Source organism: Anomaloglossus baeobatrachus, chromosome 5 (assembly GCF_048569485.1).
Source record: "Anomaloglossus baeobatrachus isolate aAnoBae1 chromosome 5, aAnoBae1.hap1, whole genome shotgun sequence".
Lineage (NCBI taxonomy): Eukaryota > Metazoa > Chordata > Amphibia > Anura > Aromobatidae > Anomaloglossus > Anomaloglossus baeobatrachus.
In genome coordinates this window covers 347890453-348012348 of record NC_134357.1, presented here as the reverse complement: position 1 = coordinate 348012348, position 121896 = coordinate 347890453, and the positions used below count along the sequence as shown (strand labels likewise).

General features: G+C 48.3%; 3 protein-coding genes across 3 annotated transcripts in view; all 3 read left to right on the top strand.

The window, feature by feature from the left end:
- The first annotated feature begins 5738 nt into the window (after positions 1-5738).
- SMIM19 (small integral membrane protein 19) lies at positions 5739-22606 on the top strand. Its single transcript, XM_075349886.1, has 4 exons — positions 5739-5808; positions 7425-7586; positions 9283-9407; positions 20719-22606. Exons 2-4 carry the CDS (start codon positions 7453-7455, stop codon positions 20772-20774), a joined length of 315 nt encoding a protein of 104 aa, XP_075206001.1. The 5' UTR covers positions 5739-5808; positions 7425-7452; the 3' UTR covers positions 20775-22606.
- A 4949-nt stretch (positions 22607-27555) lies between these two features.
- EDEM2 (ER degradation enhancing alpha-mannosidase like protein 2) lies at positions 27556-54605 on the top strand. Its single transcript, XM_075347569.1, has 11 exons — positions 27556-27732; positions 33098-33208; positions 35421-35460; positions 37950-38055; positions 38430-38555; positions 38834-39045; positions 48707-48848; positions 49315-49439; positions 50160-50304; positions 50406-50527; positions 54062-54605. The coding sequence occupies exons 1-11, from the start codon at positions 27581-27583 to the stop codon at positions 54518-54520; spliced, it is 1740 nt and encodes a 579-aa protein (XP_075203684.1). The 5' UTR covers positions 27556-27580; the 3' UTR covers positions 54521-54605.
- Positions 54606-90204: 35599 nt separating this feature from the next.
- The window catches only part of TRPC4AP (transient receptor potential cation channel subfamily C member 4 associated protein), a 112467-nt gene continuing 80775 nt past the window's right edge, over positions 90205-121896 (top strand). The window contains exons 1-3 of the mRNA XM_075347568.1: positions 90205-90380; positions 115379-115507; positions 116545-116661. Coding sequence (XP_075203683.1) covers positions 90261-90380; positions 115379-115507; positions 116545-116661 — 366 coding nt within the window. The 5' untranslated portion in view covers positions 90205-90260. The remainder of the gene's footprint in view (positions 90381-115378; positions 115508-116544; positions 116662-121896) is intronic.

Below are 121896 nucleotides of genomic sequence, written 5' to 3'. Positions count from 1 at the left end.
GTCTCTGAGAAAATAGCCACAGACAGCGACTCCCCACGCACTTCGGCGGCCGTTACTCCGCCTCTTTTGAGTAATGGTCCGCTGATACGCTGACAGTCACTCTTTTTGACGGAACTGCTCTGAACCTCTGTATCTTACTAGTTACAGTGAACACGGCCATCTCCATCCCATCGTTGTCTTTTATTGTTTTCTTAACTTTTAATACCAGAATAGTGGTAAGATGTTTACTAACGACATAGTCTTCATTAGCCACATAAACCGCTTTTGTTTCATTAGAGTCAATCTCTTGCTTTTTCACATCCTGTTCTATAACTGGCATCAGATGGAAAGACACATGACTTTTTATAGTGAAGGGGAGTGGTCACAAAAGAGCTGCACCTGAGATTAAGGCTACCAAGGACAGGAAGATAGGAAAGAGTCCTTAACTGCTGCAACACTAAAAGAAAGTAGATTCACTCAAGTGCAAGTTGTAGACCTGTGAACAATAAGGTGTTGTGACCTTCTGGTCCCAGACACACTAGAGGTCTCCCTGGAGCGGGACACATACATGACAGCCTAACTGAGTGCATAGGCTTTCCCAGTTTCAGAGTCATAATCTTTTAAAAATTGTACCAGAATTTAATCAGAGTCCCTCCTCAATGTCTTTTGCTGGCTGTACTGCAATGCCTCCTTGTAATTCTAGTCTTCCTCTCACTAAGTGTATAAGCTTTTCCAGTTTCAGAGTCAGAATCTTTTTCAGAATTGTACCAGAATTGAATCAAGGTCTCTCCTCAACGTCTCTTCCTGCGTTTATTGCAGGTTTATTGCAATGCCTCCTTTTAATTTTAGTAAGGCCTCTTACAAAGTGCTTAAGCTTTCCCAGTTTTGGAGTTAGAATCTTTTCAAAAGTGTACCAGAATTGAATCAGAGTCCCTCCTCTACATCTCTTGCTAGCTTTATTGCAATGTCTCCTTGTAATTTTTGGCAGTCCTTGCACTTAGTGCATAGGCGTTACCAGTCTAGGAGTCACACTCCTTAAAAATGGTTAAAAAAAAATGTTGTCCAAAGCCTTCCTCTACGTGTCTTCCAGGGGGTGTTGCAGTCCCTCCTAATTTTTGGCAGCTCTTGCAGGTAGGTAATGGCACTCCTACACCCTTAAAGCTTAACAATTTTAACAGAATGTGTGTGAGGCTGTCCTTTATGTCTAATACAAGGTGTATCGGAGTCCCTCTTCTAATTTTTGCCAGTTCTTGCATTGCCCGCATAGGCTTGTAAGTTTTAGAGCCCCTCCTTCAAAAATTAAAAAGGGTGTGTCTGGCAACATCACACACACAGCAGATGCCCAGATAAGTTAGTGCAATGTTATAATTACATTTACTGGTGCTTTTTTTTCCACCATTTTAAGTGTAATGCTGGCCCCAGCGCTTTTCCGCTTCAGGATGCTGTTGTTGCACTCATCATCCTGACCGCTCTGTGGTGTCTCTGGTCCCCACCAGATTCTTGTTTCTGGGGGATTTGCACGCCACACAGGTTTCCTGGGAGCGAGCTTAGGGCACTTGCTGTCTCAATTCTTCTTAAAAGGACTACCTTCCAGCACAAGCCTTACATCACCATCAGAGGATCTAATGAAGACAAGATAGTCGCTTAGTCACGCCCCTCCAAGATAAGTCCAGACCTGTGGAGAACTGGGTCCGCACCTACCAGCAATGACAACTTACAAAAACGCTACATGTCCCCCCCCAAATTGGATCACCAGCCAAGGTAAAGCGGACAGCTGTGGTCTGGTATTCTCAGACTAGGGAGGTCCACTGTTATTGGACACTCCCCAGCCTAAAAAAAGCAGGCTACAGCCGCCCCAGAAGTGGTGCATCCATTAGATGTGCCAATCCTGGTACTTTGCCCCAACTCATCCCGTTGCCCTGGTGCGGTGGCAAACGGGGTAATATATGAGGTTGATGCCAGATGTGTAATGTCACCTGGCATCAAGCCCTGGGGTTCGTGATGTAATGGCGTCTATCAGATACCCGACATCACCAACCCAGTCAGTAATAAAAAAAATAGACAACAAAAAAGTTTTATTTGAAAAAACACTCCCCAAAACATTCCCTCTTTCACCAATTTATTGAAAAGAACAATCAAATCTGGGTCCGGCGTAATCCAATAAGGGGGTCCCACGACGATCCATACCATAGTCACTGTCCCAGTCAATGAAGAACAGAATGTTACCCATTGGCTGGGAGAGCAGTGCAGTGACCTGCGCTAACATCAATAGGTCAGCCCAGGTCACTGCAAGGGATGACTAGCGCTGCTGTCAGGAGGTTAGATGAGATCTTTATCTGCTGTGACGATCTCCTGCACTCCTGACGTCAGCGCTGTCACTGCCTTTATGCCCATTGACTTCCATTATTCTCATTACTTGATACGAGCACCCGAGCAGTCCGATTTTCTTGATTTGAGTACTGAGCACAAGAGCATTTTAGTGCTCACTCATCACTAATAAATAGCAGAACTGTAGGAGGACTATACAGTTTACCAGACGTTCTGCTGTAACACCTTCTGCTATGAGTGCTTTGTTGTGGATTGTACACTGTATGTAGAGATAGCAGCAGGGGCGTAACGATCGCGGTCGCAGAGGTCGCCACTGCGACCGGGCCCGCAGGGTTATAGGGGCCCGGCAGCCGCTCTGCAGAGCCGGCTGCCGGGCCCCTATGTGTAGTGCCGCTGTGTAGTGGTCGACTGCGCGACCGTTAGGGGGCCGGCCTGTGAGTCAGGGGGGCCCAGTGTCTGCAGGGGGGCAGAGGGGCCCCTGACCTGGAGAGGCCACCAGGCGTTCCTGACCTGCTGCAGAGATGTGCTCCTGCACGGCAGACGGAATCCATCCCTACCAGGACCTGCGATGACGTCACGCCCATGTGACTGTGTGGGAGGAGACACAGGATGCCGGGCAGAAAGCAGGAGAAGCAGGAGAAGATACTTCGAACACATGAGTGGTAATGAGAAAAGAGGGGACATGAGGGGAGGGGCTGCAGGGTGAGGGGCATATGAGGGCTGCAGACTGTGACAGAAGCATGTGAAGGGTGCAGAGTGTTTGAGAGGGGTAAGTTGGGGTACGGGCAGGGTGAGATATGTGGGTCAGGGTGTGTGTGTGATATGGGGGTGCAGGCTGTATGTGTGACATATGGTGTGTGACATATGGGGGCAGGGGCATAACTACCGCAGTCGCAGGGGTCAGAAGGAGCTGAGAGGTACTTGTTTTTTTATTTTGCTGGCTGCATGACACATATAGGCCCGGGAAAGCTGCCTGCATGATACATGGAGCCCCTGGTGGGGCTGGCTGGCAGGCTGCAGTACACATAGAAGCCCTGGGGGCTGGCTGCATGACACATGGAGGCCCTGGGGGGGCTGGCTGCATGACACATGGAGACCCTGGGGGGGGCTGGCTACATGACACATGGAGGCCCTGGGGGGGCTGGCTGCATGACACATGGAGGCCCTGGGGGGGCTGGCTGCATGACACATGGAGGCCCTGGGGGGGCTGGCTGCATGACACCTGGGGGGGCTGGCTGCATGACACATGGAGGCCCTGGGGGGGCTGGCTGCATGACACATGGAGGCCCTGGGGGGGCTGGCTGCATGACACATGGAGGCCCTGGGGGCTGGCTGCATGACACAGTGAGGCCCTGGGGGGGCTGGTTGCATGACACATGGAGGCCCTGGGGGGGCCGGCTGCATGACACATGGAGGTCCTGGGGAAGCTGGCTGCATGACACATGGAGGCCCTGGGGGGGCTGGCTGCATGACACATGGAGACCCTGGGGGGGCTGGCTGCATGACACATAGAGGCCCTGGGGGGGGCTGGCTGCATGACGCATAGAGGCCCTGGGGGGGCTGGCTGCATGACGCATAGAGGCCCTGGGGGGGCTGGCTGCATGACACATATAGGCCCGGAGGAAGCTGGCTGCATTACACATGGAGGCCCTGGTGGGGCTGGCTGCATGACACCTGGTGGGGCTGGCTGCATGACACATGGAGGCCCTGGTGGGACTGGCTGCATAATACATGGAGGCCTGGTGGTGCTGGCTGCATGATACATGGAGGTCTATGGGACTGCATAATAAACATGAAGGACACCTTATACATAGACTATAGCAGCGCATTATACATGGAGGTCTATGGGGCTGCATTATAATACATATAGGACTATGGGGGCTACATTATAATATATTGAGGACTATAGAGGCTACCTTACACATGGTCTGTGGGGGTGCATTATAAAGCATGGGGGACTGTGGTGCAGTATAAAATATGGAGAACTATGGGAAATGCATTATAATACATGGAGGACTATGGGGGTGCATTCTAATATATAAAGGGTTATGTGGGACCCTTTATACTATATGGAAGGCTATGTGGGGGCCATTATAGTATTTGGAGAACTATATATGAGGAAGGAAAAAGATACAAGTATGGGATGGGAATGTTTTGTGCTGAGGGAAAAGGGCTCTTTCCCATGCTCTGCTATACATCTCTCAGCACCCAGCTTTCCCATGCTCTGCTATACATCTCTCAGCACCCAGCTTTCCCATGCTCTGCTATACATCTCTCAGCACCCAGCTTTCCCATGCTCTGCTATACATCTCTCAGCACCCAGCTTTCCCATGCTCTGCTATACATCTCTCAGCACCCAGCTTTCCCATGCTCTGCTATACATCTCTCAGCACCCAGCTTTCCCATGATCTGCTATACATCTCTCAGCACCCAGCTTTCCCATGCTGTGATATGGGAAAGCTGGGTGCTGAGGGAAAGATGTATGACAGAGCATGGGAAAGCAGGGTGTTGATAGAGGGATTTTAGATCATGGGAAACCTGGGTGCTGTGGGTAAAAGCCAAGTGTCAGCATCATTATCTCGTACCCTAAGTGTTGTGTACATGGAGGGGGGCCCCGGTCCAAAGTTTGCACCAGGGCCCATCAAACTCTAGTTACGCCACTGGATAGCAGGGTACCTCAAGAGGCACAGGAAGCAAGAGCTGTGATTAGGAGACCAGCTAATTCTGGAAATGGTGACTTTGCAGAACATATAACAGCAGCTTGTCAGGATCTGAGAGGTAAGTGAAGTGACGGGAGCTGCTAACTGCTGTATAGAAATCAATGTGTTGGAGAGCGATGGGTGGAATCTTAGGAGTTAACCCCTTCTCTTGGCACTTTCTCAGGGCAGACACTAATGGCCGAGCTCCATGGAAACCAACTTTTCACTATGAAAGAAAAGGTCACGTTGCGTGAGCAGAGAAAATCAAATAATTGCAATCTTATTTTTATGCTAAACCAAGTTAATAACATGGGAATACCTCATTAAATTATGTTCTGTATCCAGTAAATGGGTGAGAAATACGGCCATGTCCTAAGCACATGGGACGTATTTGCTGAGACGTGTTACGCACAGCTGCAGAGACCACAGTGTGACCAGTGACCACGTCCAGTTATGTTGCTCATTTCCCCCCCGTAGAATGCCGCCTGTGCCCTTACACTATTCAGCTCTATACACCCCCTGCCTGCGGTATTTCCCTGACTTTCTCCCTGACAAAACCTGCGCCTGCTATGTCCCAGCTGCTACTCGCAATGTCGTTACGTCATCCAGTCATAATAAGTGGCTAATCCACATCGATTGGAACTTTTACCATCGGCGGTCAACATCTTTTGTCTGATGAGGCGACCAATCGCAGTCTCTGTAGCTGTGACCAATAGCAGAGTGACTTCCAGGAAGAGGGCGGGCTGCAGACGTCATGTGATCGGGGTCTGTAGCTGCCTGTGCCCTGTAATGAGCGGAGCAGGTAAGACGCTGGCGGCTGCGGCAGGTCCGGGGCCGGTACCGAGGCTGCGCTGCTCATCGTGGGCGATATTAATAGGAATTAATAATTAATAGAAATAATTAATAGGTTTCTGTTAGGCAGTATGACGTCATTGACGTGAGCCCGGTGAGTGCTGTATCCCAATGGGGGAGAAAAGGACCGTGCAGGGAGCTGTCACGTGTATGAGCCATCTGTGCATAGGGAAAGCGCAGAATATAATCTGTTATCAGACCCTATTAATAATAATAGTTGTATGTTGTTAATCCAATGGGAGGTCATAGGTCAAAAATCACATCTGTAACCATGACAACTGTTGTCATGATGCGATCACTTTGTGGGATGCCAGGCATGAATGTAGCGGGCATATCGGCAGTGATGAGCCAGATTTTACCTATTGAATGAGATTATTATGGGATATTAGCACCCGGCAATAAAATCATCCTGCTGTCTTTGCTATTTTGGCAAAGTCCTTTATTTTCAGGCAGAACTTTAGGGCGTTATTACTCTTGGCAGAAAACCCTCCCCCGGGCTTCTCTTTATTGGCTGACTTTGTACAATCCAATGCTCGGACCCCTGGGTGCATTCATGCCCTATAGTAATGGTGACCATAGGGCTAAAATCTTCCAAAACACCAATCTACTTGGAAGCGGATGACATTTTCAGGTGTTTCTGGCTCCAACCCAACAGGTGATGCCAGAAGGATGGTTAGTCAGGAGAACAGAGCCCCCCCCCCCCCAGGATGCAGGAGTGCCAGGAGGATGGTCAGTCAGGAGAACAGAGACACCCCCCCCAGGATGCAGCAGTGCCAGGAGGATGGTCAGTCAGGAGAGCAGAGACCCCCAGGATGCAGGAGTGCCAGGAGGATGGTCAGTCAGGAGAGCAGAGACTCCCCCCCCCCAGGATGCAGGAGTGCCAGGAGGATGGTCAGTCAGGAGAACAGAGACTCCCCCCCCAGGATGCAGCAGTGCCAGGAGGATGGTCAGTCAGGAGAGCAGAGACCCCCAGGATGCAGGAGTGCCAGGAGGATGGTCAGTCAGGAGAGCAGAGACTCCCCCCCCCCCCCCCCCCAGGATGCAGGAGTGCCAGGAGGATGGTCAGTCAGGAGAGCAGAGACCCCCAGGATGCAGGAGTGCCAGGAGGATGGTCAGTCAGGAGAGCAGAGACCCCCCCCCCCCCCAGGATGTAGGAGTGCCAGGAGGATGGTCAGTCAGGAGAGCAGAGACCCCCAGGATGCAGGAGTGCCAGGAGGATGGTCAGTCAGGAGAGCAGAGACCCCCAGGATGCAGGAGTGCCAGGAGGACGGTCAGTCAGGAGAGCAGAGACCCCCAGGATGCAGAAATGCCAGGAGGATGGTCAGTTAGGAGAGCAGAGACCCCCAGGAGTTCCACTGGGATAGTCAGGAGAGCATAGACCCACACATGCAGTAGGCACGAAAGCTGCGTGCTCCTGTAGAATGGCCGTGGCACTGGGCATTCTAGCCTGTACCGCACGTATACTGTGGAAGCTTTTCATTTATCTTGTGTAATTTGCCATTGATTTGTGTCCAGATGATTGTTCTTTTGTGTATATTTTAGTTTTCAGTAATTAATTAATTGCAGGTCCGACATAACGCCACTCGTACAGGATATGGCACAAGGAGTTGGGGTAATGGCAGACGATGGGGCCATTGACTACTCTGTACATGAAGCCTGGAATGAAGCAACCAATGTGTACCTGATAGTGATTCTTGTGAGCTTTGGCCTGTTCATGTATGCCAGAAAGTGAGTTTCTCTTACAAGTTTGTTTTAAGCTGCATTTTTTTCTTTCTTCCTGCCACCAGGTCTCACAATGCAAACTGCATACACCATGAAATAGATGTTATGGACCTGATGAGACTCAATTGACATTCAAAAATGACTGTAGAATCCTGATCTTAAAATGAGCATTTTCTGAGTTCAGCAATTAAGCTGGAGAGCTCATGAGTAGAGGTGAGCGAGCCTGAACTTTAAAGTTCATACCGAACACAGACTTCCCAAAAAAAAACCCACAAAAAAAAGAGTCCTCAAGATCAGAGTTTAGGTGCTTTACGTATACTGACCCCTGGAGCCAGGAGAGAGATGAGAGAGAATGAATATCGGTGACTTCCAATGAAGTTCAGATCATGTCCGGGTCCAGACCAGACTTTATCTCCAGTCCCGCTGAACCCACCATATCGAACTTCGACAGGTTCGCTCATATCTTCTCATGAGTCCAGGTGTGTTCAGTCTCTGCCCAATCAGCCTGACTGACAGCTGCAGCTTGTACTGAACAGTGTGAGATCTCAGTAGGGAGGAGGGACAGTGAGGAGCTGTCAATCAGACGAGGAGGGTGGAGATTGAGAGTAAATGAGGATTACATAGCCATTCTGACATGGAATTTTGGAATAAGTACAACAGCCGCATCAGGTCTAAAAGTTCTGGTTGACATTGTATGCAGTTTATATTGTAAAATCTGGTAACACATCCTCTCTAAAATCACATTTTATTCATTTACTTACCTTTATGGAAATTAGGGTTGAGTGTGTGTGTTTAATGGAGAAGACTCTGCCAGACACTGGGTGGCATTTTCTTATTGCTTTGAAAAACAGATAAGGTATACTACAGTCACCCATAAAGCAATCTCCCTATCAAATGTACAGTATATGCAGACCAGGTCTCTGGCAAACAGGTGGTTAATTGTTTGAACTGCAGAATTCTTATTTTCCATAAGAACGCTCAACTGCAGTGATCCGAGAACAATCAGTCACTAGGTTTAAGCTGCTCTCAGACCTTGGTGGCAGAGACTGATTATAGCACTGTTACTTGTGTTCCTTGCTGTAGTCCTTGAGTCATGAACCCAGGCACCTCCCAGTACCTGCCACTGACTGACAGCTTATTCCTGATCATGGGAAGATAGCTGTCAGTCAGTGACGGGAGCTTCAGCTTATGAATGGCAAGGCCTCAGCAGAATGCACATACAATGGAAGGGACTGCTACAGATATCCAGGGATTTCAGTGAAAAAATAAGTAATACAGTGTTGGGATTTGGGTCTTTGTCACTTTTCTGAAGCCCTGAGTGAGGGCAGTATAAACCTGCTGCACGTGTCTGGGCAAGTGTATGGGATCGTAACATTACAGGCACCACTCGCGTCCAATGCAGAAGCTAATGGCGCCAAATTATATTCTGTCAGTGATTTCCAGCCCAATAACAATAGGGGAACCATTCCACCTGAAATTAGGCTCTCCATTGTGGGTCAAGCAATATAAAATCCCAAATTTTGGTCAAAACTTGTCAACCTTTATACTTATCTTTGCCAAGCATTTGTGAGAAAGCGTCAAGTATGCTGTAAAGACGGCTGCTCTTCAGAGAACCCCTGGCCATACACTGCGGGTGCGCAGGCTGGGGTGGAGTCGCTGCTTTGGGGCCTGAATGACGTCCTCAGATGTGTTTTTTTTACAGAAATAAAAGAAAGATCATGAGAATTTTCACTGTGCCCCCATCAGTGGAGCCTGCAAGCCAGCCCAATTTCTTTGATGACATGAAGAAGATTCGCCTCCGTCAGCAGCTGGAAATGTATTACATTGGTAAGCTTCTCCCCATTTGTCATCTCTAGCCAAAATCATTTATTTTATTGCAAAGTATATGAATTTATCAGGTAAAAATAGAAATCGCAAGGATGTAAATGTGTAGGAGCACTAGACACAGAGGGATGCAGCCTTCCGGAGATTGCCTCTGATCTTCTCTGCATAGTATGTGGACATGGCTGGTCCTGTGCAGGAAAAATGGATTAAGGGACCTTGATATTTGAAAGATTTTTCAGGGCTTTAGAATTGATGGCCTTTTCTTAGGATAGGCTAATGACATTAGATCGGAGGAGTCCAGCTCGCCTGTCGCCCATCATTTAGTTGATCACCAATGAGAACCAGATTCCTGGTAAATGATTAGGCAAAATGACTCTCACCACTCACAGCTAATTGGCAAGGGAAACCGCAGACATGAGCCGGAGTATACGTTTGTATACATGCAATGTATAGGAGCATGCTCACACTGTGGCCAGAGACAAAACCCAAAATAGAATCAAAATGAGACTATACACTGCAGTAAGCAAGTAAATCAGTAATAGGACATGTAAATAACATAGGGTACTAATAAACCTTGTTTTTCAGCAAAAAAAGTGTAAAAGCTATCCCACCATGACAAGGTGTACCATAAATAAGACCGACAAAAATTGTAATATTAACCCCTTCACGACCGCGGGCAGTAAACTTATGTCCTATTTTAACGTGACTTAACGACCAGGGACGTAATTTTACGGCCTAAACTTCATTTGATTGCCGTGGCCATAGCAACGGCTTTCAAATGATGTCCCCTGCTGTTTCTTACAGCAGGGGACCTTTGCTTGACCCCAGGGGGGGGTGGCATCGCCACCCCCCATAGACGATCGATGTGATTGGCTGTTCAAATCTGAACCGCGAACCACATCATTCGCACTGATTTCGGCAAAAGTAATGCCCGAATTAGTGCGATACTATGAGATCCTGCTATGAGATGCCGTAGCAGGTACAGCAAGATCATAGGTGGATCTCAAACATGCCGCCTCCAGCCCCTGCAGCACTGATTGGAGCGATCGTGCTATGACGCGCAATCGCTCCAATCAGTGTGCAGTGGGGCGGTCTGATCTGTAGGTGGCCGCCCTCCCCAGGCCTGTGCTGGTCTGGGGAGCCTCCCCCCAACATGTCTGCAGCGTGGAGTGGCTGGTACTTATAGTACCACGCCACCGCTGCCGCCGCTGATGTCACCGCTTCTGCGCCTGCTCCACGTGAGTATTCCACTCCCGTTATGGCCCCTGCACGCTCCCGTGATGGCCCCTGCCTGTGCCCCCCGCGGTCTGCTCCCCCTGCGATCTGCCTACCTCCTCTGTCATCTCTATTCTGCTTTCTTCCTTCCTTCCTTCCTTCTTTGCTTCTCCGGTGCCCCCCTCTGCTCTCCCCTCTCCCCTTGACGTCCTCTTACCTGCCTTCACCGGGTCGTCCGATTTCTTCACTGGCCCGATCACATCTGCCTCCATCTCTGGGTCCTTTTTCCTGGGTCTTCTGCTGATCTGTCCAACGTCCTGCCTGCTGCTTCTGTACAGATGTCTATCTCACTTGCCTTCTGTTCCTCCTGCTAATCCTCTGGGTACTGTGAGTATAACTTTTTTTTTTTTCCCTGTATCCTGTCCATTTTTACACCTCATCTGTCCGTGCGTCCCGCCGAGCGCTGATCACGGATGCAGATAACGGATCTGCATCGGTGGTCAATTTTTGGCGGGATTTTTTTCCGTATCCGCGACGCTTTTTGTATCGCATCCATCCGTGTGTCTCGCCGAGCGCTGATCAGGGATGCAGATAACGGATCTGCATCCCTGTTAAATTTTTGGCGGGACTTTTTCTTTTTTTCCGTATCACCGACGCTTTTTGTATCTCATCCGAATGTGCGTCCTGCAGCGGTCGATCAGTGCACCGCGTCTGTGCGTTTGAAAAGTCAAATGGCGCTCCTTCTCTTCTGAGCCCCACCATGCGCCCAAACAATTTATTTCCACCACATATGAGGTATCTGCGTACTCAGGAAAAATTGCACAATACGTTTTATGGTGCAGTTTTTCCTGATACCGTTGTAAAAAAAAAAAAAAAAAAAATGTTCAATGTTATCAACTTCTGTGGAGCCCCTGGGGGTGCAAGGGGCTCACCAAACATCTAGATAATTTCCTTGAGGGGATGGGGTCACTTGTGAGGGAGCTCCACTGTTTAGGCACCATAGGGGGTCTCCAAACATGACATGGTGTCCGCTAATGATTCCAACCAATTTTGCTGTCAAATGGTGCGCTTTCTCTTCTGAGCCCTGCCATGCGCCCAAACAATTACTTTCCACCACATATGAGGTATCTGCGTACTCAGGAGAAATTGCACAATAGGTTTTATGGTACATTTTTTCCTGATACCCTTGTGAAAAAAAAAGCTACGTGGTTCAAGTAACAGTTTTGTGGTGAAAAAAAAAAAATTGTATTCATGGCTCAACATTATCAACTTGTGTGGAGCCCCTTGGGGATCGCTAAACATCTAGATAAATTCCTTGAGGGGTCTAGTTTCCAAAATGGGGTCACTTGTGGGGGAGCTCCATTGTTTAGGCACCTCAGGGGGTCTCCAAATACAACATTACGTCAGCTAATGATTCCAACCAATTTTGCTGTCAAATGGCGCTCCTTCTCTTCTGAGCCCCGCCATGCGCCCAAACAATTACTTTCCACCACATATGAGGTATCGTCGTACTCAGGAAAAAATGCACCATGACATTTATAGTGCATTTTTTCCTGATACCCTTGTGAAAAAAAAAGCTACCTAGTTAAAGCAACAGTTTAGTGATAAAAATTTTATTTTTTTCTTTTCACGGCTCAACATTATAAACTTCTGTGAAGCCCCCAGGTGTTCAAAGTGCTCACCAAACATCTAGAAAAATTATTTGAGGGCTCTAGTTTCCAAAATGAGGTCACTTTTGGGGGAGCTCCATTGTTTAGGCACCTCATGGGGTCTTCAAACCCGACATGGCGTCCGCTAATGAGTGCACCTAATTTTGCAGTCAAAAATTCAAATGGCGCTCCTTGCCTTCCGAGCCCTGCCGTGTGCCCAAACATTTGATTTCCACCACATATGAGGTATCTTTTACTGATGCCCTTTTGAAAAAAAAAGCTACCTAGTTGAAGCAACAGTTTTGTGGTAAAAAAAATAATTTTTCTTTTCACGGAGCAACGTTATAAACATCTGTGAAGCCCCCAGATGTTCAAAGTGCTCACCAAACATCTAGAAAAATTATTTGAGGGCTCTAGTTTCCAAAATGGGGTCACTTGTGGGGTAGTTTAGGCACCTCAGGGGGTCTTCAAACCCGACATGGCGTCTGCTAATGAGTGCAGCTAATTTTGTGTTCAAAAATTCAAATGGCGCTCCTTCCCTTTCGAACTCTGCTGTGCGCCCAAACAATTGATTTTTACCACATATGAGGTATCTGCGTACTCAGGTGAAAATGCACAATAAATTGTAGGGTGCACTTTCTCTTTTCTCCCTTGTGAAAATTAAAATTTTATGGCTAAAGTAACAATTTTGTGTTAAAAAGTAAAATTTTCATTTTTTCCTTCCACATTGCTTTGGTTGCTGTGAAGCACCTAAAGGGTTAATAAACTTCTTGGATGTGGTTTTGAGCAGAGTGAGGGGTGCAGTTTTTAGAATGGGATCACTTTTGGGTTTTTTCTGTCACCTCGGCCTCTCAAAGTCACCTCAAATGTGATGTGGTCCCTAAAAAAAATTCTTTTGTAAATTTTGTTGGAAAAATGAGAAATTGCTGATTAACTTTGACCCCTTCTAGCTTCCTAACAAAAAAAAATTTTGTTTCGAAAATTGCGCTGGTGTAAAGTAGACAAGTGGGAAATGTTATTTAGTAACTATTTTGTGTGACATATTTCTCAGATTTATAGGCATAAATTTTCAAAGTTTGAAAATTGCGAAATTTTCAAAATTTTTGCAAAATTTCCTACATTTTCACAAATAAACGCAAAAAATATCAGCCTAAATTTACCACTGACATGAAGTACAATATGTCACGAAAAAACAATCTCAGAATCGCCAGGATCCGTTGAAGCGTTCCAGAGTTATAACCTGTCAAAAAGCTACTGGTCAGAATTGCAAAAAGAAGGGAATTTTGTTTACTTACCGTAAATTCCTTTTCTTCTAGCTCCTATTGGGAGACCCAGACAATTGGGGTGTATAGCTTCTGCCTCTGGAGGCCACACAAAGTAATTACACTTTAAAAAGTGTAACCCCTCCCCTCTGCTATACACCCTCCCGTGCATCACGGGCCCCTCAGTTTTGGTGCCAAAGCAGGAAGGAGGAAACCTATAAATTGGTCTAAGGTAAATTCAATCCGAAGGATGTTCGGAGAACTGAACCATTAACCAAAAGAACAATTGAACATGAACAACATGTGTACACAAAAGAACAACAGCCCGAAGGGAACAGGGGCGGGTGCTGGGTCTCCCAATAGGAGCTAGAAGAAAAGGAATTTACGGTAAGTAAACAAAATTCCCTTCTTCTTTGTCGCTCCATTGGGAGACCCAGACAATTGGGATGTCCAAAAGCAATCCCTGGGTGGGTAACAGAATACCTCGATAAAAAGAGCCGGAACCGGCCCCCTTTTACAGGTGGGCAATTGCCGCCTGAAGGACTCGCCTACCTAGGCTAGCCTCTGCCGAAGCATAGGCGTGCACCTGATAGTGTTTTGTGAAGGTGTGCAGACTCGACCAGGTAGCCGCCTGACACACCTGCTGAGCCGTAGCCTGGTGCCGCAAAGCCCAGGACGCGCCTACGGCCCTGGTAGAATGGGCTTTTAGCCCTGAAGGAATCTGAAGCCCCGATGAACGGTAGGCTTCAAGAATCGGTTCCTTGATCCACCTAGCCAAGGTTGACTTGGAAGCCTGAGACCCCTTACGCTGGCCAGCGACAAGGACAAAGAGCGCATCCGAACGGCGCAGGGGCGCCGTGCGAGAAATGTAGATTCTGAGTGCTCTCACGAGGTCTAACAAGTGCAAATCCTTTTCACATTGGTGAACTGGATGAGGGCAAAAAGAAGGCAAGGAGATATCCTGATTGAGATGAAAAGGGGATACCACCTTGGGGAGAAATTCCGGGACCGGACGCAGGACCACCTTATCCTGGTGAAAGACCAGGAAGGGGACTTTGCATGACAGCGCTGCTAGCTCAGACACTCTCCTAAGTGAAGTGACTGCCACTAGGAAGGCCACTTTCTGTGAAAGGCGAGATAGAGAGATCTCCCGCATCGGCTCGAAAGGTGGCTTCTGGAGAGCCGTCAGCACCTTGTTAAGATCCCAGGGTTCTAGCGGACGCTTGTAAGGTGGGACTATGTGGCAAACTCCCTGCAGGAACGTGCGGACCTGCGAGAGTCTGGCTAGACGCTTTTGAAAAAACACTGAAAGCGCCGACACTTGTCCCTTGAGAGAGCCGAGAGACAAGCCCTTGTCCAATCCTGATTGAAGAAAGGAAAGAAAAGTGGGCAATGCAAACGGCCAGGGAGCAAAACCCCGATCCGAGCACCAGGCTAAGAAGATCCTCCAAGTCCTGTGGTAGATCTTGGCGGACGTTGATTTCCTGGCCTGTCTCATGGTGGCAATGACATCATGAGATAACCCTGAGGACGCTAGGAGCCAAGACTCAATGGCCACACAGTCAGGTTGAGGGCCGCAGAATTCAGATGGAAAAATGGCCCTTGAGACAGCAAGTCTGGTCGGTCTGGGAGTGCCCACGGTTGCCCCACCGTGAGGTGCCACAGATCTGGGTACCACGACCTCCTCGGCCAGTCTGGAGCGACGAGGATGGCGCGGCTGCAGTCGGACCTGATCTTGCGTAACACTCTGGGCAGTAGTGCCAGAGGGGGAAATACATAGGGTAGGCGAAACTGCGACCAGTCCTGAACTAACGCATCTGCCGCCAGCGCCCTGTGATCCTGAGACCGTGCCATGAATGCCGGGACTTTGTTGTTGTGCCGAGACGCCATTAGATCGACGTCCGGCGTTCCCCAGCGGCAACAGATCTCTTGAAACACGTCCGGGTGAAGAGACCATTCCCCTGCGTCCATGCCCTGGCGACTGAGAAAGTCTGCTTCCCAGTTTTCTACGCCCGGGATGTGAACTGCGGAGATGGTGGAGGCTGTGGCTTCCGCCCACAGCATTATCCGCCGAACTTCTTGGAATGCTTGACGACTGCGTGTGCCGCCCTGGTGGTTGATGTATGCGACCGCCGTGGCGTTGTCTGATTGTATTCGGATCTGTCTCCCTCCAGCCACCGCTGGAACGCCTGTAGGGCTAGATACACTGCCCTTATCTCCAGAACATTGATCTGCAGGGAGGACTCCGTCGGAGTCCAGGTTCCCTGAGCCCTGTGGTGGAGGAAGACCGCTCCCCACCCTGACAGGCTCGCGTCTGTCGTGACCACAGCCCAGGATGGGGGCAGGAAGGATTTTCCCTTCGACAAAGAAGTGGGAAGAAGCCACCACTGAAGGGAGGTTTTGGCTGCTCTTGACAGGGAAACGTTCCTGTCGAGGGACGTCGACCTCTTGTCCCATTTGCGGAGAATGTCCCACTGAAGTGGACGCAGATGAAACTGCGCAAAGGGAACTGCTTCCATTGCTGCCACCATCTTCCCTAGGAAGTGCATAAGGCGTCTCAACGAGTGAGACTGACCCCGAAGAAGAGATTGGACCCCTGTCTGTAGTGAACGCTGTTTGTCCAGCGGAAGCTTCACTATCGCTGACAGAGTATGAAACTCCATCCCGAGGTAAGTCAGGGATTGGGTCGGTGTCAATTTTGACTTTGGGAAATTGATGATCCACCCGAACCTCTGGAGAGTCTCCAGGGCAATGGTCAGGCTGTGCTGGCAAGCCACCCAGGAGGGTGCCTTGACTAGGAGATCGTCTAAGTAAGGGATCACCGAGTGGCCCTGAGAGTGTAGGACCGCCACCACTGTTGCCATAATCTTGGTGAAGACCCATGGGGCTGTCGCCAAGCCGAAAGGCAGTGCCACGAACTGAAGGTGTTCGTCCCCAATGGCGAAACGCAAGAAGCGTTGATGTTCGGGTGCGATCGGCACATGGAGATAAGCATCCTTGATGTCTATTGATGCTAGGAAGTCTCCCTGTGACATTGAGGCGATGACCGAGCGGAGAGATTCCATCCGAAACCTTCTGGTGCTGACATGCTTGTTGAGCAGTTTGAGGTCTAGAACGGGACGGAAAGATCCGTCCTTTTTTGGCACCACGAACAAGTTGGAGTAGAAGCCGTGACCATGTTCCTGAGGGGGAACGGGAATCACCACTCCTTCTGCCTTCAGAGCATTCACCGCCTGAAAAAGTGCAGCGGCTCGCTCTGGGGGCGGAGATGTTGTGAAGAAACGAGTTGGAGGACGAGAGCTGAACTCTATCCTGTAACCATGAGACAGAATGTCTCTCACCCATCGGTCTTGGACATGTGGCCACCAGGCGTCGCAAAAGCGGGAGAGCCTGCCACCGACCGAGGATGCGGTTTGGGGAGGCCGAGAGTCATGAAGAGGCCGCCTTGGTGGCGGTGCCTCCGGCGGTCTTTTTAGGCCGTGACTTAGATCGCCATGCAGAAGGGTTCCTCTGGCCCTTCTCCGACCTGTTTGACGTGGAGGAATGTGGCTTGGCCGAGGGCCGAAAGGACTGAAACCTCGATTGAAACTTTCGCTGTTGAGGTTTGTTTTGTTTAGACTGTGGTAAGGACGAGTCCTTTCCCTTGGATTGTTTAATAATTTCGTCCAATTGCTCGCCAAACAAACGGTCGCCAGAAAATGGCAAACCGGTTAAGAATTTCTTGGAGGCAGAGTCTGCCTTCCATTCACATAGCCACATGGCTCTGCGGACTGCCACCGAATTGGCGGATGCTACCGCTGAACGGCTCACCGAGTCCAGGACGGCGTTCATGGCGTAGGACGAAAAAGCCGACGCCTGAGAAGTCAGAGACACAACCTGCGGAGTAGCGGTGCGTGTGACCGCAGTAATCTCAGACAGACAAGCTGAGATAGCTTGGAGCGCCCACACTGCCGCGAATGCCGGAGCAAAAGATGCTCCTATGGCTTCATAGATGGATTTCATCATGAGCTCTATCTGCCTGTCAGTGGCATCCTTGAGCGATGAGCCATCTGCCACTGAAACCACAGATCTGGCCGCCAGCCTAGAGACTGGAGGATCCACTTTTGGACACTGAGCCCAACCCTTCACTACTTCCGGGGGGAAGGGATAACGTGTGTCATTAAGGCGCTTAGTAAAACGCTTGTCCGGGTATGCTCTGTGCTTCTGGACAGCATCCCTGAAATTAGAGTGATCGACAAAGGCACTCCGTGGACGTTTGGGAAACCTAAACTGGTGTTTCTCCTGCTGTGAAACCGCCTCCTCCACAGTTTGAGTTGGAGGAGAAATTTCTAGCACCTGGTTGATGGACGCTATAAGGTCATTTACTATGGCGTCCCCTTCCGGTGTATCTAGATTGAGAGCACCGTCAGGGTCTGAGCCCTGAGCTGCGCCTTCCTCTTCATCCTCTAGAGAGTCCTCATGCTGAGACCCTGAGCAGCGTGATGAAGTGGAGGAAGGTCCCCAGCGAGCCCGCTTCACCGGTCTGGGACTGCGGTCCGAGTCGGAGTCCTCACCGTGGGACCTATGTGTCACCTCAGGAGCAGATTGCTGCGCCAACTGAGGGGGACCTGGGGACGAAGAACGCACAGTGCCCTGCATCTGTGTTGTTGGTCTGGACTGCAAGGCTTCTAGGATCTTAGCAGACCATTTGTCCATAGACTGAGCCATGGACTGTGAAAGCGACTCAGACAGTTTGTCAGCCAAAACTGCAAACTCTGTCCCTGTCACCTGGACAGTGGGAACCGGTGCCTCTACCTGAGCCGGGGGTCCCACCAGTGCCTGAGGCTCCGGCTGAGTGAGTGTCACAGGGGCCGAGCATTGCACACAATGAGGGTAGGTGGAACCTGCAGGTAGTATAGCCGCACATGAGGTACAGGTTGCAAAATAAGCCTGTGCCTTGGTACCCTTGCTCTTTGCGGACGACATGTTGTTGTCCTCCAAGAGATAAGTAAGGGATCACCATGAACACTGAGGGATATATATAGCCCCAAGTTACAGTACAGCCGAACCAGCAAATGTATACACAAAAGATATATATATACAGTTCGGCACTCTGGGGGGTCCAGCACCGGCAGACCGATGTGGCTTAGCAACCGCTCTGTGTGGCCACCAGATTCCCTGCCCCGGGTCTCCCTCAGCTGCAGCCAGAAGTTCTCCACCGCAGAATGTGCTGAAAAAATGGCTGACGGCGTTCTCAGAGGAGGAGGGAGGTGTGGGCGTAGTCACAAAAGTGCGGGAATCTGGTGCCCCAGCGTGAGTAGTGAGGGGGGCGGAGGACAGCTCAGTGTACTCCAGCCCTCACTGTCGGCGTCATACCGACCGTCCCGCCCTTTTCCCTGACTGGCAGGCCTGGGGGCGGGAGAATACTATACTAGGCCGCAAAAGCCGGGGACTAAAGTTAAAACCGCGGCCGGCCGGCAGTGCACGGTCGGCGCGGTAGTCCCGGACCCATACTCACGCCGCAGTCGCTGCAGCGTCTGGGCCTAAGGTGCTTTATGCACCGTCCCAACGGGGACACAGAGTACCTGTGGATGCAGGGCCATGTCCCTGACGATACTCCGTCTCCTGTCCAGCAGATTCCCCCAGGGGCTGCGGAGGGAGACCGGTCCCAGTGTCTGGATGACCGGATAGGATCCCACTTCCCCAGAGCCCCTAAGGGATGGGGAAGGAAAGCGGCATGTGGCTCCAGCCTGTGTACCCGCAATGGGTACCTCAACCTTAACAACACCGCCGACCTGAGTGGGGTGAGAAGGGAGCATGCCGGGGGCCCCATAGGGGCCCTCTTTTCTTCCATCCGATAAAGTCAGCAGCTGCTGCTGACTAAAACGTGGAGCTTGCGTGAATGTGTGCCTCCTTCAACACAAAGCAAAAAACTGAGGGGCCCGTGATGCACGGGAGGGTGTATAGCAGAGGGGAGGGGTTACACTTTTTAAAGTGTAATTACTTTGTGTGGCCTCCAGAGGCAGAAGCTATACACCCCAATTGTCTGGGTCTCCCAATGGAGCGACAAAGAAATGGTCCGGTCATTAGGGTGTTTTAGTGGCCGGGGGTGAAGGGGTTAAAACCTCACCTTGTGTCAACCAATCTCTGTGGATGGGGCCTAACTCTTCAGACACCTGCCTACGGGAAGGATGGGGTTACTCACGTTGCTTGCTTCTTAGAGATAACAGTACCACTTTCTCTTAAGTCCTGCAGGTTTATTTGACAACACATAAACCTTTTTCCAGGAACACAACACACAGCCTCTTCCGGCTTAAAGAAACAAACATACGATTTTCAAATCCGTTTTGCTTGCTGTACGCCCATTGAGAGTCGGATACACTTCATAAGTATCCCAGTGGAGCTCCACTCACTGATCCCGGCCAGTATACACACCCCTCTTCAGAGGTATCTTCCGGAGGTATAGCAAACCTCCATATACTGACCCCAGACAGACGAAACAAAGCCTCTTCTCTTAGAGGATCCCTTCAAGAGGCTTCATAACCTGTATACACAGTCCCAATCAGGACATGCAAATCCTCCCTTCTCTCAGAGGATTCTCGCCTGGAGACATCAGTCTCCCCATACTGACCTTGTGGCAAATAATCAGGCTTCATTTTAACAGATGAAACCCACCCATGAGCGTAGGTATATGGATAGCCAGACTCGCTAGGCTCTTCAGCTATCTGTAAAACCTGGCCCTGATATGCCCTAACAAGACTTGTGGCACTCCAAGTCCCAGATGGACAGCCAGGGTAACATCATTTGTGTTATACATACCTGCCATGTTACCGATGCTATATAAATGAAATGCCCCTCTCATTTCCTTGCTTTTGCTGTAGCTGCTTGTCCTTTGTACAAACAAGAGTGTGGCCCCCCTTCTTGTTCTAGGCTTTTCATTTATGTGTCTGGACTAGTCAGGCCCTGGTCCTTTTCTGCCCCCATAAACATTGAAATCGATTGATACAAGGTAAAGTTCTGATAATGGAGTTTCAAATTGTCCCGATTTGGGTGCAGCTTGTCCCGGTGAGATGGCTTTTACGCTTTTTCGTTCAAAAACAGTGTTACCAAGTACCCCATGTTATTTCTATGTACTTACTAAAGCTGAGAACTGGGTGCCCGGACATTGGTGAATAATAAGGATACTGTTATATTTTTGTTTTTTTTCAGCACGAAAACATGACCAGCATAGCCAAAGTGACAGCGTCCAGCTTACTGTGGAGTGACACGTGGAAGAAGACCCTGTCGCTTGTAGTTTTTTCTTTGCAGCGGTGATTTACAGACAACAGAGACCAATACCAAATTCCACCATGAATTCAGATGACCATTGAATGCCAAAAAGAATTTTTTTTTTTTTTGTGGCTGGTCCTGAACTTATACAGCAAGTTTGTACTGCATTGCATATATGCCCCTTTCTGGCATACGGAACAGTTTTACCTTACTCATCACTCAAGGAGGGTTTTTTGTTTTGTTTTTTTTTTATATTGCTTATCTGACAGTAATAAGATCCAATATCAATAAACTTTAAAAAACGGACTCAAGACAAACTGGATACAATCAATTCATTTTAGAGATTACTTATCACTAGTGTTGAGCAAGTAGTTAACTATTCTTACTCGCTATGCTGTTAGCGAGTATTGTCTGCTACTCGCATATTCGTTACCAATAGCGGGCGCAATGTAAGTCAGTGGGAAATACTCGCTAATTAGTGAGTAACCCAAAAGCTGTACTTTTCGTGCGAGTAGTGGACAGTGCTCACTAACAGCATAGCGAGTACGAATAGTTAACTACTCGCTCAACACTACTTACCACATATACATGGATTTTTGATTGATGCTGTAAGTAGATGTAGGTCCGATCAGGCAGGCAAATGCCAATTGTCATGAATTATTCCCTATAAAGGTCATCATTAATTTGTACTGAAGGGGATATTACTTGTACTTCTCTCTTCATAATGGAACCAAGACACATGTGAACAGAGCCTTATTCGTAGCCTTTATATGTAAGTAGCGGTTCATCTGGCTCCATTCAGAGCAGTGCGCTGGCATTTTTCTTCAGAGTGCAGGTCCGTGTGCTCTTCCACATTTCGGACATGGTACCATGTGGCACAGGCTCGTCCATGAAACAGACAAAACTAGTGCATGCAGCAATTATTTTCCTGTGCGGAGAATCCCTCATGTGCACTAATAGTTGACTTTACATTGATCAGTGTACTTAAGGGTGCTTTACACGTTACGACATCGCTAGCGATGTCGCGTGCGATAGCACCCGCCCCCGTCGTTCTTGCGATATCTGGTGATCGCTGCCATAGCGAACAATATCGCTACGGCAGCGTCACACACAAATACCTTGTCAGCAACGTCACTGTGACTGCCGAACAATCCCTCCCTCATGGGGGAGGTGCGTTCGGCGTCATAGCGACGTCACTGCAGCGTCACTAAGCGGCCGGCCAATAGAAGCGGAGGGGCGGAGATGAGCGGGATGTAACATCTCAACCACCTCCTTCCTTCCTCATTGCCGGTGGAGGCAGGTAAGGAGATGTTCGTTGCTCCCGCGGTGTCACACATAGTGATGCCGCAGGAACGACGAACAACATCGTACCGGTGGCAGCAGCGATATTAAGGAAATGACCGATGTGTCAACGATCACCGTTTTAGAATGATTTTGCGATCGTTGATCATTAGTGTTAGACGCTGCAATGTCGCTATCGGCGCCGGATGTGTGTCACTAACGACGTGACCTCGACGATATATTGGTAGCAATGTCGCAGCATGTAAAGTCCCCTTTACTCTTAACCGAGCCTTATGTCTTAAGACTACTCATTCCAGAATCCGAATCTTCCTATTTCCCAGACTGGTTTGCAAGTACAAAAAAAAAAGAAAAATCTTAATACTGACTAATATTGTATCTCATGTGGAGTTTACAAAACATTTATTAATTGGGGTTATACCTGAAACCATTGTATGTAAAAGGAAAGGGGCATAGGTGATTTTTATCTGTAGCGTTGTATATTTGTGTTTACTTTCTACTAATAAAGCTGCTATTAATAGCAAGATATTGAAGTATACCTGCCATTTCAGGAATAGAGTATTGTGTAGGAAGAAGAATAACACTTTCTGTTGATTATTTGATTTGTAAGCTGCATTTTTTTTTTTCACCAGTTTTCCCTTCTGCAGACTCTAGATTTTCAGTTCTGTCAGTGGAGACGTGGCATCCGGCTAACTGCTGCAAACCACATGACTGCTATGGGGCCTATTACTCAGGCACACAGCTCTACATTTTAAATCCTATATGCAGGTAGTTAAAAATGATGGAACATGGAGTCGTAAATGAAGACGTCTGCTATGGGGTCCAAAGATTTCTATGTACGCCCCTAGAAGAAACTTGCTGCTATGATGTCTCCCATACACTCCTCTCACAGAATGGATTCCTGCTCTTTGTTCACTGTAGCTCACACACAGCTGTAGGAGCATGGAGGATATTATACAGTAGTACTGAGCATGGTGGCTGTGCATCCAGCACTGGAGTAAAATTCACTTACTTGACACTGCAGGACAATCTGCCTATATCTGTGTGCTCCTCACTTCTCCATAGAGTGTAATAGGAGGTGTAACTTAATGCCTCATTGTGCTGCCAGACATAAGGGGACATCTCAACAGAATTCTCTGATAAGATACATTAGTAAATGTGTTATATTCACTTGTACTATTGATTTGTACAAAGTTTGTTGAAACGATAGTCACCATTTAAACATATTCCCTATTCTGAGTAGTGCTTCTTATAGATTTAGGTACATTTTTGTATTTATGTACTTAAAATCCAATTGTTTGCCAGTAAACTTTTAGATCATGAGACTGTTTGGTGGTGGCCCAAGCATATAAATGGGTTACTCAAGAAGACAACAGTTTATATGCTCTCTATGGATGTAATAGAATGAAGATTCCTCTACTAAATATAGTATTTCATTAGCTAGAATGGCAAGTAGGTGAGGCAGGGATCAAATGTGGCTTATCCCTGAATATCTGGTACAATATAAATATAGAGGGGTCTCCAAATATCATGGAAAAAATAGGCTCAGATTTTAGGGCCTGCAACAAATTTTAAGTTTCCACCTTCTATAATATGGATTTAAAGCACAATCCATAGGTAACACATGTTTCATGTTTAATCTTTGTATTGACATTTTTTTTAAAAGCAATAATACAGGTAACCATATACGTATAGGATACGTAACAAAACAGAAATAGCAGTACAGTACGGCAAGTAGTAACATCCGATTGAGTGGGGACCAGCAACTTCGGACTACATCAGAAACTTCTAAGAAGGTCCGTGAGTTGAATCAACTGAAGGTGAAACAATACTTACTGAAGTAAGCAAGGAAGAAATGAGGAATGAAGAAATACGAAGGAGCAAAGAAGGAAAGAGGCTAAGAGAGGGAGAAAGAGAGGAAAAGACAAACTAAGAATGGGAGGGGAAGAAAGAGGGGGAGCACTAGCCCCAATGTAGGGATGAAGGATCTCTTCTCTCCAAACCACAGATCTCCCCCTAAACAGACACTCGTGGGGTGGGTGAACTAGTGTGAGGTTCCCTCAGGATTTAGGAAATGGGGATCTAAATGTAGAGTCCAAAAACAGAACGCAAGGACTCCAAACTTGCAGGAATTTGTCCATTGAACCATTTATCTTGGCCGTTAAGTCTTCCATCTTATGAACGTTGGTCATCTCCCTGAACCATTCCTCAAGGGTCGGACACTGAGGACCTCCAGTGCCTGGGGATGATAGTGTGGGCCTCCAACAGACAAAATCTCAGTAACCCCTTCTTTTGAGATTTAACTGACCCAAGGACAATAGAGGGTAGGGCCGTGACACAGGTTTCAGTGTGGATTTTGACCTGTAATCACGGGTTTACAATGAATCACCTGTAATATACACACGTCACCTGCTAAATGGCGTTTTCACCTGGATCATCACTCAGTGTTACATAGTGGGGGAGACGTCCGCTTACATGACGCAGTCTGCTGATATCGCTCACCTGTGCCATGCCGCAGGAGATTCTGGGATTGCTGCTGCCAATTACTCTGGTGAAGGGAATGGTGGGAAATGAAAGGGGGGGATGCTTTTTTTTTTCCATTTTTACAGCATTCAATGTGTGGTAAAAAATATAAAATGACTTGGCCACATAATTCTCCAGATCAGTACGATTACAGCGATACAGGTTTTATAAGTTTTTTTTTTCTTATGAAGTTATTTAAACTTCATCTGTCAGATGGATTTCACCCCACAAACTACTTATACGTGCATGTAGCTTTCTCAGACACAAGTCTAGAAACACCCTTTCATGGTCAGTCCATTTCTAGGTTACTAAAAAATTAGTATATGAATGTATATGCAAATGAGGCTGATAAACTACTGTCGATCCAAGACTTCTTCCAAGCTGCACCAATCTTCTGGAATGCTCTACCCCAAGAAGTTAGGACGAATCACAACTTACTCAGCTTCAGACGCACCCTAAAAACGCATCTTTTTAGGGCGGCCTATCACACTCCCTAGCTGAACTAAATTCACATAGTCCCTCCACAACTTCTCAGAACATAACACGTCAAATTCCATGGCACCCAAATGCATCTCAAGGTTCTGGTCCAGGAAGCCATTATCTATACTCCATTTCCTTGAGGTGGCTGAATTGTCATTGTAAATAAGCACTTGTACCTTGCCCCCCCATCTCATTGTAGATTGTAAGCTCTCACAAGCAGGGTTGTCTTTTTTTTCCCTCTAAATATTGTATTTTCTATAACTGTTATTTGTATGTTGAACCTCTGAATTGTAAAGTGCTGCGGAATATGTTGGCGCTATAGAAATAAAGATTATTATTAGTATTATTTAGATCTGAAGCCTCTGTCACTCCAGCTCCATTCCCCGGCCTGTGCCGCCTCCTTCTGTATGACTGACAGCTCTTTTGCCTGACGTAGCACAGCACAGAGGCTGTCGGTGAAGCAGGAGATGGCCCTGGCCAGGGAATAGAGCTGGAGTGACGGAGACTTCGGATCTACAGCCTCCTTTGAATAACAATAAAAACACAGATTTCTCAGTAACGGAGGAATGGACTGGCCATGTAAGGGTGTTGCTGGACTTGTCTTTGAAAGAGCTACATGTGCATATAAATAGTGTTATTTATCTGTGGAAGAGAAAGCGCACATAGGGTCTTACCCGGTATGGGATTTCACAGATAGGGTGCCAAAAGCACACTCACCTGATAACGTTGTGTCAGGCACAACTCCTTATAAGCACATATATTTCAAATTGTGGTCAGCAGCAGCCCCAAAGAAAGCAATGAAACAATATGGTAAAAAAGAGAGATCCGGGTTTAATGCTGCTCTAGAAACCACAAGGTTATACGATGAAATCCTTTTTCTTTATTTCTGCAGGTCAACGCGTTTCAAAGACATATTCGTCTTCTTCATCAGCACAAAAAGCAAAATGATTGTCCTGATGAAGAAGACGGATATGTCTTTGAGGCCTCCAACACACATCCGTTAAAAACATGCACGTGCCGCGAGACACGTATTTTCCCTGCGTGTTGCGTGTGGTAAGTATGTGTCTCGGGTACGTGCTGTCCGCGATAGCACACGGAGAACCGGTAATTTACATACTCACGTGGTCCTTGCTGCTGTCCAGGGTTCTGATCTTTGGCTCCAGCCCCGCCCACTCCCCGCTGACGCTGCTTCCGGCCGAGTGGAGGGGCGGAGATCAGCGCACGTGACAGTACGCCCACCTCCTTTACACGCTCATAACGAGCGGCGGCTGGCAGGAACATTTTGCAGCGGAAGAATCTGTGGGGCTGGTGGAGGTGAGTATGTGGTTTTTTTTATTTTTAAATAAATTACACGTGTTCTCCGGCGCATGTCACACGCAACTGCATCCACACTACATCCGTGTGGTACGGGTGCGGGCCATGTGACACCCGTGATGCCGGAGAATATGTGGACATGTCAGCGTGAGAAAATCACAGACGCACGTAAGTACGGAACGGACACACGTTCCGTTCCAAAATACTTACGTGTGTCCAAACAATAATGAAAACATAGGTCCGCGTGTCTGTGCCGCCGGTACAGGAAAAAACTGCCAAACACGAACCAGCGGCACGGATGTGTGTCTTAGGCCTGAAACGTGTTGACCTGCAGAAATAAAGGAAAAGGATTTCATCATATATCCTTGGATTCCTGTGGCTTTCTAGCGCAGCATTAAACCTGGATCTCTCTTTTTTACCATATTGTTTCATATAAACAGTGTGGCAGGTGAATTCAGCTCACAGATCCTGTTTAAAACAAAAAGCTTTGTGTTGCCATTTCCCGAGCCCCGTAGGTTTTTCCCATTGATGACATTGTGTGAGGATTTGGGGTGTTTTTTTGCCTGATGAGCTGTAGTTTTTAAGGGACCATTTAGGGATACATAAGGGGTTGTGATGACATTTTCCTGGATGCGAGATAACTAAAAATACATCAATTTATGGGTTTTTTGCGGGGTTTACCATAATGGTTGTGATTTTCATGGATCAGACTTAGATCACTTATGAGACTGACTGTTCATTGTAGGAGATGAGCACCCCAGATTACACAGGGAGAGTATGCACCGGCACTGTCAGCTGATGGGCCTGTGAGGGTATGTCTTAGGTGATGGAGTTATCTTAGGGCTACACCTCCTTTAAGATCACATTCCTACAATGCATAAGGACATACAGAAACAATACAATAGGTAAGAGAAGGGCTGCAGCACACAACTGATACAGCAGTGAGTCCATGTAATAAGTCCCTACAGCGAGTACTACAAATCACGTGGTCACATCCAGCCTATAGGCTGCCTAGCCGATCACTGTCACATCTACGGCCCTTCAGCCTAGATTCACCACGGTCGGCGCATGCGCACTCACCACAAAGACAAGACTAACAGTGATTGTCATCCTCGTGTAGGTAAATTTACACGGACCAATCACGGCGCAGCTTCTGTCTGCGCGAACCAGGAAGTAGGCGGACACGATGTCAGAATGGATCGAGCAGACCAAAGCAGTGGCTCAGTATGTGATGATCGGGGCCGTGTATCTTGTGTATGTGGGGGCGCTGGTTGCCGTTCTGCCCGGTCATTATGCCAGACACAGCCCGATCACACAGGAAGACATGGCGAAGTATAGGTAAGATGCTGTCCTCAGTCTCCTGCAGTGGCCGGTGTGAGCTGACAGGTGCTCAGGTTACAGACCCCTGGCCATTACTGATGTGTGCATACAGGCATTGCATCATGTACTATCTAATGACTGTAAATAGGGGATTACTATATAGGGTTAATAGAACTGCATTTAATTCTGAATATAATTACTATTTCCTTATATACTTGCTCCTCCTAAGAAGTGACTATTTGCACTGATTTCTGATTACCCGTGAATACATGCAATAACGAATTGATTATAAGAAAATTGTCATTTAAAAGGAACCTGTCATGTAAATAAGAAATGCTACTAACCTGCAGATATGGGGTTAACCTGCAGATTAATGTTGTTCTGGAGCTGCATGGCCGCACTGAGAGCCCCACTGCCAGGGGGAAATGAATTTATTTTGGGCTTTCAGTCATCGGGGTGGCACATAGTATGTGTTGGCTGCAACCGCCCTTCTGCACTGACAGCTGGCTCTAATGATGGGTGACTGTCAGTCAGTGCCAGGGCGCGGTTACAGCTGCCGTTCACTAAGCTGAGAGGGAAGTTGAGCCAGCACTGCTCTGATGACTGAAAGCCTGAAGTAAGACGAATACCTCCCAGCAGTGGGGCTCTCACTATGGCTGCACGGTGTCCGAATGCTACTAACCTGCAGATTAACCCATATATTCAGGTTAATGGTGGTTATATTACCTTATAGGTTCCCTTTAACAATAATCTTTTAGCAGTTGTGACCCTGCAAGCCCTTATGAGGGACCTTGAAAGGTTACAAGCACCGAGTATGGGAGGGCTCACTCATGACTAATTAGTAAGGCTAGTTTCACACTTGCGTTCAGCGCATTCCGTCACTATGGAGAATAGCGCAGTCCGTTAACGGACCGCGCTATTCTCCATAGAGTTGTATGGATGACGCACTGTAACGCAAGTGTCTGCGTTGCATCCGCTAGACGATGCAGCGGCGTTATTTTGACGCTGCGTCGGGCGGATTGAACGCAGCATGTAACGTTTTTCTGCGCTTGGCGGAGTGTCAAAAAAACGCAATCTGCAGGAATCCGTTTGGCGTCCGTTGTTTTTATAATGGACGCCTATGGTGGCGGATTCCGTTAGAATGCGTCATTTGGCGTATTCCGTTAACGCAGCTGACTTTACACAACTGCGCATGCTCAGATGTGTAAAGTCAAGGAAAAAAAACTACAACGGATTGCGTTATTTGGTACGATCTGTAGCATGCGTTGTGCCACTATATGCAACGCATCCGTTGCATGCGTCACACAATGCAATGCTACGGATCCCGTTCAACGCAAGTGTGAAACTAGCTTAAAGCTGGGTTCACACTAAGCGACAGCGACAACAACGTCGCTGTTACGTCACCATTTTCGGTGACGTAACAGCGACCTTGTAAGTCGCTGTTATGATCGCTGCTTAGCTGTCAAACACAGCAGAAGCAGCGATCATAACGTCGCTGTGCTACATGTGCAGAGAGCAGGGAGCCGCGCTTAGCGCTGGCTCCTTGCTCTCCTAGGTACAGTACACATCGGGTTAATTAACCCGATGTGTACTGCAGCTACATGTCACAGTGCAGAGAGCAGGGAGCCGCGCGCACTGCTTAGCGCTGGCTCCTTGCTCTTCTTGCTCTCCTTGCTACAGTATGCATCGGGTTAATTACCTGATGTGTACTGCAGCCACATGTCACAGTGCAGGAGCCGGCACTGGCAGCAAGAGCGGAGGCTGGTAACGAAGGTAAATATCGGGTAACCAGGGAAAGGTCTTCCCTTGGTTACCCGATGTTTACGCTGGTTACAGCTTACCGCAGCTGCCAGTGCCGGCTCCTGCTCGCTTCATTTCGTCGCTCTCTCGCTGTCACACACAGCGATGTGTGTGTCACAGCGGGAGAGTGACGACCAAAAAATGAAGCTGGACATTCAGCAACGACCGGCGACCTCACAGCAGGGGCCAGGTCGTTGCTGGATGTCACACACAGCGACAGCGACGGGACGTCGCTGCAACGTCACAGAAAATGGTGACGTAGCAGCGACGTCGTTATCGTTGTCGCTGTGTGTGACACCAGCTTAACACGGGAAGACTGGAATACTCTAGACCTGGTCTTCTCCTAGCTCCGCTCAGTGCATGATTTTACGACCTTACCTTTCCCGTTTTCAGCCTTCTTTCACTCTCTGTCAATAACCATCACTCTGCTCAGGACACCCCCATTTAGCTCACTGGTAGGAATATATGTGTCATTAAAGGGAACCTCTCAGGTCCAATATGCACTCAGGACCATGAGCAGTTCTGGGTGTATATTGCTAATCCCTGCCTAACCGTCCCTGTATACAAATAGATCTTTAGAAAAAGTATTTCTAAAGATTATCGTATGCTAATGATGCCAGCGACTAGTCATGAAGGCGTTATTTCCCCCTGGCCCTCCTATCATGTTAGTATGCCCACAGGGGTATGCTACCATGCTATTCAATGCAGCGTCACCAGTGGTGCCGCGCGTACCTGTGAACGCTGAGCTGAATGCCCCGCACTTCTGGTAATGTACATTAGACCTGTCTTAAGCCGGGACGCATACACCTGGCTTCATACTGCGCATGACCGGAAGTGTGGGGCATTCAGCCCAGTGTTCACTGCGGGCACAGGTACACACATCACCGCTGGTGACTCTGCATTGATTAGCATGTTAGCACGCCTCTGTGGGCATACTAACGTGATAGGAGGGCGGACTACCGGGGGAAATAACACCATCACGACTAGGTGCTGGCTTCAGCATAAGATAAAAGATCTTTAGAAATACTATTTCTAAAGATCCCTTTATCTATGCTAGTGTATACAGGGACAGTTAGGCAGGGATTAGCAATATGCACCCAGAACTGCTCGTGGTTACAGGTGCATATTGGACCTGACAGGTTCCCTTTAATAGCCATAAACTTATAAAGATGTTGCAGTCATTATTGGCACCAATCTCCACGCTCTCATATCCTGACTCTGCTCTAAAGCATAATGAAACCCTGCAAAGTGCCCAGGATGAAGCTGCACCTGATACACGCATAATAAGGCTGCTTTCACACCTCCGATTTTAGCAGTGCGGCTAATTCCGGCTCTAAAACCTATGCAACGAATGCGGCGAAAAAAATGCATCCTTTGCATAAGTTTTTACATGCGGCCCGTCCGTTTTTTGACGATTGCGGCACGCTACTGAGCATGCTCGGTGCAAAAAAACGCATGCGGCGTCCGGATGCGGTTTTTGCCGCATCCGGCGTCCATAGGCATGCATTGGAAAAAGCACCGCATCGGCCGTATGCGGCGCGATGCGTTTTTTTTTTTGCCAGGCAACGTTCCATCTGGCCGCCGCATGGGCTAAGTATGCCGCATCCGGCAAAAACCGGACTGAACGCAAGGCCATGTGGCACAATCCGGCACTAATGAAATTCTATGCGGAAAAAACGCAACCGGCGGCAAAAAAAACCGGTTGCGTTTTTTCTGCAAAGAGCCGGATTGTGCCGCACAGCAAAAAAACGTATGTGTGAAAGCAGCCTAACTCTGCACAGATGGTGGCAGCCCTGGCACACATTACAGACACGGTTTCTCCAGCAGAGCTCCAGGTGAGCTGAATGTCTGTGGAGAAAATCCAATCTAGACGAAGATTTCATCCATTATAAGGTTATGCTAAAAACATACAACTCTGCCCTTCACCTCTCCAAACAAGCAACGGCAACACCCTCCTCACTTCACTATCCATCAACTCTGACACTTATCATTCCTTCCTCGGTCCAAGAGTGCAGGCCCAACCACCAACCTCAGTGCGGATGATGGAACGATATAAGGCCACTTTACACATAGTGACATCGCTAGCGATGTCACTGGTAAAAGCACCCGCCCCCGTCGGTTGTGCGTCACTGGCAAATCGCTGCCCGTGGCACACAACATCGCTTACACCTGTCACACATACTTACCTGCCTAGCGACATCGCTGTGGCCGGCGTACCGCCTCCTTTCTAAGGGGGTGGTTCGTGCGGCGTCGCTAAGCGACCGCCCAATAGAAGTGGAGGGGCGGAGATGATCGTGCGTTTCATACCGCCTACCTCATTCCTTCCTCATTGACGGTGGCCGCAGGTACTATGTTGTTCCTCGTTCCTGCGGTGTCACATGTAGCGATGTGTGCTGCCGCAGGAACGACGAACAACCTGCGTCCAAAAGCAGCAACAATATTTGAGATTAGAACGACGTGTCAACGATCAACAATATGGTGAGTATTTTTGATCGTGAACGGTCATTCCTGCGTTTCACACGCAACGACGTCGCTAACGAGGCCGGATGTGCGTCATGAATTCCGTGACCACAACGATATCTCGTTAGCGATGTCGTTGCGTGTAATGTGGCCTTTAGAATTCCCTATTACATTGATGGCCAGACCATACAATAAAAGCACTGCTTACCATTTACATTTTGTGCTTCCGCCTATTTCCTCATAGATTGGAGGTTGGGAGCAGGACCCTGACTCCTCTTGGTATCTGTTTGTGTTAAGGCCGCGTTACACGCATCGACATCGCTAACGAGATATCGTTGGGGTCACAGAATTCGTGACGCACATCCAGCCTCGCTAGTGACGTCGTTGCGTGTGACACGTACGAGTAACCGCTAACGATGCAAAATACCAAATCGTTGTGATTGTTGACACGTCGTCCATTTCCAAAATATCATTGCTGCTTTTGGACGCAGGTTGTTTGTCGTTCCTGAGGCAGCACACATCGCTATGTGTGACACCCCGGGAACGACTAACAGCGTACCTACATCCTCCGGCAACGAGGTGGGCGTGACTTTCATGCGGCTGCTCTCCGCTTCTTTTGGACGGCTGCCGTGTGACGTCGCTGTGACACTGCACGAACCACCCCCTTAGAAAAGAGGCTGTTCGCCGGCCAGAGCGACGTCGCTAGGAAGGTAAGTAGTGTGACGGGTGCTAGCGATATTGTGCGCCATAAGCAGCGATTTGCCCGTGACACACAAACGACGGGGGCGGGTGCGAACACTAGCGGCATCGCTAGCGATGTCGCTGCATGTAAAGCGCCCTTAACTCTGCACTATAGAAATAACTTAATATTAATAACGCCTCCTGTTTCATTTTCCATATCTTTTGGAGTAGTGGGTGAAAATAATTATCTATACTCCTATTTTTAGGCTTTGAGCAGCACGTTAGCTTTTAATGTGTATAAAATACGATTTGCCAAATCTGGAATCTGATATTGGGTTTTCCCATTTGTAAGGACTATTGCATGAGCTGCTGACTGTAGTAATGTGTAATGATGATGATGAATCCCGTTTTGTGGCCATTTACAGTAGACATTTCTATCCAGGGATAGGGTGAAGTCCATGTTTTATCACGCCTACAACAACTACCTGGACAATGCGTTCCCATACGATGAGCTGAGACCACTGACGTGTGATGGACAGGACACATGGGGGAGGTGAAGTACTTACTGTCGTCCAAGAAGTATTGTTTGTATATATTTTTTTTTTTATTATATATATATACTTTTAGTATCAGACTGTATGTATTGGTAGATATGTATTGCACTTTTGATTCCATCATTGAGTTGTGACTAGTAACATGTTTTTACGTAAGGTTGTAATTAGTATCCCTATTACACACACTATTGAGTATCAAGTATCATTGGCACTCTGGGTGACATGACTAAAGTCCCCGATCTATAATGAAGTTTGCAATGTTATGTCACATGAACAGAAAGCCAATGATAATTAAATCTGAGAGATTTAGGATTTAACTGTGTTAAGGCGCTGTCACACACAGAGATAAATCTGTGGCAGATCTGTGGTTGCAGTGAAATTGTGGACAATCAGTGGCAGGTTTGTGGCTGTGTACAAATGGAACAATATGTCCATGATTTCACTGCAACCACAGATCTGCCAAAGGTTTATCTCTGTGTGTGACGGGGCCTTTAGTCTTCTTCCATTAAAGATGAGCAGCCTCTGGCCTCCTTATTCTTGCCTTACACATAAGATCTATCTATATATAGCTATTGTATATATTGGACCTCTTGTGTGTTCTGCTATTACCATCTGTTTGGGAAAGCCAACATCAGACATGTTAGAGAAAACCTGACGCTACCTGTTGTCCGATCCACGGCACTGGTTGCATATTTTCAGATGGGTATGTTTGACTTGGAAATGCTGCAGTGTTAGAAAAAAGCTTCAGTAGCCATAGGGGACCAAGCTGCACAGGCGGGTCCCCAACGGCTTCTCCACGTCTACTGGCCATGATTGACAGGTCTCGCCCTATACAGGAACAGACCTGTCGCTCCAGGAAAGCGGGCAGGGAGAAGCCGTCGAAGACTCGTCTGTCCGACTATTCTCTCGTGTGGCTCTGTCCTCTGCAGTTATTAATGTAGTTAAAGTTCCTGCCTTAAAGGGAACCAGTCATCTGATTCATGCTGACCAAACTGCACCAGAACCGTGAATCACTGCCTGGCCCCACGATTGTACCGGCAGATATATTCTTTTATGAAACTCTCTGGTGCTTTCAGAGGGAATATACTTTAATGATCTTGCTGGGGACCGTTGTCAGAGATGAGACTTAACAGGTGCTCATCCCAGTTCCACTCCCGAGGGATGTTGTGCATCTCACTTTATGGGAGAGACCTGACAATCAGCTACAGTAGCACAAGGTGAAGCCGGCAGGGGGTGGACTAGTCTCGTTTCCTGCTGTGGTCCCCAGTGGGATCTACCTCTGGTTTCTCTGAAATGTTGAAGTGTTTCACAGAAAAATATAGCTGTCTGCAATCGTTCCCCCAGGCTTTGATTCATGGTTCCTCCGTTTTGGACTGTAGGTGACTGGTTTCCTTTAAGGGTGGGATCATTTTAATTCTAGGTGATAGATACTGTTAGATTTTTTTACCTGGAAAATTCCTGGTATATACACTAAATGTGTTCATAAGCATACATTAGCAAGGCAGACACCAAATTTCCTTTCAGCTGATATATGCCTGTATACAAAAAAATAGCGTAGACCTCACCCCTGCTGAGGATATCTACCTGTTATTTCTGCTAGCTGGATAGGAGAAGAGATGGTTCCTTTGCACTACTACAGGTCCAACAATGGTCCACACAATGGGTCCTACTGACTTCTGCCTCAGGACAACAAAATGTACAAAAAAACGTCTGGTACATATATACTTAATTATTTGAATTTTTTGTGTGTTTTAAGTATATATGTGCCAGTGTTTTGGGGTTTGTTTTGGGTTTTTTTGTACATGTTTTTGTCCTGAGGAGGAAGTCAGTAGGACTTTGAAATGTGTAGCCATGAAAGCCACTCTATCCCTATCTTATAATCTTTTATTGGACCGGTCATCACAGAGGGAGCCGCTCTTCTCCTTCAACCAAGTGTTAAATGTCTGTGGGTCTACAGCAATTGCAAATACAATGGTTGTGTCTCGCACAACCCCTCCAAGTGAGCAACTCCAACCTTTTTTCACAATCCTTTTTGTAGGATAAGACTCTATTGCTCCTTATATTTGTCCTTAGCACATCTCTTATTTCTGCTAGTGTTTATCACCCGGTGTTTCTTGCCCATGTCCATACACGTCATCACACACAGGGTTAAATAGCGCTATATAGGCTTTTGAGTATATTGTAGACTCACTGTTTTGTTTTTTATTGCAGTTTTTCTTTGACTTTAATTGATGCCTTGGACACATTGTTGGTGGGTATTTACCTGTGGAGCTCCTATTAGCCAAACCTATATTATTGCACATACTGACTTATTGTTAATTGACATTCCCATTAAAACACAGCTACTGATGTGCTCAACTCACAGATAATCCTCTACACTGCATACAGTGATACCCACCAACCACATATATGAACATGCACATTTTTTGGAAATGTAAATTCATTAATACCTTTTTATAGCTTTTATCCTTTTTATAATAATAAATAATAATAATCTGTTGCTGCTTTTACGAAAAATTAGCTGAACAATTCATATGCGAATGAGGCATTAAATTCTCCGGGCATGACAAAGTATTTAACAAGCCTCTGCATCCTGAGGCCTCATAAGTAGTGATGAGCACGATCATGCTTAGGTACTCAGTACTTGAAACGAGCAGTTGGACTGGCTCGATTTGAGTACCGATAATTAATGGAAGTCAATGGGAAACTTGAGCATTTTTTCAGAAAAATGTTCAATTTTTCCATTGACTTCCATTATATTTGGTACACTAGTCGAGTCCGACCTGCTCGTTTCGAGCACCCGAGCATGGGAGTGCTCGCTCATTGCTATTCATGAGGTTGTTTCCCTGCCTAGCACCATTCCCTTGGGTGTGGATTTTGGGGTTGATTTTTACTGACAGATTACCTTTGTGCAATCCTTTTGAAATAAATATGTTGCTTCACAAATATCTCTCGTGTGTTGGTAATTTGCTATAATGTTTTAGTATAGGTATAATGTGTCAGTCCAGGGTCCTTCTTGTTTGGCTCGCCTGGGACTACCTTATGCATTTGCAGCAAACTCTTAGCTATCATACCTCTTGGGTTAGGATGGCTTTACACCTTATCAACGTAATCAAGAATACAGTGGAAACTTGGATTATGAGCATAATTGATTCTGGGACTGTGCTCTTATATCAAAAGCAAATTTTCCCATAGGAAATAATTGAAACGCAGACAATTCATTCCACAACCCAAAAATATTTACTGTATTTATATAAACTTATTACAGTAATACAAAAGTACTGTGTTCATTTAAAATGATTACAGTGCACTAATACAAAATACTGTACAGAAAAAAAACATACAAAGCAAATTAAACTGCATATTTAGCTTACAATAGAATTGTTGGTGTGCGGGACGTACAGTATAGAGAGAAAAAAGTATATATAAATATGAAAACCTTTATTCTCATACAAAACACACCCTAAATCTATTCTCCCAAAATAAGTGCAAAAGTAAGGGTACTTTCACACTTGCGTTATTTTCCTTCCGTTACAATCCGCCCTTTTGGGAAACAGCGGAATCCGTTAACGGATTCCGCTGTTTCCCATAGACTTGTATGGTTGACGGATTGTACCAAAAGGAGCTGCGTTGCTTCCGCTGGGCGACGCTCCGTTGCTTCCGCCCAGCGGGAGGAACGCAGCATGTAACGTTATTTTGAGCAGCGGAATCCTCTGGATTTCACTGCGCATGCTCCTTTTTTTTTTTTTTTTTTTTTTTTAAATCAAACTTTATTTTGGCTCGCGGTGGCCGAACGTTCAGCTGAGCGCCCGGCCGTCGGCAAGCGACAGCGCTCAGCTGAATGACCGGCCACCAGCATGCCCGGCCGCCGGCAAGTCACAGCGCTCAGCTGAGCGCCCGCCCGCCGGCATGCCCGGGCGCCGGCAAGTGACAGCGATCAGCTGATCACCCGGCGGCCGGCTGCAGGGAGCGATCAGCTGATCACCCGGCGGCCGGGAGCGATCAGCTGATCAGCCGGCTGCAGGGAGCGATCAGCTGATCACCCGGCAGCCGGGAGCGATCAGCTGATCACCCGGCGGGCGGGAGCGATCAGCTGATCACCCGGCGGCCGGCTACTGGGAGCAATCAGCTGATCACCCAGCGGCCGGCTGCAGGGAACGATCAGCTGATCGTTCACTATAGTCTGCCGCTGGTAAAACCGGGAAAAAAAAAAAAAAAATCAAAACGAATTGCGTTGTTTTGCAGCATCCGTTGCATCCGTTGTGTCACTATATGCAACACATCCGTTGCATCCGTTACACAACGCAATGCAACGGATACCGTTCAACGCAAGTGTGAAAGTAGCCTAAGCCAGATGTGGGGTAGGAATACTGCACAGGCACTTAGATTACAGTACAAGCAATAGCAGGAAGAAAGTACAATACTGTATCCACAAATGCAAAATGATAGACATGCTATATAACATATACTGTACAATGGTATACTGTGTACAGTACAGAAAGTTACCTCCAGAGCGTGTTAGAGCGCGGTGAAAGGACAGCACCAGAAGTGTGCACGGTGAGTATTTGCTCTGATTGCAAATCATTGCCATTAAACCAAGTTACAAATTTGTAGAAAGCTTTGCTTGTCTTGCAAAACGCTCTCAAACCAAGTTACTCTTTGTAAATTTGCGTTGTGAATTATTATTTTACAGATCAATTTCTGAATATATCTTTTTTTTTTTTTGTTTGGATATTACAGATTATTGGGAATAATTCGGAGTTCCAGAGAGTGGTGACTGTACTTCAGGACACTGTGGATTTTGATATTGACGTCAATGCTTCAGTGTTTGAGACCAACATCCGAGGTTCAGTTTTTGTTTTAGCCCAATTATTTTACTTTTGCATTTCTATTATTTCTTTGAAATACTTTTTCATAAGAATTACCTGATTTATGAAAACACGGCGTTCCGGTCATTTGCTTGTTCAGAGGTTGTCTTGCTATCATACACCTCTCTTGGAGCATTATGTACAGGAGCTCAGACATCCATTATCTAAAGCTGATGAGTATCCAGTAGAGATCTTGGCTCTGGATAACAAGGGATCCATTACATTAGAACTTTTGTTATGCCTCACTTTGCTATAGTGATTAAATTTCATTATTATATGTAATATCACACCTTGCTGTGTAACTTTGTATGCCAGATGTTTCATGCTCTAATTTAGATTCCTTCCATTTCAGTGGTAGGAGGCCTTCTGTCTGCTCACCTCCTCTCGAAGAAAGCTGGCCTTGAGCTGGAACCTGGTTGGCCGTGTGCTGGCCCTTTGCTGCGCATGGCAGAAGATGCGGCCCGAAAACTTCTTCCAGGTAAAGGGAAGAAGTGAATATTTTGCAAGTTTAAAAGGATAAGTAATAAGGATGATCGAGTACCTCAAATATTTGGCTTCGCGAATATTTTTCAAATAGGTCGCCGTTATTCGACTATTTGCGAATATTCGATGCGCAATGTAAGCCTGTGGGAAACCCGAATAACAACTATTCAAAACTATTCGGGCTTCCCATAGACTTACATTTATATTCGCGAAGCCAAATATTTGAGGTATTCGATCATCCCTAATAAGTAGTGACTTTATCTTCCTTTGCAGCTTTTGATACACAGACTGGAATGCCATATGGGACGGTCAATCTCCTAAGAGGCGTGAACCCTTCAGAGACTCCGGTGACGTGCACAGCCGGTGTTGGAACGTACATCATAGAGTTTGCAACGCTGAGTCGCTTAACAGGAGATCTAGAATTTGAAAGGGTAGCAAGACAAGCCCTCTATGGATTGTGGGAGAGTCGCTCTGAGATTGGGTTGGTAAGGACAAAGTGTGCCCCTATTACTCAGGAACATTACTAATATCTTGGCTACGGTATATATTGCTAAGAAACAGCATTTTAGCTATTTTACAGGAAAAATAAAAATGGCAGTTTTTAAATCTTCCAGCAATATCATAGACAGAGACATCTCTAAAACAACCAACACCCAAATCGCAGAAAAAAATGATCATTTAACGTGGTGGTCCTTTCCGTCAATATAGCCATATGAGGGCTTCTTTTTTGCTGGACATGTTGTACTTTTGACTAACACCATTTATTCTTCCACATATTGTACTGGAAAACGGGAAAAAAATTCCAAGTGCAGTGAAATTGCAAAAAAAGTGTAATTCCACAACTTTTTTTTTTTTTTTTTTCTTTTCTTCACCATGATCTAAATATGGTTAATCTTCTTATTAGACAATGATTCCATAGTACATAGACAGTTAACATGTATAGTTGTTTTTTTTTTTTTATATTTAAGTGGTGAAAATACGCTATTTTTACGTTATGATTTTATACGCTATGATTGCCTCTTATTGTATTTTATTGCAGTGTTGTGGCAACCACAAGAAACGTAATTCTGGAGTTTGTTTTTTTTTCTCCTTATGCCGTTTACCGGTCAGATTAATTTATTTTATATCTGCATAGATCGTGCATTTCTGAATGCGGCAATACCAAATGTGTTTTTATTTTCTTTTGTTATTTAATGAGGCAAAAGGATGGGGGGGGTAATTTGAACCTCATGTGTTTTTGTTTTGTGTTTTTTACAGGATTTAATAGTCCTCATAGGGAACTTGCAGCTGCGACTGTTTGATCGCCTATGTAATACAGCGCAGGGCATCATCAGAAATCACAATCTCCTATGAACACTGGCTACAGGCTGGCATACACGAGGAGGATAGTGATGACAGGCATGGCGGTCATAAGCTGATCTCCCGCCCCCCTCCCCACCCACCTGTCATGATAACCCATCAGTGCCCTACGACCACGTGATAGCAGTGCCGATGAGTGGGATCAGTGCCATTCTTTCTGTCGTTGTGTGTTAAATGCTGCTGTCAGAGATTGAGAGGCACTTGATGGCAGATTAAAACACACATCAAGTGCAGGGAAAGATGTGTGCTCAGCGTGTGAGCCCCCATCAAAGACAGCGAGACAGCCGATGATGGAAATATACATTTTCGATTGTGAAGAGGATATACAATATGTGAAATAAGTATTGAACAAGTCACCAATTTTCTATGTATATTTCTAAAGGTGCCAGTGAAATGAATTTCTCACCAAATATCAGTAACAGCCCAACCAATCAACATAGACAAAGAAATTAAACCATAGATTAGACGTCCATAAATTTAGTTATGTGTAATAATGAGAAATTACATGAGGGGAGGTAGAGTTTTGGTCACAAGAAGAAAAAGAGGTACGGAAAGTCATGACACCAGCTGACATCTATAAGTAATGAGAACGCATTCCTGCTACTTATTATTTTTCACTGTCAGCTGATGGCTTATAAAAAGGTGTCTCATTACTAAGTTATAATGCAATAATCACCTCATGATGGGTAAAACCAGTGAGCTGTCTCAAGACCTTTGCAATCTTATTGTTGCAAAACATACTGATGGCATTGGTTACAGAAGAATTTCTAAACTACTGAAGGCTCCAGTAAGCACTGTTGGGGCTATAATCCAGAAGTAGAAGGAACATTATTGCACCATAAACCGGCCATAGCCAGGTGTTCCCTGCAAGATTTCAGACACAGGGGTGAAAAGAATTTTCAGAAGAGCTTCAGAAAGACTTGAAATCAGCAAGTACAATTGTTTAAAGGGAACCTGTGATCAGAATTTTCACTATTAAACTAAAAGAATCCCCTTCTGCAGCTCCTGGGCTGAATTCTAGAAAGGTTAATCTTGCTACTGGCCCCCCTTTCAGACCTAAATAACTTTATAAAATATTACCTTTTGCTATGGTAATAAGGTTTGCTGGCCCCGGGGGTGGGCTGTATTTTGTCTGTTATCCCCCCTCCTGCCGCTGTTCGTCGTCTCCCAGTGTTCAGTTACATAGATGAGGCCGCCGCCCTCATCTTCAGCAGTGCTCCAGAAGTCTCGCGCATGCGCAGTGGCACTATCGCGGGACTGAGCACTATTTTCAAAAAAAGGTAAACTGGAATTATGAAAATAAGCAATGGTCAGCGCAAGCGCATAACGGTAGAGGCAGAGGTAAAAGCGCGGGCTCGAGATTATGGACGGGTACTTGGATGACGCTGGTGATGACATTCACAGCGCCGCCTATAATCTCGTGCCTGCACAATAACATCACCGGCGCTCGCGTTTTTAAAACAGTGCTCAGTCTCGCGATAGTGCCACTGCGCATGCGCGAGACTCCCAGTGCACTGCGGAAGATGAGGGTGGCGGCCTAATCTATGTAAATGAACACTGGGGACGGCGAACAGCGGCAGGAGGGGGTGATAACAGACGAAATACAGCCCGCCCACGGGGCCAGCAAACCTCATTACCATAGCAAAAGGTAATATTTTATAAAGTTATGTAAGGGGGGCCAGTAGCAAGATGAACCTTTTATAGAATGCAGCCCATGAGCTGCAGAAGGGGATTCTTTTAGTTTAATAGTGAAAATTCTGGTGACAGGTTCCCTTTTAAAAGAAAATAATAAAGAATAAACTTAACCTCCATGGCCTGCATGCGCACTCACCAAGCAAGACTCGATTGTTAAAACACAAAAAGCATATACAAGAGCAATTAAAGTTTACTCAACAAAATTTAGACAAGTCTGTGATATGATGGGAGAATTTAGTCTGGTCAGATGAGGCCAAAATTGAACTCTTTAGATGCCATAATACACACCATGGTTTGGAGGCCAAGTGGGACTGTCTATCATCCCTAAAACAACATATAAACTGTGGAGTTTGGAGGTGGGAACATCATGAATGTGGTGGTGTTTTTCAGCATATGGCACTGGTAAACTTGGAGGCAGGATGAAGGGACAAAGGGGCCAAGACATTCTAGATTAAAAGCTACTGTTATCTACCAGGATGATGAAGTTGAAATGAGGGTGGACATTTCACCAAGACAATGATACCAAACATACAGCCAAGGAAACTCAATTGGTTTCAGAGAAAAAAAAAAAAAGCTGTTAGAATAATCCAGCCAGTCATCTGACCTGAATCCTAAAGACCATTTATAGAAAAAACTAAAGTCCAGAGTTCATAGTAGGAGCCCACGGAACCTTCAGGATGTTGAGTGTTTTTGCAAATCAAAAAAGGTCTGTGGAGCCTCTGTTAGGAGTCTCAACACAGAAAATAACCAGATATCCCTCCGGGAAGGACCTAGCCAAGGGGTGGCTCTTTTTAGCAGACCACCATATTAAGTGGCCCTTTTAGTCAATATCTATATATAGGGCCACTTAATATGGTGGTTATGGTAGTCTCCTAAAAAGAGCCACTCCTTGGCTAGGTCCTTCTCGGAGGGATATCTGGCTATTTCTTCATCGTTCCTTATGGGAGACCCAGACCATGGGTGTATAGCTTCTGCCTCCGGAGGACACACAAAGTACTACACTAAAAAGTGTAGCTCCTCCCTCCTAGCATATACACCCCCTGGATCACCAAATATAGCCAGTTCAATGCTTTGTGTTCAGGAGGCACACATCACACGTGCATTCTCATCTGATTTTTGATTTTAAAGAGTTGGAAGAAAAGCGGGTCCAATGTGGACCCCCGGCATGTCCCTTCTCACCCCACTGTGTCGGCGGTGCTGTTAAGGTTGATTTTAAGGCTGGAGCCTTTACATGCCGCGCTCCTTCACCATCCCTCGGGCTCTGGCTTGAAGTGGGAGCCAGCACGGTTCTCACTGCTTTGCAGGAGACCGGTCTCCATCCGCAGCCCTCTCAGGACCCTGCCGGACGGAGCACTCACCCCTCAGGGACCTGGCCCTGCGTCTCTCAAGCTAAGTATTTGAGACGTTATTGTGGGTCCCTTGCATTTTTTATTGTTGGGGAGAGTGTGTTAGTTATTTTGGTGACATTTCCGGCCGGTTCTCTGGTTTTCCCCTGAGAACCGCGCCGAGGGTGCCTGCTCGCCGGCCGCATTGTAAAATTTAGTCCCCGGCTTCGGCCGCGGCCTACTTTCGTTTTCACTGCCCCTGCATGTCAGTCATGCAGAGGGACAGTGTGGTGCCGCCCACCGGCCGTTCAGCAGAGGGGAGGACACTCCTCTCTGAGGAGATGTTTCCCTCCCCTGTATATCCCCTTGGCCCTCCGGTTCCCGCTCTTGGACTAGGCCCCGCCCCCCCCCCCCTCCTCACTCCGGCGCCATTTTATCAGCGTTCTCACACTGATCGGTGCTGGCTGCTGCATCTCTGCAACCTGACTGGGGGTCTGAGCTGTGAGATCCGGAGGGCACACAAATCGGTCTGGTAAGCCACAACCTCTGGTTGTAGACTTTATTATACACTCTCTGGGGGTCATTCTGAAGGAGTGTGTTCTTACTTCAGAGCACCCACCTCAGCAGCATGTCTCACACTAGGAGCAAGGCTGCAAGGCTGTACTCAATATGCACTGCATGTAAGCTCGTACTGCCTGAACCGAGCACATATCCCCATTGTGATGCCTGCTCTAACATGGTGGTGCCTCAGCCTGGAGTCTCCCCAGTGGTCCCTCCGGCTGCTCCAGCCCCGGTGGCTGAACCCCCGGCTTGGGTAGAATTGTTTACTAAGTCTATCTCCCAGTCCTTTGCTGACTCCATGGGAGAGCTGTCCCGGACTCTGCTGAGCATGCATCAGCCCCCTTCACAGGGTGCCCCTGCTGCTTCAGCTCGCTCTCCAGAGCTCACAGAGGATTCTTCATCTGCTCCCAGACCCCGTCCTCCTAAAAGGAAACGCAGGGACCCCTCTCCTTCCTCGTCCTGCGGCTCCGATTCACGAGCCGATTCGCAGGATGAGGAGGATGTCTTTACTGGGGGCTCGGACGCTACCTCTATGTGCCCCATTGATCTGACTGAGGGGGATGCAGATGTTAGTGATTTGATTGCGTCCATTAATACTGTACTGGACCTCAATCCGCCAGTATCAGAGGAGCAACCCTCTCTGGCAGAAAAGCACCAGTTCACTTTGCCTAAGAGACCAAGGAGTGTGTTGTTTTTTTTAACCACTCCAGTTTTCAGGCCACTGTGTCCAAGCCCAGAGCCTGTCCTGACAAACGCTTTCCTAAGCGTGGTTCTGATGACCGTTTTCCTTTTCCACCAGAAGTGGTCAAGGAGTGGGCTCTCTCACCAAAGGTGGACCCTCTCGTGTCTAGAATCTCAGCCCGGACAGTTGTATCAGTGGCTGATGGCACCTCACTTAAGGATTCCACTGACCGCCAGGTTGACCTCCTGGCCAAGTCTGTCTATGAGGCGACAGGGGCCTCGTTCTCCCAGGGCAGGAACCAGTCGAGGTTTCGTTCCTTTCGTCCCTCTATCTGGTCGTCCTCCAAGCCCTCGGCCTCGTCCACTAACTCAGCCAAGGACCAGAAGCCCTCCTGGCGCAAGAAGCCGCGTCCACAAGGGTCCGCAGGAGCTGCTGCCACCAAGGCAGCCTCCTCTTGACTATCTGGCCGAGCCAGCAACGTCCTTGGTCGATGGAAGGCTCTCCCACTTTGGCGATGTGTGGTTTCAACACGTCTCCGACCAGTGGGTGCGGGATATCATCTCCCACGGCTACAGGATAGAGTTCTCTTCCAGCCCGCCAAACAGATTTTTTTCTGTCAACTCCCCCCTGCTCCAAGGCCGCCGCCTTCTCTCAGGCCGTGGCATCCTTGCAGGCCAACGGAGTAATTGTACCGGTTCCCGCCAGGGAACGGTTCAGAGGTTTCTATTCAAATCTCTTCCTAGTCCCCAAAAAGGACGGTTCCTTCCGGATCTCAAGCTTCTCAACAAGCATGTTCAGGTGCGGCATTTTCGCATGGAGTCTCTGCGATCAGTCATTGCCTCAATGAGCCAAGGAGATTTCCTGGCATCCATCGACATCAGAGATGCCTATCTGCATGTGCCAATTGCAGTTTCGCACCAGCGTTGGCTACGTTTTGCAATCGGAGAGGAACATTTCCAATTCGTGGCTCTCCCCTTCGGGTTAGCCACGGCCCCTCGAGTATTCACCAAGGTCATGGCAGCAGTGGTTGCGGTTCTGCACCTCCAGGGGTTGGCAGTAATTCCTTACCTGGACGACCTTCTTGTCAAGGCTTCATCCAGTGCAGACTGTCAGCGGAGTGTCTCGCTCACTCTCGCCACTCTTGTTCAATTCGGGTGGCTTGTCAATCTGCCCAAGTCCACTCTGACCCCGACCCAAAAACTCACGTACCTAGGGATGCAATTCGAAACTCTGCCGGCACTTGTCAAGTTGCCCTTAGTCAAACAGCAGTCCCTCCATCTGGCGGTGCGCTCTCTGTTGAGGCCCCCGCCGTCATTCCATCAGGCACCTTATGCAGGTGCTGGGTCAGATGGTGGCGTCAATGGAAGCGGTTCCCTTTGCCCAGTTCAATCTGCGTCCTCTGCAGCTGGACATTCTCCGCTGTTGGGACAAGCGGATTTCTTCCTTGCACAGGTTGGTGGCTCTCTCGCCACAAGCCAGGAGCTCTCTTCAGTGGTGGCTTCGGCCTCTCTCTCTGTCTCAGGGACGCTCCTTCCTGACCCCGTCCTGGGTGATCCTCACCACGGATGCCAGTCTATCCGGCTGGGGAGCAGTATTTCTCCACCACCGAGCGCAGGGCACTTGGACTCCGTCCGAATCAGTCCTCTCGATCAATGTGCTGGAAATCAGAGCTGTGCTCCTAGCTCTCGTAGCCTTTCACCACCTGTTGGCGGGCAAGCACATTCGAATCCAGTCAGACAACGCGACAGCAGTTGCCTACATCAATCACCAGGGCGGGACTCGCAGCCGCCTGGCAATGTTGGAGGTTCAACGCATCCTTCAGTGGACGGAGGACTACAAGTCCACCATATCCGCAGTCCACATCCCAGGCGTAGAAAACTGGGAGGCAGATTATCTCAGCCGTCAAACCGTGGACAGCGGCGAGTGGTCTCTGCATCAGGCAGTGTTCCGGTCGATCTGCCGCAAGTGGGGCACTCCGGAAGTGGATCTAATGGCATCACGGCACAACAACAAGGTCCCGGTTTACGTGGCTCGCTCCCACGATCCTCAGGCCTTTGCAGTGGATGCGCTGGTTCAGGATTGGTCCCAGTTTCGTCTGGCTTACGTGTTTCCCCCTCTAGCTCTCTTGCCCAGAGTCTTGCGCAAGATCAGAATGGAGGGCCGTCGGGTCATACTCATCGCCCCAGACTGGCCCAGGCGAGCTTGGTACCCAGACCTGCTCCGTCTGTCTGTAGAGGTGCCGTGGCATCTTCCGGACCGCCCAGACCTTCTCTCTCAAGATCCGTTTTTCCGCCAGAATTCTGCGGCTCTCAGATTGACGGCGTGGCTCTTGAGTCCTGGATCCTGACGGCTTCCGGCATTCCTCCCGAAGTCATCTCCACTATGACTCAGGCTCGGAAGTCTTCCTCGGCAAAAATTTACCACAGGACTTGGAGAATTTTCCTGTCCTGGTGTCGTTCTTCCGGCCATGCCCCTTGGCCTTTTTCCTTGCCAACCATCCTGTCCTTTCTACAGTCCGGTCTGCAGCTAGGACTATCCCTCAATTCCCTTAAGGGACAGGTCTCGGCTCTGTCAGTGTTCTTTCAGCGGCGTATCGCCCGACTGGCTCAGGTGCGCACCTTCATGCAGGGCGCATCTCACATCATTCCACCTTACCGGCGGCCCTTGGATCCCTGGGACCTTAATCTGGTCCTCACGGCCTTACAGAAACCCCCCTTTGAGCCTCTTAGGGAAGTTTCTTTGTTTCGACTTTCACAAAAAGTCGTCTTTCTGGTGGCCATAACCTCTCTCAGGAGAGTCTCTGATTTGGCCGTGCTCTCTTCGGAGTCACCTTTTTTGGTTTTTCATCAAGACAAGGTAGTTCTCCGTCCGACTCCGGACTTTCTTCCTAAGGTGGTCTCTCCTTTCCACCTTAACCAGGACATTTCATTGCCTTCCCTTTGTCCGGCCCCTGTTCATCGCTTTGAGAAAGCGTTGCATACTTTAGATCTGGTGCGGGCGCTCCGGATCTATGTGTCACGCACTGCTGCCCTTAGGCGGTGCACCTCTCTTTTTGTGCTGACCACCGGTCAGCGCAAGGGTCTCTCGGCTTCTAAACCGACCCTAGCTCGTTGGATTAGGTCGGCTATATCCGATGCCTACCAGAGTACTCAGGTGCCTCCCCCGCCCGGGATCAAGGCACACTCGACCAGAGCTGTCGGTGCCTCTTGGGCTTTTAGGCACCAGGCTACGGCTCAGCAGGTCTGTCAGGCTGCCACTTGGTTTAGTCTGCACACCTTTTCAAAGCACTACCAAGTGCATGCTCATGCTTCGGCAGATGCGAGCTTGGGCAGACGCATCCTTCAGGCGGCTGTCGCCCATTTGTGAAGTTAGGTTTTGCCTACTTCTCAGTTTTCTGTTTATTTCCCACCCATGGACTGCTTTGAGACGTCCCATGGTCTGGGTCTCCAATAAGGAACGATGAAGAAAAAGAGAATTTTGTTTACTTACCGTAAATTCTTTTTCTTATAGTTCCGACATGGGAGACCCAGCACCCTCCCTGTTGCCTGTTGGCAGTTTTCTTGTTCCGTGTGTTTTTCACCGGCTGTTGTAGTAGACAGAGGCTCCGGTTGTTCCGGGTTTTGCTCGATCTCTACTTGTGGGTGGATGTCCTCCTTCAGCTTTTGCACTAAACTGGCTATATTTGGTGATCCAGGGGGTGTATATGCTAGGAGGGAGGAGCTACACTTTTTAGTGTAGTACTTTGTGTGTCCTCCGGAGGCAGAAGCTATACACCCATGGTCTGGGTCTCCCAATACGGAACTATAAGAAAAAGAATTTACGGTAAGTAAACAAAATTCTCTTTTTTCTGTGTCGAGACTCCTAACAGTGGCTCCATGGACCTTTTTAGATTTGCATACTTCCCAGGGGGCAATGCACCTAGGATTTCACTGTGCTAAGCGCCTTTGCTGGCTGCCGGCAGTGTTTTCTCTGGCTGGTCTCCCAAAGATCAGTGATTTGTTTTGTCAAGTGTTTTTGTGGCAGAATGGACCAAAATCACACCTGAGCAATGCATGCAACTAGTTTCTTCATTCAGGCGGTGTCTTGAAACTGTGATCACCAACAAAGGCTTTTGTACAAAGTATTAATAAATTTCAGTAAGTGTGTTCAATACTTTTTTTTTTTTTTTTTTCTTTTTTCTTGTGTCAATTCTCATTATTGCACATCACTAAATTTATTCACATCTATGGTATAATTTCTTTGCATGTGTGGATTGGATGGGTTGTTAAAGATATCTGGCAACAAATTCTTGTCAACAGCAGCTTTAGAAATATATTTTCTCAGAAAATTAGTGTGTATATGTATAATGTCTGGTTTAACTCAGAGATGCTGTTTTGACACAGGGGTCTTATGGGGAAGTTTTATTGTATTCATTCGGGTTTACATATAACTGTTGCCTTAGCTAAATAGCTGGGAAAGGTGTGGACTTTTGGATCAAATCATTAGAGAAGTGCATGTCCATTTTTAAATGTATTTACCTTCCAGGTAGGAAATCACATAGATGTAATGACGTCTAAATGGGTGGCCCAAGATGCAGGGATTGGAGCTGGTGTTGACTCTTATTTTGAGTATCTTGTGAAAGGAGCCATTCTTCTCCAGGATGAAAAGATGATGTCCATGTTTATGGGTAAGCAGCAGGGAGGCATCCTGATTCTTTTATTTTTATTATAATTATCTGGGTGTTTTTACAAAAAAAAACAAAACTGCTGATAGGTTCCCTTAATCACTATTCTTTTGATCACATGAGGCTGGCTATGCACATAACAAAAGTTGTCAGAACTTGGTATTATTTTCTCACTTCCAATATAAACACGCACACCCATACATATTATTTATTTAGTTTGGAAGTGGAAAATAAACCACACATCTCCTTATTATGGTATGCCTTTACGCTGGTTAAAAGAATTGGGTATGTTGAAATCCAATATGCCTGACCCCTTCACCCTATCTCTGACATCTGTCTTCAGAGGACAGTTTTGAGGTCCCTATACACATTCGATGGTTGATTTGAGCCCATCTAAACAGCAAGTCCTAGGGACCAAACAGATATGCTCCAATCATGCTGATAACATGAAACCTGTCTTTTCCTTTAGATTACAACAAGGCTTTACAGAACTACACCAAGTACGACGACTGGTATGTCTGGGTGCAAATGTATAAAGGCACTGTGTCTATGCCAATATTTCAGTCGTTGGAAGCCTTTTGGCCTGGATTACAGGTATATCTGCTTTTATGTAGCCTCATGCCGGCGTCACACGGTACGATATATCGGGCGATATGTCGTCGGGGTCACATCATTAGTGACGCACATCCAGCATTGTTTGACATATTGTACTGTGTGACACCTCCGAACGACTATGAATGAGCAAAAAATACTCACCATATCATTGCTCGTTGACACGTCGTTCATTTTCAAAATCTTGGTCCTCCTTCTGTGCTCCGGTTGCTCGTTGTTCCCGTGACAGCACACATCGCTCTGTGTGACACCCCGGGAACGACTAACACAGCTTACCTGCGTCCCGCCGGCAATGCAGGAGGAAGGAGGTGGGCGGGATGTGACTTCTTGCTCATCTCCGCCCCTCCGCTTCTATTGGCCGGCCGCTGTGTGACGTCGCTGTGACGCCGAATGTCCCTCCCCTTTCAGGAAGAGGATGTTCGCCGCCAACAGCGAGGTTGTCCAGGAAGTAAGTGCGTGTGCGTGTGACAGGGGGTTAACGACTTTGTGCGCCACGGGCAACGAATTGCCCGTGACGTACAAATGACGGGGGCGGGCACGATCACTCGTGCGAGCGCACGATAGATCGTACCGTGTGACGCCTGCCCTAGTTCTCTTCATTGAGACTCCAGTTTTAATTGTAATCAACAAAAAGTAGATATTTCAACTTCTTCTTCAAACACCTATAGCTGGTTTCTAATGACATGATCTTTATCCTTTTAGAGCTTGATAGGAGATATTGGAAATGCCATGAGGACGTTCCTCAATTATTATACAGTCTGGAAACAGTTTGGAGGATTACCAGAGTTCTACAATATTCCACAAGGATTTACTGTGGACAAACGAGAGGGATACCCACTCCGGCCTGGTAGGTTCATATTACATAGGTAGAAGGCGAGCACTAAAAACCCAATGATTGCTTGCTTGTATGAAACCATTAAAATGATCTATGCTTGTATTGTCTTCTAGAGCTGATCGAGAGTGCTATGTATTTGTACAAAGCCACCAAAGACCCAACACTGCTGGAACTGGGAAGAGATGCTATAGAATCTATAGAGAAAATAAGTAAAGTGGACTGTGGATTTGCCACTGTACGTCCTGTATTGTGAGACTTGTTTGTTCTAACACTAACTTTTCCTCATACTGATAAATGACTGGTAGTCTAAAACATTTCTGCATTCTTCCAAAAACACCACCACAAATGTCAACAGGTAGTGATGTGTGGACCCAGACTGTAAAAGTCCGTATTTGCGCGGTTTCAAAAGGTGCCCAGGTGCCGGACTCGGGAATGAAGCAAGCGCTTCATACTTACAAAGGCTCCAGCATGGCTGTACACTGCTCCGGAAGCCTCTCCTTTCACTTTCTGGGCCACTCATCACTGCTCATCCATATACACTGCTCTCCCCGCCCACCGGCCGGCCTGGCGTCTGTGGTTGGTTGCAGTCAGACACTCCCGCAGCCTGTATGACTGTGTCTGCAACCAATCACAGCTGCTGTCTGCGGGTCAGTATCGCGGTGCAAAAATAAAATAATTGGCGTAGGGTCCCCCATATTATGATACCCAGCACAGATAAAGCATATGGCTGCTGGCTGGAGCCACCAGCCCTGCGCTTATCTTGGCTGTGTATCAAAATAAAGAGGAACCGCATGCAGGTTTTATTTTTTTTATTTATAGATTTATTTTTTTTTTAACTATTTAAACAATAAACAGCCTGTAGTCCCCACCAATTTTGATAACAAGCCATGCTAAAGCCCAGCACCTGGAGGGTGGTATTCTCAGCCTGGGGAGTCTCAGTATATCACAAAAGTGAGTACACCACTCGCACTTTTGGAAATGTTTTCTGATATCTTTGGTGTACCCTCTAAATAACTAAATGCTCAGCCATTAATGTCTAACCCACTGTCAACAAAAGTTAGAACACCCGTAAATGAAAATGGCCAAATTGTGCCCAAAATGTAATATTTTTTTGTGTGGCCACCATTATTTCCAAGCACTGCCCTAACTCTCTTGGGCATGCAGTTCACTAGAGCTTCACAGGAGCCACTGGTAGATGTTAGACTTTGCACTCCTCCACCGTCCGTTTGAGGATGCCCCACAGATGCTCAATAGAGTTTACGCCTGGAGACACTTGGCCAGTCCAGCATCTTTATCCTCAGTTTCTTTAGTAAGACAGTGGTTGTCTTGGAGGTATGTTATCATATTGGAATACTGCCCTGCGGCCCAGTTGCTAAAAAGGGAAGGGATCGTGCTCTGCCTCAGTATGTCACAGTACATAACATATCAGCCAAAGAAATCATTGTGGAATAACAAAAAAAAAATTTGGGAGGAAAATGAGGGGTGCGTCTTAAAATACGTATATAGCTTACCGGGGGAAGAGGGGGCTGTCTGTGCAGTTCTGTGTGCGGGAGACCAGGTTCGTGTCGCTGTGTGCGGGTGGCGGGGTGCCTGTTGGTTCCAGCGGCCAGCTGCCTCTCTGTACAGGTGGGCGGCCTGCTGGCTGCCACTCTGTGCGGGCGGGTGGCTTTTTATGTTTTGATGATTACTCCTACTGTATAATTCAAAACTTTTAATGTTGCAGTATACAGTGAAAATAGTGATCTTTTATGAAGCTCAGCCACAGGCTGAACTTCATGGCAGGACCTGGATAGTGATGAGGGCCTTTATCACTCTGTGATTATACCGGAAGAGTTGAGGAGGAAAGAGCAAAGCAATGAATCACCATACTATGGGTTCGCTCACATCTGTATATATAAAATCACTCCAATTCTCAACCAGATAACTGGAGCAAGTGAAATGCGTTTGGTATTCTAAACACAAGATTTATTTATATTTGTGTTTTTTTTTATAGCTATCATCCGCATGCAATGAGTGTTTTTTTGTTTTGTTTTTGTTCTCAGCAACTAATATTTAACGGGGCCATTTACAGTGTTCTATCATACAGAATGGTGATGTATCTGTAAAAAACGAATGACATACGGATGGTCTGTGTGCTGTACGTTTTTTTTTTTTTTTTTTGTTTTTGTTTTTCTTGCACCCATTAATTCACTCATTAGCATGTTGGGATTTTTTTTTTCTTTTACCCTCTGCCAGATTATAGCTGAGGAAACTTAAGCAAGCATTGTTGACCTTAGGGAGATCAACATATCCACTGCGGAGACACCATCACGTGTTTCTCAACGCAGTGATTCTAGAGCAACGCCCCCTGGGAAGTATGCAAATAAGAAAGCCTGTGTCTGTGGATGGATACCATGTTTGGTATAGGTAGTCTCCTTGACTGGAGACTGCCCTTCCCGTGGTTGTTCCTTCCCGGTGAAAGACCTGGCTAGTTTCCTGTCAGCGTTGAGAAACACGTGATGGTGTCCCCGCGGCTTTCTTATTTGCATACTTCCCAGGGGGCGTTGCTCTAGAATCACTGCGTTGAGAAACACGTGATGGTGTCTCCGCAGTGGATATGTTGATCTCCCTAAGGTCAACAATGCTTGCTTAAGTAGTCTTTTACTAGGCATTGCCCCCACTAGCCAGATTCCTACTCCACACTGATGAGGGGCAAATACCCCGAAACGGCTGTCTGTGGATGGATACCATGTTTGGTATAGGTGGTCTCCTTGACTGGAGACTGCCCTTCCCGTGGTTGTTCCTTCCCGGTGAAAGACCTGGCTAGTTTCCTGTCAGCGTTGAGAAACACGTGATGGCGTCTCTGCGGCTTTCTTATTTGTATAGCTGAGGAAAAACTTGGTCCGAATGCGATATTATTTATTGATTTTTTTTTTTTATTTTTTTTTTTTTTTAATCCTATTGCATACAGTATCTGTGTTTTCCCAAAATATAACAGCTGATTGCTGGGAGTCACAATAGAGTGTGGCACTTTGTCATCAGCTTAAGGCACCATAGTAGATGTTTCAACCACGAATGAACATTATTCCTTATATTTTGATATCTGTGGTATTTAAATGATCCATTCCACCTCATGGAAAGTGTCCTGCTGGCTGAAAAATCTGTCTGCCTCAAGCCCTGTTTTAAACTAACCGCAGAGCCATATAGAGGTCTTAGCCCCTATATAAAAACCATACCTTTTTTAGTTTATTATTTTGTCTTTCCGTTCTGCTAAAAATCCTTTTTTATCCAGTATGCTAATCCGCGTGCGCGCTGAGGGCTCTCCGCTAAATATCTGCTTGTAGATGAGTGCGGAGTGCAGGTGAGCGCTGGCACTTCTGCACTGAGCTCGGGATCCAGGTTTCTATGCCAATACTGCTTGTTCTGGATAAGCCAGTACTGTTAATCAGCATATGGGGAGGCATACAAAATCCAAGGGTAGAATAGGGCACCGAGCTGCTCAGCCACACCAAATGTGCTTCAACAACCCTAATCAGCGTATTGGATTACAGCTATTATCAGACCAGAGGGATTAATAAACTTAAGGTTTGCGATCTGCTAGGGCAAAGTCCCCTATATGACTATATAGTTATTAGAAAAAGTCTTTGGGGGCTCATAAACCCTACTACATAATATATGTGATCTGTCATATGGAAAAATGCTTGTCATTGCGATTACCCGTGCGATCTCTTGTGAAGTATTGTAAGGCTATAGACTTTGTTCATGATTTCCATTTCTTTTCCCCCACTAGATCAAAGATGTTCGGGATCATAAACTGGACAATCGAATGGAGTCTTTCTTTCTAGCGGAGACCATAAAATATCTATACCTGCTGTTTGATCCGGACAACTTCATCCACAGTGATGGATCTGAGTTTGACCTAGTAGTGACTCCCTATGGGGAATGTGTGTTGGGTGCTGGTGGGTATGTGTTTAATACAGAAGCCCACCCAATTGACCCAGCGGCACTTCATTGCTGCAAACAGGACAATACTGAAAAGTGGGAGGTAGAAGTTCTGGTCAGAGAATTCTTTTCTGTCAGGCCGAAGACTAAGTCCAGAAAAGAAAAATCTGATGATCTCAATCCACGGGATCCATTTGCCACTAGCACACAGAACAGAACTAAGATCAGGCGCGCCTCTCTGCTGCATTGCCCCAGCCAACCCTTTAGCTCTAAACTGTCAATTTTGGGACAGGTTTTTCTAGAATAATCCATTAAACTGGATATTTTTTTTATTTTCCAAATTTTTTTTTTTCTATAACTATTGTTTAAATTAAACAACGCTGTTTGCACAACCGTGGGCAGATTTACTGGAACCATCTTATTTCTAGACTGTTTTGTAAATGCTGGTTTATAAATATGGGTATCTTTTAGATACTTTTAAGCTTAAATCACTTATTAGTTGACTTTCTTTGCATGAAAATTTGCACGAAAATTTGGTTGCAATTTTTGTGCATGTGGTTGCACCATACACACACCTTTTCCACAAAGTCACACTTTCCCTACAAGTTATGCCCCTTATTGAGTTAAAAAAAAAGTGCCTAAAATGCATAATAAATGTGATGGAAGGCAGGCACAGCATATTTCCTGTGCATTTAGCTTAATAAATCTCTCCCAGTATTTTTCAGCATACACATGGTCAGTAGTGATGAGCTAGCACTACTATGCTTGGGTGCTTTGTACTCGTAACGAGCAGTTGGACACTCAGAAGGGCCCGACTCGTTTACTGAGTATAGTGGAAGTCAATGGGGAACTCGAGCAGTTTTCCGGGAACTCTTCCGGAAGAATGCTAGGGTTTCCCGTTAACTTCCATTATACTCAAGTACTCGTGTCACGCCCATCCGAGCATACAACTGCTCATTACAAGTACAGAGCATCCAAAAATGGAATTGCTGGATCAACACTGATTGTTAGGAGTCCAATAACCTGGCAAGATGGATGTGTAGATGCCAACAATCCAGTAGCAAAATAGTCAGTTTTTACATAATTTAATACTGTTGAAAAAAGACAAGTGTTCATCCGAGGTATGGGAAAGGACAAAGGGAAGGGGCACATGGATGATCTAGTCTGCCCATAAAAAGCTAATCTTTCCCTCCTGATCCCAATTTTCAATCCAATAGACCAAACATACGGAAAACAACTTTAAGCCATGAGTACACGCTGAATATTTGGTTTATTTTCTACCTCTATATTTGTAAGCCAAAAGAAGGAGTGGGTGATAAATCCAAAACTAGTGATGTGTTTCTATTAAAGTTTCCTCTGATTGTTCCACTCCTGGTTTTGGTTTAGAAAAACTAATGTAAAAATTCACCAAATAGTCAATGGATGCAAGTGGCCGTACACATTTTCATAAGCAAGCACTTAAATGATCACTGTCAAGCTAGATACACACAACTGGTTTTGTGTTTTTTTTGTTGTTTTTCCATCACTGAAATTCAGTCCGATCAATGTGGGATCAGTTTTTCTTAAGTTTAGAAAGGTAAAAAAAATATCGGATTGCGGTCAGATGCCACCTGAGTGGAGTTCGATGCTTTTCTCAGACCTATAGACTTTCATTGCCCATTTTGATCTGACACTCTGATCAAAATCAGACATGTCAGTTTTTGTGGTTTTTTTTTGTTTTTTTTTTTTTTTGTTTTTTTTTTGGGGGGTGGGGGAGGTTTGGACTCCGTCTGGGAAAAAATTAAGATGTTTGCACAGCCCCATAGAATATAAGACCAAGTACTATCCGTGAAAACCACAAATGTCACTCAGACGAGAAAATCAGTTGTGTACATGAGCCCTCATTTCCACAAATTTTGCAACATAAATCTGAGATAAAAGCATTCCTCTCCACGTATGAGCTACTCACCCCCCTCTTCTGATGGTCATCATGCCCTATGAAAAAGAAAAAACACAGCGTGCTGATTCACTGAGGGATCAGATTACAGCTGCCTATCAAAGTCTATGTAAAGTAGACAGAGTAGCAAAGAAGGAGGCCGAGACAAAGGTTCATCTACTAGATTTAGTAAGGGTATTATCACATCCTAGTGTTGAATGCAGGACAGAAAATTCTCTTATGTCTGTGAACTGTGCATAGGAGACATAACCATCTCAATCCTCTAGCTCACAGACCACTGTATATTACAGAGAGAGAACCTAGAGGAGAAAACTGGTGAATAATGCAGGGTATAAGACACAATGGCCAAAAATTGTGCATGTACACACCCCAGCTTGTTCTGAAAAGTTACCTATACTACAACACATTAAGGCGCTAATACAGAACTCAAGGATTGCATAAAGGGAACCTGTCTCCAGATTTGTCCCTTATGAGCTGCGGCCACCACCAGTGAGCCCTTTATATACTGCATTCATAGAAATACGTCATCATGTCTGTTTTTGTTTATACCCACTCCTGATTTTGGCTTTCAAATACTGAGGTAAAACAGTCACCAAGTATTGAGCATGTGTATATGGTTTTCTAGTGCAAGATTTTTCTTTGTCGCTCCATTGGGAGACCCAGACAATTGGGTGTATAGCTTCTGCCTCCGGAGGCCACACAAAGTATTACACTTTAAAAAGTGTAACCCCTCCCCTCTGCCTATACACCCTCCCGTGCATCACGGGCTCCTCAGTTTTATGCTTTGTGTGGAAGGAGGCACACATCCACTCATGCTCCCATTTTAGTCAGCAGCAGCTGCTGATTTTATCGGTTGGAAGAAAAGAGGGCCCCCACAGGGCCCCCGGCATGCTCCCTTCTCACCCCACTAAGTCGGCGGTGCTGTTAAGATTGAGGTACCCATTGCGGGTACAGAGGCTGGAGCCACATGCCGTTTTCCTTCACCATCCCTTAGAGGCTCTGGGAGAAGTGGGATCCTAACCGGTCATCCATTTACTGGGACCGGGCTCCCTCCGCAGCCCCTGTGGGAATCTGCCGGACAGGAGACTTGTATAATCAGGGACAGGGCCCTGCATCTAAAGGTACTCTGTGTCCCCATGGTGACGGTGCATGGAGCGCTCGTTTCACAGACGCTGCAGCTGCTGCTGGTTTTGTGACGACCGGGACTTCCGCGCCGACCGCGCCTGTTTGTCGGCCGCGGTATTAAATTTAGTCCCTGGCTTCATGCGGCCTAGTACCATAACTCCCGCCCCCGTGCCTGCCAGTCAGGGGTAAGGGCGGGGCGGTCGACCTGACGTCGGCATTGAGGGCTGGAGCATACTTTAGGTTTCCTCCCCCCCCTCACTGATCACTGTGGGGCACCAGATTCCCGCACTTTACTAGTCGCCGCCCACGGCTCCCTCCTCCCCTGAGAGCTCCGGCAGCCATTTTTACAACACATTCTGCCGGTGGAGGATTTCAGGAACGAGCTCTGCAGCTCTGGGAGACCCAAGGCAGGGAATCTGGTGGACACACACCGCTTTGGGCGGTCGGTAAGCAACACCGGTCTCCCGGTGCTGGTCCCCCTAGGGTGCCGAAGTGTGTATATATATGTATATATGTGTATATATGTATATATATATATATATATATATATATATATATATATATATATATATATATATATATATATATATATATATATATATATATATATATATATATATATATATATATATATATATATATATATATATATATATATATATATATATATATATTTGTATATATATATATATATATATATTTGTATATATTTTCTCTGTTCGGCCGAGTTGTTTTGCTTTTGGCTATATACACTCAGTGATCACTCTCCTAGGAGACAACAGCATGTCGTCCACAAGGAGCAAGGGCGCTAAGGCAAAGGGTTATTTTGCAACCTGTACCTCTTGTGCGGCTATGTTACCTGCAGGTTCCACCTACCCTCACTGTGAGCAATGTTCGGCCCCTGTTGCACTTGCTCAGCCGGAGCCTCGGGCACTAGTGGGACCCTCGGCTCAGGCAGACCCGTCTGCTTCCCCTGTCCAGGTGGCAGGGACAGAGTTTACAGTTTTTGCTGAGAAACTCTCTGACTCACTTTCACAATCCATGGCTCAGTCTATGGACAAATGGTCTGCCAAGCTACTAGAAGCCTTGCAGTCCAGATCGGTCCTTACACAGGCCCCGGGCACTGTTGGATCATCGCCTCCAGGCCCCTCTCGGTCTGCGCCGCAGCGTGCTCCCGGGGTGGCACCTAGGTCTCACGTGGAGGACTCCGGCACGGACCACAGTCCCAGACCGGCTAAGCGGGCTCGCTGGGAATCTTCCCCGACTTCCTCACGCTGCTCGGGGTCTCAGCTTGAGGACTCTCTGGAGGATGAGGCGGACGTCGCAGCTCAGGGCTCTGACCCTGACGTTGCTCTCAATCTTGATACACCTGAAGGGGACGCCATAGTAAATGACCTTATAGCGTCCATCAACCAGGTGCTAGATCTTTCTCCCCCAACTCCACCTATAGAGGAGTCGGCTTCGCAGCAGGAGAAACGCCAGTTTAGGTTTCCCAAACGTACACGGAGTGCGTTTTTCGATCACTCTAACTTCAGAGATGCTGTCCAGAAGCACAGAGCATTTCCGGACAAGCGCTTTACTAAGCGCCTTAATGACACACGTTACCCCTTCCCCTCTGACGTAGTTAAGGGTTGGGCTCAATGTCCCAAGGTGGATCCTCCAGTCTCTAGACTGGTGGCTAGATCTGTAGTATCAGTTGCAGATGGCTCATCGCTCAAGGATGCCACTGACAGGCAGATAGAGCTCCTGGTGAAATCCATCTATGAGGCCACGGGCGCGTCTTTTGCCCCAGCTTTTGCAGCCGTGTGGGCACTCCAAGCTATCTCAGCTTGTCTGTCTGAGATTAATGCGGTCACACGTACCTCTGCTCCGCAAGTTGCGTCTTTGACTTCTCAGGCGTCTGCTTTTTCGTCCTACGCCATGAACGCCATCCTGGACTCTGCTAGCCGTACAGCGGTAGCATCCGCTAATTCGGTGGCAGTCCGCAGGGCCATGTGGCTACGCGAATGGAAGGCAGACTCTGCTTCCAAGAAGTTCTTAACCGGTTTGCCGTTTTCTGGCGACCGATTGTTTGGCGAGCGATTGGATGAAATTAAGGAATCCAAGGGAAAGGACTCGTCCTTACCCCAGTCCAAACCGAAGAGACCTCAGCAACGGAAAATACAATCGAGGTTTCGGTCCTTTCGGCCCTCAGCCAAGTCCCAATCCTCCTCGTCCAACAGGCCAGAGAAGGGCCAGAGGAACTCTTATGCGTGGCGGTCTAAGTCACGTCCCCAAAAAACCGCCGGAGGCACTGCCTCCAAGGCGGCCTCCTCATGACTTTCGGCCTCCCCAAACCGCATCCTCGGTCGGTGGCAGGCTCTCCCGCTTTTGCGACGCCTGGTGGCCACATGTCCAAGACCGTTGGGTGAGAGACATTCTGTCTCACGGTTACAGGATAGAGCTCAGCTCTCGTCCTCCGACTCGTTTCTTCAGAACATCTCCGCCCCCATCTCGGGCCGGCGCACTTTTTCAGGCTGTGGGCGTCCTGAAGTCAGAAGGAGTGGTGATTCCCGTTCCCCCTCAGGAACATGGTCACGGTTTCTACTCCAACTTGTTCGTGGTGCCAAAGAAGGACGGATCATTCCGTCCCGTTCTGGACCTCAAACTGCTCAACAGGCATGTGAGCACCAGAAGGTTTCGGATGGAATCTCTCCGCTCGGTCATCGCTTCGATGTCACAAGGAGACTTCCTAGCATCGATCGACATCAAGGATGCTTATCTCCATGTGCCGATCGCACCCGAGCATCAACGCTTCCTGCGTTTCGCCATCGGGGACGAACACCTTCAGTTCGTGGCACTGCCTTTCGGCCTGGCGACAGCCCCACGGGTATTCACCAAGGTCATGGCATCCGTTGTGGCGTTCCTACACTCTCAGGGCCACTCGGTGATCCCTTACTTAGACGATCTCCTAGTCAGGGCACCCTCCCGGGTGGCATGTCAACACAGCCTGCCCGTCGCTCTGGAGACTCTCCAGCGGTTCGGGTGGATCATCAACTTCCCAAAGTCCAAGTTGACACCGACCCAATCACTGACTTACCTCGGGTTGGAGTTTCATACTCTCTCAGCGATAGTCAAGCTACCGCTGGACAAACAGCTTTCACTGCAGACAGGGGTGCAATCTCTTCTTCGGGGCCAGTCACACCCCTTGAGGCGCCTCATGCACTTCCTGGGGAAGATGGTGGCAGCAATGGAGGCAGTCCCCTTCGCGCAGTTTCATCTGCGCCCACTCCAATGGGACATTCTCCGCAAATGGGACAGGAGGTCGACGTCCCTCGACAGGAACGTCTCTCTTTCCCTTGCAGCCAAAACCTCTCTTCAGTGGTGGCTTCTTCCCACTTCTCTGTCGCAGGGAAAATCCTTCCTGCCCCCATCCTGGGCTGTAGTCACGACGGACGCGAGTCTGTCAGGGTGGGGAGCGGTTTTTCTCCACCACAGGGCTCAGGGAACCTGGACTCCGACAGAGTCCTCCCTTCAGATCAATGTTCTGGAGATAAGGGCAGTGTATCTAGCCCTAAAGGCGTTCCATCGGTGGCTGGAGGGCAGGCAGATCCGCATACAGTCGGACAACGCCACGGCGGTCGCGTACATCAACCACCAGGGTGGCACGCGCAGCCGTCAAGCCTTCCAGGAAGTCCGGCGATTCGGCTGTGGGCGGAGGCCACAGCCTCCACCATCTCCGCAGTTCACATCCCGGGCGTAGAAAACTGGGAAGCAGACTTTCTCAGTCGTCAGGGCATGGATGCGGGGGAATGGTCTCTTCACCCAGACGTGTTTCGAGAGATCTGTCGCCGCTGGGTCACGCCGGACGTCGATCTCATGGCGTCACGGCACAACAACAAGTCCCGGCATTCATGGCACGGTCTCAAGATCACAGAGCTCTGGCGGCGGACGCACAAGGGCCGTTTTTCCATTTGAATTCTGTGGCCCTCAACCTGACTGTGTGGCCATTGAGTCCTGGCTCCTAGCGTCCTCAGGGTTATCTCAAGATGTCATTGCCACCATGAGACAGGCCAGGAAACCAACGTCCGCCAAGATCTATCACAGGTCTTGGAGGATCTTCTTATCCTGGTGCTCGGATAATGGTTTTGCTCCCTGGCTTTTTGCCTTACCCACTTTTCTTTCATTCCTTCAATCCGGAATGGACAAGGGTTTGTCTCTCGGCTCTCTCAAGGGACAAGTATCGGCGCTATCCGTATTTTTTCAAAAGCGTCTAGCCAGACTTCCGCAGGTCCGCACGTTCCTGCACGGAGTTTGCCACATAGTCCCAACTTACAAGCGTCCGCTGGAACCCTGGGACCTTAACAGGGTGCTAACGGCTCTTCAGAAACCACCTTTCGAGCCGCTGCGGGATGTCTCTTTATCACGTCTTTCGCAGAAGGTGGCATTTCTAGTGGCAGTTACATCGCTCCGTAGAGTGTCGGAGCTGGCAGCGCTGTCATGCAAAGCCCCCTTCCTGGTTTTTCACCAGGATAAGGTGGTTCTGCGTCCTGTTCCGGAATTTCTCCCTAAGGTGGTATCTCCTTTTCATCTCAATCAGGATATCTCCTTACCTTCATTTTGCGCTAATCCAGTTCACCAATGTGAAAAGGATTTGCACTCATTAGATCTGGTGAGAGCACTCCGGTTCTACGTGTCTCGCACGGCGCCCCTGCGCCGTTCTGATGCGCTCTTTGTCCTTGTCGCTGGCCAGCGTAAGGGTTCGCAGGCTTCCAAGTCAACCTTGGCTCGGTGGATCAAGGAACCGATTCTTGAAGCCTACCGTTCTTCTGGGCTTCCGCTTCCTTTGGGGCTGAAAGCCCATTCTACCAGAGCCGTGGGTGCGTCCTGGGCATTGCGGCACCGGGCTACGGCTCAGCAGGTGTGTCAGGCAGCTACCTGGTCTAGTCTGCACACTTTCACGAAACACTATCAGGTGCATACCTATGCTTCGGCAGACGCCAGTCTAGGTAGGCGAGTCCTTCAGGCGGCGGTTGCCCACCTGTAAGAGGGGGCCGTTTCGGCTCTTTTTATCGAGGTATTCTTTTACCCACCCAGGGACTGCTTTTGGACGTCCCAATTGTCTGGGTCTCCCAATGGAGCGACAAAGAAGGGAATTTTGTTTACTTACCGTAAATTCCTTTTCTTCTAGCTCCTATTGGGAGACCCAGCACCCGCCCCTGTTCCCTTCGGGCTGGTTGTTCTTTTGTGTAAACATGTTGTTCATGTTGAATCGTTTCTTTTGGTTCATGGTTTTCAGTTCTCCGAACATCCTTCGGATTGAATTTACCTTAGACCAATTTATAAGTTTCCTCCTTCCTGCTTTTGCACCAAAACTGAGGAGCCCGTGATGCACGGGAGGGTGTATAGGCAGAGGGGAGGGGTTACACTTTTTAAAGTGTAATACTTTGTGTGGCCTCCGGAGGCAGAAGCTATACACCCAATTGTCTGGGTCTCCCAATAGGAGCTAGAAGAAAAGGAATTTACGGTAAGTAAACAAAATTCCCTTCTTCTGATTGTCTCATTTCTGAGAAAATTAACTGCTGAACTGTGACAGCACTGCATGAAAGATCCTGGAAGAGCTCTAGTGAAGCAACTGTGTATCTAGCTTTTAGGTTCCTGAGCAGCTTAACTTTATCCAGAACAAAGATTGCAATATATACGTGACCCTCATCCTGGTGGTTCTGTGTTAAGGTACCGTCACACTAAGCGACGCTCCAGCGATCCCACCAGCAACCTGACCTGGCAGGGATCGCTGGAACGTCGCTACACGGGTTGCTGGTGAGCTATCACACAGGCAGATCTCACCAGCAACCAGTGACCAGCCCCCAGCCAGCAGCAACACGTGAAAGCATGCTGCGCTTGGTAACTAAGGTAAATATAGGGTAACCAACCCGATATTTTCCCCCTTGCCCATGACGGCACCACCTGAGAGAGAGAGGTCCGCCCCTTCAGGACAGGAAACCCACTGAAATAAAAAGGCGGTACCTCTCTACCGCATCAGTTTAGGTTTCCTGTCCCGACGGGACACCCACGGATCGCTGTCTCGGGCCTGACCCGGTGTGGAAGCCAGGTCTCTTACCTGAAGCCGGTGTCCGGGCTTGGAAGCACCCCCCCACAGTCTCAGACCCATGTGGCGGTGAGGCGCGGACCTGGAGCTGGAGCTCGGCCGACGTCGCTCCAGGACTGGGCGCACGCACGGCTGCCGCTGTAAGGCTTGTCCCTGCCGTTCTGCACGCTGGAACGAAGACCGGAGGATGGCCTGGCTTTTGAAAGGTGACTGTTGACTGACCGGGGGTTCTCCCCAAGACTGGTGGCTATCCTTCTCGGTAGTAGGAAGCCAGTGACTACGGCAATATATAGGCGGGTGTGGAAACTGTTTCTCCTCCAGACTGGCGTTCGGGCGGAGGACCCACCTCCCATCCCGTCCATACTCTAGTTCCTCCAGAGAGGGGTGGAGTTGGGTCTCTCCACCAGTACCCTCAAGGTGCAAGTCTCAGTCCTAGGGGCTTTGTTTAATCTCCGCCTCGCACAGGATAGATGGGTCGCTAGGTTTATTTGCTCCCGGGCTAGGGCAGGGCCGGCACGTACTCCCTGCGTTCCCCCTTGGGACCGTAACCTTGTCCTTGACACCCTCACGGAGCCACTCTTTGAACCCTTGGGGGAGGTTTCCTTGAAGCATTTAACCCTGAAGCTTATTCTTCTAGTTCCCCTCAGATCGGCTAGGTGGGTGAGCGACCTCCAGGTGTTGTCGATAGTTCACCCCTACCTGCAGGTCTTGGGGGATAGAGTGGTGTTACGCACTGATCTGGGATATCTTTCTAAGGTAGCAAGTCCCTTCCACCGTACCCAGGAGATTGTACTCCCCTCCCTGTGTGGACCCCCCCCGCACAATGCTAAAGAGGCCAGGCTCCACACTCTGGATGTCAGGAGGGCCCTGGTCGCATACCTCGATAGGACTAGTGAAAGGAGGAGGGCTCAGTCACAATTCATCACTTTCCAGTGGGCTTCTAAGGGCAAGGGGGCTACAAAATCTACCCTTGCTAGATGGATTAGGGACGCTATCTCCCTTGCGTACTCGGCTAAGGGCACTCCTCTCCCCGGGGGAGGGGGGGGGGGGGGGAATCGGGGCGCATTCCACTAGATCCGTCTCTACCTCTTGGGCGGAAAGGGCAGATGCCTCCATTGAACAGATCTGTTGGGCGGCTGCTTGGTCGTCCCCCTTCTACTTTCTTTCACCATTATAGGCTGGACTTATCCTCCACAACTGACCTGTCCTTTTGGTGACAGGTGTTACAGGCGGTGGTCCCTCCCTAAGGTGGTAGATCTCTATAAATCTCTCAGGTGGTGCTGTCATGGGTGAGGGGGAAAAGTCTTAGTTACTTACCAGTAACGGGATTTTCATGAGCCCATGACAGCACCCTTAGTTCCCCCCCTATTCACTGGTTGTGGTCACCCCTCGGGGAGTGTTAGTGTTAGTGGTGTTCTCCTTATCCTCCTCTTCCTTTGGTGGTGGTTAATTAACCTTGTTGGGCGTGCCTCTCATGCTCTGTAAACCAACTGATGCGGTAGAGAGGTACCGCCTTTTTATTTCAGTGGGTTTCCTGTCCTGAAGGGGCGGACCTCTCTCTCAGGTGGTGCTGTCATGGGCTCATGAAAATCCCGTTATCGGTAAGTAACTAAGACTTTACCTTGGTTACCAGCGCACACCGCTTAGCGCTGGCTCCCTGCACTCCTAGCCAGAGTACACATCGGGTTAATTACCCGATGTGTAGTCTGGCTATGTGTGCAGGGAGCCGGCACTGGCGGCGGACGCTGTTAACGAAGGTAAATATCAGGTACAAGGAAAGGGCTTCTTGGTTACCCGATATTTACATTGGTTACCAGCGTCCGCAGAAGCCGGCTCCCTGCTCACTGCACATTCAGTTGTTGCTCTGTCGCTGTCACACACAGCGATGTGTGCTTCACAGCGGGAGAGCAACAACTAAAAAATGGTCCAGGACATTCAGCAACAACCAACGACCTCACAGCAGGGGCCAGGTTGTTGCTGGATGTCACACACAGCAACATCACTAGCAAGTTGTGCCTCAGCAGCGATGTTGCTAGCGATGTTGCTTTGTGAGACGTGGCCTTTAGTCCTTGTGCGCACGCTGCATTTCGTTATGCATTTTTTGGTGCAGTTTGTTGCCCAAATCTGCATGTTTATCCTCATGTCAGCAAAGTCAATGAAAATTCTTAAGTATTTTCCTTCATTTTGTATCACTTCCAACCATTGATTTAACTAAAAAAAAATGCATGGGACTAAAACTCACCAAAAAAGCATGCATTTTTTTGTTGCATTCTTCTGGCACAAGGTGCAGATTTTGGTGCAGAAGATATCTACAACCAAAAACTCAGCATGCGCACATACCCTTAGTTTGTTCACAATCATATTTCAGTCCAAGTACTGTCCATGAAAAAGAGAAATATAGGCCTCTTTCAAGGGAACCTGTCAGATGCAATATGCACCCATACCACGAGCAGTTCTGGGTGTATATTGCTAATCCCTGCCTAACCGTCCCTGTATACACTAGCATAGAAAAAGAGATCTTTAGGAAAAGTATTTCTAAACAACTTTATCATATACTAATGAGACCAGCGACTAGTCGCAAGAGCAGTTCCTTTGTCTAGTCGGCCACCTCAGCATGTAAGCACACCTCTGTGGGCGTGCTAACATGCTAATAAATGCGCAGTGTCAGAGGCATGGTTGCTTTCACCTCTGCTGCCACCGCTGGATTTCGGTTCAGTGCGGACAATCAGAACGTCCCGGACTTCCGGTCATGCGCCCTGTACCAGTTTGAAGTCGGGACATGTAGAGACTGCTTCATAGTACACATGACTTGAAGTCACGGGATTTCTGATCATGCGTACAGAGCCGAAATCCGGCGTCTGACGCTGTGACAGCAGAGAGCAGTGAGATCAACCATGCCTCTAACGCTGCACATTCATTAGCATGTTGGCACGCCCACAGAGGAAGTAACGCCCTCCCGACTAGTTGGTGGCTTCATTAGCATAAGATATAAGATCTTTAGAAATACTTCTATTTCTAAAGATCCCTTTATCTATGCTAGTGTATACAGGGACGGTTAGGCAGGGATTAGAAATATGCACCTAGAACTGCTTGTGATTCTGGGTGCATATTGCACCTGACAGGTTCCCTTTCAGAACAATTTATTAATTGGTGCAATACAGACTAGCAGGTTTTTTTCTTCTTCTAACAGGCCGAATTTGCATCAGAAAAAAAAGAGCAGGGCCCTGCTTTCTTCCAGAATAAAAAAAAAAGATGACTCACCAATTCGTTTATGTGCACACAAAAAAAATCAGATGCCATACGAGCTACATTCATTTTTAATACATTTCATTACAATTTAAAGGGAATTGGTCAGCAGTTTTTGGTTTTTTTTTGCTACCTAGTCTGAGAGCAGCTTGATGTAAGAGACCCTGAATCCAAAGGTGTATCACTTAGACCAGGGTTCCCCAACTCCAGTCCTCAAGGCCCACCAACAGTGCATGTTTTCAGGATTTCCTTAGCATTGCACTGCTGTTGGAACCAGCACCTGGGCAGGTAATTACATTAACACCTGTGCAATGCTAAGGAAATCCCAAAAACCTGCACTGTTGGTGGGCCTTGAGGACTGGAGTTGGGGACCTCTGACTGAGACTACTGGGTGCAGCGGTTCTGAGAGAGTTGCTAGATTTAGCATTGCAGCAGAGTTGAGACAGCTAACCCCGCCCACACCAGGATCTCTATGTACAATGCCAATAGATTGTTTATCACAGGAGAGTGTGTGTCGGACTACCAGGCACAATGCAATGTAGTCAGGCAATGATAATCGCCTGAAGCTAAAAAAAAAAACATTGTAGGCAAACAGCAGCATGGACCTTGATAAGAGATGCATCGCTGAAATTTGTCTTAACTCTTACAGCATATTGTCTTTAGATTACCTAGCAAACACCTATTGACAAATTCCCTAAGGCTGTGTGCACACGTTGTGTTTTTTTTCATGCAGTTTTGCTTGCGGACTTTCACAAATCTGCAAGGAAATTCGTATGCCAGCAAAGTCAATGAGATTCCTGTAGTGCTGTGCACATGTTTGGGATCTTTTTTCCCTGTAGATTTGGTTACAGAAAAAATCTGCAGCATGTCTATTCTTTCTGCGTTTAGCTGAGTTTCATCATTGGAAAAAAAAAAGCAAAAAAACGCTTATTTTTGCCGCAGTGTTTTTTCCTGCCAGGAGATGCAGCAATTTCTGCAACGTGTGCACGTAGCCTAACATAGGAAATTGTAAATGGACTTGTAAATCGTTAATAGCTGTAAAAAGGCAGCTTGTATGTGGATTGTACACGGATAACAAGTGAGAAAGAAATCGTTCAAGGTTTTTCATGCTTTTGTGTGAACCTTCACTGAGGCCCGTTCATGAGTTCAGTATTTGGTGAATTTTCTACCTCCATATTCATAGGCCAAAACCAGAGTGGAACGATCCGAGGAAAAGTATAATAGAAACACGTCACCACTTCTGTATTTATCACCCACTCCTGGTTTTGGTTTATAAATGCTGATGTAAAATACTGAACGTGTGAATGTGGCTTTAGTGACTAAAAGTTGTCTTTATCAATAGGCAAGTGCTACAGCGAGAAGAGATAAACTAGCAACATGTTCTCAGAAGAGGATCGTTCACAGCAGGATGGACATCTTCATAAAGGAAATAAGTCCTGCCTGGACGTGTGGCTACCTGTCTCCATTAGGAGAGATTTTGCGTTTGTTTTTAGTCACCCAGTTTTAATCCATTTAAGGCTATGTGCGCACTAGAAAAAGGTTTTTTCTCAACAAAAATTTCTTGAGAAACTTCTGGGAGTTGAAGATTACCGCACCTGTGGTAAAAAAAAAATGCACCAAATCCGCAGGAAAAACGCATGTGGTTTTTGCTGCGGTTTTTCCGCAGGTTGGTCCCTGCGGTTTTTTTATGCTGGAACTACTGCAATAAATAATATAGATAATAGATGGATAATCGATAGACAGATAATGGATAGAGGAAAAGATGGATAGATGAATAGATAGATAGATGAGAAAGACCTATATAATGTTCCACCCCCCTGCATATTCTAACCTGTCACCCTTTAGTGACTTTCATGTGGCACTAAAGGGTGCCTAGCCTTGTATTTAGCCATAAAATAAATAATTATAAATAAAAAAAAAAAAACACGTGAGGTCCCCCCATCTTTTGTAGCTAGCTAGGGTAAAGCAGACGGCTGCAGCCTGCAGACCACAGCTGGCAGCTTCACCTTGGCTGGTAATCCAAAACAGAGGGCACCCCACGCTGTTATTTTACATTAAATAAATAAATTTAAAACCAAAAACGTGGGGTCCCCCCCAAATTGGATCACCAGCCAAGGTAAAGCGGACAGCTGTGGTCTGATATTCTCAGACTAGGGAGGTCCACTGTTATTGGGCACTCCCCAGTATAAAAATAGCAGACCGCAGCAGCCCCAGAAGTGGCGCATCCATTAGACGTGCCAATCCTGGAGCTTCGCCCCAACTCATCTCGTTGCCCTGGTGCATTGGCAAACGAGGTAATATATGGGGTTGATGCCAGATGTGTAATGTCACCTGGCATCAAGCCCTGGGGTTCGTGATGTCACGCGTCTATCAGATACCCGACATCACCAACCCAGTCAGTAAGAAATAATAAATAGACAACAAAAAAAGTTTTGTTTGAAAAAACACTCCCTACATTCACTCTTTCACCAATTTACTGAAAAGAGCAATCAATTCCACGTCCGGCGTAATCCAGTAAGGCGGGGGGGGTCCCACGGCGATCCATTACCGTAGTCACTGTCCCATTCAATGAAGAACAGAATGTTCCCCATTGGCTGGGAGAGCAATGCAGTGACCTGAGCTAACATCAATAGCCCAGGTCACTGCAGGGGATGACAAGCTTCTGTCAGGAGGTTAGATGAGATCATTACCTGCTGTGATGATCTCCTGCAGTCCTGCCATCAGTGCTGTCACTGTCTTCTATGCCCGCCGCGTTGTCAGCAGTATCGTGAGAGCCCGTGACGTCACCGCTAGTGACAGTCTCGGGCCGCTCGCGAGACGGGCATAGACAGCAGTGACCGCGGTGACGTCAGGAGGTCGTCACAGCAGGTAATGATCTCATCTCACCTCCTGACCGCAGCGCTCGGCATCCCCGTGGCTGCACGCACTGCTGTGTGTCAGTATCTGCCTGCGCTGCAGGGTGACAAGCTGCTTATACTGCGGGCAGACACTGACACTGCAGGGCAGGCAGCGGCGGGGCTGCAGCGGGACACAGACTGCACGGGCACCCGCCGGACGTCACACGGAAGTGCTTCTGTGCGGTGTCCATGGAGTGTGACGTCTGTGTTTACTCTGCTCCGCTTCCTCTTCTGTCATAATGACATCACTTCCTGCAAAACCGCAGGCAGCGATGAGCATTACTGCAGGTAAATCGCGGCTATACCGGGGGTATACCGACCATCATTTGCTACCTGCGGTATACCCCCGGAATTTCGCAATAAATTTTCTTGAGAACAATCCGCAGCGTGCGCACAGCTATTTTTTGTTCCCATAGGTTTTGCTGGGAAATGTCTGCAGAAAGATTTCAAACCTTTCTCAAGAAATTTCCGCAGCAAATCTGCGGGTAAATCCGCGGGTAAAACGGCCTAGTGCGCACATAGCCTAATAAAGGATGCATTTTAAAACGTATATGTGTGTGTGTGTATATATGTGTGTATATATATGTGTGTGTGTATATATATTGTGAGACTGTGACCGGGGTTATCTATGACGGCCGGTATGTCTCGCCCCGGTTGTGCTCACTCCATGATAGAAAGTAAATCCACTCTAGGGTTAATGCTGTTTCCCTACAGGCTGAAGGAAGGGTTAAATGGAAACAGGAACAAGGGCAGGTGTGCCAGGTGTGAGGGAGTGAACAGAACTCCCTGAGTTCTCTGCTGGAGAGGCACATGTATATTGTTGTGGACTTTTGTTTGGACATTAAACCATGTGCTGTGAACCTTAATGCCTGGATCCCGTGTCTTCTGCTGCGCAGCCGACCACGCTACCTCACATATGGTGGAGAATGCGGGCATGCCAGCCCGGTGAGGTGTAGCTTCCATTTCTGGTGACCCGGTAGCACATGTCCTGGATTCAAGCGGCTATACTACAGCCCAAACCCGGCAACGCCATGGAGGACATACTAAAGCAGCTGGCTCAGGCTACTGCACAGCAACAACAGATGAATACACACTTGCTCCGGACGTTGGATCATCAGCAGCAACAGCACCAGCAATCCTTGAAATTGCAGGAACAGAGGCACCAAGAACAGATGGTCCTCCTGGCGAAGTCGATCCGTGCCGGACCGGCAGCAACAACCCCGGGACCGGGTGACGACGGCAGCATCCAAAAAGCGGTGAGACAAGCGTTGCAAAAGATGACCCCGGGGGATGATGTGGAAGCGTTCCTGGCGGTGTTTGAGCGGGTGGCCGAGCGGGAAAAGCTGCCGACCCCCCAGTGGGCTGAGGTATTGTCGCCCTATCTGACGGGGGAACCCCAAAAAGCGTACCTGGACCTCTGTGCCGAGGACGCCATTGACTATGCGACCCTGAAAGCCGAAATACTGGCTCGGTTGGGGGTGAATACCTATGTACGGGCTCAGCGGGTTAATCAGTGGTTCTATGAGGAAGCCAAACCCGTACGCTCCCAGGCCTATGACTTGTTGCATCTTGTAAAAAAGTGGTTGCAGCCTGACACTCTGAGCCCGGCGCAAATGGTGGAAAGGGTAGTAGTGGATCGTTTTGTGCGTACTTTACCCGTCATCATTCAACGGTGGGTAGGACAGGGTGACCCGAGTACCCTGGACCAATTAGTGTCCCTGGTAGAGCGGCATGTGGCTACGCAGGACTTGATACGGGACACTGAGACTTTGCGTACCGCCCGTCGGTCCGGCCCCTCCAAGCCTAGGGCCAAGGACCCACCGCTGACAACGGTGCAGGAGTCCGCTACCGTCCCGGCTGAGGCCGCGCCCGCCGTTCCTGAGGTCCGGAAGGTTCTGTACCCTAAACGACAACTTGTCAAGGGGGTTTCCTTCCCTATTAGATGTTGGCGGTGCCAGCGGGTGGGACATATGGAAGCCCAGTGTCCACTCACCACGGAGCCCATGGATTGTGGGGTTACCCGGCGGGGTTCAATGTATGCTCAGGTGGTGTGTACCGCTGACCTGGTCTCCCCAGAGACTGAGCCCCACTTGTGCCAAATACAGGTGAATGGATGTCCGGTTACAGGATTGTTGGATTCCGGAAGCTTAGTGACCCTGGTGCGATCCACCTTGAGGGCTAAAGTAAAGGCCACAGGACGTACCGTGGGGGTGGTTTGCATACATGGGGACCGCCGAGACTATCCCACGGGCATTGTCACCATCACAGCACCTTGCGGTCAGGTGCAACATGAGGTGGGACTTCTTAACACTCTTCCCTATGACGTGATCCTAGGAAGGGATCTGCCCTATTTTTGGACTTTATGGAAGGGACCCCCTAAGTCTCCTCAGATATTGGTCAGTCCGGGACCTGAGCCCTACAATCCTGAATCCGGGACACCTGCCGTAGGGGTCCCCATGATAGGGACAGAATGTGAACCCGATAGGTCGCCCCTAGAGGTATTGGCAGGAGAGGCTGAGACGGTCGAACCCATCCCGGAGTTGGAGGCGTCCCCGGATACGTTTGGGACAGCCCAACTCCAGGACCCTACATTAATACATGCCCGGAGTCGGGTGACAGTAATTGACGGGGTGGCACAGCTGCCCGGTGCCCAGGTAAGGTACCCCCATTTCGCTCTTAAGCAGGATTTGCTCTACCGGGTAGATGAAATACGGGGCGTGGGGGTAGAGCAGTTGGTGGTGCCCCAGCCGCATCGCCGGCGGGTCCTCGACTTGGCTCATAAACACCTGATGAGTGGCCACCTAGGGGTCAAGAAAACGCAGGAGCGAATATTGCAAAGGTTCTATTGGCCCGGGGTCTTTGGGGAGGTAAAACGGTTCTGCGAAACCTGCCCGGAGTGTCAGCTTACCGCACCCCTGACCCATTTTCGCAGTCCGTTGGTACCGTTACCCATTATAGAAGTCCCTTTTGAACGGATAGGGATGGATCTGGTGGGGCCCCTCGTAAAGTCCGCTCGAGGGCACCAACACATCCTAGTGATCGTTGACTATGCCACCCGGTATCCCGAGGCGATACCTCTCAGACATACTGCAGCAAAGCTTATAGCTCGGGAGTTGTTTGCTGTGTTCTGCCGGGTGGGGTTGCCCAAGGAGATCCTTACGGATCAGGGGACCCCATTCATGTCTAAAGTGACCAAAGAGCTATGCCGGCTACTCCAGATCAAGCAGTTGCGTACGTCTGTGTATCATCCTCAAACGGACGGTTTAGTCGAGCGTTTCAATAAAACCCTGAAAACCATGCTCAAAAGGGTGATTTCAAAAGACGGGAAAGACTGGGATATGATGCTTCCCTATTTGATGTTTGCCATCCGTGAGGTGCCACAGGCATCCACGGGGTTTTCGCCTTTTGAATTGTTATACGGGCGACATCCCCGGGGATTGTTGGACCTGGCAAAGGAAACATGGGAGCAAGAGCCCACCCCCCATAAAAGTGTGATTGAACACATTTTAGGAATGCAGAACCGCATAAGCGCGGTCATGCCAATTGTGAAGGAGCATTTACAGGAGGCTCAGGCCGCGCAAAGCGGCCGCTACAATAGACAAGCCACCGTGCGGACCTTTAAACCCGGGGATCGGGTGTTGGTATTAATCCCCACGGCGGAGAGTAAATTCCTGGCTCAGTGGCAAGGCCCCTACGAGATAAAGGAAAGAGTCGGGGTTGTTAACTATAAGGTATTGCAGCCCGGTAGGCGGAAACCTGAACAAATATACATATATATATATATATAGTAAGGATTGGAGAAGCCCTCACCAAGACACAGAGGCGAGAGGCCAGACGGTTGGTTCAGCAGAACCCCGATGTCTTCTCCGAGCTGCCCGGTAGGACCAGTCTGATACAACATGATATTGTCACCGAGCCCCGCCTGAAGTCATACCGGGTACTGGAGGCTCGACGACAAGCCATATCAGAGGAAGTAAAGACAATGTTACGCCTGGGAGTCATCGAAAAATCCCGGAGTGAATGGGCTAGTCCGATTGTCCTAATACCAAAACCCGATGGCTCCTTAAGGTTCTGCAATGACGTTAGGAGATTGAACGAAATATCCAAGTTCGATCTCTACCCCATGCCCCGGGTGGATGAGCTGATTGACAGGCTGGGACAGGCGCGATATTTTACCACGCTCGACCTGACCAAGGGGTACTGGCAGGTGCCACTGACGGAGTCCGCCAAGGAGAAAACCGCTTTTGTTACGCCGGAGGGTCTCTTCCACTATGTTGTCTTGCCTTTTGGGTTACATGGCGCTCCGGCCACGTTCCAGAGGTTGATGGACTTAGTGCTGGAACCCCACCAGGCGTATGCATCAGCGTACCTTGATGACATCATTATTTACAGCTCCGATTGGCAGACCCACTTGGAACAGGTACAAGCGGTGGTGGACGCGCTTCGAACAGCCGGATTGACAGCCAATCCCAAGAAATGTGCGTTGGGACTCACGGAAGCCCGCTACTTGGGCTACGTGATAGGCCAAGGAGTGATTAAGCCCCAAATTAACAAGGTTGAGGCGATCCAGAAGTGGCCTAGACCCCTGACCACGAAGCAGGTTAGGGCCTTCCTGGGTATCGTGGGGTACTACAGGAGGTTTGTAAAGGATTTTGCGGGACTATCAGCCCCCTTGACGGACCTTCTCAAAGGCAAGAAGTCCGTCATGGTGCGCTGGACTCCGCAGGCCGAGGACTCCTTCCGGGCCTTGAAGGGGGTCCTGTGCGGACAGCCCGTTCTTGTCAACCCTAATTTCCGGAAGGAGTTCATAGTACAGACTGACGCCTCGGAGGTCGGCCTGGGTGCAGTGCTGTCTCAGGTAGTTCAGGGGGAGGAACACCCCGTCACCTTCTTAAGTAGGAAGCTCACCCCTCCCGAGCGGAATTATAGCGTAGTGGAGAAGGAGTGCCTGGCGATCAAGTGGGCCTTGGAGTCCCTACGCTATTACCTGCTGGGACGGCAGTTTCGCTTGGTGACGGATCACTCTCCACTGGTCTGGATGAGGTCCGCCAAGGAACGGAATGCCCGGGTTACCCGGTGGTTCCTTTCTCTGCAGAACTTCCGGTTTACGGTTGAACACCGGGCCGGTAGGTTGCAGGGCAACGCCGATGCCTTGTCCCGCGGCCCGTGTTTGATGGCGGGAGTTCAACCCCGCACGCTTGAACTGAGGGGGGGGGGTATGTGAGACTGTGACCGGGGTTATCTATGACGGCCGGTATGTCTCGCCCCGGTTGTGCTCACTCCATGATAGAAAGTAAATCCACTCTAGGGTTAATGCTGTTTCCCTACAGGCTGAAGGAAGGGTTAAATGGAAACAGGAACAAGGGCAGGTGTGCCGGGTGTGAGGGAGTGAACAGAACTCCCTGAGTTCTCTGCTGGAGAGGCACATGTATATTGTTGTGGACTTTTGTTTGGACATTAAACCATGTGCTGTGAACCTTAATGCCTGGATCCCGTGTCTTCTGCTGCGCAGCCGACCACGCTACCTCACAATATATATATATATATATATATATATATATAATATATATATATATATATATATATATATATATATTATAGACTTTTACAGTTGTACCCTTTTTAAAATGGGCACAGCTTTTCAAATGTGAATATTTGTGATCACAAACTATAAATGTTTTTGAAATTTTATAAAATGCCTTTTTATTTTGATATATAGAAACAATGTGTGCTTTTGTGGAGATTGTATTAGAAGTCATAATGAGCGAGCGTGCTTGCTACTCTAATGCGCATCCACGTGCTCAGGCACTCTCGTTGCTCAGCTGAATATCGTGGGTGCTCGAGTTTCCGCCTTTCATGTTTTGTGGCTGCTAGACCGCCAATAAACATGCAGGGATTGCCTGCAATACACGGTAATGCTGTATCCATGTTTGTTACTGGTATTACTGTGATTGGCTGGTCGCATTACATCATTTGATTTTATATAGGTATGATAACACCAACACCACAATATCAACAATTGCTTGCTACATAAAATAACACCAATCTTACAGCCAAAACAAGCAATATACACAGTATAAACTTCAAATTGCTTTATTAACAATAGATTTAAGTAAAATAAATCAAATGGAATCACCCAGATGACGGATAGAATAATACACATGGGGGACACGGCACTAGTAGTGAAAAATACACACCAACATATACCAGCAGGATATCACGTCACTCCTGGACGAAGCACGGTAGCTGCGAAACGCGCGTCAGTGTTCGTGGGGGCTGCTGCACTGATACCGTCTTGGATTTTTTACTCTTTGGTAATATGAATTGTGCCTTGCAATCTTAACCTCACTGTCTATATCTTGTAATAGACTGACTGTGAGTCTTACTACTAAGCACATATTTAATAATGATCTGTCTTACTATCCTGCTGGTATATGTTGGTGTGTATTTTTCACTACTAGTGCCGTGTCCCCCATGTGTATTATTCCATCCGTCATCTGGGTGGTTCCATTTGATTCATTTTACTTAAATCTTATATAGGTATGAGCAAACCTGAACTGTAAAGTTTGGCGTCTGTACCGAATAGCAGGTGTTCGGGTCCCGGACAGGGACACAGACTTCTTAGGGAAGTTCGTGTTACAGTTTGGTTTGGCCACCCAGATGATAGTAATACTAATAAAAAAATAAATAAAAGGGTTGAAACAGGAGCATATACTTACTGAGCCTCCCGTGCAACTGTTACATTACTTCCGAATCCACTCATCAATCCTCATACATATTCACTACTTTCCCAGCCCAGCGGTAGCTATCATTGCCTACCGGTAGACACCACCACCCTCTCTAACAGCACCTGCAATTGGTTGGAATCACAGGCACTGTCTGCGTGCTTATAGTGAAGTGTAAGATAAATAAAAATGGCGTAGAGTCCCCCCTAAAGTGATACCAGCACAGATAAAGCCAAGGCTACAGGCTGCTACCCCGAGCCGTAGGCTATGTATCAAAGTAAGAGGAACCGCATGCGGCCTTTTTATTTTTAATTATTTATTTAATTTTAAAAAATTATATGTGGTCCCCCCAATTTTGATACCTAATCAAGATAAAAATGAGGGCTGGTATCCTCAGGATAGTGAAGCCCTGGATTATTGGGGACCCCCACAGCCTAAAAACTGCAGCCTACAGCCGCCCCAGCATTGTCGCATCCATTAGATGCGACAATCCCAGCGCTTTACTTGGCTCTTCCCGATAGCCCTGCTGCAGTGGCAATCGGGTTAATGACAGCATACAACTGCCATCAAGCCCAGAATTAGTCATGGGTAAGGGTCTATGAGACCCTCCATCACTAATTCTTTAAGTAAAAAGAAATAAACACAAACAGAGAAAACTCCTTTAGGCTGGTTTCACATCAGCGTTTTCCTGCCGGTTGGCGAAAAAACGCAAAACGCATGTTACCGGATCCTGTTTAATTTGACTTCAATGCATGCAAACGCAAGTGTTATTTACTGGATCCTGTGACTTGCAGTTTATGATGAGAGAGAGAAAGAGAGAGCGAGAGAGACCATGTTTTGTACAGGAAACCGGATCCTTCAAGCCGCATATAGCCGCATCCGGATCCGACGCTCATTGACATACATTGCAGCTACTGCCGCAATGTACAGGATCCGGTGACATGCAGTTTTTGAAAGGAGGTGAACAACGTAACATGTTGCGTTTTTGATAAAAGATAAAAAATGCAACTCACCGGATCCTGACACTACCGCACGCAAACGCATGTTGCCGCAAGTCCATTGACATTGCATTGAGCAGACAATGGATCCGGTAACATGCGTTTTGCGGTCGGTAGAAAAACGGTGATGTGAAACCAGCCTTATTATTTGATATAAAATGCAGCACCCTCTTTATTAACCCCAAAAAGACCCTTGAAGTTCAATCGTAATCCACACGACATCCCATGACTGTCTTGGCTCTGCTACGTCCGAGCCTGGAGAGACCAAAACATGTCCGATCTCTCCAGGCTCCAGTCCCCCTTGTCAGTGGACCCAACTGGCAGCAGTGATGTCACTCAGTTCACCGAAGGTCATGCCCGGGTCCCCAGCAGCAACAGGGAAGGCGTCCAGGCGTCTTCCCCATGCTGTTACCATTACATTTATGCCTTTTCCATCAATTTCAGTGTTTTTGTTTTTTTCCCCCCAGTACTCCTGCTAGGGTCTTTGGGAAAAATGCTCACTTTTTCTATTGACTTCCAATACTCGTTACTTAAGTTGGGCCCATTGAGCATCGGACTTGCTTGATTAGAGTACTGAGCTCTCGAGCATTTTAGCACTACTCATCACAAATTTAAAAGGGAGTGTATGTATAGAAAATCTTGAAAGGAGTTTTTTATTTATCGATTCACGCTATCAGCTAATGATATATACCCTTAAAAAGTGTTGGACAAGTGGTGTGCACTTCTGTATGCATCTCGCAACAAGTCCTATTCTAGTCAATGCTAGACTACGATTTGTGGTGCACTGAACGCCACTGCTAATCATGAATTTGACTAGTGCCACTGGTCACCTTGCTCTTTTCCCGCATCAAACTCTGGCCACTTAGTGAAAATTTGCATGAGGATGCCAAAAGTCGCAAAATGTTAGCAAAGCCTCAAGTTGGAAAAATGTTTCTAATTATGCTTCTGTGCCGCCCTGGCAAAACCAAGGTGTCACAGAGGTCTGCATCCATGTTTTTGGTGCAGATCTCACACTCCCTTGGGGAGTTTCCCACACACAGAAACACACCATCCAATCAGGTCCCACTCACCCCCTCCCCTTGAAAATGGAGGGGCGGGAGGAGCTTAGAAAGAGCAGAGTTTAGTTTCAGTCAGTCTGCAGGAGGAGAGGAGTCCGGAAGCAGCTCCTGTGTGGGGCTAGGAGAAGTGGTAGTGAGGGCCTCAGGAATAGGCCAGCCGCTTGTGGGGACCCATAGTGGACTGGGAGAGGGTAGTGCCCCCCTTCCCGGTGCCAGCTGTCGGGACCCTGTCCGGACCGGTACATGGAGCAGACACAGACCTCAGGCAGGAAAACAACACCTGAATTACATACACGGGTGTGGGACCCGTCCTCACAGCAGCCATGGGCACCAGTTACCAGCAATTTGGTTGACAAAAGACTGTGTATTTCTTCCATCTCCGTTCCTGACCCTCCACATCAATCCATCTTCATCCAGCACCATGATAACCGAACTGTGAGTGTACTATTCCCTGCAATCCCTGACACCACCACAACTCCCAATTGTGCCCCGGGACTATACCTCCCCTACCCGTGGAGGGGATTCCACCTTGCTTCCCCACACCACCAGTCCCGGGCACGGTCCCCAGAGGCAGCGGTGGTGCCACCACTTTATCACGGCAACCCACGGGTGGTGTCACGGACAATTTTCTCTACTTAATCCCCCTTTTATTGTGGAGCCTGAGATCACAGACCGGGTCACGCCACCGTACACCTACAAAAGCGACCCCTTGGCCCGGATCAGAGTACCCCTTATCCCTGGGCGACACAACCTGGCATCTGCGAACAGGATAGAACTGTCCACTTACCTGTGGAAGTGCGCCTTCAGATCATCGCCAGCGGCGTCCCGCTGAAAAATTGGAGAATCCGCCATCTTGGGCGCGAAAAGTTCCCGCCCGAGCCGTCTTCCCTGAACAGAAAGATCGCGAAGACGAAGCCCCACCCCCCGAGAGCGGAGCGAAAAGAAAAGAGAGTGCTCGGAAAACACCAAGGGGGGGCGGGTGAAGATCCAGCCTCATGTAACTGAGGAGATAAAAGGCAGGGACGCCAGGAATTTGCCTAATCCCGTTCCTGGACAAGCAAGCCGCAACCCCGATGACATCTCACCCGGCTCCGGCAGTCCGCCCGGCCGCAGTGGTGATGACGTCGGCTCCGGCAGTCCGCCTGGCCGCAACGGTGATGACGTCGGCTCCGGCAGCCCCGAGAGCGAAAAGAAAAGAGAGAGCTTGGAAAACACCAAGGGGGGGCGGGTGAAGATCCAGCCTCATGTAACTGAGGAGATAAAAGGCAGGGATGCCAGGAATTTGCCTAATCCCGTTCCTGGACAAGCAAGCCGCAACCCCGATGACTTCTCACCCGGCTCCGGCAGTCCGCCCGGCCGCAATGGTGATGACGTCGGCTCCGGCAGTCCGCCCGGCCGCAACGGTGATGACGTCGGCTCCGGCAGTCCACCCGGCTGCAACGGAGGAGGCACCCGATTGGAAGTCTGCCCCAGATGCGGCGCCAGCCGCTTCCAGGTACCCTGTCCCGGCTGTGGAGCAGTCGAAGTGCACCTGCAGAGAGGAGGAGCAGGCCAGTGAGAGATGGAGCCCTCGGCAGTTAGCGAAGCCGGTTGTAGCTGGCGCCGAGGGCATCCGAGTGGGCCTGGCTCTTAAGCAGGAGGCGGAGTACGGGACCCATGCCCCATACTGGGAGCGACGGTAGCAGAACATGGACGGCTACCCGCAAGTTAAAAAGTTGACTGTTTTATGGACTGTCACCCCTGTTGAACGTCCTCAAGTTCCGGAGGAGGCCGTCTGCACTGCAGGTGGGGGGGTGGCAGAACAGTTTAAAGTTGGAGTAAACGTACCTCCCGATGTGGGAAGATGCATGTTTGTAATGTTTAACTTGTCTTTTTCTTGTTAAAAAAAATAAACGCTGGTCGCTGGGCAGCCCGCGGACGGTCTGAATTAAACCAAGGGGGTGTGTGCCGCTGGCAAAACCAGGGTGTCACAGAGGTCTGCATCCATGTTTTTGGTGCAGATCTCACACTCCCTTGGGGAGTTTCCCACACACAGAAACACACCATCCAATCAGGTCCCACTCACCCCCTCCCCAGGAAAAGGGAGGGGCGGGAGGAGCTTAGAAAGAGCAGAGCAGAATTTAGTTTTCAGTCAGTCTGCAGGAGGAGAGGAGTCCGGAAGCAGCCCCTGTGTGAGGCTAGGAGAAGTGGTAGTGAGGGCCTCAGGAATAGGCCAGCCGCTTGTGGGGACCCGAAGTTGACCGGGATAGGGTAGTGGCCTCTCACCCCCCCGGTGCCAGCTGTCGGGACCCTGTCCGGACCGGTGCACGGATCAGACACAGACCTCAGGCAGAAAAACAACACCTGCATCTTTATTCATGCCTACTACCTTTCAAAAAAGATAAACACCGACAAAGCGGCGTGCATAGTGGCCACATCCATTTACCATTTATTTCACGGTCTTCAAGAAGTTAAACTTGGAATAAGAATGACATTTCTTAGAACTGGATGTTGCTCAAAAATTGCAGAAAGAGGGAGAAGACATTTATCCAAGAGGCTTACAGCAATAATATAGGAGCTGCAGGACTTTCTGGCAAGTACTGGTTGTGTATTACATGTGACAGCAATCTGCTGTATCCTTCATATATCTGGCCTGTGGAAGAGATTACAAAGAAAAATAGCCAAGCTTGGCTATTTTTTTTTCTTTTTTCTTTGCCAGGGCTGTGGAGTCTGAATCGTGGAGTCGGAGTTGGAGTTCATTTTGGTGGAGTCGGTATAAAATGCACCGACTCCTAAAATAAATAATAAATTGAGTCCAGTAGTTCAATTCAGAATGTGCTGAATATTTTTTCATAGGAATTTGTGAAAGTCATGAAATGTCCTATAAATGGCTGTTCTATCCCTGATCTAAGGCTGCATTCACACACAGCGTTTTTGCTACGTTTTTTGAGGATACGTTTGTCAGCTGCAAAAGCAGATCAGCCTTTTAAGAAAACGCATCACCTGAAAGGTGTTTGAGCTCATAAATAATGATTTCAATAGCAAAAGCAGATTAGAAAACCGCCACAAACTGACATGCTCATTCTTTGTGAGGATGCGTCGCACTCCAGTACAGTGTATACAGTACAGTGGCAGCGTGACAAACGCCGGTTACATGCTGTCATGTGACCCGGAAGTTGCGGCGCTGCCACTGTACTGTATAGTACTGTACTGGCATGCGCCACATCCGCCAAACCGGCGAAAAGCTGGATGTGTGAAACTGGGCGGACATCCTGGAAATCTGATTGGAAAAGTGAGGAAATTGGTTATTGCCGCCAGAACCCCTAAAATTGATTCCATCTTGAAGAGACATGCTGGGAAAGGGGCAATTGTTAATCAAGCCACTCGGTGAGGCAGCACTTATTTAATGACTGAGCAATTGCTTGAACTAAAATAATTTCTTATAGATATGGTTGAACCCTCGAGTAACCTTAAATGAAGGTCAATGGACACAGGTGGCTGAATTGAAGGAATTGCTTAATCACCCATTTACCGTGACTAACAAATTACAAGCTGAGGATTTAACTCCTGGCATTTTCATAAGGGAGTGGAAGAACTTGCTATTTTGCCTGTCCCAAAGAGGAGGTTTAATCGCAGTTGGCTTTTCTGCTTCAATGAAATGGAGAGAAACACAGCCATTGGAAAATAAAATTCTTCTGGCAGCTGTTTATGTTGACCCAAGTCATCATATACTGCTTGATGATCAACAGCTTAGTAAAGGAAAAGAAGCTTTGAGTGAGGTAGCAGTTAGGATGAGCGGCTACAGGACTTCCAGGCGGAAGAGGACTTGGAGCCTGACAGTGCTACTGCTGCCATATCTTCATCCTCATCAGATGAGGAGTTTAACTTTGACAAGTATTTGGATGACATGGAGCAGCACAGCGTTGCCGCAAGGAAAAAGATTTCACTCCGTCTCCTATAGCAATCAGATTGACCAGATTTCAGTAAAAGTTTTCACTTGCTCTCAAAGAAATAGAAAAATTCAACCATTCATCAAAACTGACTGTGCATGAGGCAATTCCTTTATACCCTGAAATTGTTAGAGATGTTGCCCATGTGGTTACGGTTTTGCCTCCAACCCAATTTAGTGTAGAGAGGTTGTTCTCTAGCCTTAAAATTATTAGGTCAGATTTGAGGTCATCTGCGAAGGAGGATCTGATGGAGGCAATTCTATTTCTTAGAACAAATTCATAGACTGCACAAATGTTATTTACTATGTTTTTGTTGAAAACGTTTTTTGCCACTTACATAGTGCATTACATAGTGTTATATATATATATATATATAACACTATGTAAGTGGCAAAAAAACGTTTTCAACAAATACATACTAAATAATAACATTTAGTATATTGCTTATATTTAAGTGAAAAATGTATTGTTGTGCAATGTGAACATCAGACACTTAATCATTTTTATGATACAATAATCAAGATATTAGATTAGATATTAGATATTAGAACATAAAATATATTTATTGGAATACAACTTTAGAACACAAAACACTAAAATTGTAAATATGTAATACAATATGTCAATATATAATATATATGCACAATATATATGTAATCTACTGTATGTTACATAGTGTATTACATATTTACAATTTATTAGTTTTTTGTGTTCTAAAGTTGTATCACAATAAATATATTTTATGTTCTATTTAAATTTCTTGATTATTGTATCATAAAAATGATTAAATGTCTGATGTTCACATTGAACTACAATACATTTTTCACTTAACTATAAGTAATATATGTGGGAGTCGGAGTCTGAGTTGGTGCAAGGGAAATTGAGGAGTCGGAGTCGAAGGTTTGGCTTACCGACTCTACAGCCCTGTTTGCCAGGACCCTGCCTACAAGTCTGCCAAAAGCACGTCGGAAACACATTATGCTCTGATGAGTTTAGAATTGATTTTTTTGGCCGTAATTCCAAAAGTTACATTTGGTGCAAAGCTACACTGCACATCACCAAAAGAACACCATATTCACAGTGAAGCATGGTGGAGGTAGCATTATACTTTAGGGCTGTGTTTTGGTAGATGGCGCTTTAGTCCAGCTGGAGGAAATTATGAACTATATGAACTTTATTTCCCTTTAGAGCTGCTGGCTTTCAGTCATAGAGGCGTGTCCGATGCAGCTAGAGTCACCGCTCGGTACACAGTAAGCAGCGGCTGTAAGCTTAGCATTGGCACTGACAGGTCGCTCCAGAGTGCAGCTGTGCAGAATAAGCTATCAGGGCTGAGGCTGAGCTTCCAGCTGCAGCTCACTGTGTACTGAGCAGTGACTGTAGCTTCACCAGCTGCTCCTGGAAGGAATAAAGTTCATTTTGTACCAGTAACCTCACTTTTAAAAAGTAAACCACATTGTAATGCTACTAATATAGTGGGTTATTAGCACTTGGGGACATAACCGGTTCCCTTTAAGTCGTCAATAGTGGTCAGCAAAGTGCACTTCAAAAAAATCTGCTATAAGGGCTCATGCTTTTTGTGTCCTGACATCGTTCAATTATTTACCAGAAGGCAAAACCACAAAAGTAACCTTTCAATTATAGCCAACATTAAAGGGGTTGTCCGGTCTAAAATGACAAGTCTGCAGTCACTCACTCTGTGTGTCACTCAATGTGACTGCTACCTTGTGAATCCTCACATCCCACACACTATGCACTGTGTCACTGCTGTCAGAGCTGGGAAGGGTGGTCACGTGGCCATAAGTATGTGATATGCCGATTAGATTGGCGCGGCCTTGCTGAATACACTTGCATGGAGCAAAATTGCGCCCATCTAGCCAGATTCTGTCCGGGAGTCTGCATATCACATACTTATGGCCACATGACCACAGTTACCGGATCTGACACCAGTGACGCAGTGCTGTGATGCGTGGATTTACAAGTCTATAGTCACAGAGTGACTGCAGACTTGTCATTTTAGACCAGACAACCCCCTTACGAGAGAGAGAGGGAAAAAAAAACAAACTGATCCGGATCGTGCACCCGGAATCCCGCGTCCGGGTTGGACCCGGATCTGCCGCTCAAACCGTGCGGATCCGGATTTGGCCGATCCGCTCAACACTACTTATTACACATCAGTTTCTGTTAATGACCGTGTTTAAACCTATATGTGAAAATTATCATCGTCACCTATTTAACTGTTAACTATTCTTTTGTACAACTGCACATAGAAGAGCTGATTAATAAACAAAACCGTATGGAAAAAGACACTAACACAGCTCTCTGTTGGCTGTACCAGCACGTCCCCACAACTAGAGAGAAATATTTGAAAAAGAAAGGACTGTGATTGCCACCAGATACAAAAAAAAACCCATAAATCTAGCCCAACTCATATTTCATGGATATAAAACCGTTTTATTGCACACAAAATACACATGGGTCATTATGTTACATATAAAATACATATAGACATATTTTGATCAGGATAGAAAATGAGGAAAGGAAAAAGGCACAGATATTCCCTTTATAATAAAATGTAAAAGGAGTACCAATACAGAAGTACGTAATTAGGGGAAGATCAAACATTCCACCGAGTAGAGCCACCAATGTGGACAATCCGTCTAAGTAACAAAGTGCAGCCCATACCTACATGTCTATGGAGCTGGACAGTAAAAGATTATGTAAGGTGCATCAGTGTTAAATTTCAAAAAACATCCATAGGTCCATAGGCGGTGGAATGCACTAATACACAAAGTGGAACTCACCCATAGCAGTATTGGATACGTCAGATATATAAAAAGCACACTCCCCTATGCATCTCGCTAGGGCTTCATAAGGGGGAATAAAGTGTAGTCTGGAACTGGTGATCTTCCCCTTATTACGTACTTCTGTATTGGTACTCCTTTTCCACTTTATTATAAAGTAGATATTATATTTCTACATAGAAGAGCTGAACCTCTTTTGAAGGTAAAGAGTAGTGTAACGCTACGGCCCTGTGCTCCTTGCTCTGCTGCAGGGACCTGCTCTGACTCACCCCCGTGGTCAGGTCCCCCAACGCTGCCCGGCATCCCTGCTCCTCCTCTATGTGGGTTCTCCCCTCCCCATCTCTGAGTCTGTGCATGCATCACAGCATCTCCAGGAGTGCCTCTAGGTCAGAGTTCCCCAACTCCAGTCCTCAAGGGCCACCAACAGTGCATGTTTTTAGGATTTCCTTAGCATTGCATGGGTGTTGGAATGATCACCTGTGCAGGTGATTAAATTATCACCTGTGCAATACTAAGGAAACCCTGAAAACATGCACTGTTGGCGGCCCTTGAGGACTGGAGTTGGGGACCCCAGCTCTAGGTAGTACACATGCGCTGATGCCCCTCTCTTTAAGGGCCAGCATGCTACTCCCAGGAAGTGCGTCCCAGCCTATTGCTGAGAGGTACTGGGTATTTAGGGCAAATTAACACTAGGGAAGTTGCCTGTTCAACACCATTAGTTTAGTCAGTTGGTTTTGTCAAGTTAGTTCACCCGGCCTCTCTCACCTTTCCCATCTGGTCCTGTCCTGTATCCAGTCCTGTTCCTGGTACGAGCCTGTCCTGCCTGTGGGCGCCTGGTTTCAGTCCTGTTAGTCCCCTGCCTGTCAGTACCAGTGTCCCTGCCTGTCTGTTTCGGCTGTGCCTCCAGGCTCAGCTACCCTGGTGGCTCTTGACACACTAGAGACTGTGCCTGTCAATCCTCGCTGTGCCTCCAGCCTCAGCTATCCCAGTTGTCCTCGCCACATCAGCGACTGTGCCTGTCCGTCCTGGCTGTGCCTTCTGCCTCTTCTCCTGTGTCTGCCCCTGCCCTGGGAGTCAGCTGCTACAGTCCCGGTTCCTTCCCTGGGAGTAGCAGGGACCGGTATCCTGTGTGGAAACCCCCGAGGTTCTCTGATGCCTTTATCTGTGTCGTGCGTGGATGGAATGCTCCAATCCAAACCTGGATGCTTCACTACTGTGTCTGTGAAAAGTCTCGATCCTCAAGCCGTGGTGGTGCATCTCCAAGCTGCGCTCTGATGCCCTCTAAAGCCATTGTCAGTATAATGTGTGGAAACCCCCATCTGATACACTCTGAAGCCTTCTTCGGTGTCGTGCATGGATGGAGTGCGCCAACCTGAACCTGGATGCCTTGTTCCTGAACATGTGGTGCATCTCCAAGCTCCTATCCGATGCCTCCAGAAGCTCTTGTTGGTGTAGTGCATGGATGGAATGCTCCAGTCTGTACCCAGATGCCTCGTTCCTAAACCTGTAGGAGATTTGCAATCGGAGAAGATCTCCTTTCTTGTTTTGGCTTGTCTGTTTTTTTTCTAGGTTTACTATGGATCCATGTGACTCCGTCTTGCTGGCCTGTCCTGATTTCTGCCTGCCAGCCAGCTACCAGTGACTTTGATGTGACTGTCTTGCCAACCTCTCCTGTTTTTTGCCTGTCTGCCAGTTACCATCGACTTTTATATGATTTTGTCTTGCTAGCCAGTTTTGATTTTCGCCTGTCTGACGGCTACCATCGACTTCGAGGAGAGAAACTCTTCTTCAGCCCTAAGAAAGAGGGGGTGTAAGGGAGGGGTACTATAACGCTACGTCCTTACGCTCCTTGCTGTGTTGCAGGGACATGCTCTTACCGCCGTGGCTGGGTCCCTAAACGTTGCCTGGCAGGCATTCCTGCTTCCTGGAGTCTATGCGCGCATCACAGCATCTTCGAGAGCGCTCCTAGGGAGTGCGTACGTGATGCTGTCCCTCTCTTAAAGGGCCAGTGCGCCCCTCCCAAGAAGTGCCTCCCAGCCTATTGCTGAGAGGTACTGGGTATTTAGAGTAAGCTCCCACTAGGGGAGTTGCCTGTTCACTATTAGTTTAGTCAGCTGGTTCTGTCTAGTCAGTTGTCAGGTCACCCATACTGACTCATCTGTCCCTGCTTGTCCCATATCCAGTCCTGTTCCTAGCTTCCACCCTGTCCTGCCTGTTGACACCTGGTTCCAGTCCTTTTAGTCCCGTCTGTTCGTACCAGTGTCCCTGCCTGTTTGTCCCGGCTGTGCCTCCAGTGTCGGTTATCCTGGTCGCTCTTGCCACACTAGAGACTGTCCCTGTCTGTCTCAGCTGTGCGTCCAGCCTCAGCTATCTCGGACGCCCTCGACACACCAGAGACTCTGCCTGTCCGTCTCAGCTGTGCCTCCTTCTGCCTCTGCTACCCTAGTGGTCCATGTTTACACTTGAGACTCAGTCCTGTTTTCTCCTGTGTCTGTCCCTGCCCTGGGAGTAGCAATTTGCGTCCGCCTTTCAATGGGCGCTTAATCAAGTCTCTCCCACTAACAGGGTGGCCCAGGGTGCCCCTGTGGTGTCCAATGGGTCCATTATCCCTGCTCAACGCTCCATCCCCAGCGGTGAATGTGACAAGTGGCCACACCAAAAATCTTGTTAGTTGATAAAAATAAGTGTGTGTGTGTGTCAGGTCCGGCGTCAGCACCCGGCAAACCCGGTCAAATGCCGGGGCCCTGGGCTGCCGGAGGGGCCCACTTGCGGTAACAAGGGGGCCTGGTGCCCGCGCTGACGCCAGCCTCCCCCCCCCCCCCCCGCCGAGGATCGCACTTTCAATTGTATCGACATCGCAGTTGACAATTGAAAGCAATGATGAGAGACGGAGCGGCGCGCTTCCTTTCTCACTATTCTCCCCGCTGTATCTGACACTGTCGGCGTTCTCAGCCTCTGACACCTTAGCAGCGAAGCGCAGTGACGTCATCACTGCGCGCCTGCTGAGAGGTCAGAGCAACAGCGGTGGATGGCCGCACCGAGGAGACCGGAGCAGCGGGGAAATCAGGAATAGTGAGTATGTAATCGTGGTGGCCAGACGACCATGGAGGTGCATTAAATGATATGGGGCTGTGTACTACATGGAGGTGCCTAATGCTATCATGGTCTGCACTGTGCTATATAGGTGCTGTGTACTACATGGAGGTGCCTAATGCTATCTGGCTCTGCACTGTGCTATATAGGGGCTGTATACTACATGGAGGTGCCTAATGCTATCAGGGTCTGCACTGTGCTATATATGGCTGTATACTACATGGAGGTGCCCAATGCTATCTGAGTCTGCACTGTGCTATATGGTGGCTGTATACTACATGAGAGTGCCTAATGCTACTGGGTCTGCACTGTGCTATTTACAGACTGTATACTACATGAGGGTGCCTAATGCTATCTGGGTCTGCAGTGTGCTATATGGGGGCTGCTTAATGTTATATGGGGGTTGCATAGTGCCATATGGGGGCTGCATTGAGAACTATGGGGGCTTCATAACACTATATGGAGGAATGCTCTACCTCTCTGGAACGCTCTACCTCAGCACATCAGACTCTCCCCTACCGTGGAAAGCTTCAAGAGGAACCTCAAGACCCACCTCTTCCAACAAGCCTACAACCTGCAATAGCGATCAGTCCAGTAGACCACTGCGCAACCAGCTCTGTCCTCACCTATTGTACCATCACCCATTCCCTGTAGACTGTGAGCCCTCGCGGGCAGGGTCCTCTCTCCTCCTATACCAGTCTGTTTTGTACTGTTAATGATTGTTGTACGCATACCCTCTTTCACTTGTAAAGCGCCATGGAATAAATGGCGCTATAATAATAAATAATAATAATAATAATATGGGGGCTGCATACTACTATATCCCCAGAGTTGTATGTCACCACCCCAGTGCTGTATACCCCCTCAGAGCTGTGTATACCCCCAGAGCTGCATGTCACCTCCCCACCTCAGAGCTGTTTGTCCCTCCACCCCAGATCCACTGCCCCCCTCTAGAGCTGTATGGCCCCCATTGCTGTATATCCCTTTCCTCAGTAATATGTATGCCTCCCAGTAATGTGTATGTCCCCAGCCTCTCTTGTGATGTATATACAGCAGTGTTACTGTTCTCTATGTGCGGCCATGTCTGTTAGTGACGGCCACCAATAAGCGTGGCACCGACACATGCCCAGGAGGAGCTGGATGGACACAAGCGGGGAAGTGAATGAGGCTGTTGCCGGCTTCCCAATATTAGAAATATCTCTAATGTGTCTGTGTGTGCATGTATAATCTGTATCTGTGTGTGTCAGTGTATATGACTGTGTATAGATTTTTGTCTATTTGTATGTGTTTTTGTGAATTTCCCTTTCATATGTGTACGTATGTCTGTATGTGTATGTATCTGTGCATGTCTATGTGTGGACGGGGCCCACTGAGACTCTTTCGCCCAGGGTCCACAAAAAAAACCTGGAGCCGGCCCTGGTGTGTGTACACATATATAGATATATAATTTTATATATATATATATATACACACATATATATATATATATATATATACACACATATATATATATATATATATATATATATATATATATATAGATATACATATATATATATATAGATATATATATACATATATATATATATAGATATATATATATAGATATACATATATATATATATAGATATATATATACATATATATATAGATATATATAATATATATATACATATAATATATATATATATATATATATATATATATATACAGATATATATATATACAAATATATATATATATATGATATACATACATATATATATAGATATACATATATATATAATATATATATACATATACATAATATATATATATATATATCATACTTCAGCTGGTGTGGTAATAAAGAGCTTCTTTCTGCCTCGCTGAGTTGGACAGCCTTCCCCTCCTTGTATTCCTTGCATTGGGTGACCACCTATCCAGCTATCGGTTTGCAATGCATATACTGTACTGCAGTTTGACACACTGGACTCCAACTCCCAGAACACACTGCGGGTCACTTCCGGTGTGGCGTCTTTCGCGTCCAGTCACCTCCAGGAATGCATTTCCCACCGTGCTTTGCGCTGGATTCCGTTGTGCTGGCCGGTGGGGGGCGCTGTATCCGGTTCCCAATCCCCCATTTCCCGTTGTTCGGCAGTGGACGAATCCATGGCCGCTGCGGGGGCCGCGTTTCCTCGGCTGGGGCCGGGTAACTGCCGGGTGGAGAATATATTACATCGGGTCCGGCGGGGACAGCTGAGCGGGTGCGGCCTGACCCGGGGATCTCAGGTAGGAGGCCGGCCGGGGCGCAGGGGCGTCCTGGGCTCACCCCGGCAGCGCTGCTGTCAGCTGTGGTATTCGGATACAATATGTCCGCTGTGGCTTCCATCAGTGTCCTGCTTTCCTTCCTCCCGGTCTGTCCGTCCAGCTCTTCTGGAGCCCTGTGACCAGCAGCTCCCTGTGGTGGGGCCATATACAGAATACACTTCCCAGTGGTGCCCGCCGATCTTTGTTTTGCCGTACAGTCATGTAACCGCTGCAGGCAATCGCTGTTCTGTACTTCTAGGCGTAACAGCTGTGGCCAGTGATTGGCTGCAGAGGTCACCACGGTGTCCAACACATCATCAGTGCAGTAAAGTAAACAAATGAGTGACAGGTGCACAAGTCATTAGTGAGCGCTAGACCCTGTATGATGACAGTTGTCATAGTGATCTGGCCGCTTCTGCCCAATGTCCGCTGGATCGCCATGGTCAGTGGTAACCAGGGCATCTTACGGGGTTGATAGATGGCGGGGGCTCCCTGTACATCATCCCGTGGTGTAGAGTGGGCAGTCATGGGCCTACGGGAGCCCTTCAGGTCTGCCATCGCTACAGGCCCATAGCCTGTGATACTGACAGGCAGTAATACTGTAGAATACAATGTATTTCTACAGATCGCAGCTCTGTCCCCAGGTGGGATAAAAAGGTATTATGTATCATGGTCATAAACGCTCAAAATAAAGAATTCGTATCGTTTATGCTACACTGTGCATCACATGGGCACAAATGATTGCCACTTCCCTAAAAACTGATAAAAATAGTCATATATCTAGCTCAAAATGGTATTCAGAAAAAGTACACAACATCCCCATAAAAACAACAGGCCCTGATGAGCCATCAGCAACAATAAAATAAGTCATGGCTTCCAAAATGTCCACGGGAGTCTGGCAGGAGGCGCTCGTGTTGGCTGAGAAGAAACGTCCATTGCACATAACATTTGTTTCCAGCAGACGGCTCCTCTTGGCTGTTAGTATCTGCATTCTGTTTATTAATCTGTATAGGATCCCCTGCAGCCGGTCGCCCCACGCGGGGATCCCCTGCAGCCGGTCGCCCCACGCGGGGATCCCCTGCAGCCGGTCGCCCCACGCGGGGATCCCCTGCAGCCGGTCGCCCCACGCGGGGATCCCCTGCAGCCGGTCGCCCCACGCGGGGATCCCCTGCAGCCGGTCGCCCCACGCGGGGATCCCCTGCAGCCGGTCGCCCCACGCGGGGATCCCCTGCAGCCGGTCGCCCCACGCGGGGATCCCCTGCAGCCGGTCGCCCCACGCGGGGATCCCCTGCAGCCGGTCGCCCCACGCGGGGATCCCCTGCAGCCGGTCGCCCCACGCGGGGATCCCCTGCAGCCGGTCGCGCCACGCGGGGATCCCCTCCAGCCGGTCGCCCCACGCGGGGATCCCCTCCAGCCGGTCGCCCCACGCGGGGATCCCCTCCAGCCGGTCGCCCCACGCGGGGATCCCCTCCAGCCGGTCGCCCCACGCGGGGATCCCCTCCATCCGGTCGCCCCACGCGGGGATCCCCTCCATCCGGTCGCCCCACGCGGGGATCCCCTCCATCCGGTCGCCCCACGCGGGGATCCCCTCCATCCGGTCGCCCCACGCGGGGATCCCCTGCAGCCGGTCGCCCCACGCGGGGATCCCCTGCAGCCGGTCGCCCCCAGAGGACACTTCCTATGATAGTCACCAACACCTTCATCTCCTGATCTGTATCAGAAGTGCGCTGAGTGAGGCCTGATGAGTGTTTCCATGTTCTGCACAATGACCTGACCACATACCGTAGTGTACTGGTGGTGTGTCTGTGCAGGCTTGTCATTGATGAACGTAATGACCTGACTGGTGGTTACTTGGAGCTGCTCCACTCCTCCTCGCACCTGTAGTAATAAATCTCCCATACTGTACGATCATATCCATTTTGTAGGCCTCACTTAGGGCCGTTCCACACATCAGGCATTTCGCCATATTACCGGATCCGGCACGCTCCAGTACCGTGTAATACAGTACAATGGCAGCGCAAGCTCCGGTCACATGCTGTCATGTGACTGGAGCTTACCGCGATGACATTGTACAGTATTACACTGTACTGGAGCGTGCCGGATCCGGTAATACGGCGAAATGGCCCTAAGATGTCATTAATTTTTCTTGCATGTAAAAAAATCCAATTTTGTTCAGTGTTTTGGACAGGGCTGTGGAGTCGGAGTCGTGGAGTCGGAGTCGGAGCTCATTTTGGTGGAGTCGGAGTCGGTATAAAATGCACCGACTCCGACTCTTAAAATATATAATAAATTGGGGACAGGAGTGCAATGCAGAATGTGCTGAATATTTTACTAAATAATAACATTTAGTATAATGCTTATATTTAAGTGAAAAATTTATTGTAGTACAATGTGAACATCAGACATTTAATTGTTTTTATGATACAATAATCAAGATATTTGGATAGAACATAAAATATTTATTGGAATACAACTTTAGAACACAAAAAACTAATAAATTGTAAATATGTAATATATATATATATATATATATATACACACAGTGTATATACACACACAAGATATATATGTAATCTACTGTATATTACATAGTGTATTACATATTTACAATTTATTACAGTTTTTTGTGTTCTAAAGTTGTATTCCAATAAATATATTTTATGTTCTATCCAAATATCTTGATTATCGTATCATAAAAATTATTAAATGTCTGATGTTCACATACACATATTCATGTACAACAATAAATTTTTCACCTAACTAAGCAATATATGTAGGAGCCGGAGTCGGAGCCGGAGTCGGAGTCGGTGCAAGAGAATTTGAGGAGTCGGAGTCGAAGGTTTGGCTTACCGACTCCACAGCCCTGGTTTTGGACCAGACTTTCAGCAGTATCTCAGTTTTTACCATCTGTTTCATCACTGATTTCCTCAGATGGAAAAAACCCAAACGATGAAATTGCAAAGTTTCTCCATTCAAGTGTTAAGAACAGAACATGGATGGCAATGTGTGCTGCAAGTCATTTTCACATGTCTGTGATTTTTTTTTTTTATTTATTGCAATAACATTCATGGGTATATGTTCTATCAGTGGGAAAAAAAACGATCATCACATATGTGATGCACTCCTGAACGACTTTTAGAGTATATACACTTTTTTTTGTTTTGTTTTTTTTTTACTTTCACTGTGCGATTGGTGCTACAACACCTTGCAATGTCATTTTGGTGGGGATCAAGAAGCCTGTACTACTGTCTCAAGAACCTGACCCCCACCGATCTGTAGGTCCCACATGATGTGGGGGCTGAGAGTCTGATTCCAGCAATGTGTTACTTACAGGCCTGTGTGTTGCTTTTTTAAGTATAATCCCATATTTTAGACTAGGTGTCTCCTGCCTCCAAGTCACCAGCTCTGTTTAACCTTGGCCTCATCACTGATTAGCAGCTTTCTGCCTATGCACAGTGTACGCAGGAAGCTGCTAATCCGCAGCAGAGAAAACTGATTTTATAATAACTGCTGCATCCTGTAGACTAAGTGACACATCACTGGAATCGGAGTCTTTGCCTCTACATCAGGGGTGGGGAACCTCCGGCCCGCGGGCCGCATGCGGCCCGCCATGACCTTTTATGTGGCCCCCGGGCAGATTCCCGGGGGAGGCAGTGCTGGTGCTGTCACCGCGGTTTGCTGCCGCCGGCCCTTTAAATCCACACATTGCTGTTTGTGCTGCAATGTGTTCTCCCGTCGGCCAGTGCCAATTGTGGGCGGGTCCACAGCAGCCTCACAGCTTCCTGCCTTGTGTGTCCGCCCCCTGCCCTCCGGAGATCAGTGCCTGCCTTCTCCTTCTGATGCAGTGTGTCCGGCTCCTGCACTCCGGTGATGTGAGTGCAATGCTGCTGTGAGTCCAGCGCCGACCCTCTGCTGCTATATGCCCTGCCCAATGCTTTGTGCCTCCCCACACCAGTTCTGTAAACCCTCTCCCCCAGAGTTGCATGAAACTCTCAGCGCAGTGTGCCCCCCAATGTCCTGTGTGCACCTCTCCCCCAGTCCTGTGTGCACCCCCACACAATCCTATGTGCAGCCCATCACCCAGTCCTGTGTGCACCCCATCACCCAGTCCTGTGTGCACCCCATCACCCAGTCCTGTGTGCACCCCATCACCCAGTCCTGTGTGCACCCCCTCAGTCCTGTGTGCACCCCCCCAGTCCTGTGTGCAGCCCCCCAATGTCCTGTGTGTACCCCCACACAATCCTATGTGCAGCCCATCACCCAGTCCTGTGTGCACCCCCCCAGTCCTGTGTGCACCCCCCCAGTCCTGTGTGCACCCCCCCAGTCCTGTGTGCACCCCCCCAGTCCTGTGTGCACCCCCCCAGTCCTGTGTGCACCCCCCCAGTCCTGTGTGCACCCCCCCAGTCCTGTGTGCACCCCCCCAGTCCTGTGTGCACCCCCCCAGTCCTGTGTGCACCCCCCCAGTCCTGTGTGCACCCCCCCAGTCCTGTGTGCACCCCCCCAGTCCTGTGTGCACCCCCCCAGTCCTGTGTGCACCCCCCCAGTCCTGTGTGCACCCCCCCAGTCCTGTGTGCACCCCCCCAGTCCTGTGTGCACCCCCCCAGTCCTGTGTGCACCCCCCCAGTCCTGTGTGCAGCCCCCCAATGTCCTGTGTGCACCCCCACACAATCCTATGTGCAGCCCATCACCCAGTCCTGTGTGCACCCCCTCAGTCCTGTGTGCACCCCCTCAGTCCTGTGTGCACCCCCCCAGTCCTGTGTGCACCCCCCCAGTCCTGTGTGCACCCCCCCAGTCCTGTGTGCACCCCCCCAGTCCTGTGTGCACCCCCCCAGTCCTGTGTGCACCCCCCCAGTCCTGTGTGCACCCCCCCAGTCCTGTGTGCACCCCCCCAGTCCTGTGTGCAGCCCCCCCAGTCGTGTGTGCAGACCCCCACAGTCGTGTGTGCAGACCCCCACAGTCGTGTGTGCAGACCCCCACAGTGATGTCTGTGGCTCCCCCCCAGTGATGTCTGTGGCTCCCCCCCAGTGATGTCTGTGGCTCCCCCCCAGTGATGTCTGTGGCTCCCCCCCAGTGATGTCTGTGGCTCCCCCCCAGTGATGTCTGTGGCTCCCCCCCAGTGATGTCTGTGGCTCCCCCCCAGTGATGTCTGTGGCTCCCCCCCAGTGATGTCTGTGGCTCCCCCCCAGTGATGTCTGTGGCTCCCCCCCAGTGATGTCTGTGGCTCCCCCCCAGTGATGTCTGTGGCTCCCCCCCAGTGATGTCTGTGGCTCCCCCCCAGTGATGTCTGTGGCCTCCCCCCAGTGATGTCTGTGCCTCCAGCCCCGCGTGTGGTGTCTGTGCCCCCAGCCCCATGCCCCCAGTTAATTAATTGCTTCACCCAATATAGCAGGGTCATTTAAACATTGATAATTTTGTGCGGCCCCCGAAGGTTGGTAGAAATTTCCAAATGGCCCCCGACAGAAAAAAGGTTCCCCACCCCTGCTCTACATCATGCAGCTATAAGATGAGGTAGCAGAAACCGAAAGATACCCTTTAAGAAGCTTTGTCACACTTTAACTAAACAAAAAGGTTCTAGCACTGCTTTGCTCACATCTGTGTAGTGGATTTTGTTTACAATGGCAGCCATAGTGATGTGATGGATCAGATGACTGTCGGACCTCATTACTTGTCTTTGTAGTACTCCTTTGACAACTTTTGAGCTTTACCATAAGTTTAATCATTTGTACAAGTTATGATAATGGCTAAATATGTGGTAAACAATTCACCACGCAATACTGGTAATTAAAACTATGGTAGAGCGCAAAAGCTGGTAGCAAGAACATGCTCCCCCCCATTGATTTAGTTATACCAGGGAATATACAGCGCTGCCTGCAGACATACAGGCGTATCAGCATCCTCAACAATGTGATGCTTTATTTGATGTATAGATGTGCCAGGCCCAAAATCAAATACTGTTGTTATACTACGTAAATGAGGCTCCTGGGCAAGATTTAAACTCTGTTCCTCCAGGGTTATTTAAGGGAATCTGTCACCAGGTTTTTCCACCTAATCGGAGAGCAGTATAATGTAAAGAAAGAGACCCTGATTCCAGCGATGTGTCACTTACTGGGCTGCTTAGTGTAGTTTTGATCTACTGCTGATTAAGCAGTGATTTTGGCATTAGAGGACTACTTGGCGTGTTGCAGGTAATCCAGCATATTCATGAGCTCTGTATAACTGCTAGATCTGCAGCAGAGAAAACCCTTATTTTATCAAAATGACAGAAAACAGCTCAGTAAGTGACACATCACTGGAATCAGGGTCTCTGCCCCTACATTATGCTGCTCTCAGATGGAGTAACAAAAACCTGGTGACAGATTCCCTTTAAGAAGATATGCTGGCATTTTATATATTGTGAATAGGAGAATTTAAACTGATGGTGTCATTGTTTTTTTTTCTCGAGATTCCTATAGTGTTTTTTTTTTTTACTATTATTTTTTTTTTAACTGCAATTAAAATTCTGTGTCCTGTTCATGATAGTATGCTGAACAGAAGTGTCACAATCACGTCTCATTCTGTGTGATTATTAATCATAACATGCCCCCTCTCTGACGAAGGTCCGGGGGTCTTACCTTCCAGAAAACTGGCACGGGAGAAGTCTATATACATATATTATATAGTGTGTATATGTGTGTGTGTGTGTATGTATATGTGTATATATATATATATATATATATATATATATATATATATATATATATATATATATATATATATATTATTAGCTCTTGTTTCTTTTCACATGGGTGCTCTGCTCTGTGAAGAATTACTCCGAAAAAGCTCTTCTTATTAATTTCTATTGTAAAACCACTTTCCTGTTTGTCTTCAGTCTTTTGAGCGTTTTTGTTTCACTTCAGCTTCTGACAAACATCTGGTGGGGAAAAAGAATGTGCGTGTCACTTCTTAGAAGAGTCTCCCGAAGCAAAGCGCTCCAAACTAGGTGCTGGTAAATGAAAAGGCTGCAAAAAGAGCACTTCAGGAAATAAGACGTGACGTTCTGTAAGACACATGACATCTTTTTCTGGTGGATTTCGTTGGCGTCCTTCACCTGACAAAGAGCCCCATAAAATGAACATAATCCATCAATGTAAAAAGGACATTACGGGGCACATGCTCAGTCTTTTTTTCACTTCTTTTGTTTATTCTTCGGACGGCTTGAGCTCAAAAGTTGCCTGCTCTCTATTCCTGACAGTATAGCGAAAAAGATGCCAGTGGCAGAGACCCTCCTACAACGACGGGTTCAGATGTAATCCCCGACGGATTAAAAAGTTACAGGTTTAAACGTAATCTCCGATGGGACCACTGAACGTGGGGAAGAATGGAGTGTGAAAGCACAATAAAAGACTGTGTGCTCATAGCCTAAAACTGCTTGCAAAACTCGATTAAGGGAATAAAAAAACTCCTGAAAAAACTCCCCATAGCGGTTTCCACTAGAAAACTCACTGTTTTTTTTACTTAATAAACATGTACACATCAGCTGTTGCTGATGAGATTGTATGTAGATAAGAGAGCGAGGAGGCAGAGCTCTGCCTTTAGCTCCTCCCTCTGCCTCTAGCCCCTTCCTATAGCTCCTGCCTCTAGCCCCTCTCTCTGTGTGCCTCTAGCCCCTCTCTCTGTGTGCCTCTAGCCCCTCTCTCTGTGTGCCTCTAGCCCCTCTCTCTGTGTGCCTCTAGCCCCTCTCTGTGTGTGCCTCTAGCCCCTCTCTGTGTGTGCCTCTAGCCCCTCTCTGTGTGTGCCTCTAGCCCCTCTCTGTGTGTGCCTCTAGCCCCTCTCTGTGTGTGCCTCTAGCCCCTCTCTGTGTGTGCCTCTGGCCCCTCTCTGTGTGTGCCTCTGGCCCCTCTCTGTGTGTGCCTCTGGCCCCTCTCTGTGTGTGCCTCTGGCCCCTCTCTGTGTGTGCCTCTGGCCCCTCTCTGTGTGTGCCTCTGGCCCCTCTCTGTGTGTGCCTCTGGCCCCTCTCTGTGTGTGCCTCTGGCCCCTCTCTGTGTGTGCCTCTGGCCCCTCTCTGTGTGTGCCTCTGGCCCCTCTCTGTGTGTGCCTCTGGCCCCTCTCTGTGTGTGCCTCTGGCCCCTCTCTGTGTGTGCCTCTGGCCCCTCTCTGTGTGTGCCTCTGGCCCCTCTCTGTGTGTGCCTCTGGCCCCTCTCTGTGTGTGCCTCTGGCCCCTCTCTGTGTGTGCCTCTGGCCCCTCTGTGTGTGCCTCTGGCCCCTCTCTGTGTGTGCCTCTGGCCCCTCTCTGTGTGTGCCTCTGGCCCCTCTCTGTGTGTGCCTCTGGCCCCTCTCTCTGTGTGTGCCTCTGGCCCCCCTCTCTGTGTGTGCCTCTGGCCCCCCTCTCTGTGTGTGCCTCTGGCCCCCCTCTCTGTGTGTGCCTCTGGCCCCCCTCTCTGTGTGTGCCTCTGGCCCCCCTCTCTGTGTGTGCCTCTGGCCCCTCTCTGTGTGTGCCTCTGGCCCCTCTCTGTGTGTGCCTCTGGCCCCTCTCTGTGTGTGCCTCTGGCCCCTCTCTGTGTGTGCCTCTGGCCCCTCTCTGTGTGTGCCTCTGGCCCCTCTCTGTGTGTGCCTCTGGCCCCTCTCTGTGTGCCTCTGGCCCCTCTCTGTGTGTGCCTCTGGCCCCTCTCTGTGTGTGCCTCTGGCCCCTCTCTGTGTGTGCCTCTGGCCCCTTTCTCTGTGTGTGCCTCTGGCCCCCCTCTCTGTGTGTGCCTCTGGCCCCCCTCTCTGTGTGTGCCTCTGGCCCCCCTTTCTGTGTGTGCCTCTGGCCCCCCTCTCTGTGTGTGCCTCTGGCCCCTCTCTGTGTGTGCCTCTGGCCCCTCTCTGTGTGTGCCTCTGGCCCCTCTCTGTGTGTGCCTCTGGCCCCTCTCTGTGTGTGCCTCTGGCCCCTCTCTGTGTGTGCCTCTGGCCCCCCTCTCTGTGTGTGCCTCTGGCCCCCCTCTCTGTGTGTGCCTCTGGCCCCCCTCTCTGTGTGTGCCTCTGGCCCCTCTCTGTGTGTGCCTCTGGCCCCTCTCTGTGTGTGCCTCTGGCCCCCCTCTCCGTGTGTGCCTCTGGCCCCCCTCTCTGTGTGTGCCTCTGGCCCCCCTCTCTGTGTGTGCCTCTGGCCCCCCTCTCTGTGTGTGCCTCTGGCCCCCCTCTCTGTGTGTGCCTCTGGCCCCCCTCTCTGTGTGTGCCTCTGGCCCCTCTCTGTGTGTGCCTCTGGCCCCTCTCTGTGTGTGCCTCTGGCCCCTCTCTGTGTGTGCCTCTGGCCCCTCTCTGTGTGTGCCTCTGGCCCCTCTCTGTGTGTGCCTCTGGCCCCTCTCTGTGTGCCTCTGGCCCCTCTCTGTGTGTGCCTCTGGCCCCTCTCTGTGTGTGCCTCTGGCCCCTTTCTCTGTGTGTGCCTCTGGCCCCTTTCTCTGTGTGTGCCTCTGGCCCCTTTCTCTGTGTGTGCCTCTGGCCCCTTTCTCTGTGTGTGCCTCTGGCCCCTCTCCCTAGCTCCTCCCGTTGTCCTAGAATCTCATCAGTAACAACTGGCATCTCCTGTCTCAGTAATGAGTCTTCACTGAATGCAGAGAAAGAGGCACATTTCTCTGATAAGATATATTACACAGTTGCTTATTTTAATGTGTACCATTGATTTATGTTAAAATTAAAACAACTGTTAAACTTTAAACGTTGGATAATCTTTTTGCCTATAGTTTTGCTTTATTTTCCTTTATTTTGACATCAGCAGATTTCCCCAGGCCTAGGTGCCAGCTCAGATTACTTTTGTGGCCAGACACCACCATGGAATTGAATCCATAACATGCCATGTGCAAACTTGCTCCATGTTAAAGAATGAAGGCAGAGACCAATATCAAAGTAATTGGCCGGCCGACAGCAAGAACACTGTATGTTCCACCCATTACATTGCTGGTCTTCAGTCACTATGTGTAAAATACCAATATTGCTCTATTGGTGTAACCTTCACACTTCTTTACCAACATTAAACAGGACAGTATCACATCAGGTCACCAGAGCAGGCAATGCATGGATTAGGGTGCGCTGCACGGAGACATGGGCCGGAACGTGAGTTGCATGAAGCCGTAGAAAAGTGAAGGAAAGCCAACATCTGCAAGGGAAAGAAAAAAAAAAAATCAAATCACATTTTGATCCTTAAAAAAAAGGTTTAATATACATAGAAGATACCTGGTCTACTCATTTCAAGCTACTTTAGCTCTCAATCTTGGCAAAATGTGTCTAAAAGAGACATTTATATGACACACATTCTCAAAAAAATGGGGAGGAAGTGGAGAGCATATAAAAAAACCTCCCATATATGTCCTTGAAAACATTATTAACACTAGAACTACTGAGGTAGTCATTTTGACTACTTTGCACCATGTATTTCTATATAGGTGTCACAAGTCCAGTAGTTCTAGTGTTAACCCTGTACATTGTGTAAAGAAATAATGATATAATAATGCACAGATTAGCAAAATGTTTGCTATCACCCACACAATATAAGTGATAAAAGAAAAACATAATTTATGTGTACAAAATAATATTAAAAAAAATTAAAACCCTTTTCCAAATGCATATTTGTCAAAAAACATTTGAATTAAGAAAATTAAAATTATTTTTAGATGGCATATTAAATATATAGAAAAAAACATTCATTTAACAAAATTAACATTTGCAAGTGAAATCATACCGAATAATGAATTTATATATAGGTGTATCAATAACCAAAAACTGATGCAAAGTAGTAAAACGCTAGTAAGTTTCAACCGAGTGGGAATGTGAAAAGATGCCAATGGGAACAAACTAACTGAACCAGAACAGATCAATAAAAGATGGAAAGAATACACAGAGCACCTCTAAAAGAATGGCTCCATGAAATGGGAAGAAACTGAGACTGGAAATGATGGCAAACTGAACATATTAAAAGATTAAGTCGTTGTTGCGATAAAGTTTCTGTCCAAAAACTAAGCACCTGGATGTGACAATATTCCAACAGAGCTAATAAAGTCTTCTGAAGCAGCAATTGATGTCATCACACATCGGTGTCAACACATGGACAACTGGTCAGTGGCCCAAGGACTGGACAAGATAAGTGTTTATTCCTTTTCTGAAGAAGCGAGATGCTACAGACTATGGAAACTATTGGACTATTGTGGTCATACCTTATGCCAGTAAAATACTACAGAAAATCCTACAAACACGGTTATAGCCTTACTTCAACAAAGAGCTGCCAGAGGAACCAGCAAGATTCAGAAAATGCAGAGGAACAAGAGATTGCTAACATTAGATGGATAATGGAAAAGGCCAAAAAATGTAACAAGGAGCCCTCTTTTTGCTTCATCAACTACAGCAAATCTTTTGACTGTGTTGATCACCAGAACCTTAGTAATACTATGAAGGATATGGGCTAAACCATCTGATCAGCCTCATCAGGAACCTTATATCGACCAAAAGGCAACAGTCCGATCAGAACACGGTGACACGGCACGGTTCAAGGTAGAGCAAGATGTCAGACAAGGCAACACACTCACCATTCTCTTCAACTTTTAGGAAAGCTGGACTTGCCGAAAAAGGACTCAAAATTGCTGGACAAATCATCAACAATCTTAAATATGCAGACAATACAGCATTGTTAGTGACAAGCATAGATGGGCTGAAGGACTTATTATAGAGTGTCAACATGGAAAGTTTGAACATGGGACTCCTACTCAAAACAATGAAGACAAAGATATTGGCTACTGTCAAGTATGACCGGGACACATTTGAGATGGACGGCAATGAACTGGAAGTTGTAAAGGACTTCAACCTACTCAGATCAATGATTACTAAAGATGCAGCGACGACACCGGAAATCAATAAGAGAATAGCTATGGGCAAATCAGCAATGAAGTCACTGGACAAGGTGTTCAAATCGAGGAACATTTAATTGGTGAAGAAGACACTACTCATCCATAGTATGGTCTTTTCTGTGGTAACACATTGAGGCGAAACCTGGACGATAAAGAAACAAGACAAAAAAAGAATCACCACCTTCAAAATATGGTCTGGAGAAGGATGTTATCAATACCATGGATGGCAAGAAGAACAAACAGATACATTTGGGAACAAATCAAGCCAGACATTTCTCTGGAAGCAAGGATCACCAAGCTACAACTTGCCTTCTATAGACACATCATACGAAGAGAGCAATCGCTGCAGAAGGACGACATGGTTGGAAGAGTAGAAGTAATAAGGTGAAGAGGAAGACCAGCAACCCAATGGCTTGGTGCTATCAAGAAAAGGATGGAGAAGACGACCCCAGTATGCATATCTAGGCTGGCACAAAATCGATCTTCCTACAGAGCATTCATCCATCAAGTCGCCTTGGCTCGAGATTGCGCTAAAGGCCATTATATAATAATAGGTACATAAGGTCGATTTTAAAATTGAGGCTATATTAAGGGATCAGGTATCTAGTCTTGGGATCCAATATGCTATACGTTGTAACAGAACCTGAGCCCAATTACCACCTCTTGGTGGTCTATTAACACTATCCATACCTGTGACAATCAGTGATGAAACATTGCCTTGATGCTTATCATGAAAAGTCTGGATAAACCAGACATCAAACATCTTGTTTTTGAAGGCTCTAGTATGGCATCATGTCCTTAGCTATTCTTTTTTTAAACTTGCACGCAGTACAACATACTCGTATATACACTACCGTTCAAAAGTTTGGGGTCACCCAGACAATGTTGTCTTTTTTATGAAAAATCATACTTTTTATTTATCAATTGAGTTGCACAATAATAGAAAATATAGTCCAGACATTGACGAGGTTAGAAGTAATGATTTTTACTTGAAATAATAATTTGCTCTTTCAAACTTTGCTTTCGTCACAAAATGCTCCTTTGCAGCAAGTACACCTTTGCAGACCTTTGGCATTCTAGCTGTTAATTTGCTGAGGTAATCTGGAGATATTTCACCCCGTGCTTCCAGAAGCCCCTCCCACAAGGTGGATTGGCTTGATGGGCACTCTTTGTGTACCATACGGTCAAGCTTCTCCGACAACAGCTCAATAGGGTTGAGATCTGCTGACTGGGCTAGCCACTGCATTTCAGATAGAATACCAGCTGCCTGCTTCTTCCCTAAATAGTTCATGCTTAATTTGGAGGTGGGCTTTGGGTCATTGTCCTGTTGTAGGATGAAATTGGCTCCAATCATATGCTGTCCACAGGGTATGGAATGGCATGGCGTTGCAAAATGGAGTGATAGCCTTCCTTATTCAAAATCCCTTTTACCAATCTCCCACTTTACCAGCACCAAAGCAACCCCAGACCATCACATTACCTCCACCATGCTTGACAGATGGCGTCAGGCACTCTTCCAGCATTTGTTTTAGTTTTTCTGCATCTCACAAATGTTCTTCTGTGTGATCCAAACACCTCAAACTTCGATTCATCTGTCCATAACCCTTTTTTCCAATCTTCCTCTGTCCAATGTCTGTTCTTTTGCCCATGTTAATCTTTTCCTTTTATTAGCCAGTCTCAGATGTGGCTTTTTCTTTGCCACTCTGCCCTGAAGGCCAGCATCCTGAAGTCTCCTCTTCACTGTAGACGTTGACATTGGTGTTTTGCGGGTACTATTTAATGAAGCTGCCAGTTGAGGACCTGTGAGGCGTAGATTTCTCAAACTAGAGACTCTAATGTACTTGTCTTGTTGCTCAGTTGTGCAGCGGGGCCTCCCACTTCTTTCTACTCTGGTTAGAGCCTGTTTGTGCTCTCCTCTGACAGGAGTAGTACACACCGTTGTAGAAAATCTTCAGTTTCTTGGCAATTTCTCAAGTGGAATATCCTTTATTTCTAACAACAAAAATAGACTGTCGAGTTTCACATGAAAGTTCTCTTTTTCTGGCCATTTTGAGAGTTTAATAGACCCAATAAATGTAATGCTCTAGATTCTCAACTAGCTCAAAGGAAGGTCAGTTTTATAGCTTCTCTAATCAGCAAAACTGTTTTCAGCTGTGCTAACATACTTGAACCAAGGGTTTTTAAGGGATTTCCAAACATCCATTAGCCTTCTAACAGTCTGCAAACACATTGTACCATTAGAACACTGGAGTGGTGGTTGTTGGAAATGGGCCTCTATACACCTACCGTGTTTTTCCAAAAATAAGACCTCCCCCAAAAATAAGCCCTAGCAGGGATTTTCAGCATTTTCGGAGAAAGGCTTAAATATAAGCCCTCCCCCGAAAATAAGCCCTAGTCCCGGATCAATAATGAAGTGTCCGTGCAGCTAAAAAAGATACAGATACTGCAGGACACTTCATTATACACAGCGGCACCCGGCAATTACACTCACCCGACGCCGAGCAGCAGGACCTGCAGTGATCACACACCCGCACACATCAGATCACACACACACACACACACACACACACACACACACACACACACACACACAATCAGATCTCACACACAAACATTGGATCGCACACACAGTCAGATCACACACACAAACATCGGCTTACACGCAAACAACAAATCTCACACACACATCGGATCGCATACACACTCACCTCATCCAGTGACACCGATATCTTCTTCTCGCCGGGAGAATCCTGAGAGGCAGTGCAGTGCAGCGCGACGAACAGGACCTGCGGACGGACATGTGACTTGCTCTCATTCCCTGCTGCCGTAAGTGCCGGATGTGATGTGTGTGTGTGTGTGTGTCTGCAATCGGCTGTTTGTGTCTGCATTCGGATGTGTGTATCTGTGACCGGCTGTGTGTGTCTGCGATCGGATGTGTATATCTGTGATGGCTGTGCATGCCTGCGATCTGCTGTGTGTGATCTGCTGTGTATATCTGCGATCTGCTGTGTGTGTGTGATCTGCTGTGTATATCTGCGATCTGCTGTGTATCTGTGATCGGCTATGTGTATCTGTGATCGGCTGTGTGTGCCTGCGATCTGCTGTGTGTGATCTGCTGTGTATATCTGCGATCGGCTGTGTGTGTATCTGCGATCGGCTGTGTGTATCTGCGATCGGCTGTGTGTATCTGCGATCGGCTGTGTGTATCTGCGATCGGCTGTGTGTATCTGTGATCGGCTGTGTGTATCTGTGATCGGCTGTGTGTATCTGTGATCGGCTGTGTGTATCTGTGATCGGCTGTGTGTATCTGTGATCGGCTGTGTGTATCTGTGATCGGCTGTGTGTATCTGTGATCGGCTGTGTGTATCTGTGATCGGCTGTGTGTATCTGTGATCGGCTGTGTGTATCTGTGATCGGCTGTGTGTATCTGTGATCGGCTGTGTGTATCTGTGATCGGCTGTGTGTATCTGTGATCGGCTGTGTGTATCTGTGATCGGCTGTGTGTATCTGTGATCGGCTGTGTGTATCTGTGATCGGCTGTGTGTATCTGTGATCGGCTGTGTGTATCTGTGATCGGCTGTGTGTATCTGTGATCGGCTGTGTGTGCCTGCGATCTGTGTGGGATCTGCTGTGTATATCTGTGATCTGCTGTGTGTCTGTGTGTTATCTGCTGTGTGTGTCTGGGATCTGCTGTGTGTGTCAGCGTGTCAGCTAGCAGCAGGGTAGGACGGCGTGCAGCACCAACCGGAGATCTCTTGGGAAGTGGGGGGTCTGCTTTTTTGGGGGGTAAACTTACCCCCAACCGTGTTTCTCCAAGAATAAGACCTCCTCCAAAAATAAGCCCTAGCGCTTTTTGGGGGGGCAAAAAAAGTATAAGACAGTGTCTTATTTTTGGAAAAACACGGTATGTAGATATTGCATTAAAAAACAGACGTTTGCAGCTAGAATAGTCATTTACCACATTAACAATGTATAGAGTGTATTTCTGTTTAATTTAATGTTAGCTTCATTGAAAAAAATGTGATTTTGTTTCAAAAATAAGGAAATATCTAAGTGACCCTAAACTTTTGAACTGTAGTGTGGACATGTATGATATTGGGCGAAATAAACTATACGAGTGGTATTGCAGGTAGGGAACAATTTGATTCCATTGTTGTGTTGAGCCTGCTGTGGTTGAATGGGCGGCTACATCGGAGCAGCTTGTGGATCACGTACGTCTTTTATACCAGGGGTTTTTCTGCTTTTTGTGTCTTCAAATAGGTGAGAACTAGGGCCGGAGTCTGGACCAAACCCATCGTCCTGCAGTAGCTCTTCATGGCTCGCGCCACAATTGAGATTGGTCCCCAAAAATTACTAGTTACTGAAACATCAGTGTTTTGTAATTTTCCAGAACTCCAGTTGATTTCCGTTCGGTTTTCTAGCTCTTTGGTCAGATCGTTCCTCCTTGTGAAGGGAGTGATTCTGAGAATAAACATTATTGTGGTAACGTCTGAGAACATTAGATAAATGGCACAGCATTTTGTGTAGTGTTAAAACATTCATCAATAGTATCTCAGAGGGAAACTATACAACCTCATGGGATCATTATATCACAGTAGTCATACATGCCATTAAAAGGGTGTTTGCCTTTCAGGAAAGAGAACTCCATAATGCTCTAAGACAATGCTCTAAGACACAGGTGTTCAACCTTTGCCACATTAAAGGGAACCTGTCACCAGAATTTTCGCTATTAAACTAAAAGAATCCCCTTCTGCTGCTCCTGGGCTGCGTTCTAGAAAGGTTCATCTTGCTACTGGCCCCCCTTTCAGACCTAAATAACTTTATAAAATATTACCTTTTGCTATGGTAATGAGGTTTGCTGGCCCCGTGGGTGGGCTGTATTTCGTCTGTTATCCCCCCTCCTGCCGCTGTTTGCCGTCCCCCAGTGTTCTTTTACATAGATGAGGTCGCTGCCCTCATGTTCCGCAGTGCTCCGGGAGTCTCGCGCATGCACAGTGGCACTATCACGGGACTGAGCACTGTGTTCAAATCGCGAGCGCCGGTGATGTTATTGTGCAGGCGCGAGATTATGGGCGGCGCTGTGAATGTCATCACCAGCATCATCCAAGTACCCGCCCATAATCTCGCGCCTGCACAATAACATCACCGGCGCTCGCGAATTGAAAACAGTGCTCAGTCCCGCGATAGTGCCACTGCGCATGCGCGAGACTCCCAGTGCACTGCGGAAGATGAGGGCGGCAGCCTAATCTATGTAAATGAACACTGGGGGATGGCGAACAGCGGCAGGAGGGGGAATAGCAGACAAAATACAGCCTGCCCACGGGGCCAACAAACCTCATCACCATAGCAAAAGGTAATATTTTATAAAGTTGTTATTTAGGTCTGAAAGGGGGGCCAGTAGCAAGATGAACCTTTCTAGAACGCAGCCCAGGAGCTGCAAAAGGGGATTCTTTTAGTTTCATAGCGAAAATTCTGGTGACAGGTTCCCTGTAAAACTGGTCTTGGACCACCCAAGGACCTTTGGTCACGTGACCATCATATCCCCATAGATCCTTTCTACCTCTGAAACTGCACTGATTGTGCAGAACTGGTATTATCAGTGTAGTTTTATGTTTTTAACAAACAGTAGGATCATACATATTCTATGTGAAATTTGATGTGTAGTAACAAAAAAAAAATAAATCATAATATTTTAAGAAAGTTTACAAGTCTGTGTTCAGCCGGATTCATAGTCTTGCTGGGCCGCAGGTTGGACAGCCCTGCTGTAGGATAACAAACAGAACAGATACCTGCGCTCACTGGGTGTACCTCAGCACAAGCTCGAAGCTCAGTGATTAGCTCCAGCAGTGACGTGTGCTGTTGACGTGACTTCACCACTACAGCCAAGTCACTGGGACCCGAACAGCAGCTGGGGGCCACCGCTGGTGCAGCTCTGCTTGTTTGTGGATGTTTGAGACCTTTATAGAAATCTGTCACCAGGTTTATGCTTTGCAATGTGAGGCAGACACCCCGATTCTACTGCTGTGTCATTTTAGTGGGGTTCTTGCTGTAGTTATGATGCTGCAAATCTGCTAGTGTTCTTAGTTGTATAATTGTATAACCCCATCTCTGCTGTTGTTTGACAGCTTTCTTCCTGCACTGTGCATAGGCAGAAAGGTAAGGCTAATTTCACACATCAGTTTTTGGCATCAGGCACAATCCGGCGTGTGTCTGATGCAACGGATCTGGCGCAGAATATGCAAAAACTGATGTGCCTGATCCTTTTTTTTGACGGTTCCAATATAACTGATCCGTCAAAAAACTGATCCGTCACATCCGTTTTTGCATCCTATTCGTGTGTTTTTTTTTTTTTTGTTTTTTTTTTGCTGGATCCTCTTTTTTCAATACATTGGAGCATGCTCAGTTTACAAAAACTGATCCGGCGGCCGCATCCATTTTACCGCATTACGCCGGATCCGGCGTCCATAGGCTTCCATTGTAAAACAAGCCGTATCGCGCCAGATCCGGCGCAATGCGTTTTTCTTTGTCGCTCCATTGGGAGACCCAGACAATTGGGTGTATAGCTTCTGCCTCCGGAGGCCACACAAAGTATTACACTTTAAAAAGTGTAACCCCTCCCCTCTGCCTATACACCCTCCCGTGCATCACGGGCCCATCAGTTTTTTGCTTTGTGTTGAAGGAGGCACACATGCACGCAAGCTCCACATTTTAGTCAGCAGCAGCTGCTGACTTTATCGGATGGAAGAAAAGAGGGCTCCTAACAGGGCTCCCGGCATGCTCCCTTCTCACCCCACTCTGGTCGGCGGTGCTGTTAAGGTTGAGGTACCCATTGCGGGTACAAAGGCTGGAGCCACATGCCGTTATCCTTCCCCATCCCTTAGGGGCTCTGGGAGAAGTGGGATCCTAGCCGGTCACCATGCACTGGGACCGGGCTCCCTCCGCAGCCCCTGGGGGAATCTGACGGACAGGAGATCGGGTATCGTCAGGGGACGTCAGCGGTGAAGGCCCTGCTACTCTGAGGTACTCTGTGTCCCCTTGGGGACGGCGCATAGAGCGCCTGTGTAACAGAAGCTGCAGCGGCTGCTGTGTGTTTTGACACCTCCAGCTCCACCGCTGGGACTACCGCGCCGACCGCACCTGTTTGCCGGCCGGGTTACTAACTTTAGTCCCCGGCTTCTGCGGCCTAGTACCGCATACTCCCGCCCCCGGGCCTGCCAGTCAGGGGTAAGGGCGGGACGCTAGACTGGACGTCAGCGGTGAGGGCTGGAGCATACTAGGTATCCTCCTCCCCCCTCACTGAGCACCGTGGGGCACCAGATTCCCGCACTTTCTGAGGCACGCCCACGGCTCACTCCTCCTCTTGAGAACGCTGGCAGCCATTGCTATCTGCACTTCTGCCGGTGGAGAACTTCAGACCGAGCTCCAGCTCTGGGAGGCCCAGGCAGGGAATCTGGTGGACACACAACCGCTGAGGGCGGTCGGTAAGCCGCACCGGTTACCTGGTGCTGGCCCCCCCGGGTGCCGAAGAGTATATATAGATATATCCATATACTGTATACATTGCTCTGTTCGGCCGCATTATTTGCTTTTGGCTATATACCCTCACTGATTGCTCTAAGAGGAGACAACAGCATGTCGTCCGCAAAAAGCAAGGGTGCCAAGGCACAGGCTTATTTTGCAACCTGTACCTCTTGTGCGGCTATGTTACCTGCAGGTTCCACCTACCCTCATTGTGTGCAATGCTCGGCCCCTGTGACACTCACTCAGCCGGAGCCTCAGCCACGGGTGGGACCCCCGGCCCAGGTAGAACCACCGGCTACCACTGTCCAGGTGGCAGGGACAGAGTTTGCAGTGTTGGCTGAGAAACTTTCTGAGTCACTTTCACAATCCATGGCTCAGTCTATGGATAAATGGTCTGCTAAGATACTAGAAGCTTTGCAGTCCAGACCTGTAACACAGGCCCCGGGCACGGTTGATTCATTGCCCCCAGGCCCCCCTCGGTCGGAGCAGCAAAGTGCTCCTGGGGTGACTCCTAGGTCCCACGGTGAGGACTCCGACACGGACCGCAGTCCCAGACCGGCTAAGCGGACTCGCTGGGAGCTTCCCTCGACTTCTTCACACTGCTCAGGGTCTCAGCATGAGGACTCTCTGGAGGATGAAGCGGAGGTGGCAGATCAGGGCTCTGATCCTGACGCTGCTCTCAATCTTGATACACCTGAAGGGGACGCCATAGTAAATGACCTTATAGCGTCCATCAACCAGGTGCTAGAACTTTCTCCTCCAGCTCCACCGATTGAGGAGTCAGCTTCTCAGCAGGAGAAATTCCAATTTAGGTTTCCCAAACGTACACGGAGCGCGTTTTTCGATCACTCCAACTTCAGAGATACAGTCCAGAAACACCGAGCATTTCCGGACAAGCGCTTTACTAAGCGCCTTAATGACACACGTTACCCCTTCCCCACTGACGTAGTTAAGGGTTGGGCTCAGTGTCCCAAAGTGGATCCTCCGGTCTCTAGACTGGCGGCTAGATCCATAGTAGCAGTGGCAGATGGTTCATCGCTCAAGGATGCCACTGACAGGCAAATAGAGCTCCTGATGAAATCCATCTATGAAGCCATAGGCGCGTCTTTTGCTCCGGCATTCGCAGCCGTATGGGCACTCCAAGCTATCTCAGCTTGTCTGTCTGAGATTAGTGCAGTCACACGTGCCTCTACTCCGCAGGTTGTGTCTTTAACCTCTCAGGCGTCGGCTTTTTCGTCCTACGCCATGAACGCCGTCCTGGACTCTGCGGGCCGTACAGCGGTAGCATCCGCCAATTCAGTGGCAGTTCGCAGGGCCATGTGGCTACGCGAATGGAAGGCAGACTCTGCTTCCAAGAAGTTCTTAACCGGTTTGCCATTTTCTGGCGACCGTCTGTTTGGCGAGCAATTGGATGAAATTATTAAACAATCCAAGGGAAAGGACTCGTCATTACCCCAGTCCAAACCAAACAGACCTCAGCAACGGAGGATACAACCGAGGTTTCGGTCCTTTCGGCCCTCAGCCACTTCTCAATTCTCCACGTCCAACAGGCCACAGAAGGGCCAGAGGAACTCTGCTTCATGGAGGTCTAAGTCACGTCCTAAAAAGACCGCCGGAGGAACCGCCCCCAAGGCGGCCTCCTCATGACTTTCGGCCTCCCTAGACCGCATCCTCGGTCGGTGGCAGGCTCTCCCGCTTTTGCGACGCCTGGTTGCCACATGTCCAAGACCGATGGGTGAGAGACATTCTGTCTCACGGTTACAGGATAGAGCTCAGCTCTCGTCCTCCGACTCGTTTCTTCAGAACATCTCCGCCCCCAGAGCGAGCCGATGCTCTTTTTCAGGCGGTGAACACTCTGAAGGCAGAAGGAGTGGTGATCCCTGTTCCCCTTCAAGAATGTGGTCGCGGTTTTTACTCCAACTTGTTTGTGGTGCCAAAAAAGGACGGATCATTCCGTCCCGTTCTGGACCTCAAACTGCTCAACAGACACGTGAAAACCAGACGGTTCCGGATGGAATCTCTCCGCTCCGTCATTGCCTCGATGTCCCAAGGAGACTTCCTAGCATCAATCGACATCAGGGATGCTTATCTCTACGTGCCGATTGCACCAGAGCATCAACGCTTCCTGCGTTTCGCCATCGGAGACGAACACCTTCAGTTCGTGGCACTGCCTTTCGGCCTGGCGACAGCCCCACGGGTCTTCACCAAGGTCATGGCAGCAGTGGTGGCAGTCCTACACTCTCAGGGACACTCGGTGATCCCTTACTTAGACGATCTTCTAGTCAAAGCACCCTCCCGGGTGGCATGCCAACACAGCCTGAACACTGCTCTGGAGACTCTCCAGAGGTTCGGGTGGATCATCAATTTCCCAAAGTCAAATTTGACACCGACCCAATCGCTCACTTACCTCGGGATGGAGTTTCATACTCTCTCAGCGATAGTGAAGCTCCCGCTGGACAAACAGCGTTCACTACAGACAGGGGTGCAATCTCTCCTTCGAGCCCAGTCTCACCCCTTGAGGCGGCTCATGCACTTCCTAGGGAAGATGGTGGCAGCAATGGAGGCAGTTCCATTTGCGCAGTTTCATCTGCGTCCACTCCAATGGGACATTCTCCGCAAATGGGACAGGAGGTCGACGTCCCTCGACAGGAACGTCTCTTTTTCTCGGGCAACCAAAGCCTCTCTTCAGTGGTGGCTTCTTCCCACTTCCCTGTCGAAAGGGAAATCCTTCCTGCCCCCATCCTGGGCTGTAGTCACGACGGACGCGAGTCTGTCAGGGTGGGGAGTGGTCTTCCTCCACCACAGGGCTCAGGGAACCTGGACTCAGACGGAGTCCTCCCTTCAGATCAATGTTCTGGAGATAAGGGCAGTGTATCTAGCCTTAAAGGCGTTCCAGCTGTGGCTGGAAGGCAGGCAGATCTGAATTCAGTCGGACAACGCCACGGCGGTGGCATACATCAACCACCAAGGCGGCACACGCAGTCGTCAAGCCTTCCAAGAAGTTTGGCGGATTCTGCTGTGGGTGGAAGCCACAGCCTCCACCATCTCCGCAGTTCACATCCCGGGCGTAGAAAACTGGGAAGCAGACTTTCTCAGTCGCCAAGGCATGGACGCAGGGGAATGGTCTCTTCACCCGGACGTGTTTCAAGAGATCTGTTGCCGCTGGGGAACGCCAGACGTCGACCTAATGGCGTCCCGGCACAACAACAAGGTCCCGGCATTCATGGCACGGTCTCAAGATCACAGAGCTCTGGCGGCAGACGCATTAGTGCAGGATTGGTCGCAGTTTCGTCTGCCCTATGTATTTCCCCCTCTGGCACTGCTGCCCAGAGTGTTACGCAAGATCAGGTCCGACTGCCGCCGCGCCATCCTCATCGCCCCAGACTGGCCGAGGAGGTCGTGGTACCCGGATCTGTGGCATCTCACGGTGGGTCAACCATGGGCACTACCAGACCGACCAGACTTGCTGTCTCAAGGGCCTTTTTTCCATCTGAATTCTGCGGCCCTCAACCTGACTGTGTGGCCATTGAGTCCTGGATCCTAGCGTCTTCAGGGTTATCTCAAGAGGTCATTGCCACTATGAGACAGGCCAGGAAACCAACGTCTTATCCTGGTGCTCTGATCAGGGTTTTACTCCCTGGCCGTTTGCCTTGCCCACTTTTCTGTCTTTCCTTCAATCCGGATTAGACAAGGGTTTGTCTCTCGGCTCTCTCAAGGGACAGGTATCGGCGCTTTCCGTGTTTTTTCAAAAGCGTCTAGCCAGGCTTCCGCAGGTACGCACGTTCCTGCAGGGGGTTTGTCACATAGTACCACCTTACAAGCGTCCGCTAGAACCCTGGGATCTTAACAGGGTGCTAACGGCTCTTCAGAAACCACCTTTCGAGCCGATGAGGGATGTTTTCTCTTTCACGCCTTTCGCAGAAGGTGGTCTTCCTAGTGGCAGTCACATCACTTCGGAGAGTGTCTGAGCTAGCAGCGCTGTCATGCAAAGCCCCCTTCCTGGTGTTTCACCAGGATAAGGTGGTTCTGCGTCCGGTCCCGGAGTTTCTCCCGAAGGTGGTATCCCCTTTTCATCTCAATCAGGATATCTCCTTACCTTCTTTTTGTCCCAATCCAGTTCACCAATGTGAAAAGGATTTGCACTTGTTAGATCTCGTGAGAGCACTCCGACTCTACATTTCTCGTACGGCGCCCCTGCGCCGTTCTGATGCGCTCTTTGTCCTTGTCGCTGGCCAGCGTAAGGGGTCGCAGGCTTCCAAGTCCACCTTGGCTCGGTGGATCAAGGAACCGATTCTTGAGGCCTATCGTACTTCTGGGCTTCCGGTTCCTTCAGGGCTGAAAGCCCATTCTACCAGAGCCGTGGGTGCGTCCTGGGCATTGCGGCACCAGGCTATGGCTCAGCAGGTGTGTCAGGCGGCTACCTGGTCGAGTCTGCACACTTTCACGAAACACTATCAGGTGCATGCCTATGCTTCGGCAGATGCCAGCCTAGGTAGGAGAGTCCTTCAGGCGTCGGTTGCCCACCTGTAAGAGGGGGCCGTTTTTCGGCTCTTTTTATCGAGGTATTCTTTTACCCACCCAGGGACTGCTTTTGGACGTCCCAATTGTCTGGGTCTCCCAATGGAGCGACAAAGAAGGGAATTTTGTTTACTTACCGTAAATTCCTTTTCTTCTAGCTCCTATTGGGAGACCCAGCACCCGCCCCTGTTCCCTTCGGGCTGTTGTTCTTTTGTGTACACATGTTGTTCATGTTGAATTGTTCTTTGGTTCATGGTTTAGTTCTCCGAACATCCTTCGGATTGAGTTTACCTTAGACCAATTTATAAGTTTCCTCCTTCCTGCTTTGGCACCAAAACTGATGGGCCTGTGATGCACGGGAGGGTGTATAGGCAGAGGGGAGGGGTTACACTTTTTAAAGTGTAATACTTTGTGTGGCCTCCGGAGGCAGAAGCTATACACCCAATTGTCTGGGTCTCCCAATAGGAGCTAGAAGAAAAGGAATTTACGGTAAGTAAACAAAATTCCCTTCTTTTTTGACGGATAAAAAAAGTTACAAGATACGTTCCCTCCGGCTGCCGCTTTAGGCAATTATGCCGGACCCGACAAAAGCCGGATGCAACGCAAGGCCATCAGGCACAATCCGGCGCTAATACAAATCAATGGGGATAAAACGGATCTGGCGCCGGATCCGTTTTACCCGTTTTTTTTCCGGCTTGTGCCTGATGGAAAAAAACTGATGTGTGAAATTAGCCTAACAATCAGCGGTAGGGGTGGGGATTGACCGAGATCTTGAATATCAAGGTCTTCATAATTATAAACTCATCATTGAGAGGACTAACATAGCTGCGGCTGATAAAAAAGTGATTTTATCAAAGATATAGCAAGAATACCAATAAGCGACACACTGCTGGAATCAGGGTCTCTGCCCCTACTTTACTCTGTGCTCAGATGCAGTGAATACCTGGTGACACATTATTTGAAATGCTTCTATTTTGTGCACTTGTTTTAGTTGTAATAGTAATGACTGCTGTAGTATGGTAAGGAGCTGTTCAATATGTGCCTTGTAATGGTCGTTACCTCCCAATATCATGTATTCTGTATTCTTTGTAGATTACCGAGGAGCTGCTAAAAGAAAGAGACAAACAGGCCAAATGGAACAGTATTCCTCTATTTCTGCACAAGCTGTATGAAAGCAGCCACCCCAACAGTGACCTCTCCCAGTGCCAGGCCTTACTGAAGGTACCATTCTTCTGCTTTGAATACAGTATGCTGAAGCTTAAAGAACAGAATTTACTATGTATCACCTCTAATAAAGAGCTGTATAGTCACCATCATGAAAGCCGATGTCTAATGGATTACTGTACACTACAAAACCTGATTCTTTTGTTACTAATGGTTTTTATATACAGTACTTTGCAGATATTATAGGTTTATCATGTTCTCTGGCATCATCATGATATGTTGCCAGAGCTGTACAGCGATTGACCAGGCATTAACTCCATTCTGGTGTAAATTTACAGAGCTGTGTTATATCATCTGTAATTCAGAAGGAGCAGGTCAGTTCCCCAGCAGGAGGCATAGCCGAGAAACCTGGGATGAAGACAGAAGTGGTTTACCACCTCTGCCTTTTACTTTTCTGACTACATAGTGCTCAGTAAGCACCATGCAGCAAACGGATGCATTGGCAGTGCTTTTGTAGGACCCAGTAATATTATCATCAAGTGTCTGCCAGTATAGCAGAGCTGTTGGTCCCAGCAGAACCAGATCAGCTTTGGTAGTGAAGCCTGGCTCAACAGAGGGCTATTTTCTGTCTTAGGCGCCGCTTACATCAGTGGTATTTTGCCGCAGGGCCGCATCCGGTACAAATGTGTTTCAGCTCAATTCACCTCCAATGGAGTGCGGCAGGGTGCGGTCACATGCACCGCATGTTGCCGCGATTCTATAGGAAATGATTGGAGCTGAAATGCATTTGTACCGGATCCGGCCCTGCGGCATAATACCGCTGATGTGAGCGCGGCCTTACTGTCACCTCACTGGAGGGCGATTAATCTGATCTCGTTGGAGATGTTTCAACCTAACCTATCCTGAAGTCTTTCTGGTTTCTAAGTAAGTCTTTTTTTTTTTCCCCTGCTCTTACTCTACCTTTTTTGTTTTTTTTTTATTAGCGTATCACATCTGTATATAAAATATGATGCCCTTTGATAATTCCATGTCTATTTAATTGCAAGTTGAATGACAGAACTGCGCTGTTAAACTCGTGTTCTTCCAACCTGCAGGAAATTTCTCCTCTACTTTCCAAGGAAGCGATGGCCATTGTGACCGATGAGAAGGTGTCTGGTCCCGAGTTTCCCTTTCCAAACACTTACACTTTTGATTTGTTTGGTGGAGTTGATGTAAGTTAACCTTTTTTGAATTGATATGAGATTGTATAGTGTTGTAGGTTATATAATGGTTAAAAGGAACCTGTCACCACCTTTTTGGTCTATAAGCTGCGGCCACCACCACCATTCTAACATGCTGTATATAAGAGCCCAGGCCGCTATGAGAACATAAAAAACACTTTATAATACTTACCTAACGGTCGCGCGGTTGGCCATATGGGCATCTCCGTTGTCCGGTGCCGACGCCGCCTCTTTTGGCCATCTTTGTTCTCCTCTAGCTGCGGTGCATGACGGGTCCGACGTCTTACACACTCGCCGGCATTCAGGTCCTGAGCAGGTGCACTTTGATCTTCCCTGAGCAGGGCAGATCAAAGTATTGTAGTGCGCCTGCACAGGACCGGCGAGTGTGTATGACGTAGACGCGTCATGCACACAGGCTTCAGAAAGAGGACGAAGATGGCCGAAAGAGGAGGCGCTGGCAGCGCAGAACGGAGACGCCCATATGGCCAACAGCGCGACCGTTAGGTGAGTATTATAAGGCCCTGTGCGCACTTGCTGGTTTTTGCCGCGGATTTCCTGCGGATTTGCTGCATGTTTCGCTGCAGAAAATGTTCATAACATCTCTGCAGTGATTCACCAGCAAATCCTATGGGAAAAAAAATGCTGTGCGGATTTTGACAGCTGCATATTTTGCTGCGGGATTCCTGCAGCAAAAACAATTACATGTCACTTCTTTTCCGCACGTCGCAGCGGGATTTCACTCCATTGACTGCAATGTAATCGTGAAATCCCACAGGGAATAACGCAGGCAGCAAATTCTGTGCGGTTCATTGCGTTTTCCTGCGTTATTCCCTCCAGTATTTCACGGTTTACCTGCGGTAATGTACATCGGTACCTGCAGTTTGCAGGGAAGTGATGTCATTATGGCAGGAAGAGGAAGCGGAGCAGAGTAAACACACACGTCACAGACACAGACAGACAGATCACACTCACACTCACACACAGACATAGCACACACACATCGCACTCGCACACAGACACAGACACACAGAATACACATAGAAAGCAAACAGACATATAGAAAAAAAAAACATGTGGGCTCCGCCGTATTTTTAGCGTCCAGCCGAGGTAAGCACACAGCGGCGGCCCGGTATTCTCAGGCTGGGGAGGGCGAGAGACAGGGTTAATGTCCCCCGCCTCCCTCCTCCCTCCCGCAGCCGAGAATATTAGCCGCAGCTGCCCCGGGACTGTCGCATCCATTATGCGACAGTACCGGAGTGTCCCCGGCTCTTCCTGCTGCCGTGATGCGGTGGCAGTCAGGGTAATATAAGGAGTTAATAGCGGATCGCTGCCACTAAGTCCAGGCTTGAGATAGCTGACATGATCAACCCGTAAGTAAAGTGAAAAAACACACACACCGAAAAATTCTTTTATTTTAAATAAAACACAAAAAAGCTCCTGGTTCACCTGTTTATTAACCCCCCTGAAACACACAGCTCCGGGGTAATCCACGTCCTGCGATGCTTGCATCCAGCCGCGACTGACACACAGCGCTGAATGCAGCCTCGCAGAGAGGTAATTACCGGTCATTTCCCACAGCCGGTAATGTGAACACACTACCGACCGTGAGAAATGCAGCATGTGCTCACAGGGACTCTGTCTATCTATCCCTCTATCTATCCCTCTATCTAACTATCTAGCTATCTCTCTATCTATTCTTCTATCTATTTATCTATCTGCTATCTAGGAAAAGGCTTTTTTTTTTTTTTCTCTTTTTTTCTTTTTTCAATGTGCTTTATTGAATTGAATGCATTAAAGGGAACCTGTCAGCAGAAATTTCGCCCAAAACATAAAAGATTCCCCCTCTGCAGCTCATGGGCTGCATTCTAGAAAGGTCCCTGTTATTATTGTGCCCCCTTTCTGACCAAAATAAAGGCTTTATAAAGTGGTACCTTTTTGTATTCAGATTCTGTAAATGTGACACGGGGGTGGGCTGCCTGATGGCCGTTATTCTGCCTCCTGCCGCTTTAGGCCGTCCCCCATCGCTGATTTCCATAGCTGTGGACGCCGCCCAGTGCTTCACAGTTCCCCGCGCATGCCCAGTGCCTATCTCTCGTGGATGAGCACTGTGCCCAGTGTCACCACTGGTGACGTGCGCGCAGGCTTTAGATTATGGGCGGTGCTGTGATGTTTATTACCAAGCAACCGCCCATAATAGCGGGACCGCGCTTTCCCTCTCGGCGTCCTTCGTTCTGCGCAAGCGCGGTGCTGCTGACCCCACGTCACCTCCTTCCCATCTATTTCCTGCCTCAGGGCAAGATGGGAAGGAGGTGACGTGGGGTAAGCAGCACCGCGCTTGCGCAGAACGAAGGAGGCCGAGGGGGAAAGCGCGGTCCCGCGATTATGGGCGGTTGCTTGGTAATAAACATCACAGCACCGCCCATAATCTAAAGCCTGCGCGCACGTCACCAGTGGTGACACTGGGCACAGTGCTCATCCACGAGAGATAGGCACTGGGCATGCGCAGGGACCTGTGAAGCACTGGGCGGCGTCCACAGCTATGGAAATCAGCGATGGGGGACGGCCTAAAGCGGAAGGAGGCAGACTAATGGCCATCAGGCAGCCCACCCTCGTGTCACATTTACAGAATCTGAATACAAAAAGGTACCACTTTATAAAGCCTTTATTTCTCTAGTCCCTTCCACGACAGCATAGGAGGTTGTCTCTCCACGCCCTAATTGGGACAGGAAGTTCAAGAGGTTTAAAAGGACCCTCCCACCTCCCACAGCCAGTGTCTTTCCTGTCCCCATGGGGCATGGAGAGGTTTTTGTTTTTCTCCTATGCTGTGGTGGCCGGCGAACTACAGTATATTTTTTTTTTTGTTGTTTTCTTCTTCCCCTGTACCTTAAGCCGGGCAGCATCGGTCGGGCCTCACCGCTCCTCCCTTGCTGTTCCCTCACGCTGTGGGGGACCGCTGCTCCAGTCTTCCGGATCCTCCTGAGGGGTGATGCAGGCTGTTGAGCTCCCCGGCCGGCGTCCTCCCTGAGCCGCCGGCCGCTTCCCGCATGCACGCTGCCGGAGCGATCCGGAAGTGCTCCCGGGGGCGGGACTTCCGGTCTTGCGGACTTCCGGTCGAGCGCTTCCGGTTTTGCGGAGGCAGCGTGGAGGCACGCCGACGGTGACACGGCCTGCCCAGGACCGGATGCGGGAGGCGGGGAACATGCACCGTCACTGGGGGGGCAGGCCCTTTTGCATAAGGGCTGCCACGAAGACATCAGATCATGGTAAGCAACCGTGCTCCCTGTCATGTCTTCCGCTGCAGCAGCCTCTGCAGAACCCAGTGTGCCCCCTGCTACTGTGAGTATGGAGGGGAATGGTCCCTCGGACATAGGTCTCATCAGGTGATTTATGGCTCTATGGTCTGTGTTTTCCAGGAGGACAAGGCCACCAAGAAAACTGACAGAAATGAAAAGTCAGAGAAGCCTGAGAAGTCAGAGAAAGCTGATAAGTCCGATAAGCCTGATAGACCTGACAGAGTGGAAAAAATTAAAAAATGTCCTATTTGTATAAAAAAGCTCCCTGCAGTATGGGATAAAAAGCTTTGCCAGCAATGTACGGACCAGATTATTAGGGCCGAACAACCATCTCTGATAGATGAGTTGCGGTCCATGATGAAACAGGAGATTAGGGCCTCTCTGGCCTCCCTTCCTGTTCCTGGCCCTGCTCCTAACCCTGCTCCTGGCCCTGCTCCTGGACCCTCTCCTCCAAAAAAGAGGAGACTCCAGTCGACCCCATCTGATCAGGAGGACGCTGATTCCACCTCTGAGGGTCCTGATGAAGGATTTCCATCAGGGGGGTCTGACCAGTCCTTGCTATTTCACTCAGAAGAGTTGGGGGATCTTATTGGGGCAGTTCGGAGCACTATGGGTTTAGAGGAAGTGCAGTCTCTTCCTTCTATCCAGGACGAAATGTTTGCTGGCCTGAAGTCAGTCAAACAGTTGGGATTCCCAGTTCATGCCAATGTTTTGGATATTGTCTCTCAGGAATGGGAATTTCCTGAGAGGCGGGTACGGAGTGACCTTAGACGCCGGTTTCCTCTGGAACCTTCGGGACTACATTGGGAGGTCCCAAGAGTAGACGTTCAGGTGGCTAGGGTAGCTAAGCAAACGGCTCTTCCCTTTGAGGATACTTCCCAACTGAAGGATCAGATGGATAGGAAGGTAGAGGGCCTGATGAAGCGGTCCTGGGAGGCATCGTCTTCCTCTATTCAAGCCAACATTGCCTCCACCTGCGTATCCAGGTCCCTAATTAGGTGGTTAGACCAGTTGGAGGCTCATATTTCCCAAGGGACCCCTAGGGAGGAATTACTGGAATCCCTTCCCTTGCTTAGGAAGGCTACCTGTTTTCTGGCAGATACCTCGGTGGAATCTGTCCGCCTGGCAGCCAGGACCTCGGTGCTTTCTAACTCTGCCCGACGTGCCCTCTGGCTTAAGGCCTGGAACGGAGACTCCACCTCCAAAATGAGGCTTTGTTCACTTCCGTTTAAAGAGGATTTAGTGTTTGGGCCTGCCCTGGATGATATCCTGGACAAGGCGACCGATCGTAAGGCCTTGCCCGATCCTAGACCTAACAGGAAGCGGTCCTTTCGTCCCTCGATGCCTCAGGCCTCCCAGCCCAGAGGGAAAGGGAAGGCTGGCAGGTGGAGCTATCCCAAAGGTAGAGGGAGAAACATCCTCATCCCTCCCCATCAGCAACGTCCTCAGCAGGACAAACAGTGACTCGTCCCGGGTGGGGGGAAGACTCTCAGCGTTTCTTCCTCAGTGGCAGTCCATAACCACCTGCCAATGGGTTCTGAAGATCATCTCGGACGGTCTTCTCATAGAATTCCTTTCCCCCCCTCTTCCGGGTCTCCGAGTCACTGCGCTGGCGTCACCGGGTTCACAGGCTCTGTTGTACACAAAGATTATAGAGCTAGTGCACTCGGGGGTAGTTTCCCCAGTCCCGAGTCAGGAAGAAGGGGTAGGACACTACTCCCGTCTCTTCCTGGTCAAGAAGCCATCCGGCGACGTCCGTATAATTATCAATTTAAAACGTCTAAACCGTCAGGTCAGGTACCGGCGGTTCAAGATGGAGTCAGTGAAATCAGCTATTCCCCTGATAGGTCTACACCATCAGATGGCCTCTATAGATCTGAAAGACGCCTACTTCCATGTACCCGTCCATCCGGGACACAGGCAATACCTCAGG

Bases quoted from the DNA above. Each gene is read 5' to 3' on its own strand.
- SMIM19 (XM_075349886.1), top strand. From the start codon at position 7,453: ATGGCACAAGGAGTTGGGGTAATGGCAGACGATGGGGCCATTGACTAC. The intron at 7,587-9,282 runs GTGAGTTTCTCT...TTTTTTTTACAG, and splicing joins CTGTTCATGTATGCCAGAAA to AAATAAAAGAAAGATCATGA. The intron at 9,408-20,718 runs GTAAGCTTCTCC...GTTTTTTTTCAG, and splicing joins GCTGGAAATGTATTACATTG to CACGAAAACATGACCAGCAT.
- EDEM2 (XM_075347569.1), top strand. From the start codon at position 27,581: ATGTCAGAATGGATCGAGCAGACCAAAGCAGTGGCTCAGTATGTGATG. The intron at 39,046-48,706 runs GTAAGGACAAAG...TTTACCTTCCAG, and splicing joins GTCGCTCTGAGATTGGGTTG to GTAGGAAATCACATAGATGT. The intron at 50,305-50,405 runs GTAGGTTCATAT...ATTGTCTTCTAG, and splicing joins GGGATACCCACTCCGGCCTG to AGCTGATCGAGAGTGCTATG.